The sequence below is a fragment of the Onychostruthus taczanowskii genome, unplaced genomic scaffold (genome assembly GCF_017590055.1).
Source record: "Onychostruthus taczanowskii isolate IOZ18803 unplaced genomic scaffold, ASM1759005v1 scaffold67, whole genome shotgun sequence".
Classification (NCBI taxonomy): domain Eukaryota; kingdom Metazoa; phylum Chordata; class Aves; order Passeriformes; family Passeridae; genus Onychostruthus; species Onychostruthus taczanowskii.
The window spans coordinates 4,091,216-4,204,817 of NW_024504455.1; the positions used below are offsets into that span (position 1 = coordinate 4,091,216).

A 113,602-nucleotide genomic window follows, 5' to 3' on the forward strand; every position below is an offset into this window, starting at 1 on the left:
AGCAGCCAGCAGGAGTGCTGGAGAACTGCAGGTCTGTAGCCAGGTGGCCACATCGCCTCTGGCCTTCTTCATCTTCAGGAAACATCTTTCACTCCGCACATACTCCAAAGCTTGAAGCTGCTGTGTGTTTCTCGGAGAGATGTTTCCCTAATGTTATTTCCCAAGGTGGTAGAATAATGTTTTTCCTTGCAGATAGATCATAACCTCAGGCTGAGTGCAACATCAGACGTGGGTACATTTATGAAAAAAATTGGCATGCTCTTCTGTCAAGCAACAGTTAAAAGAAAATCTGCAAAGGGATTAGCTGCCATACACTCTGGGGCTTGCTGACAGATGTCCTGAAAATCTGGAAATGTGTCGATCTATCTTTACACAGGGTTTTTGGTTTTTTTTCTCATTCTCTCTCCTTCTCCCTCTCCTCATCCATCTTCCCAGGGCACACAAATGGGAATTCCTTCAAATCTACAGGGCTTCCTGGGAGCTGCCTTGATGCCATCCACGGATTGGCATATGGGTCCTAGGGTGCAATCTGGGCTGAGTTAAACCCAAAACCTCAGTCTCGTTAGATGCCAGCTTCCCTGCAATGGCAGCAGTGCTGCTTTGTGCCAGGGCAGTTAGGGTTTTCTTTCTGTTCCAACTGCAACCTCTCAGCTCATTTTAAAGGAGCTTAAATGTTGGCCATTAAATATAAATATCTCCTTTTTCCTCTGGGTGAAACTGATGTTCAAAACTTCACAGTGTAAATAAGGTCTGGAGAAAATGTTTTAGGCAATGATTCTGTCAAAATTAATGGGTCTAGCCGTTCCTCCCCATTTCAGACCAGAGCTCTAGATGCATCTCCTCTCCCTTTCACAATGTGGCAAAGGAGCTTTGATCTAATTGTGATGTTTCCCCAAGCACATCTCTAGACCTGAGTTCTGAGTTCTGTGGATTGTGTTGCGTGTTCTTGGGCAAATCACATAGGATGATTTTTTTTTTAAAGTCCTTTCTGTTTCTGGATGGTTTGACTCTGATTGCCCAATCTGAAATGCTCAGGTGGCCTCTGAGAGGAGGAGGATGTGGATACAGCCCCCGTCTTTGAGCCATACAGTATTTTCTGTTCTCCAGCTCTCAGGGAGAGAATCACTCCTGCAACTGCAGTTAAATCTCCCCCTCCTCTTCTCCCCCCACGATCTCTTTCCCTCCCCTACAGGAAGGATATAATTTCTCCTAACTTATAGAGGAGTCAGGAATCTCCTGCTTTGCTGAAAACAAGACAGGGGTCTGCCTTGCTCTGTTGAGTCCGGTCCCTCTTTTTGCTATAGTTTGTTGCCATTAGCACCCAGGTTACTGCCTGCTCTAAAATCTAAGGATTGCAAATCTGTTCTGTGCTTCGTTCCCTCTCCTACCTGCTAAACAGAGGAGTGGGGTAAATCCCAGCTTGAGGGTGTGCGGTGTTTTGTCCTGAAAAAGGACCAGCATTCCTATTTCATAACGTACATAAGTTGCATTTCTGCCAAACCTCTTTTCTCTGAGGGCCAGACAAGAGTTTAACTTCACTGCTCAGCTGTGGGCCACGGGCAGCCTGTGCTCGTCGGGCAAGCAGCATGTTCAGAGTCTGGATGTTGATGTCACCCTGCTTCCCTCGGGCGAAGGACGCAGCTCTTGTCACAGCTGTTGTACTACAGCAGCCTCTGGCAATCCCGAGTTTGGGATGCATCTACCCTGATGGCCCTCGGCCACACAGCAGCCGCCCAGCCTCGCCTCCCACTCAGGCACCCGCTGGTTGTGCTTCTGCTAGAAAAGGCAGGAGCATGGGTGTTGGAAAATCCCAGCTTTACAGAGATTAGGCAACTGAGAGGCGTTTTAAAAGATTTTATTCCATTATCAGTCTCATTGAAGGGTGAGACATAAAAGATGAAAAACTCAACAATATTCTATCAGAAGCCAACTTATTTCCTGGTTACAATACCTTATAAATGTTTTTCAGCCTATTAGCTTTTGCCACACAATGCTGCTAATACTCCTGACACCAATCACCTATATTTTTAGCCCATGTGGTCTTGCTACAATGCATCTTTCACAGTTCTAATTCTCTAAAATATTTGGTATTTTTGCAAGGCCATCATTTGTAACTTGTTTCTAGTTCAATCTCTCTCTCAACAATGTCATCTCTATTCCATGGCCTTTCTAAGCCAGCACAATTTATCTCAGTGTGTGCATACAAATGTACAAGACTGTGTGAGCTTTCAGTCAGGTTTTGAGAATCCTTTACAAATCCATTTCTCACACATGGGAAGTGCCTGTGACTTGGTGTGAGCACTGAGCAGCCCAGCAAACGGCACCACGTGGGATCATTTCCCCATTGCCCAGTCTCAGCCCTGCCTGCCAAGGCAAGCCATGGGGAAGCAAGTCCCAGCACACTGCTGGCAGGGATCGAGCACTGAGAAAGATGCTGGAGTGGGTTGTGACCTAATGAGTGTATCATCAGCATGGCTTGGGTCACGCCTGCCTGCCTCCAGCTCTCACGGCTGCCCCGCTGCCAAAGAGCAACCGCGTGGCCCAAATGATCCGACCAAAATCATCCGGCTGCTGCTGCTGAATGACTCAGTTGTGCTGGGAGAACAAGGCAGCCCAGATCTGTCTTCCTGGAAAGCTGCTTCACGGTAGCCTTGTGCTTGAAAGGGTTTTGTCTTTGAGGCGACTGTGGTGCTCATTCCCATTCAGCCGCGTGAGTAAACCGCACGGACAGACAGACGTCCACAGGGAGCCAGAGCCCCACCACATGAGCCTGAAACGCCGGAGCCAAGCCTGAGGGAGGGCTGCCTGCCTCCCTGGGCTAGAGAAAGCTGTCTCCTGCCCTCAGTTTCTCCACCGATGCAGAAATGAGGCCAATGTTTTCCCCAAAAGAGCAGAAGCTGTTTGTGAAGTCCTCTGAAGAGGGGCTCTCTCGTGAACACCAAGATATTTTTATTATTGGGGTCAGGGAGGAGAGCCTGTGCAAAGGTGACGAAGCTCTTGAAACATAGGTTCCCATTAATAGTCTTCAGCACACACAGTTCTTATTATAATCTAATTTGACTGGAATTGGATTAATCTAATAATGCTATAATGTCATTTTCATGGTATTTTTATATTTTTATTGTTACTATGCATTAATGCAATACTCTGCAAGAGCTCTGAGAAGAGGATGTGAGTTTAGTGAATCTCTGATAACATTTTTGCAGGGCATTTTTATGCTCCTGTTAGGCTTGTATGCTATAAAGTCACATAGTGCCTGGAAAATAGCAAGAATTCACATAAAATCATCTTGAATTATCTTCCAACAGGCTCCACTGGCAAAAGCAATGTATTCAGAGCCAAGACACCAGGCTTGTCCCTGACCTGTCCCTGGAAATCACCTGAATCATGTCAGTGTTTTCATCTCTGTCTCTTTATCTGAAGATGGAAATAATGTGTCTAAAAAGGAATGTCATGAATCTGAGGTCTATATCCCTTGCCATCTATAAAAACTATCTTGTGTATCACAAAGCTTTTTTATTGAATTTGTCCTACTTGTGCCCTGTATTTCTTAATTTGCCTTTTTTTAAAAATATTATTTATTTCTTTAGTTACATATCTTTTGAAGCAAAAGAGTAAATTATCTTTAATATGCATGAGTAAATGATCTTTATCCTGCCCCAATTTAAAGATGTTGGATGTTTGCTTCAAAGTAGTTCCACGGTTCTTGCTCCAGTACTCACGGACTTGTCCATGAGGACTTATAATAGGACAAATGTGACAAATATTGGGTAAGCTGAGCAATATTACAGTGGATGACATTTCACTCCTCAAATCACCTAAGAGAAAAGCCAAATAGACTGGTATTTTCTATGAACTCTTATCAACACCTCTTTTCCTTTTCCAAGTCTCAGTTGAAGGCAGTCTTGATGCAATTAAAGCTTAAGGGCCAAAGCGTGAGCTTCATTTTCAGTGCAAGTACAACACTAACCCTTTCTCTCCCAGATCTCTGGTTATTCTGTTCTTTGGCTCCTCTGCTCAGAGAGCATGGCAAAGTTTCAAATTAAACCTCCCACTCTGAAAACGGCACGCTTAACATTATTAGCCTGCAGAAACAGAATTTGCTGGGTCACTAGAAGCTGGCTACCAACGCATCTGCCACGACAGCCACGTTGGGAAGCAAGTCCATATGGTAATCCAGACAGCTTCTGACTTCTGCTGGGTACAGCTTCTAAGGACTTGGCATCTTTTATTAGACAGTTTGGGTTTGTGCTGCTTTCTGCCTTTCTGTGGCATAAAAGGGTTGGGTTCCTACATTTGCATCACCAGCACTTCACTGGGGACACTCCGTACGTAGGCAGAAGGGTCTCCTGTAGAGGATCCTTGAATCAGGATGGGAGCATTAGGGGGGTACCTCATTCTGCTATTGCTGTCACTTCTGGCCTCCTTCTTATTTTTGTAAGCAAACAAGCAGCTAGGAGTTTCACTTGGAAGGAAATCTGAACGTCTGCACCCTTGAGAAGAGCTTTCTCATTCTCATTTTATTTACAAACAACCTCAGCCCCAGCGCCTAGTGTTGCCATATTTATGCATTTCAGTGTTTCCGGGATGTACTTTCAAAGCACTTCTGCCATTGACACACTGCTGTTGATTGACTGGGCAGCATCCCAAGTGCAGCAGTGCCCGCACACGGGAAGGGCTCACATCTGGCAACCTGGCATTAATGCCAGCCCTGGATTCGGGTCTCGGCGACAGCGCATCGCAGCGGGACGGTCACGAGTTGATCGAAACTTGGAAAGCCCGGCTGTTATTTCTGGTTCGCATGGAAACAAAAGGGCGCATTTATACCACATCCCAAGACGCCGGCTTTCCAAGGAGCGCCCGAGGACTCTCTCTCCTTTTTTTTTTTTTTTTTTCCCGTAAAACAAAGGAACGCGTTTTATCCCTGCAGCCCCTTCACGACCCCTACCCCACCCCACAACCCACCCGCAGCCACCTCGCTCCGCAGCGCCGTCCCAGCAGCGCCGCTGGCCGGGGCAGCGCCGGCCCCAGCGCGCCGGGCCGGGCCGGGGGAGCGGGCGGGCCTGGGCGGGCAGGTGAGGGCGGCGGGCCGGGGCGAGCTGGCGGCCGCGGCGCCCCGCTTATTTTTGTAACTTTCCGGGGTGGGGTCTTTTTGTTGTCGCTCGTGCCTACCCCCGCCTCCTCTCCCCCGCACCTTCCCCGTGCTCTTTTTCGTTTTTTTTGGTTTTTTTTTCCGCCCCTCGGAGGAGACGTTTTTTCCTCGCTCTCCTGCTGCCTCTCCCGCGGGAGCCGTCGGCGCGGAGGGGAGGCGCGGCGGCCGCCCCGCTGCGGGGGCGATGCCCCCGCCTGCCTTGGCGCCTCCCCGTGCCGGCCCCGCCGCCTTCCCTTTGTGGGCGCCCCGCGGCGGGAGGTAAGGGCGGCCGCCGCCCCGCGCCCCGGCAGCCATGCGGACCCTGCGGCCGCAGCTCGCCTCCCTGCTGCTCCTCGGTAAGTGCCCGTGGCCGGCGGGGAGGGGCGGGACGGGACAGCGCGGGGGTCCCCCGGTGGGACGGGACGGGACGGGACGGGACGGGACCCCCGGTGGGCGCAGCCCCTCGCAAGGCGTGCCGGAGGATCACCCCTTGTCAGTGCCAAGCGCCCGTCCCCAGGAGTTGTCACTGCCCGCGCTGCTCCTGTGGTCGGAGGGAGGAGTGGCGGAAAAAAGAAAAGCCCTGTAAATATGTGTATATATATGTGTAAAATACATCAGGGTTTCTTCTCCAGCCGCAGTACCCCGGTGGCCATTCCTCGGCGTGCCCCGGGGTCCGGCCGGGGCGTGGGAGCGGTGGGAGCAGAGGGGACGAGCAGCTCCAGCTCCGGGCAGGCTCCGGCTGCAACTTGGGAAGGCGAGCGGCCGTCCAGGGGCTGCTGCTGGGGTCGGGGGTGCCTCGGAGGGGAACCGTAAGGGTAGGGAGTTACACGGCTCTGTGCTGAGCTTGCACAATGAAAGCGGAGAAAATGCCCGGGGTAAGGCAGGCTGCAGAAACAAAGTGCTCTGCTTGGCTCTGGAAGAGTGCGTTGAAATGTACAGGGAAGGCAATCCTTGCTGCCGTGAAATGCAATTTGATTGCTTTGTGCTGCCTCTCAAAGTGCTCCTGTGGTCCCTTCTCCGAGGCGCGTTTTGTACCCCGCGAACCGATAAACGCGTGGTTTTGTCCCGTCCCACGAGCGCCTGCCCCGGGGATGACTGTATGCAGTTCCCTAAAGTCCTTTGGGATCCCAGCGCTGGCTGAGAGATGCTGTGGCAGTGCGAGATTCCTTCCTACAAATTCGCGAAAAGCAGAATATACAAGACACTTAAAACGCCTCTACGCTTTCTGCTGCAGACCAGTGTGCGAGGCTTAAGTACTGATGAGTTGATAGGAACATTTGTGGCAAATACGGCACGGCACCCTCACGCTGCTTTCTGCCTGTGTATGTGCAGAGCAACCTCGGGGCTGTTTTGATTTGCCTTTTCATTGGTATGATTTTCTGCTGGCATTAACGCTATTAAGGGAAGAAGCGGCAGGGCTGGCAATTTTACTGTCTTGAGAATTGTCACATACATACCTACTCTGCCAATTTGGAAACAAGATCTCTACTAGAATTGCAGTCATGCTTCATGTCTGTAATTTGGGGCGGAGGTGGGGGGGGGTTGGTGTGCTCTGCCTGTCTTTAGCAAAGAGAGAGAGCGAACTCTTTGAAATGGTTTTGGAGATGGTTCAAACTTCCCCTAACCATGGAAAAAAACGAGCTAAGTTTATCCAGGGTGCCTTTGCTCCGTGAGTGCAGCGAGGCTGCCGTAGCCCGCAAGATGGGTGTAGCGAAGGGCGCAGCTCTCGCTGCCTTGGCTTCGCACGCTCCGTCTGTGCTGTAGAAGAACAATAGCCCCATTCTGGATTAGGGATTCCTAATATGGAGCGCTCGGGTCTGTGGGTCGCTGCGCGCTCCCTCCGGAGCACGCCCAGCTGCTGCGGCGGAGGAGCAGCAGAGGGCATCCCTCCTCCTGCCCAGGGCATCCCTCCTCCTGCCCAGGGCATCCCTCCTCCTGCCGAAGGCTCCCGGCTCTGGGACCCGCCAGCCCTGCGCTCCACACGCCGTGCTGGTGCTCACTCGGAGCCCTGCCCGCTGCCGAGGTCGCCCCGACCCCCTGCCTGCAAGAATTACATTTCTGCATTCTGAAAGCGGCTCTAACCTGCCTTGGTCCTCCCCGGGGGATGAGCTGCGTGGTGTCAGCTGTCGCTTTGGAGGATAGGTTGCTTTTCAGTGGTCCCCAAATCCCATGGACGTATCTAGTTCGTAAAAACATCGTGCTGGCCTCCCTCTGCTGAACGTGAGGCTGTTTTTAAGGGTAGGATGTGTACCACGTGTGTGCCTGGAGTTACTTTTTGTTCTTTTCACCTGGACTTCTTTAGCTGGTGGTTCCCCATTTGCCCAGCTGCCAGTTTTGATAAAGCTGGGGATGTGTGAGAGTGCCTCAAAGCCACAAGTCACGTAGAAGTGCTTTAGGTTGCCCCTTGTAAAACTGAGACATCATTTGACTTCGAGTAAAAATGCATGTTTTGTAACATAAATGTGACTGACTAGAAAAAGACTGTTGCTTTCCAAACAAGTAATGCTAATGCTAGAATATGGGACTAGGATACTATGGGTCAAATATGCAGAAAAAGAAATGCAACTCGTTCTTCCCTTCCCTTTCTGCAAACTCGTTAAAATCACTGAATGAGGAACTGTGGTTATGGAAAGAGATGGTGGGTGATTTAATATAATATATCAAGCATTAACTACCTACCAAAATCCAAGTAACTGTGAAACCAGGGTCTGAAAACCCACATCTGGCATGTGGGTGTAACATTTGTAGATCTCTGCTGTTTTTTCCCCCCCTTCTTGCTGCAGTGTTTGTTACAGGGTTCTTTAAACAAGTGGCACTTCATCACAACAAGTACAAAATGGGAAAATAGAGCAAGTGCTGTAAATAATCCTCATGCAGCAATGAGACCATTAATACTTGTGCCAGCCAGTGCTAATCCTATGTGTAGCTGCAAGATTTACCTCCTTTTTCTTTTTTTTTTTTTTTTTGCAGGGAGGGATGCAAAGTCTGGTACTCCTCATATTTATAGTGTAATATATAGGAAACACAATAGGCTTCTGGGGAATGCTGAACTCATTCATGTCAGTGACTGGTTTATGAATAGTTCTGCTTTTGAGTCTCTTGCAGTCTCCAGAATACCACCTGTGAATGCAATTTACGGCTCTTTGTGTTCAAACATTGCATATGTATATATGTACATAGACTCATTACCCTCTTCCTCTCTCTATTCATGCATAGTAATTGGTGATTTATTTGCGATTCCTAGAGGGGAGCAGAGCATGCCGTAAGGTCTTGAAACCGAAGCTCTCTTGTAAATGGCATGTTGGAGTGAAATACCCATGCCCAGGTGACTCTTGGAGAACGGAGGGATGATCTTCCAGGCCTGCCTCCCGGAGGGGAAGGGATGCTGGCTGGGAAGCAGCAGTGTGCACTTGGCTGCCGCTCAAGACTTCTGCTCCTGCACCCTCCTGCTCTTCTGCTGCCTGCCCCGGACACAAGCCTAGGTGCAATGGACCTGGGGGCTGCTTGGCTGGAGGGGAGCATGTGGAGAAAACAGCGTAGTGGGTGTTTGCACACAGGGTGTTTGGGGGGCGTTTTTGTTCACCACAGCTCGCGGCCCAGGAACGTTGCTGGCGCCTCATCTGCTCCTGGATGCAGTGTCAGCAGCAGTGGCCAAGATCGTGCTTTCTCCATCTGCGTCTGCCCCGAGTCCTGCGCCGCCAGCGTCGTTGTGCGAGCCAACCCCGCTGCCCTCGCGCCTGTGCTCGCTGCCCGGCATCACTGCGCCGTGCGGTGCCGGAGCTGGAGCGATCCCGAGCGTGCTGGGCTGGGCTGTGAGTCTGCTTTATTTGGGGAACATGCTCTGCAGATGGCTCTGGCCATTGCCTCGTTCATGAGGTGGCTCTGTGCGTGTCCCTGCAGCCGGGCTGCGCTCCTGCCCGTCCCCAAGTGTAATTCTTCATGGGCAGGCTCCCTCCCTGCAGTCTTGGCCAGACTGTCTGACATCCTGAGGCTCCTGCAGATCCTGTTTATTTACACAGGAGGTTTTGGTTTATGCGAATTGTTGTCTTTTAGTTGACCTTCCGTCAAGTTAGATGTCTTTATTAAAGCAGTTTTTATTGCAAATCGAATGTGTACTTAGAACACTTCTACCAGACCCATTATATAAAGTGAAAGGGAAAATAAACAGTGCTGCAGACCACAGGGAAGGGGGTGGCAGAGAGGGGGTCGTAGGGAGAGCATCACTTCAGTGTTGGGAGGCTTGTTGATGCTTTTTTTTTGACCAGGAAATTGCCTTTTTTGAAAAAAAGTCTTTTAAAGTTTTTTCTTTTGGTTTTCTTTCTTATCTGTACAAAACTGGTCAAGTGTTCTGTCATTGATTTAAAGGTTATACAGTCTAGTTTGAAGGCAGAGGTGTTTTCATTGGTTTACCTTGGGTGAATCAGAGTGCTGTAACCTGAAAGAGTGCTTTTTGCTGTCTGATAGTTAGCAGTCTGCAGGATTCCTCCTGCCCAGGAACTTAAAGCACCAAGAAAATCTCCTGAAAGGCAGGGGAAGATTTTCTAGCACAATAGGGTTTTCTTATTGTTGCTAGGGTTCCTCAGCTCATGATTTGACTTGTCTACTGGTATCAAGGGCGTTTAGGCCCTCCAGCCAGTGTCTGGAAAACTGCTGTATTGTGATTTGCCTCTGGCTTTGAAGTTCCTAAATACTTCTTAATGATAACCTGCTAAATGGGTTTTGACTCCATTTTTGTATTGGTATTTCTTTCCTAGTCGTATAAAATCTTCTTAAGGAATAGTTCTCTGTGTTAGAATATTAGGAGACGTTTAGCATCTGTTTCTTATCAGCCATGGAGAGGCTAAAATGGAGCCTTTCCTGACAAAGCTGGGTTTCATCACACTGCAAGGGAAAGAAATTGAGTCTGCAGCTGCCTTTGGTGGGTCTGGGGTGTCTGTGCATTTATGTCATGTCCAGCTCTAACCTGTTGCTCACCCTGTCTCCATCAGGAGGAACGTGTTTCAAGTGATGTAAGTCAGTAAGCTTTCTCTTGTTAGGTTTAATTAGCAAATGGCAGTGAGACAAGAGGAACTCTTGCCTTTCTGGCTGTTGCTGAAGTCACATTTCAGTAAGTAATTGGACATGAGCACAAAACCAGACCATCTCAGCTAAGTGATGGGAGGCCTTTCTTGGGGAGGGAAAGGCTTTGACACTCAGGACTCATACCATTGCTGCACAGTACTTTGTCTGCTGTGAAAGTAGATCTGTTTTTCGCATGGTCCTGCAGATGTCTGTGGGATCCCAAGGGAAGGGGGGTGCTGTGGAGGCAGGTGGCTGGAGGGCATGGCAAGTTTGGCTGGCTGGGTTCCCCAGTTTGCTGGGATGTGCATTCTCCATGTCCCAGGGTCTCATCACTGGGGTCCAAGGATGTGTGACCAGTTACGCAGCCCTCCAGTGAGCCCAGTGTTTGCTCCAGCCACTCTCTTTAAGTGTTACCAGCCCCTGACAGAGGCTGCCTGCTCTGTCCTGCTTAGCATTTAATCTGTAGTTTCTGGCTGAAACAGCTGCCTGAACCCTCATGTCATTCTTCTTTCCTGGTTTTACTCCTGTGCTGGTAGTTCCTTGGTGTTTCTAGGTCCGTTTCCAGCTCTTACTGGGCAGTGATCCACAGGGAGGGAAAAGGTGGTGCGCTGCAAAGCGGAGGAGTGGGAAAAGGATCACAGACTGATGGAATGATTTGGGCTGGAAGGGACCTTAAAGATCATCTAGTTCCACACCCCCTCCCTGCCATGGGTGGGGATGCCCCCCACTAGACCAGGTTGCTTGAGGCCCATCCAACCTGGTCTTGAGCACTTCCTGGGATGGGGCATCCACAGCTTCTCTAGGCAGCCTGTTCCAGTGCCTCAGCACCCTCTGAGTAAAGAATTTCCTCCTAACATCTAATCTAAATGTCCCCTTTTTTTCATTTAAAACTGTTCCCCCTTGTCCTATCACTATCTGGCCGTCTATAAAGTTGTTCTCCATCTTTTTTATAAGCCCCCTTTGAGTACTGAAGGGCTGCAGTGATGTTTCCCTGGAGCCTTCTTTTCTCCAGGCCTAAAAAAAAAAATAAGAAAATATTAACCAAGGGAAAGCATTAGGGGGAGAAGGAAGGTGAAGAACGCAGCTGGTAAGAAAGACAGAGGAGAACAGGCTCTGAAGGATTGATCTTGCCAAATGCCAGGCCTTACAGCATACCCATAGCATTTCCAGTGTCAAAGACTCCTGAATACAAAGGAAACTTGGATAGTGAGGATCTCTCTGTATTTGCCCTGTTCCTGAGCAGTGTACTTACCTCTCCTCTTAGCTGACTTCTTTCCAAACAAGGTATTGATTCCATCTGGGACTTGAAAAATCCCAGCACTTCTCCTGTCTCTTCTGATTTTGGCAGACTTAAGACTTCGCTGGTCAAGAGGGGATGAGATTGCTGCTGAAGTGCAGGAATAAAGAGATTCTAGCACAGTTCCTGGTGACAAAGTTGTCCCAGTTGGGATCCAGAGCAGCATCTGGGGCAGCTGCACAGCCATTAGCACTGTCAGGCATTTCATTAATGCCAGTTGTTTGCTTTGCTGTTCTGGATGTTGTTTTTCTGCCTCTTGCAAAACAGCTCATCAGGCTCTGATGTGTTTGCCGGTGATTTTTGATAGCTGTTGTGGCACTGCTAAGTTTTGGGGGGTTTTTAACTAGTGGCATGAGCCTGGAATTGCTGTCATTTGCTTGCTGTTCCCTACTCTGCTCACAGAAGCTGATAGTTTTGCTTCCCAGCAAATACGTTCCCCTTCAGAGTCATTGTGATTACAGGGGCAATAACAGGGAATGGTGGTGCATCTGGGGGATTTTTGGGGTGTTTTTTTAGGTTGTTCTTCCCACATTGCATTCCTGATGTGTCTGCCTGAGGCCTGCTGTCACTTTTATGGCTTTTGGGCTTTGTGTGGAAGTTGATAAGTTTGTCAAAGGGAGATGGGAGCAGGGGGTGAGATAGATCTATTTTTCAACAGACTCTGTAGTGCTTTGAGAGGAGCTCAGCACTGACCCAGGCTGCTGTGAAATGGGTGGTTTCTGAAGCTTTTAGAGAAATGGAGGCTTGAAGATAAGATACTGAGCCCCAAAATAGCAGAACTTTTGGTTGTTTCTTTGGGAAAGAAGGGCTCTGATCTCTCATTACAGCAAGGTTATTAAATTTGGCTGCTTAGATAAATTGGGCTTTTTTCATCTTGGATTAATCATTTTGTCTCCCTTCAGCATCAGCACCATGAACATGGGAATCTGCCCAGGTTCCTCCAAATCTCTGAAATGGAAGCTGGACCTTGAGTATGAGTACGAGAAGGCAGTTGTTTGTTGCCAGAAGTCATCCAGAAGCTCAGTACTCTGGAAAATCATACTGCTGGAATCTGGCACTTATTAACTCGAGTTACCCAGTACCTAGGATCCAGCCAAAGGGCTCTGGCTGGCTGCCAAGCTGAAATTACCAACCTGGGTGTCAGGCCTTGTTGGTTCCTTCTTGATAGCTTGAAATAAGAGCTTTCCAACCAGCATTTGTGTGCCAGCCTCTCTTCTAGTCATATTTCTCCTTACAGCTTTGTAAAGTGTTGGAGGTAATTATAGTACTTACTAATATTTATTCCGTTCTGAGCAATTACCTGGATGCCTTTATCTCCGGTGTGCTTTCAAAGTGCTCTGCCCCTCTCACCATATCATCTCATCTGATCTCATCTCCCTGACTCAGTGCTTTCTGCTCCTTCCCCTCTCATACAGTCCTGGCCCCTCAGCTTCTTCCACCCTCCTGAATACGCTGTCAAGCTTGGCTTTCTTCTCCTGGAGGTTCCCAGATCCTGTTTTCCTGCTCCGCTGTCTAATCTCATTACAGAGGAGGGATGTTTGCTCCTTCTTGTGGGGGATGAGTGCTGAACCGCCCTGCCAGGTGCTAAGGAGCTTTCCAAGGAAAGACATGGATACCGACGGAAGCTGGGCTGGCATTGTGCCATCTCCCAGCTTTCTGCTGGCTGCTTGTGGCCTGCAGACAATATCTTGAGAGCTCCTGCTGAAGGGTTTGACCTTTATGCCTGCAGTGTTACCCGGTGCCTACAGCAGGAGTCACAGCGTGCAAATTCCACTGCTTTCTTCTGACTTGTGATATAATGGTAGGCAAGTCACTCTGTCTCTGTTCTTGGCTGCTTGAAGTAGAGAGAGTGGCTTAAAAGGTGTAATGGGATTATTTGGGGAGGAGATATGCAGTGTTAGGACTGAGGTCTCATTTGCTGTCTGTGAGCAAACAGGCTGCTTTTTTTCTCATGCGTGGAAGAAAACATGGCATGGAAGAGATTGTTACAGCCTGATTGATTTCACTCTTGGTGTTAGAAAAAGAAGAAAATTGATTTTTACTTTGAGCTCTGTGGTGTTACTTACCTGCACAAGCTCTCTTGCTTATCCTAGGTGAAGGAGAGCTCTGCTTGCCTCCCCATCAGGCTGGTGGGGCACAGCCCGTGTGGCTGTAACGTGGAGCTGCTGTGATTCATCCCAGCCATCAGTGTTACAGCAGCACAGTTAATCTAGGGGTCACTGGCACCTCAGGAGCTGTTACGTCTAATCAGTCCAATGCCATGAGCTGCTTGGCAGTTAAATCTAATCTAGAGTATGGAGCTGCCAAACGCTTGAAGTTTGCCAAGCACTTACTCCTGTCTGCTGTGAATGAGTTGGACTTGAGCAAGATCAGCTTCAGGTGCCTTTCTTGTGACTAGGACGCAGAGTCCAGCCTCAGATACCTGCACTGCAGAGGGGCAAAAGTTGTGCAGGGTCCAAAGGGCTACAAGGAGTGCCTAAATCTACCTGCTCATCTTCATATTTAGATATCAAAACATGCTTTTCTCATCTCATGTTGCTTTTTATTCCACCTCTTCTCCTTGCTTGCATGTGAGGAGAGGTGTGTTTGGAGGTGATCTTTCAGATACTGCCATCATCATTAGAGCACAGAGGGACCTTGTCTTGGTTCTTTTAGAAGTCTTTCCTGAGAAGTCTATTTTTTGTTCTTATTTCCTATTTTCTGCTGCTCTTACGCCTCATCCACTCCTCTAGAATTGTCCAGTTGTGCCTGCAGGGTCCCTCTGCAGATGCTACCCTGTGGCTGCCAAGCAAAGGAAGGGCAACACTTACTCAGTGGTTATTCTGATTTGTGCCTGGCTCTGGGGTTTGGGCTAATTTTTTGTCTTTCAGTCTTTGCAGGGAAGAATGTGGCTGCAAATGTGTGGTGGGAAGGAGGTTTATTTCCTCCTGGAGCAGTGGGGGAAAGGTATCTGAGACTGCCCTGAGCAGTGTGGGGTAGTGTAGGGGAGGCAAGAGGCTGATCTCAAAGAGGTTTGTCACCTTTTCTCACAAGCGTGCCTCTGTTAAGCTATTGTCACCCTTCTAATCTCTATCCCCTTGGATTTTTAGGCTGGCTTGTTTTGGGGGAGGGTGTAGGGAGATGAATGTGAGGAAGGATTTTGCTGTGTGTCAAATGCCTAATAGCTGTTCTAGCAGGTCCACTGGGATACATTACTGAAAGCATCCTAATGATCTCAGTGTAATGGATTTGAGCCTGGGAAGGCCGCTTGCTGGGAAGGGGACCCCAGAGCTTTGTGCTTGGCTCCTGGAGGTTCAGGGCTGGGTTCCTGGCAGCAGACAGGGCATGCAGCAGGAGCTGCCTCAGAATCACAGAATCAATTAGGCTGGAAAAGCCCTCTGAGGTCCTAGAGCCCTGCCTGTGACTGAACACCACCATGGCACTGAGTGCTGTGTCCAGTGGCACTTAGACACCTTCAGGGATGGTGACTCCATCCCCTCCCTGGGCAGCCCATTCCAATGTTTCATCACCCTCTCTAGGGTACCCATCCCTCCATGGGGAAGAGTCAGAGAGGAGTCATATGCAGGGCTTTGGCGTGGCAGAAGAATGACTCAGTGGGAGGCTTGGCCAAGCACCAACTCCTGCTGCTTACCTCAGAAATGTAGATTACCAGAGGCTGCAGTTGTGTGGGTGCCAACTAAGTCCCTGAAGAGATGTAATCTGAGGAAAGGGTAATTTTCCTTACAGAGATATCTGGGTGTTGGTGGAAGAGGGAGATGTGCAGAGGAGCATGACCATAACTGATTCCAGCGGCCTCTAAACCTGGCTGCTGGCAGCACATGTGGGAGAGATGTGCTGGGGAATGTGGCTCCCACCCCAGCTGTAGGAGCAGCACCCGGTTCTGCTGCTCCCATTCCTCTAACCACTGCTGCTCCTGAGGTGGCATCAAGTAGTCTTCTCCTCCTGGTACTGGTGGTGGGCTGTTTCTTAGCTGCAAAAATTCTTAGCTGCAAAAATGATAGGATTAAGGGTCACATCAGAAAGGACCTTCTCCTCCTGGTACTGGTGGTGGCCTGGGAAGGAGGTGGGCTGTTTCTTAGCTGCAAAAATGATAGGATTAAGGGTCACATCAGAAAGGAAGGTTCCAGTCCTGGAAGGTACCAGTGGAGCCACAAAGACCCCTGCAATACAGGTGGGGATGATGAAGAGGTGGTAGAAATGAGGGTGGGAGACAGCAGGAGTAGAGTTTTCCAGTGGATGGACAGATGTAAAAGAAATGCACGTATGTGATCTTGAAAGTGCTGCAGTAGAGATTCTCCATAGTTACTGGGGTGATCAGCATCGTTTTCTAAATCATTCTCCGTGTGTGGATGCGAATCTTGAGTGTGGGTAGGGTGAAGTGAGGCTTCTGGGGAAGTATGCTAGTGGGAGGCTAAAAATAAATTATCAAAAGAAAGAATTGAGAAATTAACAAAGCTAAACGGATGTATGCAGCTCTAAGAAAAGGGTGTCATATTTGAAAGCATATTTTTGAAAATCCATTTGCTTAGTCATCTTACAGATAAGTTAGCTATTTTTGCCTTCTTTGCTCTGATGACACTTCACTGTCTATATAATAGGTTTAGCATCTGCATTCTTTTCTAGTGTAAAGGGAAAATATATCTGCTAATTTTGAGTTGGCTTTGTAGAATTGCTTTACCTCTTCGCTGTGAAATAAATAAGATAGTGGTCCTAAAACTATTTTAAGGAGAATAGTTGGCATTATTTTCCTTCTAACTCATCTTTTTAACCCATCTGCCATGTCTGCAATCGAATTTGAATAGAGAGTATATACTCTTGCTATTTCATGTGTAATAATAACTGTGCCCTCAACTGCTCCAGACATTAAAGTGATGATGTTTGGGTTCAGCACAGTAATCTACTGGGAATGAATGCAAGATCAAGGGCATTTGCAGGTTTTTATTTCTTTGTGTTTGCAGGGGCTGTGGCACTGCTAGTGGGTTGCTCACAAATGGTGTCTTAGATTACCTCTTCTGCAGGCAGCAAGATTTGCATCTTGCCATTCCTATTTGATCTGCAAGTGGTGATGAGAGCTGTATACTTGAATTCAGATTTTTCTGAGTAGCAGTCTGCAGTCATTAGGGCAGCACTTAGACCCCAGAGGCTTTTTCCATGTTTTCATCCTGTTCCAGTAACCGTGTCTCTTGTTCTCTTGTTCCTGAATATTTTCTCTAGTAAGAGGATGCTGTTTGTTGCAGCTGTTAAACCTCAAATGTCTTGAATCTCCCTTAGGGAAGAGAGGGGAGAGTTCCTGAGGTTTCTGTGTAAGCAGACTACAGAAACACCTACATGTCTTTCCCAAATATACAGCCAGGAGGTATTATTGGTGCTGTCCTAACCAGCTGATGGAATCTGGCTGGTTCGGCCTGTGATTCCTCCCTCTTGCTGGCTCACTGTGTTGAAGGGGTTTAGTAAGGAGACAGGGATAACAGGGATTTTTTGGGGTTTTTTTTTTTTTTTCTTTTTTTTTTTTTTTTTTTGGCATGCGTTGATACTGGATGGCTCTGGTTGCTTTTGTCAGAGCAGTGTAGCTAGGAGGTGTCAAAGGAAATTATGGATGTTTGTTCGGTTTCCTGGCTGGATGTACCATGTGGGTTTTGGAGAAATGTGCATTGAATAAACATCGGGTAAATCTCCTAGGACTAGCACTGCCTGGGAATGGTGTTGGGAGCTGTGCTTATCTTCATGGCAGGATTTAAAAAGAAACGTTTGTGTGAGAGGAGTTTTGTGCCCTGTGTTTGGTTCCCATCGGTTCAGTGATTTGTGATGTTGCTCCGTCTGTTCCCTTTAAAGCCAGCTGGCCAACCTTAGGAGAGAGGATTATCTGAGTAAAATTCTCCAAAGCCTATATTGCTGTCAGAATTCTTTCTTTCCCCCTCTTTCACAGTGCCAGAGGCCAACCCCAGCCCAGGTGTGACCAGTGCCACATTTAAAACCTTGGGGCCAGCCCTTGGGAGACAGGTTGTGCCCCGTTTGTGCCCCTTCACTGGGTGGCCGTGAGTGAGAGGGCATGGCCTGGGCAGAGCCACTGGGATGGACACTGCCACGAGGGGCAGGAGCTCTGTCCCAGGTGGTGACAGCTGGGTGCCTTTGCCAGGGCAGCGTGTGCCATGGTCTCCTTGTCCCCGCTGCCACCACAGGTCACAGTTGCTGCTCACCAGGGGACGCAGGGGATGCTGTGGTGGCAGGAAGAAGCCCTGACCAAGTGCCCCAGGACGTGGCAGGGAGCAGGTGGCTGTGTGGGCATGGGGGCACCTTCCCAGCCAGGGACAGCCTGGCTTGGGCACGGGGCTGGCTCCTGTGTGCTTTGGGACATTGGCCAGGAGCAGCCCAGTGCCTGTGGTGCCCAAGCCTTGCCTCACGAGCTTGTGCAGGACGTTTAATTTTGCCTTCACCTTGGGAGTGACATTTCCCAGCCATGCTAGTGGGTGCAACCCGTGCCAACCCTCACCAGCAGTCTGCTGCTGCTGTGAGGTGAGGAGGGGGATGGCCTCAGCAGCTCCTTTGGGATTGCAGTCCCAGCTTCCTGGCCCTGCAGCCTTCCCTTCTCCCTGTCTTTTTGCTGGTCTCCTGCAGCTGTGTCAGTCCCTGACAGACCTGGAGCGTGTGTGGTGTTTGGGTGCAGCTGCTGAATCTCTTCTGCTTGCATCAGTCGGTCGCTGTTCAGGCTTATAATCAGTGTAAAATCTCTGGGGTGCAGCTATTTGCTGAAAAAAACAACCCACTGCACCCTTCCAGACTTGCATCAAACAAGAGTTTTATTCTCATTAATTGAATTCCTCTAGAGTCTGATAACTTGGGCATGTTGAAATCAGATAAATAAAACCCTCCCTCCCTGGTAGCTGTGTAAGCCTTTCCTTAACTCCCTGATCAGAGGGGACTAGGCTTTGCTAAGTAAGTAGCTGAAGATGAAAACTTCTGCATACGTCTGCTCATTGGGGAGTGTAGGCAGGAGGATGCTCAGAGTGGTGTATTTAGGAAAGATCTATTTCATCCTCCACTCTTCCTTTTCTCAGTTGATTAGAAAGGTTTTTTTGTTTAGTGACAAATGCTGTTAAGTTAGTCACCCTCAAACACATTGTCTGTCTAGAAGCTGGGACTCTGCTTTCTTTCAGACCTTCAGATAAACCTGCAGCCCTATAAAGTGACAAGCCTGCCCTTGCTGAAGTCAGGGTGTATGGCCTTTGGAGCATCTCTCGGGCTGTGCTGCCCCATCTCATCTCATGGATGCTGAGATGGGTTGCTCTGGGAGGCGGGAGGGCGTTTGGACCGGTGCCCGAGGTGTGGTGTGGCTGAGCTGATTCTGTAATCCCGAAAAAATCCAACTTGCAGCTTTTCCCAGACTCCATACATCAAATGAGACTTGCAGTTGTTAAGGTCATGTCCCTTTCTGTGTTGCGTCTCTCATGTGTAGTTCTTGTCTTGGTGCTGAAGGCTGGGGCCCCTCTTGTTCAGCAGATGCTGCTGCTTAGTCCAGAGCCATTCCTCCCTGTGCCTGGTCACCCATGCCATAAGGAGGTGCCTGGCTTGCCAGCCTGTCTGGATTTTCAGTCAGCACTGCTCCTCCCCTTCAGGGTCTTTCTGTTTTTCTCCTCCCCTGCCACTCCTGCTGCTGCTTTTTTTGTGCACGCTGGATTTGGATTTCCGCCCACTCATTATCAGTATTTACACCACCAATGCAGTGGCATCTCCCCTCATCCTCAGGACACTTTTTCTGCTCTCTCTCCCATCTGCTGCTTCTGCTCCTGCTGTCATGCAGTGGCATGAGTCCTCTGACCATGCTGACCTCCCCATCTCTGAGTTTGGCTTCTTCCCTTTCTGCCTTGTCTCATCAACTCTTTTAATTTTTGCTTTACTGAATGCTGATGGTGGTATTGCCCCCAAGCCTGAATAGGCCCTTCTCCATCTTCGGATTTGCTTCTCGAACTGTAGCACTGTATGAAGAGAGCTGGCATACAAATGATGGTCTGTCTTCACTTGTTGGTTTTCTCTGTCCTGCTTTCCTTCTCCATGCTTTTCACAAAGGTAGAATTTCTAACCTTTCTGCTTGTCTTAAGGGTCCCAACTAATTTTTCATTGTCTCTGTCATTTGTTTTCCTGCTCATAGCCTCTCTCCTTCATTGTGTAGCTGCTTTATCCCCCGCCTCCTCCAGCAGTTGCTGTGTCCTCTGCAAGCCCCATGGGATGCTCTGTCTGGAGCTTTTGCCTCCCAGCTCTCTGCCAGTGTAGTCTGTGATTTACTTCACAAGGGCTTTCTTAATAGCCCCCACTGCTCTATATCTTGGTTGTGATCAAATATTACCTTTCTTGACATTGTAATCGACCTTGCACTGACCAATTTTGGTCTCTTCCTGGAGTGATCTCCTCTAAGTTCTGTTGTCTTTGTCTTTTCCTGCCTCTTACAGAGCTTTTCTTACGACCTCATGAGTTTACCCTGTATACCAGCTTCAGGGTTTGTTTTTGTGTGGCTACAAGGGGTCTGTTCTACGGCCCTGTCCAGATCTTCCTACAGTCCCTGCCTCTTTGTAATTTTGTCCACTCCTAAAAACTGGAGTGGCCTCTCTGTGCTGGTGTTACAGGCTTGTATTTCTGTTCAATTCAAAATTCTAACCCCTGTCTCTGGTGCTTGCTTACATGCATGTGCACGCACCTGGCTCTTTCTGCTTAAGGAATGTAAGCTGCAGCATTTCCTACCATCTCTGCCTCCGAAATTCGTTCCGTTTTTTTGTTGTGTTTTTTTTTTTTTGTCTGCTGGTTCCCCTGAACTCTCAAATTAGTTCCTCCTCCTCTGCTGTGCCAAAAGCAAGATACGTGTCTTCTCTTTTAAAGCCCTTCTACCTTTTCTTTCTAGTGCTTCTTCCCTCTGTGGTTTTTGATTCCCAGCCTCTGCCTCTCATTGTGTTTCCTCAGGCGGGGTTCTCAGAGAAAGAGGGTTTATCTGATCATGCTGCCTCTGCCACCCCTTTCCAGATAACCTGGAAGCCCTTTGGCCAATTTTACGCAAATTTGACAGGAGCAGAGAGCTCGGATATAAACAAGTTCCTGCAAGCCTTGTGAAGAGTAGGTGGCTGAGTCAGGGCAGTGGCAGGGGACTGAAGGAGACCCTTTTCTTCAAGGACCTCAGCAGTGCCTCCAAATGACTGTGCCAGCTGCAGGAGAAGCTCCAGCTGGAGCTTGCAGTCAATTCATTAGTTCCAGAGACAGCCTCCCTCCTGAAGGCACGGGAAGCTAGACTTCATTAAGCCTCCTGCTCCTGGAGTTGTTTGCTGAAAGTGGTGGCTTGGAACCCTTTTGTTTTACTCTGTGTGATGGGGAGTGACCTGCAGCGAGCACCTGCAGCACTTCTTGACTTGCTGCCTTTGCATAAGGCCTGCTAGAGACCTGGCATCAGGGTCTCCAGCAGACAGAAACCTTGGCACTTGCTCCCACTCTGCCCTGCTCTCCTTCCCTGCCCTCTCTTAACCCATCTGCTGTCTGAAGGTGCTGTCTCACAGTGTGCCTGAGCTGGTGCAAACCATTCCATCCCAACCCATTAAAAGGGTTGTTTGCCCCCCGTTCCCCAAAGAAAAAGGTGTTCCTGCTCTCTCGGTGAAAACTCTTTCCTTGGGTCATTCTTTTTTCAGCTCGTGTAGAGGTCAAGCATGGGGAGAGGAGTGTGTGCATTTTGCTAGGAATAAAGTGAGTGGGAAGGCAATGCTGCTTTTTTGCCGTGGCAGCTGGTACCTACTAGATCAGCTTAACTACATTGTGAAACCACATTTTTTAACTGAATCTCCTGGGATGAGGGTGTTTTTACCACTTTTTCTATGTAGCTGGTGCAGTGGGGTTGCTCTGTGTAGGTGTTTGGTGCTGAGCTAAGGTAACTGAGTCTACAGCAGTGGTGAAAATGCAATTTTGGAGAGTCTTTCACAGAAAAGTTGAGGTTGGAAGGGAGCCTTGGAGATCATCTGGTCCAAGCCACTTGCAGGTTGCTCAGGATCATGTCCAGATAACTTTGGATATCTCCAGGGTTGAGACTCCAGAATCTCTGGGAGCAGCCTGTGCCGGTGTGCAGTTACCTCTCACTGTTGTGTGTTGGTTTTGTTTGTTTGCTTGTTTAGTATAAAAAGTGTTTTCCTGTGCTTTCCAGCTGGTCAGTTCCCCCTGGTGCATGGGCTTGTTCCTCCTCAGGGAGGAGAATTGCATGATTGTCCTTTTTACTCACTGGTAGTAGTACTGTGCTTAAAAGGAATGACTGTTTCTTTCTCCCTGGAAGAAATAGTAACATAAATGCTTCTGCATCCCTTTGATTTGTTTTGTTCCGTTTTCCTTTCCAAATGCCAGAAAGCTCCTGTCCTATTTGAAATGAGAGCCTTGGTAGTTTGGTGACAACTGCTGATAGTCTGTGTAGCATGTCAAACTAATAAATTATAGTGTATGCAGACAGGGAGTTCTAACATCTTAATTAGCAATAAAAGGGAGCAGGTAGCTGAAGAATCTCCCTGGATCTTTGTCTGTCTTTCAGGGATGCTGTCTGACTGAATCACAGAAGTTTTGAGAAGCAGCATCTTGCTGCTGCTTAGTGAACAGGGAAGAATCCAGATGAATTTGTGGGGAGAAAATGGAAACTAACTGCTGCTATATGGCTGTACTTCATATTCCTGTGATCCTTTATGGTGCGGTGGGAAAACTATCTTGGAGAAATGAGTGCTTTTAGCCAATACACTTGACTTTGGGGATAAGTCAGTTTGCTGAAAGCTCTTTCTGCTGAAGGAGTACAAGATGGCAGCTTTGCCTTGCAAATTGAATGTTCTCTCCTGCTGATGGTTGTGGCTGAAGGGCACAAATGTTTGTTCAGCATGCCAGAAGGAAGAGGGAGAGATTGCCTCAGTTGCATTCTTTTCTAGATATTACATTTTAGATCTATTTTTTAGTGTTATTTCTGCAGAGCTGTGTGCTCCAAAGGAGGTGGGGAGCAGCCTAAGGATACAGCTGGAGTGCTGGAGGATTGGTGTGCCCTGGGAGGTAGGAAGGAATGTGCGGCAGGGCACTTTGTCATCAGCTCTTCCAGCCTGTCAATATTTACCAGATTGTTGTTAAGTTTCTCCCTCTAGAAGGTAATCAATTCGGGGTTAAGCAATTAATAAATGACTGCCTGAGGCTTCCAGTTTAGAGGTGAAAAGGAGATGCTCCAGCCCTGCCTAGAAGGACAAAGATGCAAGTAAAGGTTATAGAGAAAAATAGGGGTGCTGAACTCCTAAGTGTCATCCTTACCAAAGTAAGGAAAAATCTGGAGTCACTTGGAGAGAGGGGAAGGGCAGAAAACCAAATAAGCAGCTTCAAGGAGTATGGGAAGATGGGCCAAAACAGTGTTTTGGTGTTTCTCTTAGGAGATGGAGGGAGGCACTTGTATGTCTGTCCTTCCTCCCTGTGTTTTAATAAAAGAGAACAAGAAGCTTTGTTTTTCTTTAGGAAAAATAAATTTGAGGGACAGTAAGAAACCAGGCTCTCCATGCATCAGATGTATTTTAAGAGCTCTCATGAAAGAGAGGGAATTCCTTTAATGAAAGCCTGGGTAATAAATGCTGTTTCCTTTTGGCAAGGATAATGTGAAGGTGAGATTTGGGACTCCGCACTCTTTTCTCCTGGGAGAGTATTTAAGCATCTGGGATGTTATGAGGTGAATTACAGCAATAATAGGGACATTCTGGTTTTTAATATTGGAAGGGATCGCAGAGCATGCAGGAAAACGAAAAAAGAAGTGACATTAAAACGTTATTGACTGTGAAACAAAATGAAGTTTCTTATTGTCTGAGAGTGAGTGATAGCACAGGGAATAATGTTTGACAATTCTTTGAGTGACCCTAGACGTTGAACATGTAGGACTTGAAGACTAAAGAAGGATAATAAAAAGAAGTACAGGGGCTGGAGGGCATAATGAACTATGTCAGAAATTTCCTGCCTAGCTTTGATGCTCAAAACAATTTCATTTCACCCCCTCCTCTTGATAGGCTGGGAGCACCAAGGGTTCAGCAGTCCAAAATGCTTCACAGTGTTGGTGCTTCATAGCTTTGGTACTAAAACGGTAGTGCTGAATCTTTTAGAGCAGTACTAGAGACACCAGGGTAAATGGTATGTCCTTACATGTATTTTAAGAGGTAGCTGCAAGAACAGAAGGAAAAGCACACATAGGAATCTTTGGAGGCTTCACTGTTCGTGCAGGTCTGCACTAAATCTTACAGGGAGTACGTGTGGTGACAGCTTCAAAACTCAAGCTGGGGATGCACTAATGAAGCCATCACTGCTTTTCATTGGAAAATATAAAAGTAGGCATTGCCTTGGGCATTCCAGCAGGCTGCTGTAAACGCTGCTTTGTATTGTAGTGCTTAACCAGACCTGGAACCAGCAGCAGTGATACAAGTCACTAGGGCATGGATTCAGTGGGCTGTGAGGAAGGAGAAACTCCTAAGGATAAGGCACGAGGAGCAGTGCAAGTCAGAAGTACTGCGTGGGCAATCCAACACTTCCTGCCTGCATACTCCCAATATAAGCATAATCTGCCAGGGAGCTTCTGCTCTGTTCTTCCCTTAGTGATAAGGGTAACCGTGGTACTGTATGTGAAGAACATGCTGATCTGGGAGATGGGAAAGGGCTGCAAAGGTCGTATGCTGACCTTGGAGGAAGAGAAACAGTTGAATAAATGTTTCACAGGACGAGCTCTGCCTTAGGTGCAGAGAAGAGCCAGCATTCTGTGGGAATTGTCAAAACTTTGGTGAATACAGGGATTGCAGGTTATAAGGGATTCTTTTTTTCTCAGCATCTTTGCAGGAGATTAATAAAACTGCAGTAAGCAGTAGGTGTGTTGCACAAAGATATTTGGGTCCCCAGCAGTCATTTGCCATTATGACTCTGAAGCAGCAGGGCAGCCAGCTCAGTCTGTCCCTCGTGCACCAGCATGAGTTGTTACCTTTTACATCCAGGTACATCTTGTGCCACCAAGTGCTTCAAAGCCCTTGTGAAGTAAGGAGGCTGAGCACCACGAGCTCCAGAGCTCAGGGATCTGTGTGCAGAAGGACTGCCCAGCCATTCCCCTTCCTTTGGTTATTATGGGTATTGCTCTTTTTTCTGACCACAGATGTGTCTGGCTGGCTTCTCGATGCTGAGTACTTTGACTTTTCAAAGTAAAGCTGTACTAGATTAAAGAGTAGTTTCGGGCTTCTGTGCAGCAAAGTAACTTTAAATATACTTTCTGGTGCGGTGATTGAGAATGATGGAACTGTAAGAGCAGGGAGATCTTGTGTCATGCATCCCCCGGGGCAGGTTCATCTCTGCCTTGTGGTGTCCTTGAAGAAAGTAAGTGTCTGTTAGAGGAAGCTGTAGTGTAAGATGCCTCAGTCTCTCACAGAGCAGTCTCTCTGGTGCCTCACTTTCCTAGTTTCTGGGAAATGGCGCATTTAGCTAGCTCCCATGACCAGTCTGAATTTCCACTTTTCAAGTCCAAGCCTATTGCTTCTTGCTTTCACAGTGTCCAACGTAGATAATGAATTATTATTTCATCCTTTCAGCATTTTTAGAAGTTTAGAGGTTGTAGTAATACAGCAGCCGTGATCTGTGGCTCAAGAATCTGCTGTTCTAAGGTGGTGTTAAAACTAGCATATTTTAATATGCCTAATTGTAGAACAGGGAAGGAGCAGTTAGAGGAATGTGACATCCATATAGGATGTAGTTTGCTTAAAAAAGCGGGGGGAAGAAATCACAAGGGCAGATCACATTTTACACTGTGCATCTGCAGAATACCAATGCCACACTGGGGAAAATAAGGAAGTCTTCTGTCAATATAAGGGCCAGATCTGAGAAGAACCAAAGGATGTAAAATGGCTCTGATCTTGGCGAGGGGGTCGGATGTCTGACTGGATGCATATTTATAGCAGAGGTACAAGACCTCTTTTACAGTCAGAACTTGGGAAGCTAGTCACAGGCCACAGCAATCTGTGGTGATTAAAAGAAATGCAATCTCTTTCATATTTATTGAAAACGTTTTTCTGAAAAGGCAGTAAACATCTGCTGTGGATGTGAGCGGCTGTGAGACGGAGCAGCGAGCAGAGAGAGGGAAGGCAGTGGTGTTGGAAGAACAAAGAGCTTCACTGGCAGCTCCTGTCTACTTTGCCCATGCTTTGATATTTCCCCACTGATTCTGGTATTTCCATACCAATTATTGTATAAATTGCTCCTGGCTGACCTCGCCACTTAGCCATCCTTAGTTGGCTCAGTAGTGGGAAGAATTTGAATGAGGAATGAATTGCTTTATGAGATGGTTTAGGAAAAATGGTCCGTGGTGCTGGGATGGTGGCAGGAGGGGAGGAAGGGGAGGATAGGGGATCAGGCATCCTTTTGGTTGCACCATTTAAACGTGAAAGCAGAAGGGTGGAGGACAGGGACAGAGTTGTTCTGCAGGTGGCTCCAGCCAGCCTTTCAGTACACTGAGCTCTCTTGGCATGAGAAAAAATACCCCAAGAAAACACTGTATTTTCCCAAAATGAGGCTTTACCGTATTGGGGGAATGGTGGGGGCTTACCACATGTTTTCTTCTGATAGCATTGTTTTTATCCATCTGGCAGCAGGTTGCATCGTATGGAGATTGTTCCTGCTGTGACTCATTTATGCAAAAATTAGGCTCAAACCTAATTTTTGGTTGTGTGCCTTAACAGGAGACTTCACAGAAAAGCAGGTGTGTGTTGCTAGAAGATTGTCTCTGCTTTGGTGTTGTCTGGTGTGGGGCAGAGTGTCTCCCTCAGAGATTTTATTAGTCTTCAACCCATGGTAAAAAAAATTCTGGTTGCTTGGGGAAGTGTTCTCAGTGGCTGGACAATGGTGAGCTTGGAAGAGCCTTCTTGAAATGAATGACTGTTTTGTGGGTGTCAGCTCTGCTATGGAGTCCAGAGGAAAAGCAGAGACTGAGTAATGGGCTGGGTTTGGGAAGAGGTGTCTACAAGCTCTGTGCGTGACAGAAGGGAGAGAGGAAGGACCATCCCCTGGGAAGCCTCGTGCATAAGTGAGACTGAAAAATTAGTCTGATTTAAGAGGAAATATGAGCTGGGAGGATGCTAACTGTCCCTGAGTAATTCACTGGCAGCAGAGGCTTGTGCAGTGCTGCTGCTTTGGGGCAGGGGAGTCAGAGCGCTGAGGAGGGGCGATGCCACAGCCTGCAGCTCCTGGGCAGCAGGACACAGGGAGCTGCAGGAGGAGGTCTGCTGGCACTTTCCTCACCTTAGATGGCACCATGCCATGCACTGGAGCGCAGTGGCCGGCTGGGTGGTCAGCCTGGGCTCCAGCAGGTCCCCTCAGGCCTGCAGGAGGGCAGCAGTGGCCACAGCCTGTGGCGCGCTTGCACCTGCTCTTGGGTTGAGCTTGCCCGGAGCATCTCTGGATCTCTAATCTCAGAATTAGACTCTTTACTGTAACTGTGCTTTAGCACTTATGTCTGAATTGTCTTCATTACTGGGGACTTTCTGCCAGGTCCTGTGGTCTGCTGCAGATGCTAATTTGTCATAGCCAAGTAGGATTTATGCACGCTCCCCTTCCCTCTCCTTCCCTGCATAGGGGCACAAGCTCCTTAGGTCTAAGGATGTTTTGAGGGAACCAATTCAGGTGTTCGGAGCAGAAATAGTCATGCTCTTGGAGAAGAAGCCAAAATAGTACCTTTTTTAGCTTCTGTTGTAGTATAACCAAGGCATAGCCTGCAGACAGATGTGATCCACGTTGTTGAAGAGTACAGGGGTTGTGAAGGGGGGCACAAGGACAGCTGTACCAGTTCAGAGTAAATCCTGCACCTTGCTCAGCATCCTGACTCAAAAAGCTGGGGGCAGGTAGCTGTGCAGTTGTAGCTTGTTTTGGGAGTCTTATGAACCTGATGTGAATTACCTGTTTGGTAGCCCTCTTTCATGTGCTTGTCCCGCTCATATTTTGATCCATGTAAATTTTTTCCGTACTCACAGTGTCCTTTGGCAAGGGCGTCCACAGGTCTGCTGTGTTCAAACTGCCTCCCTTGTTATAAATCTGGATCTGACCAGTTTCAGCTGATGGCCCTTGGTATTTAAACTAGAAGAGATGGTAAAGGGTCAAATTCTTGACCATCTTTGCCATAGCTTATATATTTGTGAAGAAAACTTTACCAGATCCCCTTCAAGTGACCTTTTTTTTTCCTCCAGACTCCCATTATTTCTGACAGAGAAGCCATTCCCTAGTGTTTATCATCATTGTTCCTCTCTTGACACTTTTTCAGGAGTGCCTGTAAGTTGAACAAACAATAGTGACAACAACAAAACCCAGATGTGTGCTGTGTGTTTGTGAAAGGGAGAGGGATCTCCTTGGAAATGTTCTCTGTCTAATAACTGTAGTCAAAGGCACAAAGTAATTTTTAAAGGAAATTTAGGATTAATATTGTCAGTTATTGACAAATAGTACTTTAGAGATTCTCAGTGAAGGAAAACTTATGTAAAGCTTCAGGGGTAGAAATATCCCCTCAAACCATGTAATCCATTTGGTGTTCATCACTGTTAGCCCTAGTGCTTATAGAAGATATCTATACCAAGAAGATGTGTATATCATGACTTTTTTAGTTGCTGCCTAGTGATCAGAGACCCAGGATAGTGCTCATAAGAGCTCAAGTTTCTCCTTCAGATTAAATGACTACTGGCAGTGATTATTGATATCAAACATAACTTGGTGCAACTGCTGCAGTGTTTTTGGATGTGATGCAGGCATAACCCATATGGTCTGAGATGGGGAGAATATTTGTGCAAGAGGCTCTTCATCATTCTGTCATGAGTTTTTATTTATTCTTTTGAGCTGTCAATGCTGTGGCAGAGTTTTTGTGTGCTCAGGCATCCTTTTACTACACCCACCTGTCCTTTGCAATAAGCCTTGAGTCAATGTTCTCAGCTAAAATTTTGCACACATGTTTTTCTGAAAGGGACCTGAAGGTCCACTTCCTTCCCATAAGATAAATGTTTGGCACTTTCTGAAATGGGGCATCTTCAAAGTACTTCAGGCACCTGAAACGACCAATTGTGTGTGGAAAGCCTGAGCTCTGTGTGTGTCTCAGTGGAAAGGTCAGATCTTGCCAGAATCATCTGAGATTGCTGTGAGGGTACAGATATTGCAAAGACACCATGTACTCAGAAGCTGAGCTGCAGCACTGCTGGGGGAGATGCCTAGCTGGCAGGGATGCTTGATGCTCCTTTTTTGCTCCTTTCTTTCTTGGAGAGGCATTGAAATCCTGGCTGTGATGTGACAAGGGAGACTTGAACGACTACGTGACTTTGACATAACATTTTTCTCTTGCCTTTCCTGTGCTTTTCAGCTTTTCAGAGCTGTTTCCCATGACATTTGCAGTGGCCCTGCTGGGAGAGCTGGCATAGGGCAGGTGCAGGGACTGGGCATCTGGGGTTCCTGAGTCCTGCACTGTCCCTGGTTGCCTCAGTCTAACCACCTGGCTGCCCTGCCCTCTCTTGCCCCTGCTTTTATCACCTGTGCACCTCCAGGCTTGGGAGATGGGTAAGCTGGGAGCTGCCTGGCTGTTGTTTGGCTTGCTCTTGGCTCAAAAGGCTGGCAACAATAGCCCTGATCCATAGGGGATAAGGATCGGGGGATGGCTTCCTCTTTATCATGTGGGATTTGCTGTGTTTTGGAAAAAAACAGATGCACAAACCTGCAATTTCTTATTAATTTTAAAGTAGCACTTGGCTCACTACCTCCTCCCTATCAGCCCTTGCAATGTCAGTAAATTATATTGGATTTGCAATTAAAAGCCAGCTGTGCCCGTGCAGTACCAGCCAAATGCCACCATCACTGTCTCCTGGGTGTCCTAGGGAAGGTGTGGAGCACACAGCTCCTCCTGTAGTGAGCTCTTCTCTCACTTCGAGAGGCAGTGAGAAGAGTTTAAATGGGATCTCAGACATGTTATTTTTACTAATCAGAGCACTTGCTCACTAAGAAATGCAGTTCTCTTCTTAATACTGTGTGACATAGATATAGCAATTCCCAGAGCTTGCAAAATGCCAAACATCATGCAAAAGGTAACTGTTTGAGCACAACATGTACTGCTGGATGTCTGCCTCAGGCTGATTGTTTTTCTTCTTTCCTTTCTTGATTAAAATAGTTTTGGGGAAGTACTGCTGTTCGGGATTTTTTTTAAGTGTTGAGAAGCATTTGTGCCCACCTGTGCTGGAGCAGGAGTTTGCAGCCAGGCACAGGGAACAGCACTGAGGATGTGCTGCTCCCTGCTCCTCTGGAATCCAGCCTGTTCATCCAACTTCTGAGCCTTTGTGTCTCACCTCTGGGACAGCAACCTGCTGCAGGCTGTAGCAAAAGCCTGACTGTTTTGTCTTCTGTCCATTCTGGAGCTGGGCAGGACTTTCTCTGTACTGTCTTCTGTCCCTCAGCTTCTTTGGCTGCTGCAGGAAGAACTGGAGGCAAGGAGCCCTTTGCCTCTTAACTCTCTCATTTTTGGCTGCTTTAGGAAGGTGCAGCAACCCAGTGCAAGGGGAAATAGAAGAGAAATGTAGAAAGTGGGTCTCTTCATAACCTAGAGGAGGACTCCAGGTTAGAGTTACAGTGATGATCCTAAAAGCCACTGGCAAGGGAAGAATGAAGCCCATGTCAGTGATAGTGGTTAGATTTGACATCTACCAAAAATCTGTGCTGTGGGTCAGAGTTGTGGTCTTCCAGTGAGCTCTGGAAAGTCTGATACCCATCTCTGATAAAATTATATTTTTTAACTAGATTGCTGGAAAACTCTTATGTAAAAAATCCAGCACAGTGTTAAAAGCCCGACGAACAAAGTTGTGCACTTAGCTGAGAAATACCTGATGGGGTGTTGTGTGTGGAACTTCTAATTCCTACCACTGCATATTTGCCTTGTGGTGCAGTTTTAATTGTCATTGCAGGTGGGATATGTGTATGCTGTATCGAGGCTACATGTGCATACAGAAATTGGATTGTGAGCTGTCTTTAGGTGTGTAATAAAGATCTTGTCCTTCCTGCTGCTTTGAAAACAGTTCACTTCAAAGGCTGTAATATTTGCTTTGTCCTTTGGCCTTTGTGGGGTGAGAGAAGAGGCTGCCTGTGCTGTGGATGTGTTAGTTGTCTCTAGCAGTATCTTTCCCTGGGATGAAGAGATTGGTATGGCAAACAGTGGGGGAGTGTTTGCCTCTGTTGTTCCTCTCCCTGTTTGTTTCAAATGTGCTAGCTTTTCCCGTCCTCCCCTTAAATCACATTATTTCATAAAGAGTAAAAAGAAACATAATTTGGAGCAGCAGCAAGCTGAGCCCAAGTTAATAGTTTGAATTGCACTCCATCTGTTCAGCTGCATGCCCTGATGGATGTGCTGAACCCATTTTTCACAATTTGTTTTAAGCTGCTAAGAACCATCCAGCCTGGCTCCAGTCCAGGCTGGCTGTGGAGAAAAACTTCGTTTCTGGACATCGATGTTCAGAGGGCGGGATTGAATCAATAAACCTCAGATTCAAGGCTACCTGTTCACCTGCAGGATGCCAGTTTTTGAAAGCTTAAATTCTTCTCTAGACTTGAGCATTGTTATTGAAAATTAATGGGGAGGGGGGGAACCCCCAACACACAGACGCAGAGAGGATGAAATTTGCAAACGTGATTATGCAGGACCTGCTTTAAATCGGCTTATTGCTGTTTTATGATGGCAAGCAAGCAGTCACAGAAGCCAGGGTGATTGGCCTTGCCATGTGTGCATGCTGCTGGTAACTCAATAACCGATGAACACCCACCGTGGTCTCCAGACCTCGAGCCTTTGATGTAGCAACAAACAAGATAGATTGCTGTAATTTATCTGGCCCCTGGAGGGCTGTGCTGGTAATGTGCCATGAGCCCAAGGGCCAGCCATCCATAATCTGTGTAAAAATACGGCGGATCACGGTCGCCGTGCTGCGGGGCTGGCTTTGTTTTGTGCCGCACGCCTTTGCCTGCGTGCAGCGCGGGGCACCGGGCCCTGACTTCAGAGCCAGGGGCGCTGAGCTTTAGTGTGAAGCGCCCACTCCTTCCCTTAACTTTAATTGAGTTTGTTATGTGCTGCGTGCACACCTTTCAAATTGGCTTGGGAAGGCAGTGCAGGAAATGTGATATTTCTCAGTGGGCCTTTACGAGCATAAGAGAGAATGGAGGTGTGCTGGGTTTGGGGAAAAAGAAGGGTGTTTTGTACCAGCTGAAGCCCCTGGCAGGTTTGCTGATGGAGGATGAGTGCCTGGGGCGGTGGAGTTGGGTGGCCCAGCAGCCAAAGGAAGAGGGAGTGTTGCCCCGTGGCCTCTCTCCATGGGGTGATAAGAGTTGGAAAGTAAAAGTACTGGAAACAAAGACCTGTCACCTTGAGTTTCTGATTTGTTACTGCGTGGTGCATTGCCCTTTCACGCCTGGGTTCTTACCGCTTCCAAACAAGGGGTTTGTGTTACCTCAGAGCTGCTGCTTTTGTGGGTGTTTTTTAAAACACTTCCATTGAGTCAGCAAGAATTCTGCAACGTGACGCGGGGGGGAGCCTGATGTGCCGGATGTAAAATGGGCTGTGGGGGCTTGCTTTGTCCGGCATGGCCATGGAATGGCTGGGACGTATCAGGGTGTAGGTGTGGGGGTTGCCTGCTGGTCAGTAACGCTGGGCTCCTCTCCTCCCACAGGCATGGCGCTGGCCCAGCGGCAAGTGACGGTGCAGCAGGGCCCCCTGTACCGCACGGAGGGGTCCCACGTCACCCTGTGGTGCAAGGTGAGCGGCTACCAGGGCCCGGCGGAGCAGAACTTCCAGTGGTCCATCTACCTGCCCTCGGCCCCCGAGCGGGAGGTGCAGATCGTCAGCACCGTGGACCCCTCGTTCCCCTACGCCATCTACACGCAGCGCGTGCGCGGCCGCGGCATCTTCGTGGAGCGGCTGCAGGGGGACGCCGTGCTGCTGCACATCACCGAGCTGCAGGAGCGCGACGCCGGCCAGTACGAGTGCCACACGCCCAACACCGACGAGAGGTACTTCGGCAGCTACAGCGCCAAGATGAACCTCGTGGGTAAGCCGTGCTGCGTGGCTGGGCCGCCGGGGTGTCAGACCTTCCCGCCCCACGTGTGCAGCGTGGTCTGCCTGGGCTGTCAGATTAAAATGCGTCACCGTGATCTTTTTAGGAAAATCCTTTGCCAGGATTTTTCTCCTGTTCTGGCTTAGAAGCCTCAGAAAAGAAATGTAAACAATAGCTATCTGATGGCTGTGGAATGTGGTCTGGACACTGTTTACCAACAGGTGCATCTGTGATTTTTCCTCGTGAATTGTTTCTACTTAATAACCAATCAAAGATGCAGCTGTGTTGGACTCTCAGAGAGTCACGAGCTTCCTTTCCTATTCTGTTCGAGCTTTCTCATGGATCCTTTCTCTCTATTCTTTTTAGTATAGTTTTAGTGTAGCATTTTAATATAATATAATGTCATAATATAATAAGTCAGCTTTCTGAAACATGGAGTCAAGGTTCTCATCTCTTCCCTCGTCCTGGGACCCTCGAACACAACCGTAAAAATCCTGTGAGGGAGAGCGGGAGTGGAGAGCAGGTGGCACAGTGGTGTGAATTTCAGGAAATCAAGGCATAGAGGCACAGGAAATAGCGAGCTTTCTTCACTAATAAGGCCTTTATAAAAATGAGACACCAGGCGGCACGGCTGGGCAGAGGAACATTTGAAGCCATGGCTGAAAGCAAGGCAGACGTGGGACTGATTTACAGAGAGGGAAAGGAGCAGGGAGTCTGTCAGATGGCACAAGTCACAGACCACAGAGCTGCTTGCCAAAGGTGGTGAAATAACTGAGCAGGGAAGAGAGGAGTAGTAATGAGCAGCACATAAAAGGGAGCAGGAGAGATGGTCATCTTCAGGCTTTTACAGCAGTGCTGAGTACATCCTGAAACCACTGAGCAGATTGAGCTGTCTGTAGATGAGTGTGGAGAAGCTGGTTTGGGAATTTTTTTTTTGGGTTTGTGTTAGAAAAATCAAAAACAGGTACTTTAAAATCTGGAGTATTTCCATGGCAGCTCTTTGACTAGATTATTTGACCTTTCCAAGCTTCAGCTTGCTTTCTGTATCTCAAAGCAGTATTTGAAGTGTCTAACTCAGCTAACAGCAGTCAAATAGCTTCCATCCAACTCTCTGGCTGAAAGACTCCTAAAAGAGCTCCTGTGCAACACGGACACCCCTCTAGCAAATTCAAGCCCACAGACAGCAAGCAGACTTGCTTTCCTTAGGTGTCTGTGAGGCTGCAGCTTGGAAACTACTTTGACATTATCCAGCCCGTGGTGGTGTCACTGGTTCAGGCTGTGTTGACACAAGAAATCCACTGTGAAAGAAGCCAGGATGTGATTGCAATCACAATAGCCTTCCTTTGGGTTGAGCTGCTTGCCTCCAGCCCAGCCACTCTCCCAGGTGAAGCTCCACAACATGGGTGTAGGTGCTTATTTAGGTGCCTTTTTTGCCATCTGATGTTCATGAGTGGCTGGGGGGTAGATGCCTGAGCATTCTGTTTTTTATTTGTAGGTCTGTAATTTGCTTTAGGTGTCCGGATTTGCAGTTCCCACTGCAGTTTAAACAAGACTGAGTCAGCACTGCCTTTGTTAAGTCACCTTGGGGAGTGAAACCCATTGAAACCAACACCCACTGAAAAAACGTGCCTGGGGACAGGGTGGGGTTGGATGGATTCTGGGTGGCTCTGCCAAAGAGCTGGAGCTGAGCACAGTCAGCATATCCAGTGGCTGGGCAGTGGGAAGCTCCTCCACTGCTTTCCCAAGAGACTGGGGAGACAAAGCTGGGTTGATCTGGTTTTGCTCTGTCCTTCCCTTTCCACAGCTACAAACCAGTAAGATTTGGGAGTCTGTAGACACCTATGAACAGTGCTTGGAGGACATTGGCTTTGGGGCTTACATGTGTCAGAGATACTCTGAAAATTGATCTAAAGTAACTTCTAGTGGATTAGTTAAATCACATTATGCCCCTTCATGGATGCTTGCTCTCAGGATTTTGGGCCCTAATTTGGTTTAGCTTAATTCACTTTGGAAATGACTTAGGGTCCACTTGCATTTTGAGCATGTGCATCTGTGTAGGTTTCCTTCTGTGGGTTAGCCAAACTCTTGATAGAAACTGAATTTTTCCGAGTGCTCCCAGCAATGACCTGTAGACAGAAAGTCCTTACAGAGAGCCTTCCTTCTGCCTCTCATTCATGGGAAGTGGTGCTGACTTCAACTTTGTTAGACCCTGAAGTCTTTCTGGGGAAATGGGCTCCTCTCTGCAGAGCTGGGCAGATCACAGGTCCTTTCAGTTTTCCTGTCTCAGCTATAGGTTGGGGGTTTTCAGGCTGGTTTTGTTTCTGCAGACAGTATGCAAGAAGAGGTACAGAAAAGAGTTACTGTTCTCATTTTCTCAGAAAAAGAACCAAACTTTTTTTTTTTTTTTCCGTTCATCCAGTTATGAATTTTTAATTGACTCATTAGATTGAGTGGTTCTTTTCTGGCAGCAGCAAAGCCTGAAGGGAGACAGGTTTGTTAGCATCTCTGTTCTCTCCACTTATGTGTGAAGTGGATGGCTTTGAAGCAGTGTTGATTTTAGGCTTGCTGCTCTGGGACCTTGGAATTGTTGTGTCCCGTGGTTTGAGGAAAGAGCTGAAGGAGGAGTTTCTCCTCTTTTCCACCTTCGTGGTACAGCCCTGTGACGGGGGAGCTGCTTGGGACACTGGTGCAGCAGCACAGCGGGGCATTTCAGCTGGCAGCGGAGCAGCTGGGATGTGCTCTGCTCCTGCCATATGAGCATTGTTGAAGGCTGTGTCTCCAGGGCTCTGAGGCTGCTAAAAAATAATCTTGTCAGCTTCAGAGACATGCCAGTTTGGCTTGAAAGTACACTTCTCTCCATCTCATGAGCAGCAAGCATGGGTAGTTGTCCCTCTGCCATTATTATTAATGTCACTGCTTTTCCTTTTCCCTCACTGAGACTTTGGCCGCGGTCTAGTACTGCTTTGAGGACCTGATGTCTGTGATGGCCTGGAGTAAGAAGTGCTCCTCAGGCACTCTGTGGGACTCTTATCTGAATTTTAGGCATGCAACACAAGTGCTAATCTCACTGAAGCTAGGAATGAGGCCAGTCATGTGGTTCAAAGGCCTTCTGCCATTCGAGCATGTGTATCAAGGCTTAATCTTCTTCACCAGCCTTCAAGTGCTTCAAAAACAAGCCTTTCTGTATCTTACTGCTCCTCTTCTCATCCCCCTCTGAGCTGCATCTTTGGGATGATGGAGTTATGCCTGGGCTGCGAGATGTGTTAGGAGAAGAATTTAGGACATCTCAGACTGAGTTTCAGGTGCTGAGGGAGGTGGGGTTAAAAAAAAAAAAAGGGGGTGCAGCTCTTCAGGATATTGTGGAACCATGGCCTTGTGACTGATGTATGAAAAAGGATTAGCCCATGTACAAAGTCTGCAACTCTGTTGTTTGCCTTCAGATTTTGGTTCCCTGAGACTGACACAAAACTGCTGAGGCTAGTTCATGCTCTTTTACTCAGGTGGCAGGAAAATATTTTGGAAGATCTCATGAGTTGTCTGCCACCTGTTTTAACACCAGACTCACTGCCTAAGGTAGATGTCCGGGCAATATCTGCCATCAGAAGACAGAAAAAGACAAATCTGGAGAGCAGTCCATCTTTGTTTAAATTAAGTGCATCGTTCTCTGTGTTGATGAGAGAGAGATCCTACATGTTAGACTTGAGCTAGGCACTAGTGGCTGTAAACTTGGCTGCTTTTGGATACTTGCCTCTAAGCAAGTGGTGGGAATTTTGACTTTGTGGTTGAATTGGGAAGACACTTGAGTGTACTGAAGAGGGGAGTTAGAAAATTTAAATTGGGGTGATTAAATCATGCATCTGGGGACAATGCACACAGTTGTATTGGGGTTCTGCTTGTTGCTGGCTATGATAAGTATGTAGTTTTTTAAGAAGTCAAGAGACAGCAAAGAATTTGCAGGTGGAGGAAAGCAGCATCGCAGCAGAAGCACAGCATCACTGACAAGACAGCAGTATTTTCCAGGTTGCCATTGGAATTATCTCTTAACTCTTGAAATATGGGTAGAAGAGGAGGTTTCTGCACAGTAATTTAGTTGGTGAAGCTGCAGGAGTGCTATGCAAATTGAGGTGCTGGTTTGTGCTTCTCCTGTTGATGGGTAAACTTGTGTTTTGCTGCAGGGTAGAACTGAGCACATGGCAGTTCCTTCAAAGAGCGTGAGTCACTGCAAATTTGTACTCCACTGTATCTCTGCGATGAATTGTTTGTGTGCCTGTACCCTCACTTAGATAACAGTGAAGAGGCCCAGGTCTAACCTCTTCAGAAGTTTCAGACTTTTATCTCAGTGTTTTTTCATCTGTGCTCCCAAAAACGTTGAGATCTTTTTCAGAGTAAGTGATTTGAGGGAAGAAATCAGGCTTTGAGGTTTTTCTTAAACAGGTAGTGATAGAGCAGGAGGAAAGGTTTCAAAGCACTTGAGGAGGTGGCAGGTCTTTTAGTCTTTATTTTGGGGGAAGCAGCTGTACAGCATCAATCCTAAACAAGTTAAAGCAAAAAAATGAAAGGGGTTTGGATGGGAGGAGACCACAGTCCCCACGGTACCACAGACTGGGAAGAAGCAATGTCAGTGCAGACTTGAGAAACAAGGAGCACTCAAACACAGCTGCCTTTGCAGTGGGCAGGGGCTGCTGTGGAGCTGCTGGTAGTGCCTGCAGGGATGGTCACCAGGACCTTCTTCCAGCCAGGCTTAGGTCACAGAGGGCAGAGAGGCGAGGTGCTATTCAGTGGCTGCCCTGCCAGCCTGGTCACACTTTGGCTCTCTGCTATTTCTCACTGGTCTCATCCTGCCTGGGTGGGTTGGTGCCTTGGCCTCTGTCCTGTTCTCCTGTGTTCTGCATTACCTGTGCTGGCTCCCAGGGGCTCTTTGTGTTTTTTTTTGCTGGTAGCCCCATTGTGGTGGAGTTTCTACACCGTGCCAAGCTTGTAGTGAGGAGGGCAGGAGCATTGATGGGTGAAGAGCCATCTGCATCTCTGCAGGTCAGGGCTGGCTGTGGCTCTGCCTGGTGGGGTCTTGTCTCCTAGTGCTCCCAAGGCACTTGCAGCTCTCTGCAGATCAGGACTCAGTCCATGGGTGCTCAGACCATGCCTTTAGGAGTTTGTCTTCAGGATCCCCTGTGTCCTGCAGCTGTGGCATGTAACTGTGTGGCCACTTGCAAGCCCGTGGATGGGACAGGGTGGACATGTGTAGGGTATGTCTGAGAGGCTTTGGTGGCATGGGAGGTGGAAGAAAGGTTTATGCAGGCCAGACACTTAGCACTAGAAAGAAGGGAGCTGTGTGTGACTCAGACAAGCCTTCAAGAGAAGAAAGCAGGTCTCTTTTGTTGAACTTGCCACCAAAAGCCTCCAGGATCTCTCTGCTGAGCGAAAGAGTGTGTAGCAGGCAAGAAAAAAAAAAAAAAAGAACTTTTATTATCCCATACCAGCTGCTGCTGCTTGTTGCCAGCAGCTTCACTTCTTTGTCAAGTGCTGCCATACGTGATCTGTCAGTGCACAGAGCAGAGGGAGAAATTCATGTCACAGTTTGGATTTGGGAGAGCACACTCTGCTCCTGGCAACGTGGGTGAGAGCAGCCACTTCTCTCCATGTGGGGCACGTGGACCTCGGTGGCTGCTGGTTTGTTCCAGCTGTCAGCAGGGCTGAAGGTGGCTTTGCTTGAGGCAGGTGTCGAGGAGAGAGATGGCAGTCTCAGAGACAAGGACCTACCAGTTTTGATAGAAGTCTTTGGGGGCTCTTCTTTCTGTGCTGCATTTTTCTTCTTTGTCTTCACCTGAGAGACAGGGAAAAGTGTTTGTCACTGTACTTGAGTGAGCAGCTTGTGTCCTGGAGAGACCAGGCATTTTTCAGATGAGCAGCATCAGGGCAAAAATTGAAATAAGCAGTTCAGCCTGTCCTAGAAGGTTGCAAAGGCTTCATCTCCAGAGGTTTTCACGACCTGACAGGATCAAGCTCTGAGTGGCCTTGTCTGACCTTATAGCTGACCCTGCTTGACCCTGTAGCTGCACTGCAGACCCCCAAGGTCCCTTACACCCTGAATTGTTCTGTGATGACCACTGTTAGGCAACATTTTGGAGGTTGATGCTAAATAAAGGAGTTTGGAGAGTCAGAGCTAAATAATGCCATAACACTGATGATCTCAACCAGGTGAGAACACCAAGGACCTGTTTTACATCCCCAAATTCTGGGGTTTTTTTCTGGTATATTTTTTATATTTCATATTGTTCTTATTTCTCTAGTCAGGTTGCAGGAGTTTGTCTCTACTGCTCTGCTCTGGTGTATGAAGGTAGAACTTGGAAATCGTTAGCACAGATGTCCTAATCTCTCTTAGTCTGTCTCAGCAGCTTGGCTACCTCCATGAAACATGTGTGTGCCTTATCTGGCCAAGCTGTGTGAATTAACCAAAGTGAGCTGCAGGGTTGGTGTTGTGCTGTGTGAGTTACATTCATCTTCGCCTGTTTGGGCTGTGCTTGTTGCAGTAATTAGCTCCCCAGAGGAGCAAAATGTCCTTCACTTTCAAATTACCCTTTAGCTGGCATTAAAAAGGGATATAAAAAAAAAAAAAATCAAATGCCTTCTTATAGGTGGTCCTTTGCATCTAGACACAGGGTATTTTGTTCTTACTGTCCTCCTTTACATGCCTAATTCTCTCTGTAGTAACCTTCACAAAATAATTGACCTATGCTCCTCTGCTTTTTCTTTCTGTTCCTGCTATGGATGGAAAGGAAGTATTTGTCTGTTAATGGGGGAGGAGTGGGGAGGGGTATACATATTTACCTCTGGCAGTTCCTGTGGCCAGAGCCTGGGGAATTGCACCTGGTTTGGATGCTACAGGCATACATTCAGCCCTGTTATGCTGCCAGCTTGCTGCATGTCCCTGGATATGGTACAGTCCATCTCCCTCACCATTTATCCAGCTGGTAAAATTAGGGATAATAGCACACAAGCTTTTCACAAAGTCTATGCTAAATAATTGTGATGGGCTTTGAGCTCCTCAGATAGCGGGAGTTAAAAACAAAGGCTTACATTTCAGCTCTTCCTGGTAATAATGCTGAATAGGATTCATCTCCTGTCCTGCTTAGTCATTTCTGCTCTCCTGAAAGTGTAGCTGCCTGAGCTCACCCAGTTTTCCCCTGGCAGAAGCTGTGAGGCTGATAGGCACTGCCAGACTGGGGGGCCGGTGATCCGCAGTGCCGTGGGCAGGTACCTGGGAGCCCGGCACAGGCAGCCCCCTGCTTTAGTCATGTACAGTCTGGTAGTGAATTCCATGGGCTGGTTGTTCCTTGTGCTTCCTGAACCAGTCTTTTGAAGATAGCAGTCAGGTTAGAGCTGACGGCTTACAACAGAAATCTCTGTGCGTGTCCTTGCATAGTGGGACAGGGCTCACCCCTTTTCTGTGTCTATCTCATCCCATGTTACTGTGTTTTCCTGCTAAACGCTTCCAGTTATTCCTGTTTCGTTGCAGTATGCTATCTCCTATTTCCTGTTGGAATTGCTTGCCTGGTTTTTTCTTTCTTATTGTTGTATTACATTGCATCACTTCTGTACCTCTGAATGTGCAGGAGAAATGGAACAAATTGTGAGCAGTCTGTGCCTAAAAAATGGGTAATCCATTGTATCCACTCTTTTGTTTCTTTCTGCAGTTTTTTCTTCCCCTCCCTCGTCTTTCTGCCCTGTACCTCAAAACCTCAGCCAGCTTGGTGGCATGACATGCTTTGTGGGAAGGGCTCTCACTTGGGAATCTGATTCTTTCTTTTTTTTTTTTTTTTATGCCATCCACCTACCCATTTCTCAAAAACCTGGCATTAGACACATTTGGAACATATCACTGTATTCCATATGTTTTTTCTATATTGTCCTCTTTGAGGCAGAGGCACTTTTTTAAATTTAGCTAGCATGTGGAGAACAATTACGATGAGAATATCTGTCCTTTTTTGGACATACCTGTACACTTGTATTGATGCATTGTAAGAAAAAAATGTATTCTAAAAGCCACTTCTAAAAATGCAAATTAATACGGCCTTAGGCAATTGCACGGCCCTCTGCTCACAGATCTGGGCTTGTCTTTAAAATGAGCCCTCTTGCTTCCAGACTTTCTACATCCCTTCCTTGTCAGGAAGGCAGGTGTGGAGCCCTGAATGCTGACTTGCCTTCAGACTGTAAAGAGCTGCAGCGTTTTGCTTGGGTGGCTTTCTGTGCAGCGCTGAGCCTGAATCGTAACATCAGGACAGTCAGCTAAAATGATCTTTGAAAACTAAGCAGACTTTCCTGAAAAAGCCTCTTTTCTGAAGGCTCCCCCCAGTCTGCTCTCGAGGCATGTCTGGCTCCTCTCAGGCATCCCTCAGGATGGTGGGAATGTGGCATTTGCTCTTTGCTGAGCCCTGTGCCTCCTCAGTGCCAGTGAGGCTGCAGGGCTTGGGGTCCTCTGCTGCCCTGAAAGGAATTGCTGAAAACACAACCCTGCTCAGACCATGTCTTCTGTTTGCTTCTCCTGCTGACTCTTCCCATGTGCTTTGCCCAGTTCCTGGTAAAAATGAGGTGTTTGGTAATCGTAATTGCTGTGTTTTGTAGGATGCCTTTCAGTCTTTCCCCCTGAGTAGAGGGACTGGTGACATAGGCTAGTTGTGTATATTGACATAATGTGCTGAGAAGAGGTAAAGGATGCAAAGGTTTTTAAGTAGGATAGAAGAATCCTTAGAGATCGTGGTGCATTTGAAGACCAGCTTTACCACCAGGGGTAACTCAGCATCCTAGGCTGAAGCCTGGGGCAAAAGGTTGTCTGGTGTTGAAAACAGTTTAGTGCTATCTCCCATCCTGAATTCAGCATTTCCTCCTGATGTTGTGTGGGCAGTCCCAAACCCTTTTTTCTCCACCCCACATGATTACTTTTTCACAGTATAAGAGAACACAGAGGAGCACAACTAAGAGAAGCTCTGAAATACAAGAAAAAAATGACTGCACACAAAAGGAGAGCCAGAAGGAGCTGGGCTGGGTTCGATGAGCAGGTGGTGGAGCCAGCAGGCTGCAAAGTGGGATGGGCAGAGCCTGGTACCTGCCTCCTACCTCCTGTGCCCTCGGCAGCTTTCCAGGGGCTGGAGGGGAGCTCGGGGACACCCATCTCTTCTTCCACCTGCACCGCCCTGCCAGTGCTGGCTGCTGAGCATCCAGCACAGCCTGTGGCTCCCTGGCACGGGGACCCTCTCCCAGTGTCACTGGCAGAGCCTGGTGGCATTTCTGGCAGCCTTTTTGGAGTGCCTGGTGGCGGGGGAGAGGCTCAAAGTGTGCAGGTTCTGTGCCCGTGTGCCTCCAGAGTGTGTCAGACGGGAGAGCGAGGGCTGTGAGCGCAGCTGGTGACATATGGCACCCGTCCCCTGCCTTAGCGATTGCTCAGTGAACTCTGAAAGTGGAATACGGTCCCCGTGGCTCCAGCCAGCTGCAGCACTGAGAAATCCTGCAATGAAGCGGCCCCTTATTCGATTACCACCGAAAACTTCGCGTTCCACGTTGCCTATTTTTCCTGCTCTGCTTCCCCGGGGAGCTTTTTGCTGTGTTTACTCTTCCTCCCACTCTTCTTTCTTTCTTTCTTTTTTTTTTTTTAATATGTTTTCCCTGGAGGATTGATTTATTTGTTCTTTAGTTCCAGCCCCTCAGACTTGGTTGCTTTGCACTTCTGTTGCTCTGCTGCCTTGAGAGGCAGGGGCAGCTATTTCTGCTGTTGATGCTGATGCTTTCCTCGAGTTCTCTTGGAGAACAAGTAGATGATGAACAGCAGAGTCTTCATGTAGCAAAGGATGAGTGCAGTGCCCATTGCTCAGCTCTGTGCCACAAAATGCTCCCTGTGGTGTGGATGTACATCTTGTTGAAAAATTGCAAAACCAACAAAGTCAAACTGGTGGCTGGTGCTCAGGCAAACTGCAGAGCAGCGCAAGTTTCTCCAAGGAGCATTACCGATCTACATCAGATCCTTTCTGTCATCTCAGATAAGATAGTGGTAAACTTGAAATCCTACTGCTTCTGTCCCACCCCTAGCTCCGATGATTTGGAACCCTTATCTCTAATTAGAGATGTTGGTGTTGAGCATCTGGGGGAGAAGGGTTGGGGGAAGGGGGAGATGGGGAGATTTCTTTAGGTTTAAAGCTCCAGAGGGTTTCTGCCCTGCTTATGCTACCCACAGGAGAGGTGGGAAAGGGAAGGCAATTCTTTGGTGGTTTAGAGTCCCACAGCAGCCCGTTCCTCCTCCTTCAGCCCAAAGCCCTGGCAGGACTGGCCCTTCTCCCCTCTCCCTTCAGCTCCAGGTGGTGCAGGGCTTTGCTTTATGTGCTGAGAAGGAATCCTGACCTGCCCTGGGACAGAGCTGCCCCTTGGTAGGGAGAAGTTGGGGAGAGAAATTTTCCATTTGATTCTGTGTCTGCCCTGTCAGTTTAGCCCCCTAACAGTTTTACAATCTTTATCTGATATAAGTTTAAGAGGATTTCCCTGGGCGCAGTGGGATTATTATAAGTCAGAGAGCAGTCTCCAGCTGATATTCCTTCAGCAAGTATTTATTTTAAGTGGGTTTAACAGTATTTAATTTAACAAAAAAAAAAACCCAAAAAACTTTCTGGGTTGTTTTTTTTCATGGGTTGCAAGTAAATTGTTTGTGCTATCAGAGAAAGTAGAGCCTGAATAAAATGAAGAAAATGAAGAAATGTATTGTTGCTTTCTGGGCTGGGGGTGGTGGAAGGAGAGCAGCAGCTGGAGGTGGGGAGGATAGAAGATAAAATAGTAATGTGGTGGGAAAAGTAACACTATTTCATGCAGTACTGATTAGTAATACTGCCAGACAGCTGTTTATAAATGGGAAATGTAATGGGAAGGGGGGCTGCAAGGAACATGAGAGTGCTGCAGGCACTGCTGGGTCATCATACGAGGAGGGGATGGCTTCTGTCAACCTTTTATCTGCCCCCTAGGGTACCAGGGGCTGTGCTGCTCCACCCTCTCTGGCCCTTGTGGGATGGTGCTCGGTTGTTTTTACACATAATATGCTCCCCCATGTTTAGGAGTTTTGTGTCACCTTCAGAAAAGAGAAGCAGTGGCGACTTTTGGCTTTGGGAAAGCCGTGCCTGTAGGAGAAAAATCTCCTTTTCAGCCACATGTGGGCTGTTTCTTTATCCTCTTCCCCCCTCTGGCAGGCTTTACTGATGGCAGACGGCTCTGGGGCTGGATGTGTGTGCACGCATCCAGAAGTCGTGCTGTCACAGTGAGAGCCGCCTTCTGGCCACCTGCACCCGGGCTGCATCCTAGTCCTTGGAGCATTTCAGAGGATGCTAATGGAATGGGATTAGCCGCCCCACTTGCCCTTGCCATCAACAAGAGATGTTTCTGGAGAGCCTACAAAGAAAAGCCAGAGCTAACAGGGCAAACCCGAACAAAGGCGCTTTAGAATGCAGAGAGAAGCGTGATTTTTACCCTGAGGAGGCAAGAGGTGGGGCTGCGCTGCTCCCCATTTGAAGTCTGAATGAGCCTCTGCCTTAAGGGATCGTGGATGATGAGTTGGTGCTAATGGGCTGGATGCCCTTCAGTGTCCCTGCTCTGCCCCGCTCCGCTTCCTTGACATTGTGGTTCAACATATTGCACCCTTCAGGGCTTTATTCCTTGCTGCTTGAGAGTTAAAATGATAACTTAGGGCCCTCCAAAGAAATGTAGAGCTAGGGATGCCTGCCCTGGGGAAGTGTGTCATGGCAGGCAGGGTTTTCAGGACAGGAATGCCTCTGTGCTAGGCACAATGTGCTCTGAGCACTTAACTTTCTCAGACCCTGTCATCCTTCATTTTTAGCTGCCTATTCAAGAGAGCAAGATTTTTATGAAGCCATTTCTTACCAAAAGCATTTCCTGATTGTAACTTGTAATGCCAAACATACTGAGGGTGAGAAGGTTTAGAGAGATCGGTTTTCTTTATGGCATTGTGCTGCCGCATGGAAGCAAAGAGATCCAAAAGCAGCAGGTTAACTTAGCAGAGGGTTAAAGTTGGGCTCTGAAAAACTGCAAAAAAATTGCATCAGCGTTCCACGGATGACCACAGGTGCTCTGGCAGTCTGTTGTCACCTTTTGAGCTCTCTCAGGTGTACTGATGCCACCTGTCCACAGACAGGAGTCCTTGCAGAGCTGCAGGTGATGGTTGTGCCCGACGGGTGCCCCACCTGGCACTGTGGCTGGAAGGGGGGAGCGCTGGCACAGCAGTGTTTACTTGTGGGGAAGGAAAGTGGCTGGAAAGGTGGCATTATCAGGGGCATGAGTCCATAATTTGGAGACATTCTGTGCTTTGAAGGAGCTCCTTTGTTGTGGGTGCAGGCCAGAAGGGCTGCCCTGAGAGGTGCAGGTGCTCTGGGGCAGTGTGAAAGGTGTGCTGTGGTCACAGTGGTGCTTCCAATGTCTTGTTTCTGCAGAAGTTAGGAGCACTGCCCGTCATCCAAACAGCCCCTCTCAAGTGCACCAGCCAGATGAGTGTATAAGCATATCCAGGGAAAAGCATCCCTTTGCATGAGAGGTTCCTGCCTCCAGGCAGAGTCCTGGGGTGCAGGCTAAGCTGAGCCAAAGATGGATCCCTTTGGCTGCTGTGGGATGGGGGATTATGGCACCCCTGCCCTTACTGAGGAAAGGGAAGGTTGTGGTCATCCCAGTGCTGGGCAGTGTGAAGTAGAGAAAATGAAGGCATGCAAGGCAGCAAGTGAGTGGGCTGAGGGAGATGGAGGTGAGGGGGTTAAAAACCAAGCAAAAGGTGAGAGGAGGGAAGAAAGGGAGCAGGAAGAAAAGCAGGAACAGCAGCACTGGGAAGGCGAGAGGAGGAGGGAGTGTAGAAGTGAGAGGTGGAAGACCTTGGATGGGAGTTTTTGTTCTGTTAAGAGCAGTGGGGTGTGTAGGTTGGCATCTTGGAGGTACGGAAGCAGGGAGAGCTGAAATGGGGATGACCAGAGACGGACTGTGGCTGGAGTGAGTGTCCCTGCTCCTTCCTGCCGTGGGAGGAGACCCCAGAACTGCCAGAGACATGGGTCCCTCTCCATATGGCCTCCTTCTGCAGGGCTTTGTGAGGGCTCTTCCCTTACCATTTCCATGTGTCCTTCAAGTGCCCTAGATGCTGTTTCAGGCTTTTGACTCTGGAGCAGACAATGGGGGTTTCAGTGCTGTCTTCCATCAGGGCTGTCAGGATGCAGTAATTACCTTTGCACTGTTGCCTCCCACCCTTTATTCCTCTCCCTTTGTGACTGGGATGTCAGAGGCAGTGATGGTGCTTTGAGGAGCTCCTTTTGAAGTGACTTTGTGAGTCACAGGACTGGTGAGCAGTGGGGAGTGAGACGCTGGTGCCCAGCACTCTCAGATCCTTTCAGCTCCCTCGTGTCTGTGGCCAGAGCAGCGTGTCCTGCCTGACCATCCTCGGAGACACCGGGCTTCTCAGATCTCATCTGCTTAGAGAGCCTCTTAGTGAGGGTTTGGTGTGCATGGAGGCAGGGGGAGAGAAGGAGCAGGACACCAGAGGCGTGCTGGGCTGGGCAGCAGTGCTGTGGTTTTGGGTTGTGCCCGTGGGGCCGGGCTGAGCCTGTTGCTGGTAAAAAGCGCAGCGCTGGCTCGGGGTGCTGCACGGGTGCTGAGCTGCCCCTGGCAGAAGTGGGATGAGTTTCTGCAGGCAGCCCTGTCACAGGCCATCAGAGCAGCAAGATGGACTTGCTGTCTCCTGTGGTATGTTCGGGCCATGGGATGCTCTGGTAGGGCTAAGTTCAGCCAGATAACCGTGGGCGGTTTGCACTAATGAGATGTTTTAGATGACACGTGTGCCCCCAGGAGCCACTGTAGAACCCTCCCCTCCTCGAATCTCTCACTGAAAGGCTAGAAGGTGCTTTCCATCACTGCTAAAGTGGCATGAGTTGGAGCCAGGCACCACAGTCCCAGCCCTATTACTGGTCCACTGAGCTGATACCCACAGGGCCACCCATCCTGTCCCTTAGTGTCTTCTGGTAGAAGTTGACAAGACTGAAATGTGAGTCCTCTCGTTGACTGCCAGGACTTAGCACCGCTGTTGAGCGTTCAGGGATGCTGTGTGGAGCAGCAGGACAGCCAGCCAGGCTGTCTGTGAAACCCCTGTACGCCAGCCAGAGCAGAGCCTGATTAAGCTTATGAAACCTGACAAGATCACAGCCCAAGGTGGTATTGCTGGAGGCGGCTTGACTGGGAACCATGTTCCTGTTGCAGCGGCACGAGCATTAGGGATGTCTCTGGAAGCCTGTCATGACACATAGCTAGCCCCTGAGCAAGGAGCATGTCTCTCACAGCTGTTATCCTGCCAGCAGAGTGCAGGAAGAGCCTGCTCCCAAAAGGAGCACTGGCTGCATCTGCTTGCAAATGAGGAGCAGTTCCTCCTTCTCTGCCATCTTGGCTTGGAATGGATGGTCCCCTGAACAAGTGAAGTAAATGCTGACCAGGGCTCTTTTGGCTCTGCAAGTACAGCAGCCCCTCCAGCTTGGCTGGTATGTGTGTCCCCAAAATAATGGCTTTTGTGACCCGTAAAGGACATCCCCATAGCCCCACTGCTCCATCAGTGGCCTGTGTGTCACTTTGACCCCAGATGAGGAGCTGTTGCCCGTCAGTCGGTGCCCGAGGGTGCTGTGTGCTGCCTGCTGTGGGTCTGGGAGCTTGCAGAGCAGGGACTGCTGCAGGAGGCTCTGTGCTCTGCTCACCATCAGCTAAAATAAGCTCTGAAGCGCGATGCATCCTGTGGTACAACCTGGGTGGGAGACTACCTGACTCACCGCCTCTGCCTAGCAGCTATTGCAGGGATCTTCGTGCCACTTGTTGTGGATCTGCATGAAATCAGAGGCTTATATTTCCTAGCAATCAGTATTTCTCACGCAGGCACTGCCCTCAGATTCCTCCTGGTCGGATTTGTGCCTGTCTGGGAGAAGCAGCAGCTTCTTAAACAGACTGGCTCTTATGCCTTTGTTTCCTTCAGCCCCACAGGGTTAATCTCCTTCTTGGCACCTGATTATTTGCTGCTGCAGGGTGTGTGTTTGAAATTCTCATTTAGCTGGCTTTAATCCCCATCTGGGAGCTGTGTCCAGGTCCCAGGGGCTGGGGGTGGATTAATACCTGAGCCCTCCCTGAGCAGCTCAGTGCCTCTGCCTCTCCCTGCAGCTGGTGGCTCTCGGTATCCCCGAGGGAGGTACTGAGGTGAATGGACCACTTCCCAAATGGTTACTAAGCATTCTCTGTTCCTTTGTGAGGCTGGTGAGCATTGGTGTTACTGGCTTAGCAGCAGGCCTGCTGAGAGAAAGGGATGGAGGCTTGAAGAGCTGCATGGTCAGGTGAGAGATGGAGCTCCCCTTCTCCTCTTGCCATGAGATCCTCTCCTTCACCTCTGAGGCACATCAGACATTGACACAGCTGGCAAAAATCACTATATCCCCACAAGCCACTAGCTTCTCTTACCCTCCTGCAGCTCCAGCTTTTTGCCTGACACTTCTGCAGGTAGTGGCACAGTACTTTTCAAACCATCGCTCCATCTTACTGCCTTCTCCTTCCACTCCAGAGATGCCCACAATGACCTTTTCAGTGTTCCTCTGCCACCTACTTGCCTTGATGCCTGTTCTAGGCTGTCACCCTGCCATGTTTCCCTCTTCCAGTGTCCTTGCTCCTTTGGGCAAGACCATTCCCAGTGGAGCTCAGGGTGCTCTCTCTCCCAGCCCATGTGCCACCCCATGGGGAAGCGGCTCTGGTCTCCCTAACTCCTGCTGTGAGTTACCGGTGTTTTTTTAGGATGCTTGGTTTGCTCTCCTGTTGGCTTTCCGCCCTCCAGGTGCTTCTGTGGCTGTGTCATGAGCTGGCCCAGCACAGAGGAGTGGCTCCCCGGGGTGCTCTCTGGCTGACACCATGAGCAGCAGACGGTGACTAAAGCAGAGACGGCTGCGCTCGCTTTGTGCCTCTCTCCCGTGCTGCTCCGAAGGGATCGCAGATGGGGAATGAACGGGAGCGCTTTGAGCCAGTGGCACCGTAATCCCTCCCTGCCCCCGCCCCTCTGCCCCCCTTTTTGCAGACATTAGTTTGATTAAAATTGCATGAGCCCACACACGGGTGTGTTTTATTTTATTTATTTGTCTCCTCCTAGTGAGTGACTGGTTTGAGGTCTGCTTGGTGGGAAAGCAGCCAGAGGGATGCTGGGGAATTCGGGGTGGTTTAAAAAACTTTGCCGAGCTCACAGCTGGCTGCTGTGGGGCTGGTTGTACTGGTGAGACCTGCTTTTCCTGTGGGATGCTAAACACAAGCACCTCTTCCCAGCAGAGCCTGAGGTCCTTGCTGGTGGTACCTGGGTGCGTGCTGGGCAGGCAGGAGCCCCTTCCAGCGCTGCTGTGGGGCAGCAGCATCTGGAAGGGCACAGTAGGATTGCTCCAGCAAAACTTCACCCAAGGCTTGCATTACTGAGGGCATCTGCATGGCTGAGGGTGGGTGTGAGCAGCCAGTGTAAAACATAGGAACTAATTCACAGTATAGGTAAAACAAAATAGATGCATTCTCTTTCAGCCAGGTTTGTGCACCCAGATTGGCCACAAGTCTACGTTTACCATTTGAAGCAGCCTTTTGTCTCTTCCAGAAATTGAGGGAAGGCATGAAGAGTTGAGTTGCTTTGTTCTGCAGCTCTATTCCACTCAGTAAATGCAGTATTTTTGCCAATGCTATGTCAAAACTCTTTGGTGGGCATGTATAATATAGGCTGTCTTACTGCCTCACCCAGGAGCATGTATGGTTCAGCTTTTGCATGTTTTCTCCCTCCCATTTTGGAAAAGAAAGATGCTATTTGCTTCCCTTCAGGAGGGTTTACTTTTAATGAAATGTTGCAAAGTGCAGGATGACTCCTGTGAGGGCTCTTTTACACTCCAGGCGTGGTTTCCTTGTCTGTATCTTTGCCCTGCTCTCCTCTCTGTTTGTCCCAGGTGGAACAGTGAGCAAAGGGGGCCAGCAGCTCCCAGATGTGCTTATCCCAGGGCATTGTGAGCTGCCTAGAGGTTTCATCTTTTCTTCTCTGACACCATTGTGCAGCACAGGGCTCTGGAGAGGTGGGCTGGGGTAGCTGGTGTCCCAGCTGGCTGCTCAGCCCTGAGCTCCTCCAGCTCAGCTGCTCTGTCAGGTCCACAAGTCCATGCACTTCTAGAAGGTGGAAATGCAGTGGGAGATGTATGTTCCCAGGAGATTGCGTGGATGAAATGGTTGTGTAGTGTCTAAAAGGATAGCAAGGTTTCATACAATAGCAGGACCCTGATGGTTGCTCTGTGCAAGGGGTTCAGAGCCCCATGAGGTCCTGTCCCTCTAAGGCACGAGGAGCTCCCCACAGCCCTTGCCATAACCTGCTGCAAGATGTGGCCGTCACCTGGTGTCCTCTGGCATGGAGTGCCTTCAGTGACACCCCCATGTCCACCTTCCTTTAGGAGGAGTGGCCCCTCTGTTGGGCCGTGGGACCCTGCCAGAGTCCCTGTCAATGCCACAGGTCTCGCTGCAGGATGCACCAGCTCCCAGGTTTGATGGGAGTGTCACCTGCAGGAGCAGTTCCCTGGGATTCTTGGGAGTGTGGCTGCTTGCCTTCCCCATGGACTGGAAATCTTTGCTGGCTGGTAGGGGTTAGCATAACAAAGCATCAGGTGAGAGAGAGGCATTGAATTTCAATAAACCAGCAACTGGGGAATGAAATCTCCTGGCTTCTAATTTGAGCCCAGGCGTCCCTCTTGCTTACCTTGGAGCAAATCTGCTGTAATGCATAGGAAACAGCTCAGCAACTGCAGCTCTGGCTGTCATCGAGGTGCAGGCTGAGGTTTATTAAAGACCTGCAGAGGTCTGTAAAAAAAATTTATGATCTTCTTGGGCTTAGTCATTGCAAGTTAAATATTTGAATAGGTAGGGGCAAGCATTTTGCTGAAATTGGATGATCCCTTTCATATTTATGTTTGGTTACGCTTGCTCTGCGTGTATTGGATGCTTGGCCAGGGGCAGAGAGGGAGGTGAGGGATGAAAGGGACTTAGTACAGAGAGGGGAAAACAGGAGCAGGGAGTGATTAGAATGGAGAAGAAAGCAAAGGAAACTACTGAAGGTTAAAAATAATAACAATTAGGCTGGGGGGAACCAAGAAGAGGCAGCAAAATAAATCGGGGCCTTTGAAGAAAAAAGGGGATAGACAGTGAAGCCTTTTATTAAAATCTAAATGGCTGACTCTGAAGATAAATGAGGTTGCGAAGAAACAATGAAAATAATAAAAAGTGGAAGACAGGAAGGAGGGAAATATTTAAAAGGAAAATGAGAGGTTTTCACAGGTGTGTGCGATTGAGCATGTCAGCAGAGATGCTCTGTAATCTGCTCTAATAATGTGACAGCCACTGGGGGCTTTGGAAAAACAAACATAGCCCAAGCCTTGCAATTATTTTCCCAGTGAGGGGAAGTTTCCTGAGTGTGTAAAGCTGATGGTGTCCTCCTTTTGTGTATCTCTGGGCTGTAGGTTACAATCCAGCCTTTCCTTTCTGGGATGTGTCAGGAGCTGCTGCACGAACACTAAGCAAAGCCTCTCCCAGGGCACTGCTGGCTTTTGTTCCAGGTGCAGGGAGGCTGGAGAGACAGTGATTCAATGCTTGCCTGGGGTTCCACAGCCATTTGATCACACCTTGGGAAAATCCTGCCATTTTCCACCCAGAAGTCTTGTGCCGCAGGGGGCTGTCTGCCCTGTTTTGGTCTGTTTTGCTGTGTCAATGGAAGTGGTCGGTGATTTTGGGAAAGAAGGATCGGGGCACCCTGCTTGCTAAGGGGGAACCAACCTCCTGTTGGGCTACTGAGAGGATTTGTAAGGTGGTCACCTGGTTTTGTGTCAGTCCTTGGCACTATGGGAGGTTTCTTGGCTTGGTAGGACATGGCTCTGATGGACAAAGATGTCAGGCTCTGCTCTGGGGAGGTGTGATGTGTTTGCATTTTTGGGAGGTCAGGTCTGACCCATGGACAGGCAGGTGGAGGAATGTGGGTCCTCCAAACCAGACTGGGGTCTCCAGTGGTGCCCATCTCCGTGAGTAGCTGTGCACTGCAAAATGGAGATGGACTGAGTTTGTTGACCTTGCTTTTCCTCCTTTCCTAGTGGAGCACTTTTTTAAGATATGCCTGACTCCCAGCAGGGACAGTCCTGCTGCTATCCACCAGCCATGCATGCCTCAGTCCTTCTGTGGAAATAACATTTCCAGGAGGGAGCCAGTGCTTCATAGTTCAGTGGAAAGTCCTGTTTCAAAATCTTCTCCCAGCCGTGTATTGGTCTGCACCTAGGGCAAAACCACAGCAGTCACCACGAGCTCTAGAGGTGGAAAACAGATATATGACTCTTTTCCTTAAAGGAAAAATGTTGAATCACAGGGACCTAATTGCTTAAAATAAATGCAGAAAATAAAAAAAAGGTAGGAGGAGACTGGTGGAGGTGAAATTCAGCAAGGCAGTGCTGGTAGCCCCTGTTAGGCTGCACATCCACCCACTCTGTCTCTGCTGCTGTGTTCAGGGTGAACATGACACATTTCTCGGGGATGAGGCTGCCTCTTACCCACTCTCAGCCTGTGTTTCCACAGGCAAACATCTCGTGGGCCATAGGAAAGAGTTCCCAAGCCAGGCTTACCCAAAGCCAGTGGAAGGCTGTGCTCTCGATGTTCTCAGTGTGGTGGTGTGCACCTCTGCAGCTCTGTGGATAAGGGGGGAGCATTTGCCAGCCTCTTAGGAATTTAATCTTCACATTTTCCTCATACTGTTTCTGGGTACTCTTGGAGGCTGAATTTGCATTGGTGGCATGAAAGGAATTGGCTTTTCACTTGCAATGTGTGAGGTAGTGAGTTTTGCACTCTGCCTGTGTATCTTTTCCACAGTCTTATTACCCCCACCCCTTTGTAGATAGCCCTAAATTCCTGAAATTATCAAAGTGAACTGCGTGGATTAAAGTCTGCTACAAATATCTGTTTTAACAGCAAGGCTTAGGGGCTGAATTAGTTTTACTGAAATCACTTTGTGTGGAATTCTCTGGCATAAACCAGACCTTAATAGATCCAGAATGTCTGAGGATGATTGAGTACTCAAATAAACTTGCAATGAATTTTATGGGAAAATAGCTTTCTGTCTCTTTTATGTTGTGATTTTTGTTTGTTTTTTTTTTTTTTTTCAGTGATGGCTAGAAGAATGAGCATTTTCCTTAAGCAAGGATGTTTGGGGTTTTTTTTAAATCCCTTCCTTGCTTATTTTGAGGCAGCAGTGTGCCATGTTGCTGTAGTCTGTTTTGCTGTAGAGAGGTGGCATTTCAAAGAGCCAGGCTAAAAGAGCTGTTTGGAGCCTCAGATGTGGCCATCTCTGCTAACAGGCCACAGGTAAGAGAGTCTTTCCCAAGGAATTTCTTTCCCAAGTGTCCCAAGTGTTAATGGGAGCTGTAAGAGTCTGACTGGAGCTCCCTTCCCTTATGTATTGATTTCCCCTCTCCCCCATCTGTGCTGTCATGGTTCCACTAGTTCTTCAGTCACCCTTGAGTTTGCCAGGGCACAGGAGACTTGAATACCTAATGTGCTCAAGCAAAGGTTTTAGAATACAAAAAAAACCCCCACCAGAATAATTATGTGGAAAAAGGAAAAAAAAAAAAAACCTTCATACCATTTTAATGTAACAGAAGAAAAGGAACAGTCTAAAGCTCTTCCCTTCCTTTTTGAAGGCTGTGTTTATAGGAATTTAGCTGTGATCTGAAGTCTGGTAGCCTTCAAAACTGTCCTGCTTTGTTACAGGGAACAAAACAGTGGTAAGCAAGAAGGGAGGATGTGTTCTAGCTGTGCCACAAAACAAGGCTCTTGAGTCTGCCTTCAGTGGGTTTTTTTTATTTGAGTGGGTCCCTTGTTTTAGACAGGATAGAATGCTGATACCAGTGCTAACTTTCTAGATTTTTATAAAAGAAAGAAGAATAAATGTGGGCAGAAGAACTACTGAAGATTGGTTTCCTGTGGGTTTTGCTTCCTGGTTGAATTGCTAAGTATCTAAAAAAGTGTGGTCGCTGCTTTTCCCTGATTGCCATACCCCCATGGTTATTTTCCAGGTGACTTCTTTGGTGTCTAAAGTTGACCAAACATTTCATTGTTTTCCACAGAGAAATATTAGTATGTGGTGGGTATCTCTTCTGCTTCTCCAGCTATTTAATGAAACCTGTGGAACTTATTCCTGACCTGCTGTCTTCCCTCTCATTTTGAGAACTTTAGCCATTCTCAAAGTAATGGCCACTTGCTGAAGTTAGGTGGGACCTAACTACACTGCCAGGTGGTGCTGTCTCCTCTGGAAGCCTAAATATCTGTAGGAAGAGGTTAACCTGAGAACATTGACCAGCCAGAGGCTGGTACAAAAGGTGAAGATGGAAAAAGATACTGTCCAAAAGCCCTGCAGTGCTGAGAAGCCCCTCCTGAAGACTCTTGTCAAAATGATTACCTTCTGTCTTGCTCCCTTGTTTTTCCTTCATAGCAGCCCAGCACATTTAGAGATCCTTCTTTCTGTAACTGCTTAGAACTTCCCTCACCCTCCTTCTGCTCCAGAGTCATTTCAGGCTGATGTGAGCTGGTGGTGTTTCCATTATGGAGTGCTTTCCCCCATCTGCTGAGCTGACAGCAGCCAGCAGAGTGTCTGCTGCTGTTCCCAGGCTTTTCTCCCTGGGTGTCTCAGCCAGTTAAACTCCAGAGCCTACCTCTGCCCGGGGCATTCCTGGGGAGCAGCCTAAGTGAAATGCTTCATGCTGGCCATTTTGCCATTTACCTGCAGGCCAGGGAGCAGCAGCTGGGAAGCTGGCAGCTTGCAGAGCCTTTTGCACTCGGGTGCAATGGTGAGACCAGCACAGAGTGGGAAAACTCGAGCTGTCTGTGGGTCTGGGGACAGGAGTGTGTCAGCTGTGCTTGGCCCTCATTCAGAGGCTTCACCAAGAGAAGGGTGGAGGCCCTATAAATAAAATGCTGAATTCTGCTGGAGTCAGTGCTATTGATCCTGCACTGGAGACATCACGGAAACTTCCTATTTACTAGTTTATTTCATGACTTATTTTCTTTACTGTTTTGAGTGGGTTTCTTAATGCACTGCTTTGATGCACTGTGTGCCTTTGGGTTAGTGATAGGTGTGCCAAAAGCATCTTCTCCTTATTTTAATGAGAGTTTTATTTCCTGAACAGTTATTTTTAAATGCCTACAGTCTCCTGCAAAGAATTTGGAGTGTCCTGGAAAACTTGGAGCACTGTGGTGTAGGAGATCTACCTGTATTTTGGAAGACTGAGCTTTCCCTTCTGACTGTAACCATCAGTGGCCTGTCTGTGCTGCTGAGATCAATGCATATAGAAATAAACTCATTTATTAAAAGGTACTAATACAGAGATGCCAGACACTCTCAGGCAGGAAGTCAGCTGGTTGTACATGCCACATTAGCTTTTCCAGACTAGCTCATTGCTACACAATTACACTTTTTGCAGTCTGGAAAGCCAAAAGGTTTCAAGCAGAGCCATTTCACCTCCCTTTTACTTATCCTCTGTCCCTCAAATTACCACCAGCCGAACTAGACAAAGCTTGCAGAGGAGAGGTGGCCATAGCCATGTGAGTCAGAGGCCAAACTGCAGTACAGTAGAAAATAAACTCCTCAAGAAACCAGATTTGCAGAAGTGGACGTTACCTTGTTTTATCTGTGCTACCTTGACCAGATGGCAGAAGGCTGTCAACAGTTTGGCTGAATTTGCTTTATTCATCTTAATTCTGCTTTCTTCAGTTTCTAGTAAAGGAGAAGAGCAGGTGGTCCTTGTGGCTGGGGAACTTGGACTCCATCCTGCAAGAGCCAGACTGTGCCTTTCATTCATTATGAGGGTGCCAGCTTCAGAGTAACAGTTCTGACCTGCCAAAACCTTGTTGGAAGAAAGCAGCTTGGAAATATGCAGAAGAGCCACCACCCTTCTTCCAGCTTCCAGAAATCCCTCCAGCTCATGCTGGCTTTGTGGCTCACTAGATGGTTATTGTCTGGTGAAGATGTATGTTTGTATAATATGTTACAAAAAATTTCCATGCTTTAAACAGGACTAATAGATGAAGAAAGGATTTCCACTGTCTTAGTTTGTATGGGTTTGGTTTTTACCTTAGATTTCAAAACTTCTTCTCATCTATCCTGTGTCTCTCAGTAATCTGCATGTGAAGGATTGTGATTCTGTCCTTCCCTGTCTGTGCATCAGGATGCCAGTGTTCTCTCTTTGTCTTTCCATGGCCTTAGATTTCAAAACTTTTCTCATCTACCTATTAACTATCCTGTGTCTCTCAGTAATCTGCATGTGAAGGATTGTGATTCTGTCCTTCCCTGTCTGTGCATCAGGATGCCAGTGTTCTCTCTTTGTCTTTCCATGGGAACTTGAGACCTAGACCTGGGCTGAACAGGAATTTTAGCTGTAATAATAGAGAGTAAAGCCTAATTCTGTGCTTTCTTTGGTACTTTGCTTGTGAGGGTTGAAATGCTCCATTCTTGTGTGTTCAGCAGAATAGTGGGTTTTGGAGGGGAAAGGCTCTGATTCTGCTTGGCAAAAACCACCTCCCAAGTGTGCCTTGGTCTGTGTTGTCTTGCCCTGGAGGCAGAAATAAAGCACTGCTGAGCCTAAGGAGTAGGACAGAAGGGGATACTGGAAGTTGCAATCGTGGGCTTTGCACCTCTAGGGACAGGTTAGGTGCCCGAAGGCAGATGGGAGGAAAGTGCTTGCTGGTCTCAAAACCTTCATTATTGAATTAGTGAAGGAAAAGCAGCTCTCCCGTGCACACCTTGACCTCCTGTGTGATCTCTGCCGAGCTCTTGAAGTGGGGGCACTAATCTCTGAAAGCAGCTCTTGCACTCTTATCTCATGCTGTTGCTTGCATAGCCGAGGTAGAGGAGAATGAATCCTCCTTGAAAATTGATTTTTGAGAAGGTTGACTTACCTGACTATAAAGCACCACAAACATTATTACAGGCTGGGGAGAATGTGGCCTGGGATGTGTTTTGAAATGGTACTACATGACTCTCCTTGTTCAGCTGCTCGTATTGCCTGCCTGCCTAAGTGCACTAGGTGGGATGAAATCAGACTTTTCAAAAAACTGGAGAAAAGAGGATTTTCTAAGCTTCCTATTTCTGTCATGTCTTAACTTCACCTTCAGAGGTGTAAAACATTAAGACAGTGTTTCCTGCACAGCTTCAGAAGAGCCTGGGCTGCTCCGTGTTTGCTCCCTTTCTGCTTTCCCTGCCTTTCCTGCAGGCTTTCAGAGGCTGTGGCTTAGCAGGTTGCCCTGTGCTGGTTTAAGCCACAGCAAATTCCCACATCCCTGCTCTTAGCTCCCAAGTGCTGTTAAGTAAAACACATCAGCTTAACCCTCGGTGGAAGAGTTGCGTGCTGGCGCGCTCTGCCCTCGTGTTTGCAGTGGCTTAGGCTTGCCTTAAGCTGCGGTAGCTGCTGGTGCTTGGGATCAGCGGGAGAGCTAAACCCTCACAGAGGTGAGATTGTGGAGCAGGGAGGGAGGCAGAGGAGGGATTTGGGGTCTGTCTCACCAGGCTTGCTGCTGGAGATTATTTCCTCCACAGGTGAGAGGCCGGTGTGGCGCATGGGGGTCTGCAGCCCGCTGCTGCCCTCCCTGGGTGTCTCCCCCAGGATATTTTTGGAGGGGTCTGTGGGGTGCTTGTGGGGCTGGGCTGGGCTGGCAGGCTGGCCAGGTGTCACTGAGCACAGCAGCTGGGCAGGGTCAAGTCCCAGGGCCAGTGTCACACTGCCAGAGCAGAGCCAGGGTGTGAGCATTACCTTTGGGAGAGCTGTGAGAGCAGGGCAGTGCCACAGTGTGCCTGGATCACGTCTGGGGGTTCTGTGACCACAGAGCCTGTCCAGGAACCACCTCCTGCCAAGTGCTGGGTAATCACAAAAGGGACATACAGCTTTTACCAAGCACAAGTTCCCTTGTTGCAGAGAAGCAAACATCCCTGTCCTTTTGGGTGTCATCTCTGCCACCTCCTCAAGGCTATTTTTTACTTGCAGGCTGATTTGCACAGTCCCTGAAGAGCACATCTACCTCTCAGAGCAGGATTGCAAAAAAAAGTGTGCATGTGTGAGGGAATAAAGGTTCTCTTCCCTGAGCTGGCTGGGAGATGGAAGCAGGGATGAATCCTGTGCTCTCTGCCACACACCCAGCTCATGGCACTCCTTGGCTGCCTCTCTGTCCTTAATGTTTTTGCCCTTTGGGCTGCTGTCATCAGGGTTCGCTCCACTGATGCTCCAGATAATTTTGCTTAATGAACAAATGATGACTCTCACTGCTGGGTGCTGCCTTGTCCTTTTACCAACCCTTTCTGGTTTCTCCTCTTTTTTTTCATTTTAATGAGGTCGCTTGAACTTTTCCACCTAAATTAGCTGTCCTAATAACCAGATGCACCTTGGGATGCTTTGGGATAGGGGTGGATAGAGGAGAAGGAGCTTGTTAGCAGGAGCCTGGCTTCTGCTGTTCCCAAAATCAGCTTTAGTTGAGGGCAGGGGCTGTGATTGTGCTCCCAGCACCTGCCACACTGCACCCAAAGCAGTCAGGGGAAGAGGGCTAGCATTTTTGGAGGAGCATCCACTTAAAGGAATGATCTGAACAGTGCTGTGCTGTTCAGATCTCTGGGGCCCCAGAGTAAAGCCCAAGGCAAACGGGGTGGGCAGATGTCCTTTTTCCTGGAGCTGAAGCACTTGTGAGAAGTTCGGAAAGCTTCAGCTCTCCCAGGTCACTCAAGGACAAGCCAGAACTGGAGCTGAGCACATCTGCTCCCCTTGCACACATGCCCTGGGTGCACAGGGAGGGGATTTCTGAGAAGGTCCTGGGGTACCTGCTGCCAGCCCCTGGTGGGTTTGTGTTGGGCTGGGGAAGCTGCAGGAGAGCATTGCTGTCCTGTGTGCCTGGGGTGGGCATGCTGGCTTCTGTCCATGATATTTGGGGGGGTCTCACAGAGCTCAGATGTGCGGGAAGCACCTCTTGCAAGGGGCATTGTGGAGACATGGAGCAGGTTGTGCAGTGGGACCCTCTGCCACTGCCTGGGAGGGAGCACAGCCACAGCCTCAGATGGGTGGGCTGGACATGTGACAAGTGGAGCCCTTGACAGGCACGGAGAAGTTCAGGCCCTGAGTCAAGAAAGCTGACCTAATTTCCACTTTTTGCATCTTCTGTTGGATTCTCTTCTCCCCTTTCTCCTGCTTTAGTTGCTTCTGTTTGGTTTTTTTTCCTGTGCCCTTTCTCACTTGCTGCTTGGACTCACCCAGTTGCATTGGGAGATGCATTTCTATTGGCATAATCATTCCAGGCAGTCGTTAATGTACCAACAAGGATACCATTGTAATCGGAAGATTTATTACTGCTGCTGTGAAACAACTGCCATGCTGTCTCACTTAACTCTTCAGCTCCCCTCCTGTCTTCTGCCAGCAGCTCAGTCAGTAGCAAACTGCCCTTTTAAAAGAGCTGCAAGCATGCAACCTGGGGATGTGTTATTTTATTCTGGTTTTTTCCTGCTCTTACCATAGGATGCTGCAGTGATATGAGTGAGACCAAGTTCAGTGCTTCACGATCTGTTTCTGGATTGAGTTGCAGCTGAAAGTGACTTTGTTGTTGAACTTGTCATTTTAAATAAGATTTAGATACTTCCATGGAGATGAAAAGTATATTTGTCTGCTTTTCTTTAGCCACAGCAGTAGTGTGGCCTAAAGAGTCTTGCAAGACCTTGAAAGGAATTCGCAATTTCAGAGAAAAGTGTATGACTTCTTTTTTAGTTTAGTTAATTGCTAGTATTTATCTGCCTTTAACTATCCTTATTTTTCAGTGCAGAAGGGGCTTTGCTGAAGGAAATTAATCCCCAAACAACCAGACTATTAATACTTGTTTTTCCCTGTGGTAGGCAGAGCCTGTGGCTATATGTTGGTAGGCAAGGAAGAGAAGAGGGAAGGTTCTGCACAGAGACCCTGCACTCTCAGTCACAGTGAAAATACCTCTTGGGGTGGTAGGTTTTACGTCTCAAATTCTGGTCCTCAGGTAGGACCTTGGGCAATGGAGGGAACTTAAAATCAGCAGTATTAGAAACACAGCTTTCTTGTGCCTGCAGCCACCTGAGAATTGCTAGCTGGTACTTAAAAATAAAACAAGCTAAAGACATGCTACCAGTGGTGTGATCAGCTCAGATTTTTTTCCCCCTTGCAAAGGTGACATTCATCAGTTTTGCAGCGTGACAGGGTGTGTGTTTCCTCCCTGCTGAAGTCTCTACACGTGCTCCTGACTGACAGGGAGGAGTGCCTGGTGCTGCAGCAGGTATGGAGCAGCATGTACAGCTAATTGCCAGGCAGGAGGGCTCCAGAGGATCACACTGCTAATCTAGATACTGCTCCTGTCTTACCACCACCCCTTCCCTCCCACTGTACGCCTGCACACGTACCTGGATCCTGTATGGAACAGGAATCAATAGTGCTGTGGGGGAGGGATGTAAGGAAGATGCATCCCTGAGAGCTTCCAGTGACTGAGAGACAACACATCCCTTCCAGCTGCTCCTGTGTCTCTGGTGGCAGACCCTCCCTCCTTCCCTGGGGTGGCATGGGTGGCCACAGAAGGGTTAGCAGGTTGGGCAGAGTGTGATAACAAAGCACTGTGTTCCAGTTCCTTGTATTCCCCCCCTCATTGCCATTCAGGTGCCTCCCAGTGCTCACCTCTGGCTTCACCAGGGTAGCTCTGGCATTGCTTTGAGCATCTTGTTTTCTGTCTTGCACACACAGCTGGAGGGCTTTGGAAGGTTTGTTGGTGCTGAGCTGTGATCCCTATGGGGCAACAAGATGTGTGGGGCAGATGGAGACATATCTTTTGCACTAATTCCCTGCAAAATCCAGGGTGTATATCTTAGCCAGAAACAGCTTCTTAGGGGTAGGGAATACATGTGGTTTTTCTTCCTAAATAGTTCACACCTGATACTTGGTAAGCTTAGCTCTGTCCAGGTGGCATGAAGCAGGCAGCTGGGAGCACTGGGTAGCTCCATAGAGTGTCTCTAAAGTGTAACAGTGGGTAAAAGCTATAAGGAAATCCAAGGGAAGAAGAGATTGCTGGGTTTTCCTTGTTCTGCAGTGGCCCTGAGGTGGTCCAGCTGTATAGGGTAGCCTGTCTAAGTTGTTTTACTCCTGAAGAGCCTGAAGTGTAAGGCTGCTGTGGTGCTAAGTGATTTTCACAGCATTGTTTCACCAGCCTCTGGCTCCCAGCCTGATGCTCCTCCTGCATCTCTTAGCAAGGAAAGGGAGTCTCAGGCAGGTTTGCTGCCTTGCCTGGGAGTAGAGAAAACACTGATAGATCTCTGCTTTGTGTTGGCCCATAAAAGCTTTCATAACCTACCCCTTGGAGATGTTTGGGGTTTTGGAGACCCAAGGATGAGCCAGAGCCAACCTGGGGAAAAGTGAGACACCTGGGTCATCCTTGTGTGCGTGGGCAGATTTCACCATGGCACTGGGAGCTGCTGGAAGCCTGGAGGTTGGAGAAAAGTGTGTTGAGGTGTGCACCAAGTGCACACCTGGGAACTCTAGTCTCTCCTCCCTACCTGTTTTCTGGGAGACTGTAGGCCAGTTCCTTGTCCTGAAATTGGCCATAATTAGCCGAGTTCTCGTTGATGGTGTGTTACTGATGTGTGTGCGTTTGAGGTGGGTTTGACTGGGTGTGCAGGCTTCCTGAGGAGGGCTGCCCTGGCCAGTGGGGAGCAGCTCTGAGCTCCTCCTCCGGGGACTCTCTCTGGCCGAGTCCCTGACACCCTCTAGTGGAAATATTTATATTTAATATTTCAGGAGCTTTCAGAACGTGGTGGTGGTTGTGAGCACCCTGTGCTCAGCAGCCCATCCAGCACCCTCTGCAGTGACCTGTGGCCTGGGGACTCATAGGAAGTGCTGTATTCCTTGCTCTTAAGTGTTGTATGTACAAGCTCAGAACCGTCAGCTGTGACTGGCTCAGGGATGATAGCACAGTAGATTTGCTGCCAGGAATTGCTTTTCAGTCACTCCTCTCCTTGTCCAGCTGCTTGCTGCCAAACCTAACCTTGATGCTGGAGAGAAGGGAGTTCTACTGACACTTGCAGAGGGATGGACTTGTGTTTGGGGACAAGGAGGAAACAAGGCTGCATGGTGGGGGAAGTGCAGAGAAGGCTGCCTGGATGAGGCGTTGGGAAGAGAGGAGAAACAGGCAGGAGCTGGGTGAGAAAGAAGGAGCAAAAGGATGTGTCCTGCAGCATCCCACTTGGCACTGATTCAGGTGTGGCTCTGCTCCCTTTCATACAGGGAGGTGACTCTCATCTAAGCTTGTCCTTGCTTTCAAGTGGAGCTCAGCTTGCAGAGTGTCCCCAGAAGCCCTGGTGCTTCCTGTGACAGCTGGCTGCAGGATGAGTGTGGGTGGCTGGCAGCAGAGCCAGGGCTCCCAGGTGAGCTCTGTGCTAAGACTCACTCGTGTCCTGATATGCAAGCTGATGTCTGTGACACCTGAGCGGGGTGACTGGCTTGGGAGGAACTTCTCTTCTGAGAATGCACATCCTGCATGCTCTGTCCTGCCCTGGTGAGCACCTTTGTGGTGTTCCCTTTTTTCTCTGTGACTTGCAGCCCTAGTCTGCTCCAGCTTGATGGGCTAAGCCATGCCTGTAGCTCTCTTGTCACATGGAGTCACAGAATGGGTGAGATTGGTAGGGACCACTGAAGATTATCTGTTCAATCTCCCTGCTTGAGCAGGGTCCCCCAAAGCACATTACTCAGGATTGAGTTCAGAAGGCTTTTGAGTATCTCCAGAGAAGGAGCCTCCACAGCCTGTCTGGGCAGTCTCTTTCAGTACCCTTGTCATCCTCACAGAAGTGTTTCCTCATGTTTCTCTCCTCCTACTGCTCAGCACCACCTTGACACCTGCCCTTCAGACACTTGCATACATAGATGAGGTCCCCTCTCAGTTAACCCTTGTTGGTGCAGGCCAGTGGGGCCTGTGCCTTGGGTATTGCATTTTCTCTTCTCCTGCCAACTTCCCCCCTGACTGAACACAGCACCGAGGCACATCTTACAGTGTAAATAAAACAGCTGTTTTTGCATCACTGGCCAAGAATGAGAGTGATGGTGTGAAGCACAGAGCCTCCCCGCTGTCCCAGACACCTCAGGGGTCTGGCTTGTTCCTCCCTGATTGTCTGATCCTTGGAAAACTGGGCTTTCATTTATCAAACAAGTGTCAAGTCCTCCTGGTTAGGAAGGTGGCACTAACTGAATATATCCCCTTGCCATGCTGATGTAAGACCACAGCCTGAAGGCTGTGTGCAACCCAAAAGGTCGTGCCAGTTCCTCTAACCAGGAGGATCTTGGCTGGCTTTTTAAAGTAAAGTAGCAGGAGGAATGCAGCACAGTGTGTCAGGTGTTACCACAGTTAAATTACAGCGTTAACCACACGCTGACACCTCCTGATTTTTCTCCAGGAGTGCACTTTGCAAAAACTTGCCAATGTGGGATAAAGGATGCTAACCCTCCAGCTGGGTTATGACCTGGAAATACAAAGTCATGGTTCCAGCTGGCAAAATGATGTCTGTGCTAGCCTCCAGCCTGCTCAGGAAATGGTGTGGCAAGTGCTTGCCTGAGACCCAGCCTTCAGATAGGCTTCCCATTGTATTACCCCTGGGAAGTGGGCAGCTCCGTGTCTGGCAGGCCAAGTGTCTGTCCCTTCTTAGAGCATGACCTGGCTTGTCCTGCAAAGCCAGACAGGCTCCTGGGGTCAGCAGCTCCCTGTGCTTACCCAGAGAGCAGCTGTGCTGCTGAGCAGGGCTGGGGGACACACAGGGAACTGGTGGGGAACGCAGGGCTCTCAGACCAGGGGAGAGAGGGGGCACATTTCCTTCACATGTGCCTACTTTCATCCCATCAGCTGTTGCACAGAGACGCTGCGTTCAAAGCATCTCCTCAGGAAAGTCACTCCAGCAAGATGATGATGAGGCTTAATTTATTTAAATAACATAGGAGAAGTTGTAAGAGCCCATGGCTGGAGGGCAAAGAGAAAGGAGCCGTGCATCTGTGAAAATTACTCAGTAAGGTTTGAAATGAGAAGTTTAAAGCTTGTTGTGCAGGCACTGTGAGCTGGCAAGGTTAGTTGTTGCTGTCACCACTGTTTGGTAGACAGGGATAAGGGGAAAGGTGAAGTAAGAAGGATCCTGGCCAGAAACTATTGCCAACAAGCAGGGGATGGGGATTCCAGTGAGAGAGAGGAGGGGAAGGGAGGGAGTAGAAGACATGTGGTGGTGACAGGGACAGACAATGACCTGCAGTGTAAGCAGCCTTACAAGGTACCTTTCCTGTCAGGCAGTAACTTGGGTGGTGAACATGTAGTAAAAGAAAATGATCCCATCTGGACTGAATGTGGGAAGATTTCCCTCTCATTTACTCCCAACTTGTTCCTTTTTTTCTTTGCCCTCTTCTGATTTTGACTTTTCTGCCATAAATAATCCCAGTGGTTGTCTTCACTGCAGCTCATTGCTCTCTGTAGCAGTGCCTGAATGAAACAGATGCAGCTTCTGGCAGCTCAGCTAATTTTGTCAAGCCATCCAGAGCTGTCAATGAAACCAAACTGAGATGTGTTAATTATATTCCACTGGTATGTGGCAAAACCGTGGGCATTAACAGGCTCACTAACACTGCCTTGCCTGCAGAGCTGGGGAGAAGGTTTACATTCTTCTTTCCACGTGATGCTCCTTGAGACAGCAAAGTCTAGAAGGGCTTCTATTAAAAAATCTCATCTTCTGGTGGTAAAACCTCTCTTTAAATCCCAGCAAGGCTGGAGGGCTGCAGTTTTTGGTTTTCCTCCTGATTTTAGCAGCTATACTTCATTTCCTCTGGTTAATCAGCTGGAAAAGTAGCCAGCAGTTTTACTACCAATTGCCTTGAGGTGGCTGTGTCCTGGGAGTGAGCACTGGTCAGGGTGCAATTGTATTGCTGCCCTTAGAGGAGCCAGTTCCCTCTGAATGCAGAAACCCCTTCCTTTAGCCTGAGGGGGTCATTAAAAGAGGAAACTATATAAACTATGGAGAAGGGAATTTGATCTCCTGACTTTTTTATAAGGGAAGATTAAAGGAACTGAATATGTTTGGCTTGGCCCCACCAGTGACTGAGGAGGGGTGAAGACCATACCAGGGCTGAGGAGTGGCTGAAGGATGTGGGCAAGAGGAGTGTCACAGAACATGCTGGGGAACACATGGTGGAGGAGAGGCTTCTCGTGACAAAATCCCTTGATGGGAAATGGATGCAACAAACTGTGCTGCTCTGCAGCATGACAGAAAACCTTGTTCAGTTGCTGGGCCCACTGAGCAGGAATTTAAGCACCACACTTGGAGTTTGTGCTGCAGATCGTGGTCTTTCCCAGCCAAGGGCTTTAGGGACGATTCTCTTCTTCCTAGGGGCAAAATGTGAGTTAACACAGCCTTGCTAATTCTTAGTTTAATTGCAACTGTGAAAAGAAACTTCTCCCCAGCTCTGTTAAGGTGTTTGGCCTTTACCCTCAGCATTTTGGCCTTGCTAACTCTGGGCTGTTTGTGTCCTGCTCTGCTGCAGTGATCCCGGACTCGCTGCGGGTGACAGCGATCCCGCAGACGCTGAACAAGGTGGAGCACGACTCCCTGGAGCTGAAGTGCGAGGTGTCCAAGAGCACAGCCCAGCACAGCCACGTCTCCATCGCGTGGTACCGGCAGCGCGGCAGCGAGGCGCCCGTCGAGATCATCTCCCTCAGCCGCGACTTCGTCCTGCGGGCCGGCAGCGCCTACGCCCAGCGACAGGCCACGGGGGATGTGCGCTTGGACAAGGTTGGGGAGACCACCTCCAAACTCACCATCTACAACCTCCACCCCTCAGACCAGGGCGAGTTTTACTGCGAGGCAGCAGAGTGGATCCAGGACCCGGACGATTCTTGGTACGCCATGACCCGCAAGCGCTCTCAGGGCGCCATCGTCAATGTGCAAGCCACTGGTCAGTGTCTCCTCTGCCTCTTCTCCCTGGGCTGGGCAGTGGGAGGAGGTGGAAAATGGGGCTGTGCCATGTTAGGTAGCTGGGGTCTGGCTCCCTGCTTTGCCATGTACCCCACGTGGGGGGCTGCTGGCAGGGTGAAACAGGGCAAGGGAGGGCCCAGGCACTGCCTGCAGCCAAGGGAAGTGTCAGCAAAGGGCAGCAAGGGGGCTTGGGTGGCAGGCCCTGTCTCCTGACGTGGTCAGGGATCTGGGGCTGGCACAGAAGCTAAAACATAATTCTTAAGCACTCAGTGCTAGCACAGAGAGTGAGGATTTTGGTAAGTTAGGAGGTAAGAATGATATAGCAGGGAATAAAACTGAAAATTTCAGCAAGGGCTTTTGTATCGCACAAGGTCCATTTACAAGTCAAAATTCTTCTCCTAGCCCTCAGCACAGGTTCCTGCTAAGAATCTGAAAACCCATCTGAGCTCTTTGCTCCTCTGGGATGTCCCTTAAGGTTCTACTTCTTGGACTCTGGCTGAGCAGGGTGGGAGTAGGACTAGACTCCAGGTCATGTTCCACAGTGGTACTGGATGTCCTGGAGGACAGGGATGTGACTGAGGAAGCCTTTGCTTGCTCTTTGCTTGATGGGCAAGAAGATGGCTCAATGGCAGCACAGTCCATCTGGTCTCCCACAGCAAAAACAAGTCCCTAACTTTTTACCTCTGGATGTGCTTGTCTGAGGGATATTGGCTATGCAGAGAGTAGCAAGTTGTGAAGACCTGACACGAGGGGTGCTGGCTGTCCTGGTGGGCTTTGCCATCCTGACACAAGTCTCTCTCCCCAGACAAGGAGTTCAGTGTCCGTCTGGAGACGGAGAAGCGGATGTACATCGTGGGCGAGCCGGTGGAGTTCCGCTGCATCCTGGAGGCGCAGAACGTCCCCGACCGCTACTTCTCCATCTCCTGGGCCTTCAACAGCTCCCTCATCGCCAGCCTGGGACCCAACGCCGTGCCAGTGCTCAACAACGAGTTTGCCCAGCGCGAGGCCCTGGGCCAGCTCAAGGTGGCCAAAGAAAGCGACAACGTTTTCGTGCTGAAGATCTACCGCCTGCGCCTGGAGGACAGCGGCAAGTACAACTGCCGGGTGACCGAGCGGGAGAAGACTGTGACGGGGGACTTCATCGACAAGGAGAGCAAGCGGCCAAAGAACATCCCCATCACTGTCATGCCACTCAGTAAGTAGGGGTGTGTCCATCCCGTCCTGGGGGCGTTGCTGTACTGGGCAGGTAGCTGGCAAAGATGTGATGTGCCCAGACCACAGCAGTACAGGAGAGGGAGGAAGAGTTCACGTGCTGTTCGGGCTTGGAATCCCTACTGGCAAGATGTATTTCTGTTGTTGAGAAGATGAAAAGGAGGGATGTGTGTCAGGTTGATAGGTGGGGAGTCATGCCCCCACCTTGTAATGACACCAAGCTGGCAGTTCCGTTCTTGAGCTGAAGGTACATGTGACAGCCTCTGACTTGCTCCTCACGTGTCGCTCCAGGCCTTGCTCCGCAGGGAGCTGGGTGCTCTGTAAAGTGCTCAGCAGGCATAGTGGGGAGACCAGCCTGGCCTTGGTTTACCCTAGGAGCTGCTAGGTTCCTGCAGGCTGTTATGTGATGGTGATTCAGCTGTCTTGCAAGACAGCTGTACTGGAAGAAACCAGGTGTGCTGCTTGAGCCGCTGTGCTCTTCAGTGTGGAGCTCCGTCCTGGTCACTGTGTGTCAGCTCCTCTGGTGAAAACAATTGGAGGCTTGCCTTGAATGTCTTTTATATTTGTGAGATAAACATGGTAAATACGGAAATAATAGGTTGAGAGGAGAGATTCCACTGACTCATTCCTTGTTTTGCTCTCTGAAACTCTGGTGGCCATGGCATGGTGAACCTTGCATGGGTTGCCCAGCTGCCATGGCAGTGGGCTTGGACCAAGCAGAGGGTAGCTGCAAGAAGATTTTGTGCTTTATTGGCCTCCTACCTCCGAGATTTGTAGCGAAATGCAGCCCTTTCCTCTAGCTTTTTTTTTCCCTCCTCATTTCTCCAAAAGAAATTCTGTTTCTTTTCTGTCCTACCAATATTTGGTCTCATTTGTTTGGCTTTGAAAATCACTCTAGCTAGAAATGTTGCACTGGACAAATTTCTAAAATGTATTGTTTGTAGACCCAGCCACCTTTCAGACAGATTTGATTCTTGCCTTTGATAAATCACCAGCTGTAGGAACAAATGTGATTATTTTTTTAAGGGTGCTAAGTGTCCATAACTGTGATGGAAGGCAGCAGGAGTAACCAGCACTCAGTATCTCTGAAAAAACAGCCACAAAGCCTTACACCTGTGGGAAGCTCAAGATGCCAGATTTTTTTTTTTGAACATTACCAAACAGTGATAGCTACCTATAGTGTCACTATCAGTGGGAGTCTGGGAGAGCTTCTCCCAAAAGGTGTTGGTAGGAATGGATGTGGCAAGATGGTGATCAGGATGACATGAATTGGAAAAGCCACAGGGTGCTGGAAGCTTTTTTTTTTTGGCAGAGCCAGTTGCACGCAGTGCATACTCTAGCAACAGAAATTCCCTCAAGTCTTGCCAAGATCCCATCCCGGACCGGTGACCAGAAGACACGGCAATGTCTCCTGAGCCGTAGGCAGAGATTTCTCCCAGCTTTGGCCTACACCTGCCTTGAGTGTGCAAGTCACCAGGAGCAGCTCGCTGCCCACCAGCTGTTTTTGGATGTGGTCACGCATGAGGTTAAGACGTGCCTGGACCCAAATGCGTGGGCAGTTTCCTGCACCTGGTGGAAAGCGTCTCTGGCCAGCAGCGTCCTTCTTGCATCCCGAGCAGTGGCGAGTGTGTATCATCTCCCCTGTGTGTATGCGTTTCTCTCCTTAGAGACCAGCATCTCCTTGGAGATAATCAACAACGCCACCAATGTCTTGGAGGGAGAGAGCCTGCGCTTTGGCTGCAACGTGCGCTCGGGCTTCGGGCCCCAGAGCCGCCTCTCGGTCGCCTGGCAGCTGGTGGACAAGCTGAACCGGCGCAGCGAGATCGTGCGTCTGGACCGGGAGGGCACCCTGCACCCCGGCCCCGCCTACGCGGAGCGCAGCAGCTACGGGGGCATCCAGGTGGAGCAGGTGCGGCCCGGCTCCTTCACCCTGGAGATCTTCAACAGCGTCAAGGCGGACGAGGGCCACTATGAGTGCCGGGTGGCCGAGTGGACACGGACGCTGGATGGGGAGTGGCAGATGGTTGGGGAGCGGCACACGAGCACCCCGGTGTCCATCACTGCTCTGGGTGAGTACTTGAGGCCTGGGGGGCCCTGGGGCCACGGTCCCCCACATGCCTGGCCGTTCCCCAGGAGGTCACCTGCAGATCACTGAGGATGTTCTCAGTGCTCCTGTCTTTGCTTGCCGGCAAAATGGAGGCACCCAGCAGCCTGCCCACAGCTCCTTGTAGGTTGGTGCAAAATGCCTGCATGCGCCCTTGTGTGTTGGGGCAGTCTGAGGGGTGGCTGTGGCAGGAGCAGAGCATGGAATGGCTGAGGAGAGTTATAGGGCTTCCAGTGTCCTTCAGAGCAGAGAGGCTGCCAGTCCCATGATGTGTTCTGCCAGTACTGGAGCTGAGTTTTGGTCAGTGCAGTGGTGGTGCTCCATTGGCAGCCCTGGAACCAAAACCTCCTTGCCTGCCCTAGGTAAAACTTACTTCTGCCCACACCAGATCAGGAGTGCAGAATGCTGGGCATCTGTTGGCCCAAAAAGCAGAAATGGTGGGCATCTCTTGACAGAAAACATGAGTCAGGAATGGTCCTCGCTGCCTCTGCAAGGATGCACTGAGCTGCTGGCCCAGAACCACAATGTTGTCCATGACCAAAGTAAACCAGTACCTTGGGATCATTGCTGCTGGTATTCTGCTCTGCCAAGGGGCTACTCTATTCCAACACAGTGAAACCACATCAGTTTAGGAGAGGTCAGGTAGGGAGGTTGACATTGTGCATGGATTGTGAGTTACTTTGGTCCTCTTGGGCTGGTTCCAAAAGAGATCTCCAGAAGGCTGAAGAAGGGATGACTGCTTCGATGATGCCACTGATTCTCAGAATGCCAAGACTAAGACACTCAGGGAGCTCTGTTGAAAGGTTAAGATGGAAATTTTGGCAGGAGGGTGGGGATTGTGTGGCTCTTACTGGTACTCTGAAGTATTAATCTTAAGTTTGACAAGATGTGTGTGAGACCAGACTTCAAAGTCATATTGTATTCTGATGAAAATCTTGCTTTTTTCCTCCTTTCCTATCCTTTACTTTTGACCTCCTTTCAGAGGCTGTTTTATCTGGAGTTAGAAATCTTTTCTGTATAGCTTCCAAAAGCAGGTAGGGATGTTCTTTTGTAAAGTACTAAAGCAAGATTCTCATCTAGTTTCAATGGTATCTTCCTCATGAGGTCAGCAGCATTTGGCTTGCTACAAGTCCCACATGTCAGCCCTTCCCTTTACTCTGCCACTTGTAAAAGTCCTGAGATTAAGCACTGAGATTTTAAAATGTGCCACTTCTGCTCTCGTTAAAATTTAAGATGCTCAGAAGTGCACAGCAGTTCCAGAAGAAGTGTTGGAAAGGTTGTCCCACCTCCTCCGTTCCTCAGTCACCGGCTGTTGAGCATGTTCTGTCTAGTCCTAAGAAATTCCTAGGTCTCTTTAACTAGCAAAGCTGAAGTACCTCATAAAAATATAGTAGAGAAACTATTGAGTATTGTTTTGCTGCTAAATCTGGTTTTGGTTTTTTTTTTGTTCAGCTTCATGTTTTTGAAATGTCCTGAGAAACTCAAATTCAGGGTACTAAGAAAAAGCAAGAGAGGTTTATTGCCTCAGAAACTGCTGTTCTAAAAGAAAAAAATGCAGTAAACTTAGTGACACTCACATTTCAAGTTAAGGTCTCATTGTTTGCCAGCCTGCCGGGGTAAGAAACTCTTCAGCTGATGATGTTCAAACCCACAAATCTAACCACAGGGTGGTTCAGAAGCAAGAGCCAGAGGACAGAGATGTGCTGACAGAGGAGACCAGATGTTCCTGAACTTCTGAGGCTCTTGAGTGTGTGGCATGGACTTAAGTCCCAGTGTGGCCACAGAAGGAGGGGGTGAAGGAGTGGTGTATTTTTGTAGGGAGGTTTTACAGAAAATCAATCCACTTTTATGCTTTTTGTACCAAGTCCCAAAAGAGGAAGGGCTTTTGTTTGTTAAGTGCCATGACCATGTTGACGGAGTTGAAGACCTGAGAAACACACCTGGCTTCTGCATGACTTCATGAAGCGTCCTTACCCAGGCCAACTGGAGAGTAAACTTGATTAAATCAGCTGGTGTTGGTGAAATTAAGTTGGCTTTCCAAGGCCTTCTCTGGCTCAGGGTTTCTCTGAGCTGGGCCTGCTAACACAAGGGAGCAGGAGGGCTGCAGGGGGGTCTGAAGGTGAGGGCTTATGTGGGGCTGAGACACGACAGCTCTGCAGGGGAGGCAGCCTGGGTCTCCTGGGTAATCACTGGACATGCTGTGAGAGGCTTTAATCCTGAAGATTGACCTGTTTTCTCAGTAATTACACATCCTGGAACTCTGGCACGGTGACGCTGTGGGGTTGCAGAGGCACTTGCTGGAAGTGAGCAGATTTGGTGGGCTCCTTGCTGTGCCCGGTCTGCCTGCAGCAGCAGGGAGCTCCTGGCTCATCTTTTCGAGCCAGTGGCAGGCTGAAGCTCCATGCTGATCCAGAAGATGTTCCTTTTTTGACTGTGCACTGTGTGGGGTCTCCTCAAGCAGTGGCGGCTCCGCTGAGAGCTGGGGTGGTCAGCACTGCAGGGAGAGGGGGAACTGTCAGCCCATGTGGGACACCCCATGGAGCCTCTGAGGAGGGGAGCACTTCTTGGGGACCTTGGCAGAAGAGAACAAGGTCCCTGCTGAGTCTGCTGGCCACACTGAAGTGATTGGAAGAGAAGAAAATGTTTCTCTCTGCAGCTTGGTTCAAATGAGCAATGGAAATATTCTGCCTGAATATGTAAGCCTGACTGGCTAACTGGAATATGTTACCTTTTAATTACTAACAGACTGCTGATTTCAACTCCTCTAAACAAACAGAATGCTGACGATAGACAAGTCAAAGTGTATTGACCAGCATACAGAGTGGCAGACATGAGAGAATAACTGCATAAAGCTGTCCTGGAGTTGTGATCTGGAAGAGAACAAAAGCTGTGCTGTGTGAAGAACAGGAGCAACCAGCTTCTCTTTCAGTTTGCCTCCATCCTGGGGTTTTGTAACCATTGCCACCTCTACAATGCATGTTTTGAAGGCTGCTACTTCTTGTTTTCCTCATTTTTCCTCCAGCTGCAGCCACCAGACGCAGACCTGGGTTGGGGGACAGGGTGGGACCCCCTGCCCAAGAGGTGGATGTGAATCACAGGGGGCTGGTGCTGAGTAGCTGCTCTGCCAGGTGCTCTCCCTTGCCATTGTGCTGCTGCATTTCCATACAGGGTTTTGGCAGCCTGCAGAGGCCGGTCTCAGGGGATCTCACTGCTCTGGGCAGAAGTCAAGGGCAATCCCACTATGGCTGCAGCCCGTGCTCACTCAGGCAGTCACTGCTGCTCAGGCCGTCACCACTTTTGTGTTTTTGCCACTCTGCTTTTCACCTCACTTGGCCATACAAATGAAAAGCTGACACAGCTCGAGAGGCTGATGGCACCACTGGATGACCACGCTGGCTCTTGCATGCTGACGGCAGGGCCCCCTCAGGCAGGTGTCTCAGAGCCCTCTCCTCTCTTCCCACAGAGGCCGGATTTGCTGTCACCGCCATCTCCCGCACCCCGGGCGTGACCTACAACGAGTCCTTCGACCTGCAGTGCATCATCAAGCCCCACTACCCGTCGTGGGTGCCGGTGTCGGTGACGTGGCGCTTCCAGCCGGCGGGCAGCACCGAGTTCCACGACCTGGTCACCTTCACGCGCGACGGCGGCGTGCAGTGGGGCGACAGGGCCGCGGCCTTCCGGACGCGCACCGCCATCGAGAAGGCCGAGTCCAGCAACAACGTGCGCCTGAGCATCAGCAGGGCCAGCGACACCGAGGCCGGCAAGTACCAGTGCGTGGCCGAGCTCTGGAGGAAGAACTACAACAGCAGCTGGACGAGGCTGGCGGACAGGACCTCCAACCTGCTGGAAATCAGGGTCCTGCGGCCAGGTGAGTGCCAAGGGGTGTGTGGAGAGGGGTTGGGGGATGTGCTGGTGCTGCAGAGGTCTCCCCTGAGTTAGGACTGCTCTTCTGGCAGTGGGTGATGTTTATTGCTTGTAGCTGGCTCAGCTTTTCGACTGTGATTATGTTGGAGCTCCTTTGTCCACCTCTTTGCCTCTTTTATGCTGTTCCTGGGGTTTTCTTCTGGAAAGTGAGGTGGCTGAGCTCAGTTCAGTGTCTGGAGTGTTCCTGTGAGACAGAGGTGGTTTTCAGGTTGCCACCTCCATTTACCATGGCAGACTTGGAAAAGAGAGGAGAAGAATGGGGCAAACGGGATCAAAGAGAGGGATGTGTTCCCACCAAAGCTGCACATGCATCATAGTTGGGGTGCTGCACCTCTGGTCTAAAATCTGGGTGCAGCTCTCATTCTGCTGGAGGCACCTTCAAAAACAGGTGGTGATCACAGAGCCTGATTTTCATCCTCACCAGAAATTGACCCTTTTGGCCCCTGAAAGCCTCCACAGCCATGTGTGCACGCTCAGAGTGTGCAGCAGATAAGCAACAGGCACCTGGCAGGGACAATCAGAAAACCTGCAAGGTGCTGTCCCTGTACAGCCACTGGAGAGAGTGAGGGGCCTTCTGTAGGCCTTGCCACTGATATTTTTTGGTCTCCCTATTGTGCATGAAAAGTGCAAACATATGTGGCCATGGTAGCTGTGGGCTGTTGCTGAGCTGGTGTATTGCTTTCTCGGCCTTAGGGGTGGAGTTGGTGTTTGGAGTTTAACACCTTCAGGACTGTTAGCTCAGGTCCTTGCTGCATGTGAGTTCTCCTCTTGTGTTCCTGCGCAGAAGGACTCCTTCCTAGGGTCTCTGCTGGTTGGACTTTATGTTTTTCCCATCAGTATCCCTCTTCATAATCCCTCCACCTTCCCCTCTTCATACTCCTTCCACCTTCCCCAACCCTGCCTTTAGACAACTCAGGGGATGCTGTGAGCTCGAGCCACCTCATGAGCTCTCCATAATTTTTCTTCCCTCTCTCTCCCTTGCCCTCATCTCCAGGTTAATCTTCTCCATTTATCTTGATTATGCTGCCTTGTAATACATGGTTTACTGCTTGCAAGGTCGAGTTGGTGATGTTCATCATTTTAGCTTACTTCCTTAGGAAGCAGTGTTGAATGGATGTGGTCCCTGGAGTAACATGCTTCTTCACAGCCCTATGCATGCATATCTGTGTGTGAGACAGAGAGGGAAAGAGAAATCCTTGGTAACAGCTTCAGGAAGAGAGCCTATGTGTCACAGCTCAGGGTGGCAGGCAGATCAGTTAAACCATGCTCTGGCAGCCTGTTGTTCTTTACTGGAGCAGTAAGACTCAAGTGATGCCTTAACAGAACAAGTTGTCCAGGTCTCCATGGTTTTCACCTCTCCCTGTCTCCCAGCTGCTCAGCAGACAACTGCAAAAAAAAATCTTAGCTGTCAGTTCGGTGAGGCCTGCATAATGTTTGAGGCTTTATGGCTCACAAGTGGGGATGGAAGGGAAGAGGGACTCCTCAGAGCTCTCCCACCACCATGGCTGCACCCTCTCTGTGTTTTGTTACCATGTCCCAGGCAGCCCCCTGGAGTGGGCAGTTGATGTTCTCCATGAATGAAATGTTGGCAGTCACACCAGGGACTGCTCTGGTTCTCTCTGGTTTTGCAGGTAGCAGTGGGTTGTATTGTGTCATTCCTGGGTCTTTGGCTGGATGATCTCCAGAGAGGATCCAGGATGATCTGGGAGACACCTTCCCCAGACACTTCTGAGTGAATGTCCTAGAGGCCTCCCAGTCAAACCTATGCTGATGAAGTGGGTGCTGGTTTTTAGATAAATATCCAAGGCTTCTCCAAAAAGTGTCATTCAGGACTCCAGAATGAGTAAACAGCTGAGAGAGCTGTCTGTCTACTTCTGTTCCACTACAGTCACCTTAATCTGACATAACTTTAGGCTGCTCTTTGGTGTCTCAATCCTAGCCTTTCCTTTGCCATTAGCCATGGGTGTCTGCCTTCACCCATATGCTTGGGGTGACCTATCTCCACTACCAGGCCACTAAGGGACACCATAAAGAAGAGTTATCTGGAGATCTTTTGGCAAATGGAGCCAGCATGTGTTTCTAGACTGTAAGTTAATGTGGGGATTCTAGTTCCCTCTCAGACCCCTGCTCCCTGTTTGAGTGACCTTTCTATTTGACAGGTTCCAGGTGCAGACATGGAAATCAGTATACCAGCCTTTGAACTGTGTTGAGGAGAGAAAGGTAAATTAGTCGTGGTGTCCTTGCTTTGTGAAATCTGAGAAGAAATGAGCAGTATTTTGAGAAATGAAACATGTAGGGGCTGAAGGAGGCAGCAAGGAAGGCAGGCAATGACAGCATTAACCCAGCTCTGAGTACAGGGTCTGCAGGCATGATGGCACAAGTCTCCTGTGGCATCTGAGCCACATTTGGCCTTTGAGACTGACATTCCCGATCCCTTGGGATTTTTTTGTTCTAAAGACTGCCAGTGTGAGGAAATCCCCCATAAAAGGTGCTGGCTGTGTGTGTGAGAGGTTATAGAGAATTTGGGTATCATGTCAGTTCACCAGCAGCAGCACTGGGATCCAAAGCTCCATTTCCTGGCCTGCTCCTCAGTGTCATGCAATCCTGCACACCTTAGGTTGAGAGCTCATGTGTGCTTTACAGGGACAGAAATCTCCACTGCTTTAGGGCCACTGCTGAGTTTTAACTTGTGTAGGCTGGGGCAGACGTGTATGCTGGTGTGAGGGGCTGTTAGACATGGCTGGAGACCAGACTGGCTAGATAGCCTGTGGCTATTTTATTTCCCTGCAGTAAGTGTTCTCCTTTTCACTTCCATCTCTCAAGATGCCTGTTGTTGCTTTCTTGGTGAGCTCATGTTGCAGCAGAAGGGGAAGAATAATAAAAGTACATCTCAGTTCACACCAGCTGCTTCCCTGAAACCAAAGCTGGCAGGAGACCATGCACAGTAGTGCAGTTTGAACTAGAAGGGAGCCCTGACTGCAGGATTGGAGATTTCTTTTGTGTTTGGGGCTCCCGTTCTGCTGCAGTATCTGGCCTGCCTCTGAAAATCTGCGTCTGTCATCCCCAAGGCCATCATCCCTTTCCCCTGAGGGTTCACCACCATTTTCCCATCTAGAGACATTGCTTTGCCCTTTGCTTTTCCCCTTTCCAGGTTGAGAAGAGCAGCCAGCATGCAAGGCTTAGTGGGCTGGTATTTGAGAGGTCCATCAGGATTAGCTGTGTCCTGCCCTTGGAAAGGACATGTGGGGTGGCTCCCTGGCACTTACAGTTTCCCTGGGTTTTAGGGGAAGCAGAGGTACCTTTTAGGGGAAGCAGGTGATTCCTTTTGAATCCAAGTGACCCTGGAAGCATTTGGATTCAGGCTGAGCTCTGAGTGTCACACTGAGATGCCAGCTGACCTCACTGTTCCCTGCCCCCTTTCTTGCACAGCATGGAGGGGAAACCATGCTGGGTCCTGCGTGAGGGAGGAAGGTGGTAAATAGGTTCAGACAGGTCAAGGGAAAGACCCAAGGGCTGTCAGGCAGGCTCTGTTCCCATCTCCCCCTTGGATCTTGCTTCTCCCTGCCAGGTGTCCAGGGATGAGACAGCAGGCACTGTCTGGGAGTAGCGCGTGTCCGTGTGGTGGGCAAGACTCAGACAAGGGCAGCAGACAGTGCACCACAGGAGCTGTGCTGCAATCTGGGCAGGCTTGGGTGTCTGCAGAGTGCTCTCTCCTTTGGCAAGGAGGCTTGGGGCACATTTGTGCTGTTGTATTAAATTGCCATTGTCGTTGTGTGTGTTACTGCACTTACCATTCCTCTGCGGCACAAATGAGGGGGTGATTCAGCAAAGTCCTGGGGTCTGAATACTGGAGAGTGTATCTGGCAACAGCAGAAGCAGAAAGCAGGGCTTTCACACAACACCCCACCCTCAGAGCACCTTCTTACCCCTTTCATATTCATACAGCTCCCCACCCCTCCATCCTTGCGTTGTCCCTTGTCCTGTTCCTTTGTGACTAAATCTGGATCGGGCGCTCAGGGAGAAGCTGCAATCGCCTCTATAAATCTGTCCTCTTGCTGCTGGGATTTTGACAGTAATGAACATGGGAGGAGGGATGGCAGGGGATGGTAACTGAGCAGAAGCCAGGGGTGCTGGGCTCCTCACTGCTTTTTTGCAAGCCAGTCTACAGCAGATTGATTGACCTGGGAGCCGTCGAGCAAACAAGGCAGTCATGTTCTTCATTAGAGCATTAATTATCTTCCAGAGGCTCTCCAGGGGCCGCTTCTTAAAGTTTGGTTGATTAGAAGCTGTCAAGTTGAAACCATCATGGAGGCGGGGGGGATGTGGAGGCTTGTCAAGCTGGTCTTGGAGGAGCTGGAGGTGGCTTCTTCCTGAACCTTTCTTTAGGAGTGGGTTGAGCCAGAGCTGTGCTCTCCATGAAGTCCTGCATTTAGGTGGGTGCAGAGCCCTGTGCTGCTTTTCTGCTCTCCACAGGAAACTAGAGAGTGGCTGTGCTGGGCTAGCAATGGCCAGAGAAACCTAATGAGTGGAGAATGAAGGACTCTTACCTCTTTGTCCAAGCCCATCCATGGCAGCCACAGAGAGACTATTCAGTCTTATGCTCCTCCTTCTCTCTGAAGGCTCACTGAGCAGCCAAGCTCAGTGAGATGGTTGTGACTGCAGGCTGAGGATGCTGGGAAGATGAGGAGGGCACGAGGCAGAGGAGAGCTGAAAAAGGAGGCTGCTTTATAGCACACTCAGTGCTGGGAGAGAAGGACTGATTTTCAAATAATTAACCACCAAGACATTTGTGGAGTATAGTGAGAAACTTTCCTTAACTCAGATACTATTGTTAATACTTTCATTCCATCTCATCTTAGTAATTCTTAGTCATTTCAGTGTATAAGGAGTCCTTTCATGGATGGATGTGAAAGATGCCTTTTCTACTACAGGTGGCCAGTGGAATACTGACCAGACTCTTAAGTGGAGGCTCAAACAAGTGTTTTCAAAGGCCACAAAGTCTGTGCTTTCACCTGACATTTCTTGCTTCTGGCAGCATCCAGCAATAAAGTTAAGCAAGCAGAGTTAATGAGCTGGAAACTTCCTTACAGAAGTGAAGTCTGGAAACTGAAGTTTGCTGCTTGCTTAATCCCAGAGTGGTTTTGCTCTGTAGAACAGCACTGCTTCCCTGCTTTACAGCTGCCTGCTCCATCTGGCAAATGGTTGTACTCCTGCTTGAGTGCTGAAAGAGTTCAAGAAGAGCTCAGAAGAGAGGAGCCTGTTCCTCAGCAGCAGTGGCTGTGGCACAGAGCAGCCTCCTCTTCCCTGTGTGCTTGGGGACTTGCTCCTTTCCCTTCACTGCCAGGGGTGAGACCTGCTGTTCCTCCTCAGAGCTGCTGCTCCTTCCTTCCAGCACACTGAACACATGAAATGAAGGGGCTCAGTGTTGCATGACCCAGAGCTGTCCCCTTGCATGGAACTGCATTAGTGACCCAGCTGGAGCCCTTTTTCTTCTGCAGATAATAGAGGTAGAGTTGATTCTCCTACTCTTGCCCATTTGCTCTGGGGAGCTCTGTTGCCATACTTGCCAGGTCCTCTGGGACAGATTCCCCACTTAGACTTGCTGTCACCTCCTTGGCACAGTTATTCATCCCAGGCCAGCACCCCAGAGTGCCTTTTCTCCACATTTAGCCATCACTCCCTCGTCCAAACATCCCTGTCCTCCTGGGTGTAAGCATCAGGGGAGGGAGCTCATGCTGGATGTGCTGCTGCATTCCTGATCTGTTCTGGGGATGATGACGCTGGCCTTGTGGGGTCAGAGCTGTGATTCACCTCTCCCTGCATTTGGTTTTCCTTCTGGGTGTGGTGCTGCTTGGCTCCTCTGCAGGTTTTCCTGTGAGAGCCTTCTGTAAGAGCCAGGTGTGTTGAGCTGATTGCAGCCAGTTATGTTCAAGGTTTCTCTTGGGACTCCAGCCTGGAAAATGCACCCAGGGGCGTGACCTGAGAAGTTGAACTTTAAATGGATGAAGCATCTTGGATGCATTTCATAAGGGTGAAGAGTGTGGGAATGCATCCTTGCACCTAGTGGAACCTTAACCTGACTCAGCCTGCTCTGTGTGTGCCCACTGATATTAGTGCAGGCAGTCTTTCTTTTCAGCCCCCTGACAAGACTGACAATGCCAGGAGGCCTGGGCCGTATCCAGGATGTGCTAATGTCTTCAAATTAGCTCTCTCCGTGGTTACTTTTTAGGTGCAAATCTTTTCACTTCCATTTCAGAGTACTCTCTGCTTTCTCTCTTTGCTATCTCCTGAGCAGCTTTCCACTCCTGTTTGCAGCGTGGATATACAAAACCATGGTGTCAGCCTGTTTGCAGTCTGCACATGCACCTTCTTTGATGTTGTCTTGAACAGCTTCTCTCTCTCCACACACTTTAGCTTCTCATCGATTCCCTGTTTGCTTTCCCTGGACTAAAATACTCTGTTATGAGCAGTACTTAGACGGTGTCCAGCTCTAAAGATTTGTACCTCCTCCTGTCCTTGAAGATCTCAAAAGCAGAGTCAGCAGGGGCAGTCCTTGAGGGAGAGGGAGACTGGTGATGAGCAGCTTTGCAGCTGGATGTTGACCACTCTTGTCCTGTCCCAGTCTCTGCATGGAGCCCCTGCTCTCCGTGAGGTGAGTGGCCTCGGGGCCAGCAGGCTCAGTGCTGCAGCAGCACAATATTTCTCTTGCTGCATTCTCAGCCCCCCAGTCAGAGCAGTGCCCAGCCCAGGGGTCCCTCCCCATATGCCCAATCCACCCCTGTGCATGGCACCTGCACCATTTTTCTGTGTTCTGTATCCTGAGGAATGCTTCTCCTGGCATGACAAACTGCATGTTGTGACGTTGGTCAAAGGCTGATTCCTGGGTTCACTGAACCTTTGATCTGCTTCCTTACAGCAAAATGGCTGCAAACATGATGAACCTGTGGCTCAGGTTCTTTTATTTTAACATATCTATGTATACATAAAAGTTTTCTCTCAAGGCCATCTTACTTTCTTAAATAGGCATTTGGGATGCTACTAAAGAAAATTACTATAGTTTTCCTTGTCCTAATTAACAGAGAAGCAGGGAGTTCAGATGATGATGGATCTGTAGCCCATTATGCTGAAATATGTCTTCAGTCCTTAAGAAGTTGAAGAATACAATTGCTTCCGAAATGACAGATGGCTCATTTCACTGGGCTGTTCTTCCAACAGTAGTTGTACTCGCTAGTTACAGAAGCAGCATCATCCATGAACGTTCAGTTTTGGGGAAATGCTATCTTCAGCTGCAGTTAAATGTTGCCATTCCCAGGACTTGGCAATACTGGCTCCCAGGTGGGAAGTAAACTCCTGCAGGTGGAGCTGACCTGGCACTTTGCTGCACAGAAGGAGGTGATCCTCATCCCCAGTGTGGGCTGCTGGCTGCATGGTCCTGTCCTATTCCTTGTGCTGGCACAGGTCCTGCTGTGCACCAGCTCAGTTTAGTATACCTGCAGAAAGCTGTCCCAGTAGAAGGGAACAGTTAAAGGTGAGTGAAGTGAGCTAATGCTTGGGTGAATTCAGCTGGGTCCTTCTCAGGGGACTTCTCTTTGCATGGAGAGCAGCACCTGACACTGGCAGGGCTGGTGTGGGAGTATCCAAAAGATCTCCTGATCCTGCCTGAGCTCTGTCTGGAGAGCTTGCTCTCTGGATGGCAAGAAAATGACATTTCACACCACCCTAAGCAGCTCATCTGTGTCATCCCAGCACTCAGTTTTTCAGCAGGAGCTGCTGAAAATGCCCAAGTCAAACACAGCGTGTGTGAAATCAGCCCTGCACTACAGGGAGCAGCTGTGCTCTGAGTGTGCAACCGCACAAAACTGCCAAGTTGTTTTGTGAGGGAGGAAATATCTCAGGAAATCCAGCCTCCAGCATGGCATGGGAGTTGGTGTGTGGTGCTGCTGTGTGTGTTACAACTTGCTCTTCGGGTGCATTTAATTACTTTTTTTTCCTAATTGACGGAGCACTCCTTTGTTTGAAATCTTTCTGACGAGAAGTTGATTAAATATTGCTGTATGTTATTTTTTTATTTCTGTATCCTCAGTGTAGCTTGATACTGAATTTATCTTCCAGTGATCCTATCTCCATATTTTAATTTCCAAGTGATCAGTGAGCTGTATATTGTTTTCTGACAACAGGCACAACTCATGCTGGGAATCTTTGATTCCTCCCTCCCCTCCTCTCTCCCATGCAGAACTTTTTATGTGCATACCAGGGTTTTGCAGGCAAGTTTCTGATTTTAGGTTTGTGAGGCATTTTGCTTTGGGTTACATTTGTTTCTTGCTGTTCTTTACACTGACATGGTTTCTGTTTCTTGGGGAAAGTCCTGTTTTTTCCAGGCCAGTGGTATATCCCAGCTGGTAGTCTCTGCCTTAGCCTTAGCTGGACCTGGGAGGCTGTGAGCTTCCCAGCTTTTTCCATCCTTGCCTTTTCTGTATGTGCTGGCAGATGTATGGCTTCTGGGCCTTAGAAAGCCTTTCTGGATCACACATGATTCCTCCCCAAGGCCCCACTTGGTTACCTGCTGGTTTGTTAGCTGCTCCACAGGCTCCGGCACGGCTGGTAATGCCAGGCTGTTCCCTAGCCAAGCACATGTCCTTGTCACTGCCTGCAGTCTTCACACCCAGAGATGGACTTGACCCACTCCCACAGTGTTTGGTGGGTCTGCAGTCTGACTGTGCTGCTTTTGGGGAGGGGCAAGCCATGGGGCCACTTGTAGGTACTTTGGGATGATCAGACTTCTTGGGGCTGGAGCTGGTGGGGGTGCAGATGAGCAAGCGGATCCACCGTAGGCTTTGAGGAGAGGTGCCTGTTCTGCTTTGCCACAGCACCCTCTGGCACCGTTTTGAGAGCATCAAACTCCACTCCCCGGGCTGCAGTAGCACAGTGTCCTTCCGTCCTGTGCCCGTGCTTGGGGCTGAGTGCTGGGCAGGGCTGTTGGACAGGTGATGGTCAGCATGGATGTGCACAGCTACTTAAATACCCGGCTGGTCTTGCTGCAGCAGCTGTGAGGCTGGGGAGTGTCTGGGCTGCCTGCTGGGCTGTGGACTTCACAGCAACTTGCTGAACATGTTGAAATGCAGGTCACTTGGTGGTGTTCAGTCACAGGCTCAGCTCTTTTGTCTGACCACATGGGAGGGGGCTGAAGCTGAGCCTTCCTCAGGAAAGGGTTAATGCTGTCTTTCCTTCCCACAGAACTGCTCTCCCAGTAATTCAATCATGTCAGCCTGTTTGCAGGCAATAATTCATTGTTATAGGAACACTACAGTAAAGTGACAAGTTAATAATGGCAGTAATAATGGCAGGCAAAGTCTAATGCTATTTCCCTTTCTGCTGCTCCTGTTGCACCAGCAGCCTCCCATGTTGGCTAATGCAATTTGCAACCTCACTAATCCAGTTTCAGGAGGAATTGTGTTCAGTTAAAAGAGAATAGCCGGAGTCGGGAGCTGTGCTGCCATGCTCCTGCCTTCTCTGGGGAGGTTGCCCCAGTGCTGGAAGCCTTTGTCTTTACTTCGCTGTGATTTCTGTGCTCTGGTTAAGCTTAATGAGCACAGTCCTCCTAGGAGAATCTCGTTTTCTTCTCTTCTGCAAATGCCTTTCTTCTGATGCCTCCTCTCCAAAGGACTTGCACATCTTTCCCTTTTGAATTTGGTTTGATTTCAGCTAACCTAATAAACGTGAGTCACCCAGCTCTTGCCATGCTGAATCAGTAGGCTGCCGTGTACTTGCTTGACTCTGTTCAGTCATTAAAGCAGGAGTCCTTGCAGTGTCTGGGGAGGTGGAGGAGGCTCCTCAGCCCTGCTTTGTGGAAGGGAGAAGAGCTGGCAGGGGTCTGAATGTTAGTACATGGCTAAGCCTGTGGCAGTAACCTGCACACTGGTCTCTTGAATCCCAGGCAAACATCCTGGGGGAATTCAGGCACCGAGTGCTTTTCTGCCACTAGTTAGGGAAATGATGAAGCACCTCTGGGATGTGACCACAGGCTGAGGGAATGGCTGAGTTTGTGCCAAAGGCCTGGCCATTGCCCTTCAGGGTTGTACACTTGAGTGTGCTGGGGAGAGAGGGGTTCCTTCTAGAAGTCACTGTGAGGCTGTGCTGTTGGAAAAGGATCTCTCCTGACTGGCCTGCTAAACCCACTGTATGGTGTTAAACCAGGGCTGGGCTCAGGTTGGGCTGGCCTCATTTCTGCTCCCCCTGCACACACACCTCAGCACAGTGAAATCTCGCTGGAGGCTTTTAAAATTAGGACATTTCCCCGGAAAACTTTTTGCAACATTTCATCAGTTCTTTCCAAGCAAAAGTGTTCTCTGGAGGAGCTCTCCCCAGCGAGCAGCAGCCTCCAAAGTGGGACACCGCCTCCCTGCTGTGGTGACGGGGCTTTCTGGGGACTCTGGGATGGTGGTGGCCATCCTCCTGCCCACCCTTCTGTACCACAGCTGCTGGTTCATGTGGAGCTGGCTCCTTTCCCAGCGGATGGCCCCCTCCTCCTTTGCTGCAGGGACAGCATTCTGGTGTTTTGTGTGGGGCTGTTTTGGGGAAATGCTATCTTCAGCTGCAATTAAACAGTGCCATTCCCAGGCCTTGGTAATAGTGGCTCCCAGGTGGGAAGTAAACTCCTGCTGTTGTGTTTGCTTGCTGCCTACAAGGCAAAATGTTGTAAGGTGTTTGAGACGGAGCATCTTCTTATCACAGCATTTTTAGGTACAGGTTGCAAAGTGCTTTGCTAAAGATAAGTGTTGTAACCCCAGCTTGATGATGAGGAAACGGAGGGGAGGGAGCCAAGAGGCAGCAAGTCAGCAGAAAAACCATGAATCACATCACTGTCTCTCCTCCTCCTGATGACTGCTCTCCCATCCCCCAAAATATTTGTATAACTGTGCTTACCACATGCTCAGCTTGAGAAGACTGATTGCCTGCTTGATGGTGTGGAGAAAACATCTACTACATATCAGCTTGTAGAGGATCTGGCTGTGTCATAACTTGCTGTGGTTGTAAGGAGTGTCTGACCTGAGGTCCTGGCCAGAGGTGCAAGCTCTGAGGACCAGAAGCTGCCACACGCATCTTGAGATAATGATAAAAAAAACTAAGAGTTTTCTAACCGTGACTTGTTGCCAGTGTAAATTGAAAGCCTTAATAGCATATGCAGGACCAATTACAGTACATTAAGGTACAATATCCTCTTTACTGGCACTCTCCAGGGAGCCAGGAGACATTGTGGCAACAGGATTATGGTTTGCAGATGATATGCATGATAACTTCACCTAGACGCAGGCACCTGTTCCTCTCACAGAGCAGATGTTCGGGAGGCTCTTAAGAGAACATCAGCCTCTTGACAGCCAGCAGAAAATGCTGGGTAGCCGTGTCTGTTCACACGCTGTGCCCACCACCTCTGCTACCTGACATGGGGCTGGAGCAGCCCTGCCCTGCCTCACCTAAACCCCAGCCCCTGGGGCACACCGGGATCAACTCAGCCTTTGAAGGCTGAGCTCTTTCCTGGCTCTCTGCCCAGGCAAATCCTCCAGCCAGGAAAGGGAGTTTCCCCCCTGTCAGTAGGGCGAGGTTTTGCTGGCTGGGTGCCTGGGGTATCAGACTTCTTGCAACCTCACTGATGCACCAGCAGCTACAACCATTTCTATGTCATGGCAGCATCTCTAAACATGGCTTGGCAAGCTGCACATGGCATGGAGAGACTCAGTTTGCACTGGAATAGGCTTACCACCAGAATGGGAAGAGATGGATGGACTCTTTGACATTGTATTGTGCAGCTCTCATTACTCTGGACCACCAACTTCAATATTATCTGTTTTCCCCTTTTTAAATAATTTTTCTCAAATGCAAAATGAACTTTGTGGATTTGTTTGCATATCTGTGAATAGCGGCTGATGGTCAGCCCCATGGGAGAGCAGAAGTGCGAGTTGCCCCACAAAGCTTCCCATGTCTTAACGAGGATCTTTGCCCTGAGGGTGAGGCTGCCCCAAGGCACAGCATTTCCAGCTTAGCTTAGCTGTTACCAGCCTGTGGTCCATAAAAGCCTTGAATCATTACTATCTGCAAAAGGTAATGGAGAAGAGATGGGTGCCTGTATACTATGCTGGAACCAGCACCAGGATGTTGGAAGCGTTTGGCATTCACAAAATTGGAAAAGACTGAGAATGTCCTCTCTAATTCTGTGAGAGGGAAACAGAACCTGCACTTGCATCTTCTGCGGTGTGCCTCCCTTAGGAAAATAATTCATGTCTGATGAAAAGTGCATTGGCAGGGATGTCATTACATATCGCTGATAGCTCTAATCTAGAGGAAACTTTGTGCATAGTGTTATGAACCTCTGCAAGAGTATAGTCTGGCAGAGAGAAGACCTGTGATTCCCTGCCAGGGCTTGCTGCTCCAGCTGGTAGCAGCTGTAGAAGCACTACCTCATTCAGTATCTTAGGGGACTCAGCACAAATGTGGGCAAATTCCTGACTGCTGGCTGCAGTGACTGCCAAGGATGGCTTGCAAGGATGGGGGGGTGTGTGTGTGAAATTTAAGATCTCATTTTTGCCAGAGTTAGTAAGATTGCTTCCCCATTGCTCTCAAAAAGATTTCTTCCCAAAGGTTGCATGGGAGCAGGGAAAGCTGCTGAGGCGCCATCTGAGAGTCCTTGGATGACCTCAGGGGTCCGTGTTGTTTGTACACAGTGACAATTACTGTGATTATCGTCTGGGAGCAAGCCCTCACTGCTTCAGTGGAATACATCTGTCATGTACAAGGTGGGTCTGTTGCCCCAAACACTAAGATTATAATTGCTCAGTGTCAGCCATGCTCATGTAATCTCCTGGAGGTGCCACGATGTGGGAAGAGCACTGTGAGAGAAGGATGCTTGCCTCTCAGCAGCTCTGGTCTGTGTGTACCCTGGCTTTGTGTGTGTGTGTGTTGATATTGAGCAACCCACCACACACAGCATGTGTGTATATACTGCATTTTAATAGATATAGGGCTACTGACTTAACATACACAGTTGCTATAGTAACAAAGGTTTCCGTAGTAACGGTTGCAGAAAATAATCCAGTACCAATTAAAAATAAACTGTTTGGAAAGAGGGCTGGGGGAGAGAGGAAACTGCTGAGAACCACCTTCTTCTTTATTTGTTCATCTCCTAGGGACTTGGAAGATTGATTAATGCTCAAAATAACCGTTCTTAACCAATGGTGAGCCAACAAGCTGGGATGAGGGTGGGTGTGGTGGCTAAGGCTGTTGTCCTGGAGAGAAACAAAGGGGAAGGAATGTGTTTGGGGTATGGCAGAAATACAAGAGGGTGACACTGACTCTTTCCATTAGGTTGAAGTCCTTGGGGAGGCAAAACAAGGGCAGTTTCCTTCCTTTCCTTCCTCCAGTGTCTGCATGCCATACCACAGGCAGGAGTCTTTATTAGCATACTGATTAAAGCCACGGGCAATCCAGGCTCCAGGGGAATGTCTGATGTGATACCAGGATGCCTATCTCAGATGTGATAGCGCAGAAAGCATTGCTGTGGTGGGAGTTCCTCCCATCTGAAGTTGTTTGTGCCCATCCTCTCCCTGGGCACTGTCACTCATCACTTGTGCCGACAGGCATCCGAGGCCCTGGTGCCCAAGGGAAGCTGGAAGCAAAGCATGATGCAAAGCAAGGAGCCTGTGCCTTGGTGAGAGAGAAGACAACGTTGCTTCCTCACAAACACAGGATGCGTGGGATGTGTTTCCAGAGTCTGGATGGGCAACGGGTCCCCTGGCAGCCTTCAGTTGTTTGTGCCTGTGGTGCCACACTTTCGTCGTGCCACTTGGACCCGTGCGCTCGTCAAGTTTTATTGAAGAGATTTGCAGCTTGTCAGCAGCAAGGCAGCATTCCCCCTTTCCAAGGGGAGCAGCTGTATGAGGAGAGGTGAAGGAGGGGAGGCCCATGGTGGCAGAGCTGCTGGGAGGAGTGGTGTGTCTCGCTGGGTGGGAGCTGCCCCTCTCCGCTGTCTGCAGCTGACAGGGACTCCAGGGCACAGAGCGCAAGTGTCACAGGAGGGCGCCTTGTGTCCTCCCCTGCCAGCTGGAATGCCCTGGCTCAGGGCTGAGGTGACAAGCACAGCGTGAGCACACACTGCAGCAGGGGCTCTGTCTTGTGTTTGTACAGGGAGAGAGGAATTGGGAATCCGTGTGTCTCTCCTTACAGGAACTAGAGCTAATGATTCTGCTGTATCATCCTCAACACCATGGGACTGCTTAGCTACAGCGTGGGAATTGCACTTGTCCTTGGGAAGCCAAGAGAGGTGATGGGCCTGTGGCTTGTCCTAGGCTGTGCAGTTTGTGGTGGACTTGGAGCCAGATCTCCTGGCTGTGGGAGCAGAGCTTGCTCCCTGCTGATGCCTTCCAGTCTGGTGCTCTTTCTCCTCTTCCAGTTGTGCCTGCGCTTCCTCCCCTAGCTATTGCATGTCTGTGGGATACATCTCACTGAAATGGCTGGCATGTGACAGCAGTGGGGTCTCATTTAATTCACTTTCTCAGAAGTGGTTTTCTCTGGAACTGGTCAACAGCTCATTGTCCTGAGGTACAAGTGGTATGATTTCACCATGAGAAAAACCACTGAATTTGGGTGTAGTCATCTTACTAAGTCTGGTGCCTTAGACCACTATGAATTAAAAAGAGTATTTTAAAGGTCAGACTGTGAAAAAGCAGCCTCTTTCGCTGAGGGACACAGTGGGAGGATCCAGGAGTCGACAGGGGTTGAAAGGACAGATTTGGTAGAATATCTGAATGTCTTAAAGGCATATGGGACCCAAGCAAGAGGGGACTCTCTGGCCTACCCCAAATCTGGTGAATTTCTTTCCTGTGTTAATGACCCACCTCTCTTCATTCTTCTCCATTCCCCCTCGCAGTGACCAAGCTGCAGGTGAGCAAGTCGAAGCGCAGCATCACTCTGGTGGAGAACCGGCCCATCCCCCTGAACTGCTCGGTGAAATGCCAGACCAGCCCCGACTCCCACTTCGCCGTGCTGTGGTACGTGCACAAGCCCTCGGATGCTGATGGAAAGCTCATCCTGAAGACCACCCACAGCTCGGCCTTCGAGTACGGCACCTACGCGGAGGAGGAGGGGCTGCGGGGCCGGCTGCAGTTCGAGCGCTCCGCCTCGGGCGGGCTCTTCAGCCTGACGGTGCAGCGGGCAGAGGTGCGCGACAGCGGCAGCTACTACTGCCACGTGGAGGAGTGGCTGCTCAGCCCCAACCACGCCTGGTACAAGCTGGCAGAGGAGGTGTCAGGGCGGACCGAGGTCACCGTCAAGCAGCCAGGTGGGGTCCTCTTGGCACGGCCTGTGAGATTGCCACCCTGTCCTTGCATCCTCATGCCTGCACATCCCTGCGTGGAAGGAGGGTTTTCCCTCCTTTGATGTGACTCCTGTCCCTCCAGGCTGAGCTTGTGTGCCTTTCAGTGTCCTCACATGAAGGTTGTCCATCCCCCATAGTCTATAGGGCCACTGCATCCAGCCAGGTTTCATTATCCATGTAGCAAGAGTGTCAGCTAGTGACTTACTGAGAGAGAACCCCTGTGTGTGTGCCTGTCTGGGAAAGCAATTTTATGTCTTGCACACAGTTTAATTTTACTCTCTGGATCCTGGCAGGCACAGGGAGCCTTGTGTCTTTTCCCTTTGCACATGAGATGGGAATAACGTTTAATGAGGTGGGAAGCTGGCTGCCAGGAAAGGAGAAATCTGTTCTGTGGGTGGTTTCTGTGGCAGTGGATTACACTGATAAAGATGAGCTGGTGGAGGGGCTAAATATAGCCCCCACAGGCTGGAGCAAAGGGGAGAGGGAGAGAGGCAAGTACTCTCCAGAGCATTGGTACTTCATGAGGAAACCTGCCTTGTCCTTGCTTGCTCCAATTCCCTGTATCTGGAAGATAAAATCCCTCAGGCAGGATGGATGCAGCTGGATATCAGGGCTGGAGTAGGGTGTTTGGTGCATTTTCTCTGTCTGGATTTGGCTGGCTAGACACAAGCTCTATGGACAAGGGTGCAAGAGGTGTTTAGTGCATTTTCTCTTTCTGGATTTGGCTGGCTAGACACAAGCTCTATGGACAAGGGTGCAAGAGGTATATTAGATATGGTCCCTAGTGCAGCTTTGCCTGGTCACACACACAGGAAGCACAGCAGGACGTGGCTTGCTGCCAGTGCCAGCTCCTCATTTCTGTCTGCAGAGTCCCAGGATGGCTGAGGGGTGGTCGGGGACAGGGGAGCTGTGACTGTCCCCTCCTTTGCATCACCCACCTCTCTCTGGGAAGTACAGTGCTTGTTGCTTGCTGCAGCAGCAGTACCAGGGAAGTCCAGGCTGACCCTGGAAAGAATTGTGAGGAATTTAGGAGAGTTGGACACGTCATTTCGTATAAAAGAGCTGATTCCAGTCACCCTCCCGTGTATCAATGAAGTTGTGGAGCACAAACCAGGGACATTCCCGGGGCAGCAAAAGACTGCGTGTGACTTTGCCCTCATGCCACTTCTTGTTTTGCAGCGGGGCTTCCCTATAGTCAGCTGTCTGTTCCCTACCTTGCCTTTTTTTTTCCTTTTTCCACAACAGGGAGCTTACTAGCTGGGATGTGATCAGGCTACTGCCTTGTCCTAGGAGGAGAACAAGAAAAGAGTGAGGTGTGATCTCCCTTTATTAGGTCTCTGTGCACTTAGAACCTCCCAGGTCCTGCTGGGAGATTGTGGATTTCCAATTCCCTGCACTGAATGGGTCATTGGTGACTAACCTGAGATTTTCAGAAGACTCTAAAATACACAAGCCTTATTTTCTTCTCCTCCTCTATTTTTTTTGTCCTTTCCTTTTTCCGTCATTTTTTCCTCTACTTCCTTATTTCTTTCATCACACCCCAGGATTGTAGCCGTGCAGGAAAGGCTTGTGGGGTGAAAAAGGACCCCTTGCAGCCCTTGGTCACATTGCATTTCTAACGGGCTTTTCCCATAGATAACCGCCTGCAGGTCAACCAGACCCACAGGAACATCACGGTGCTGGAGAACGAGTGGGTGACCCTGGAGTGCCTGGTGAAGAACCGGACCAGCCCCTCATCCCAGCTCTCGGTGGAGTGGTCCGTGTGGCGGCCGGGCCGCGCCGAGAAGGAGGTGGTGGCCTGGCTGAGCCGGCAGAGCACGCTGCACTACGGGGAGCGGGCGGCGCTGGGCGACCTGCGGAGCCGGCTGCACCTGGAGAGCCCGGCCCCGGGCCTCTTCCTGCTCTCCATCCAGAACTCCACCGTGCGCGACAGCGGGGCCTACGGCTGCCGCGTGGAGGAGTGGCTGCTGGACCCCAGCGAGCGCTGGTACAAGCGGGCAGAGGACCTCTCCGGGCTCATCACCCTCACAGTCAAGCAGCCAGGTCAGTGGGATCTGGGGCCATCTGCCTTGAGCAGCCTTGTGCCCTCCTGGGCAGACACGAATCACCATCTGTCTGTCAGTGACAGTGGGTCCAGGCACAGGGCAGGACCCACTGATTCCTTTTTCCATGTCTTCTTGACTCTTGCTTTTCAGAAAAGAGCATAGAGCAAGTTCTGCAAATACAGCTAGATGGGCTTGGCATTTTGTCACTGCATCTACAATTTTCTCCTTTTTTTCAGCACTTTTGGCAGATAAAATAGGGTAGGCTTCTGATTTTACTCACATTTTGACTGAGAATAGGATGGAAGAAGCTGCTTGTGCTTCCCAGGTGTGCTTCAGAGGCAAGGTCCTTTCCTGTGAAGAGGTCAGTGGAGGCACAGTGCTGAGTCTTACTGAGCTTGGTGACAACCAACACCTCCAGATCCCCTTCTGCAGGGCTGCTCTCTAACCACTCCTCTCCCACTTCTACTTGTGCATGGTGTTACTTGGACCTATGTGTAAAATCCAGTCAGTTCAGTTTGTTAAATTACATTCCATTAATTAAAGTCCAGAGCTCCACTCTATCTAGATCACTTTGTAAGGCCTCTTGTCCCCCAAGAGAATCAGCAGCACCTCCCAGCTTGGTATCGTCAGCAAATTTGCTAATAGTGCATTCCAACTCCTGTATCCAGATCTTTGATAAATATATTGAACAGCACTGGCCCTAAAATTGAGCCCTGAGGAGCACCACTGGTGACCAGTTACCAGCCAGAAATAGCCCCATTCACTGTGTCCCTTTGAACTCTGTCCTTCAGCCAGTTCTTTACCCAGTGCGCCATGAACTCCCCCCATCCCACAGCTGGAAGGGTGCTGTGAGGGACAATGTGAAAAGTCTTACTGAAATTGAAAAACTGCATCCACTGCCTTCCCTTCATCCACTGACAGAGCAGGTGACACAAGGATATTGAATTATTCAATCAGACTTCCCCTTTTTGAAGCCGTGTTGGCTGTGTCTGATGACTGCATTGTTCTGTGAATGCCTTTCTGTAGAACCCTGAATAATCTTCTTCATAGTTTTTCCAGGAACTCATGTTGTACTAACAGGTCTGTAGTCTCCTGGGTCTTCTCTCATGTCCTTCTTGTAAATTGGAATATATACTGGCCAGCTTCCAGCCAAAAAGCACTTCCCCAGACTCCCAGGGCCCTTGGATAATGTTCAGGAGGAGTCCTGCCATAACACCTGATGAATCCCATCAGGCCCCGTGGACTTGTGGACACTTGGCTGACACAGCTCATCCCTCACAATTTCAGAGTCTGCAGATGGAAAAGTTACTGTTCCTGCACTCACTGTCCTCTGACTAAGGGGACTGGGCAGCCCAACGTCTGTCAGTGTTATTAAAGACTGAGGCAAAAAAACATTGACTGCCTCTGCTTTTTCTTCATCCCTATTAAATAGGTAACTGTCTTCAAGAGGTATCAGTTCAACATTTTCTTCAGACATCTTGCTATTAACAGCTTTAAAAAAGTGCTGACACAACACTGACCAATTTCAACTCTAAGTGAACTTTGACATTTGTCTCTTCTCCCTGCATATGTGAACTACAACTCTGTAATCTTCCTGCAGAGCCTTGCTTCCAGAGATCATACAATTAATTTCTCCTCTTGAGCTCCACAAGGAGTTGCTGTTCAGCCAACATTGCTTGACTTAGAACACAGTGGAGCTGCCTGCTCCTGTGCTCCCAAAAGGTGATTCTTAAATCTGACCAGCACTGATGGACTCCTAAACTCTTAAAAGCAGATTCCCCGAGTACTCTGCTAAGTTTTTCCTGTTTTAACAACAGATAAGATGCAAAGGCAGTTTACCTTGGAAAATACAAATTCCCTAGTTTTTGAGTTATGTTGCTCAATATTGAATGTCTGTCTTAAAGGTTGTAGGACAAATAACAGTACAGTCCTCCTTCACTGAGTACTTTCCAGCTTCTGAAGCAACCACTCTGTATGTTCTGCAGTGCTTCATGGCTGCCCATTCCAGCAGGGTGTCAGCCTTGTAACTGTGCAGCGGAGCTGGCAAAAGCACGAGGTTCTGGAAAGATTTTAATGGTCATTCCTGGCAGACATTTGTACTCTGGAGGAGGAGCAGGGGACAGCAGAGCTCTTATCTGCCACATCTTTGCTTGGGAAGTTTTGTTGGCCAGAGTGGCTTGAGCAGAGAGACCTCCCCAGGCAATCCCTGTGCCATGCTGGGTTGTCACTATAGTGTGATAATTGCCAGCCCTGATGGAGGGGATAATGAACAGCAGGAAAAATCTCAGAGGCTGCTCTTGAATTGCAGAAGAACGTGGAATGGGAAGAAGAGAGGGAGTTGGGAGTTCACTAATTGAAGATTTTTTTTTTTTTTTTAGAAGTGCTTTGTTGTTGTTTGTTTTTGTTTCATAGCAGTCAGTACTTAACAAAATGACTAACTGTGCTTGTGACTCATGTCTCATTAGTGAGGATCTCCAGCCTCATTTCTCAGGGCTATAATCATCAGCAAGGGAGGGGGGAAACCTCTCAGCACCTTCAGACATCAGTTCTCCTCTTTCTGCTTAAACTGCTAAAGGTGAGGGAGGCTTTGTGTTAGTTTTGACAAGCCATTTCCATCCCTTCCTCCTTTTTACCTTCGTAGTCCCCAAAATTTCGTGACTTAACTCATTCCTGTTTCTGCTCAGAAGTCTTCTTTGGGAAGATGTGAACTGCAAATACTCATATTGCTTATGTCCTGAAGAGCTCTGGCCTTAATTGAGGTTTTCCTCATGGGACCATTGAAAAAGTGCTGGGCAGGTGCTGTAATGAGAAGCTCACTGGGCACAGCAGCTCTGTGGCTGATGAGAGCTGAGGGACAGCAGCCCCCTCCTGAGAGACACTCAGGTCTGCACAAGGGAGGGCTTGCCCAGCTCTCCTCACTGGAGAAGAAAGTGCCTCTCTCTTCAGTGAGCTATCGACCTGTCCTTCCTGCTCAGCTCCCGCTTTGGAAAGGGCTTTTTAATCTTTAAATGAAAGCTTAGATCCAGACTGATTGTGATCCCTGGAGTATGTGCTCCCTGGCAAGATGACTAAACCAAATGTTAATTGCTCTTGAAGTCAGCCTTTAATCAACTCATCGTGGGTTCTGGCCACTGTGTCTCAGTTAGGTAAAAACATCTCTTTAGCCTTGCAGCAAGCACTAGAGGAAAAAAAATGAGGAAGACTTTCGGAGCATCCTTGCTGCATCAGTGTTGAGAGCATCTCTATGGAGGAACCTCTTACCTAAATGGCTTTCCAGGCTGCTGGAAAACATCATCTTCTCTTCTGTCATGATTTTCAAGTCCTTTGAGTACTCTCAAAGAAATAAAAAGCAGGGAGTGCAATGTTCTATACAGCAGTAGCTGGGGAGGAATAGCGCATGGCTCCTCAGTACATGCACCAGACCTTGGTATCCTGACACACAGAATGTCTGGATGAGCTGCAGCAGCTTTCTCCTCCCATCCCTTAGCTGGGGTGAGGGTGGGCAGGGGTAGGATGGTGCTTGCAGCCAGCACCTGTTTGACCCCATGCCAGGTGGTGCGTGGTGAGGTGAGGATGCTGTGCCTGCAGGGTTGGCCTCAGAGGTCCCTGTGAGTCTTGGCAGGCTGCAGCAAGATTTGGGTTTTGCTGGGATCGTTGCCAGCACCAAAGTCATGACAGTTTGTGATGAGATAGGATGGTTTTGATGATAGCTCAGCACTCACCTCTTGATTTTTGTCATCTCAGATCCCACCTTGCAGGTGGACACAGCCACCGCCAACCTCACAGTGCAGGAGAAGGAATCCTTCCCACTGGACTGCAGCATCCTGTCCCGCTCCAGCCCAGAGTCCCACTTTGCAGTGACGTGGTACAGCCTGCGGGCCAAGGAGGCGGGCGACCACGCGGAAGAGGGGGAGGAGGAGGAGGAAGAGAGGGAAGCGGTGCTGAGTGTGGGCCCTGATGCCATCTTCAGCCCTGAGGCTGGTCGCTGGGAGGGCCGCCTGCGCTTCCAGAGGCTCTCGGCAGTGCTCTTCCGGCTGACGGTGCTGCAGGCGGGCGGTGCCGACACGGGCAACTACTCGTGCCGAGTGGAGGAGTGGCTGGCAGATCCCAATGGAGTCTGGTACCGGCTGGCAGAGGAGGAGTCGGGCATGGTCGCCGTGCACGTGCAGGATGCAGGTGAGAAGTGGTGATGACTGTCTGGGGCCGTGGCCCCGGCATCCTCTGCATCTTCAGTTCAACCAAGATGAAAAGACCAAGGAGTGAGTGGGACTAGGGCAAGTCTGTGGTGCTGGTACTTTTCCAGTCAGCTCAAGGGTTTATAAGATACTATAAGATCTCCACCAGGGAGGACTCTTAGCGCTCATGAAACTCCTGCAGGGGATAAAGCTGAAACATGCCCTGTTAAAACTTTCTTCTGTTCTAACACTGTTATTTTTCCCAGAGCTCCACCTCCTGCTTTGACATAGAGTAATGAGCATCTGGTTTTCTGTGTTTCTGAGCAAGTTTGCATGCCCTGATTAGAGAGAAACCATGAATGTGACCACCCTGTGTCTCTTTCCAGGCTCCACGCTGCAGTCTGTCATCTGCTCCAATGACGCCCTCTTCTACTTTGTGTTCTTCTACCCCTTCCCCATCTTTGGCATCTTGATCATCACCATCCTCCTGGTGCGGTTCAAGAGCCGAAACTCCAGCAAGAACTCTGAGGGCAAGAATGGGGTTCCCTTGCTGTGGATCAAAGAGCCTCACCTCAACTACTCTCCCACTTGCCTAGAGCCACCAGTCCTCAGCATCCACCCGGGAACCATGGACTAAAGAGGCAGAAACACCTGTAGGGACGCACAGAGGGAGAGGAGTAGAGATACACCGGGAACCCTGAGGAACACAGTGGGGTTTGTTGTTCTTGTTTCATTTGTTTCAGTGTCTGTGCTCCAACACAGTGGCTGAGCTCTGCCCAGCCAGCAGGAGCAGGAAGGTCCAAGGCTTCTTCCAGCACCTGTGGGAACATACCCCCTCACCCCAATGGACAGAGGCACTTGCTGTACATAGCAGATGTTCCTCTTGGACTAATCTGACTCACATCAGTTGCTGTCTTTTGGGCTGTTGCTTTTTTATTGTTTATTTTTTGGTCACTCAAAGAACTGTAGACTTACCCTGCCCTCCACACAGTGTGGAGTTCCCAGGGGGTATTTGGTCCTAGGATGATCTCTTTGGAAGTAAACATATATGTTTTCCAAAACAGACTGTTTTTCCTTCTCGGACCCAGTGCCACAGTGAAGAAGATCTTTTCCCAAGGTGCACTGAGCTAGCTCCTCCCTCTTCCAAAACAGACAAAGCCAGGTCTGTCCCCAGAGGGGTTAACTGGGCTGTCTGTCCAGAGGTCCATTTCAAAGACTGGCTGTAGCCTCAGCATCTTCTTGCCTCCATCTTACTCGTTTTCTCAGGAGGGAGCAATTCACCTTTTGGGAGTGTTCCCAGGTCTTGGAGAGACTGAATATTGAACGTGCTTGCAGTCAGGATGAAAGCAGTTTAGTTTGTCTCATGGAACTGAAGGGGGGAAAGGAAGGACACCTGAAATCCCTGACTATGTTGTAGCAAAGAGCGTCCTTGTACGGTCTCACCAGAGTCATGCTCCTCCCTGGTGTCCATGCTGCCACCTCTGATGAGGCAGATCTCCTCTGTGCCCCAGTCATTTGGGAATGGGAGGCTTAATCCAGTCTCTGAAGGCTTCAACATGACCAAAGTAAAGACTATAGGAAGGAGGAAAGGAGAAGCTCCACAGGTCAAGTTCACACTCCCTGGATGGTTCAGCCAAGGAGCCCAGTAGCAAACATGCCACGTAGTGGGGATGTGCAGTTAACCACCATATGTCAGGAGTTTTCCTGTGGCTGCACTGCTCCCCAGTGTGAGCCTGGACAAAGCAAGGGGCCTGCAGCACATCAGCACCCTGGGGACTTCCCTGTCCTCTTGGCCAAGAGAAATCTTTCCCCTGTGTGTATGTGCGTGTGCCGTTTGTTTCTGAGACTTTAGGAAGAGAATTCATTTCTCCATAAGCTCCCCCTCCTGGCAAAGTCACCTGCTCTTGTAAGAGTCGCTGTGGCAGGAAATGCTGTTCTTTCTGTGAAAGATATGGCTCTTGTGAACCAAACCAGGGCTCTCGCCACGTGGGGCACCTGACCTCCTGCACCCCCTAATGCCAAGAACCCCTGCCCTGTCCTGTGGAGGAAACCGCCTCCTCCCCCGTAAGCGTTACGTCTGGCGGAAGAAAATGTTTGCCAAAAATGGCCTTTTGTTGTCTTCCTTGATGTCTTCCTGGCAGATCCGGCCATTTCTTTTTTTGCAGCATGGCTGAAGCCAACGGGGGGCAGATGGGCACAGCCACAAGACCCCCCTGCCTCATGTGTGAGAGGTGCCATACCCACAGCCGTTGTCCTCTCCGGAGGGTCGGACTGCTCTTTGGGAGCAGAGGGGACCTCAGCAGATGCTCTGTAGCACTAAGTCAGTTAGACCCTGATGCCTTGACGTTTCAGAGGTGGTGAAGCTTCAGGTAGGAGATCTGCACCGTGAAGCCTCGCTCCTGCTGTCTGGGAGAGGACCACGTGGCTGCAGATCATTCTGTGCTAAAGCGTTTGAAGTTGGCCACCTCTGCACCTCCACCAGAACAGCACTGGTTTCTTCTTCTGCTGGGAATCCCCAGTTTCACTCGTTCCTCTGTGAAGTCTGCCTCCTCGAGAAGTAACTGCTTACTGGCCCCAGCATATGCATACAATCACATTCCTATATCTGTATGTATCGCACACCCGCACACTTGTCTTCCCTTTCTGGCTTAGACGTCTGCAAAGAGAGGAGTGGGATGAGAAGTGAATGGAAATGAAGAATCGAGGTGCAAACAGCTGCAGCTGCAAGCCAGTGGGTATTGTTTCCTAACTGTACTATCTCCTGTATGTACTGCTCCCGGGCAGGAACCACGACTCACTTCAGCTTTAAGGAAGAAGAGAGAATGAAGTCAGCGGGAGCCGTTCTTTCCTGGGAGAGCTCTGCTCCGTGCCTGAGCCACGCTCCTCCTTGCCAGCCTGTCTGCCCCAGAGCAGGGCTCTCCTGGAGGCCTGCCACAGAGCCCAGGCTTTCCTGGGAAGTGGCTCCCAAATGGTCCCTGAATGTACCTTGCTGGTGATATTTCTCCATTGCTCTGGCAGTGTGTTGCCCAGTCTCAAACTTCTCTCAGTTTTTATAAGGCAGCCTCTTCCTGTAACGAGTTTTAACACAAGCTTTTCAAACCACTCTCTCTGCAGTAACTTTCTGTAACGAACCCAAGAAGAAGGAGAGAGACCCTATCCATGCATGATGTGGAAAAATGTTTGGAATTTTTAAAAAAAAGAAAAAAGTGAAAAAAAGCCCAACAAAAACTTTGTACTATGTTGCACTAAAACATGTTTTATACAACACACCCGAGAGCTGTAGTAAACTGTGTTGAAATTGTGAATCCTATTGCTGCTGGTTTTTGTCAGATCTGGGCTTTTATTATGCACTCACAGCATAAAGGTGTGCTGAGGCCCTCCCCTTGGGAACCCTCTCCCTCTGCCCCTACTCCTTGATGCAATAACTTCTCTCCCTACCACTGGTAGCACATCTCTCTCTTGCAGCTGGAGCTTGCAGACACCTGGCACCTCTGATTTTATACCCCATCCAACCCTCAACCCGTGCCATAATAGAATAGAACATTTAACAGAGGCCTGTCAGGACTTTTATTGAACAGAACACACTGGTTTTGAAATTGTTCTGAAAACAGTGAAAGTACTTTGCTGCGTCATTGTCTGGATTTGAAGAAAAACCTTATTTTAATAGAATTATGCATAGCAAGTGTTAAGTAAATTACTTTTAGTAACCTTGATGAAAGCAGAATATAGTTCACTACAGAAGCTGATGTACAATGCAATCTGTTAATTCTCCTTACCCACTTTTGCCTTAAGTAAGGATTTGGTCAGGAGTCTTGAATTCTCCCATACTCACTGAAATAGGGAAGTAGCATGATGCATTCCTACCTGTATTGCAGAAGTGGTGTGGAATTGGGTAAAACGCACTGCTCACACAGCTTTAAGGTTGGGTTTGGGGTTTTTTCCCACATTCATTTGAAACAAAACACATCCTCTGCTAAAATAATTTTATAAGAAAGCTCTGTTGTCCCCAGACACAATGGGCTGCTGGTGCTCCCTGCTCCCCTTGTAGGGGGAGGATGCTGGTTTGGGGGGTTTGAGTGGGGTTTGCTGCCTGTCCTGCTGCTGCAGCAGGACCGGCAGAGCTGCTGTGGGTGCTCCTGTTGCTCTTGAGGACCAGACAACGTGCAGCCACCCTGCAGCACAGAGGGATGTCTTGGGGGACCACTGTGCGTTCCCATCAAACCACCAGCCCCAAAGTAGCACCCACGTGGCCTCCCCACTGAAGCCAGCACACAGAGAAAAGGCAGGTCTGGCACTGGATTACGTTATCGAGATTTAATCCGGCAGGTTTGCAAACCAAGCAAGAGAGCACGGTACAGCTGCTGGGTAAGTGTGCCTGCAGGGTGCCCTGCCATCTCCTGCCTAGATAATGCTGTACAAGTCCTTGGCTACCTTCTCCAGGCGGTCCTTGTACTCCAGGTTGGCGTAGAGGGATGGGGGAACCCCCTTGAAGGCATGAATGACGCCCCACCAGCTGGCGGCGATGGCAGCCGTGGAGTCGCTGTCCCCGCCGTGGAAGAAGGCGCGGTGAGCCAGCTCCGTCCAGGAGTCCCCCGCGCCCAGCAGGGCGTCGTAGGCGATCATGGGCGCGTCGTGCCCGCTGCTGCCCCCCCAGCCGCTGTAGCTGAGGGAGGTGTAGAACGAGTCTCTCTCTTCCACGCCGTACTTGGGCGGGAATGTGGGCGATGAGACCCCGTCCGAGATGCCTCTCTCCTCCAGGTATTTTTTCCACTTCTCTTCGAAGTAATACCTGCCAAACAGGACGGGATGGAGCGGCTGTAAGTTGTCCCAGGGCGGCAGCACACAGCCGAGCCCCACGCAGGCGCCAGCGGAAAACGCGCCACGTCAAGAGCACGGAGTGAGGGTTCAGCAAAATGGCAGGCAGCCCCCATTTGTCAAAACTAGGGAGGTGATTTACAGTAAAAGGCACAAGGACATGTTTCAGTGAGTTAGATTTCCCCTCCCTCCAGTCACATGGGAGAAGACAGCCCAGCACCTGCAGGATTCAAAGGCTCAGAGTGAGAACTGAGTCATCCAAATTCAGAGCAGCTCTTACCTCTGTGTGTGCCCCTGCACACAGAGGTGCAGTGAATATGCAGTCAGATTTGGTTATAACTTTCAAACTGAGCTCAGCCCTAAGCTTGATGCTGGTTCCCCATCCCTGCTTGCCATCTTTCATAAGATCACAGTTGCATGAGATGACAAAATCTACCTACTTCATACTGGATCCAAAAAATGGTCACAAGTACCTGACCCAAAAACAGCCCGCCTTTTTTTTTTCCCAAGTTAAGGTACTCTGAATTTATTTGATCCTATGCCAGGTGTGTGCTGCCCTAGGAGTTTGCCAGAATGTGACTACTGAAACTTAAGTATGAGCAGAGCTCGCCCTGTGGTACAAGGACTTTAAAAAATGGCAGTGCAGGGAGTGCAGCTCACCATTGCTCCATGTTCTCCTTCACAAAGAAGCCGGACTCCTGCACGTAGGCTTTTGCCCGTGGCAGCACCTCCATCAGCCCCTTCCCCCAGGCCACGGGGGGCACGCTGTTCACTGCATAAGCCGTGAAGAGGGCTGAGGCCAGGGCCCCCAGGTAGCCGCTGGGGTGGTGGTGGGTCATGCGGCCGCTCTCGATGCTGACTTTGACCAGGGTGTCCAGCTGGGCGGGCTGGTAGAAGCGCAGCCCGATGCACATGGCGCGCATGGCGGCCCCGCAGCCTCCCGCCCGCGGGCTGAACGGGATCCGCCAGCCGTTCGGCTGCCCCGGATTCAGCTTCATGGTGCTTTCCAGAGTCATGCCACCTGGAGACAGGAGCCGCAGAGCCCAGGAGAAGGAAGAAACAGAAACATCAGCAGGAGGTAGCTTGGGAACAAGGGGAAGACAGGCAGGGCACTGGGGAAGAAAACATCGCTCTGTATAAGGGATTTGAACTTCCTCTTAAACCGTAAATCGTCTGCTCACATACATATCCTGCCTTAAATTGCTGGAGCATCCTGCATCCTCCTCAGCAGATCTGGTAATTTTTGTTTATGAAAACAATTAAAAGGTCTGAAGGGTAGAAACACTTCACTGCTCATTTACTGACATGGTTTATATTTACATTTTGTGTTATCAAAAAACCCATATATACTAATAGATAAATGCACATATACCTGGATGTCTATCTTTCTGTAAACAGAAAGGTTTGTAGGATCTCTGGCACAAGGCCAGTCTATGTAACTGCTTTTTCACAGGACTTCTAAAGGCAGAGACCCTACAAGCTCCTCATCTGCCTTGCTAATAGAAAATGTACTGATAGAAAATGTTTTCCAGCTCTCCCTTGCTGCAGTTTAAGTTTGAGTGTAGCACCTGTCTCACCTCAACAAAGTCTGCATAACTGGCCTCACTGTATTCCTCTTCCACAAGCTGAAGACCAGATATACTAGGTGAGACCAAAGGTTTGTCCAGCTCACTAGTTCATCTCCAAACACTGCCACTAAAGGGTAACTACAAAAAGACTACAAGAAATGAGGCAAGCCCACCTCCATCTCTTTCATATTTCTGCTATTTACTTTTTAAAGAAATTACTCTGCTTCTTCCAGTGCTGCTTCTTCAGACTAACACTTGTTAGTCCAACACATTCATAGGACAAAGAAAACACCCAAATTTCAGAGCCCAGCCAGCTTCCCCAGCCAAGACAGTGAAATGTTTTGAGAGCTAAGTCTAAATGCTTGTGTGTAAAGAAGAAACGGGTTTGGAACATTGAATTATCTATCTTTGATACTCTTTTACCTTGCTTTTTTTCTCCTAGTCTTCTCTTCTGGCCCAATTGTGCATACTTCTTTTCCAGGAGGAAGGTAAATCAAGGCAGGTTTCAAGCTGCTTCATTTAAGTTTTAATATGTTGGACAATGGCAAAGGTGGACTCAACAGACTAACCCCAGTGTGCTGAGTCCTCTCTCAGACACACAGGGTAACAGCAGCAGCTGGCTGTTACCAGACCCCAAAACCAGACTGCTGCTCCTACACCCTGTCTCCTCACTGGGACAGGTAGCTGATGAACTTGCAGGTGCTCTGTTACTTTGGAAGTCAAACCAAATAGAATAGAGCAACAAGGAAGAAGCCTGGTCAAGCAAATTCACCTCACTTTGTTGTAACTCAGTCACCATGATCTGTGACCTTGCTCATCACAGCCAGGTACTGCACTGAGTCCCCTGCAGAGCTCTTGTCTTCTGCAATTCCATGTACATGTTTGGCAGTAGGGTTTGGTTTATGGCAGCTGTTTTACCTGCATTTACAGCACCCTTGTAACTGAAATATCTCCAAATCCATGCACAGCTTTAAGAGTGGCTTCTGGACATATGTTAAAAATAACTAACAGCTGGCCACTGTCAGGAATAATGTCACGTGCTGGGCCAAGTGTCTTTAGCTCTACTGGGACCTGTCACAACCAGCCTCTAACTGAAGTGTCTGTGAGTTTGCTTTTAGGATGTCTCAGTGTGGGAACATGTCCAGGCCTCTAAATTTCATGTAGTTTACTAATTCAGTGCTGGCTGCCGTGTATCAAAATTGTTAAGAGGGATAGCAGCATAATTTCCAACTTCATGATGACTAACAGAAAATTGAGGCATTTTTCTAAAAATCTCACCATACCCAATGACCCAATGTACCCAATGACCTGTAACAGGACATTAAAATGAACCTGTCAAACACAGCCAGGTTTTTTTAAAAAGCTGTGCCAACTACTCTATTTGTATATTCTGGTAAAAGAGAACTTCTTCCAGGAAAGCAAGGGGGAAGGGAGGGAGCACAGAGACTAAGGTACCTTAAAATCAAAATCTGCATAACAAAAGCAAAGATTACTCTTGCTGAAACTTCAAGAAAAAACATTTCTTCAGGACCTGTCTGGGCAGGCTGAGACCACACACCTCTGTGCTTGATAAAAAGTGAGATAGTTCTTGCACTAATAGCTAAAATAAAAAGGAAGATGAAAAGGCTTTAAATAGAAAGAAAGACTGGTTATTTTGCAATACAATTTGCTTGCAGCTTTAAGCCTGTGCGTATTATTTTAGGAAATGACTACTGATAACTTGCAAGTGGAAAAAATTGTGTAAAACAAACCAGTGTACGACAGCTAAGACTTACAATTTATGAAGCATTACAAGTAGTATCCCTTACACTTTTAAACAGTTAAAATATTAAAACATTAGAAAGCCGATTTAGGAAGACTGAGATAGAATCACATCAGGTCTTTTTTTAAAAAAATACCTGATGGTATTTTTTAAATTAAGCAGGTTTTAGAAAAACTGCTATAGGGAGTTTTTGAATTAGCAAATTGTTTTGGAAATCCTTTACATCCAGGTTAGGAATTCTTTGTGCTAACAATGGGAAATTAAAAGAAACTTAAGCATGGTATTAGTCTAAGGAAAGAAGAAATACAAGGAAAAAGTGGTGTGTGAATGAGGGCAACCTGAAAAAGTTTCAAGAATGCCTGGACTCAATTTTTGGGACAGGATTTCATTCCACTTACCTAGACTCTTCACATAACAGTTGTTTGGGGTTGATCAGTACGCATAAAAAAAGGTGAGTTAAACAAACCACACAGTGGTAAATAAGTCCAAAGGGAGAGGACTAAGACCAAAAGACAATTTTGAAGCAGCAGGTTTCCTGAAGAAGTGCTTTAGTTGTACCATGAAAAAAAGAAGTATGTCTGTGCTTGTGTTGCTTAATTCATTGGCTTTGTAATCTGCAAGGAACAATGAATTTGGGGCTGTGGCACATCACAAATAGCAATAGTAGATGTAGGGATTACCTTGTCCTGAGTTCTCTCCCGGGGCTGTGTCCCTGAGGGACCTGCTGTGGCTGTCCTATGACTCAGAACGTTGTGGGAATCCCTTTGTTACTGCAGCTTTGGGTTTTCAGGTCTGGCCTGCCTTGTGTGAGCCATCAATGTGACTTTCCCCCACTGTTCTAAGGAAATCTCTTCTGTGTTGGGCAAAAGTTCCAACAGCAACTTTCCATTCTCAGCCTTCAGGGCTGCAGTTCCCTGGTGAGTACTTAGGCCAGAAGAGCACCACCCTGGGTTACGTTCTCAGTTAAAATCCATTTATTCTGAACTGCCAAAAGAAGTTATTTGCATGCAGCTTTTATCATTAGGACTTTCAATATGGCATGGAGAATCCAGACAGCTTTTCAGGGTATGAATTAGGTATTCCCTTCAGTGGGAATTAAACTGCTAAAGGTCAGTATTTAAACAATCAGGATTTAAACTCTCAGAGCTGAATGTCTTTCCTGCACCTGCAGCAGGAGCAATTCTGATTGCAAAATTTTTTGTATTTGGACCCACTAAACAATGTGTATTTCTTTTTTTACTTAGATAACCTGACCTTTCCTTGTTACTCCTCTTAATGTCCATAGCAAGTTTGCTTTCAAATTCATCACTTCCAGGAAAAGGGACTTCTTCTGGGCATATTGCAGTTTAGTGACAGAAGGAATGCAGCAGGTGTCCTTTTATCCTTAGATATTATTTACTAACATTTATATTTTAAGTTCTTTTCATCTTAGGTTTTAGTCACCAAGGTTAGAGAGTGAAAATCCTTCCAGGTGCTGTCCCACTGGCAGCTGTGGTTAGTCCATCTTAGCTGGGGGAGCTAAACTGTGCTGCTTCACCAAAACTGCTGTGAATCTCTTGGAAGTCTGATCTGCCAACTTCAGCTGTCCTGACAAGCATCATTACCCCTTCCTAAATATTTTATTAATTAGGCCACTCCAACAACTGGGAATGTGGGTGTTAAAAGAAGACTATTAGTTCTTTAGAATTTAGTTCTTTACACAAGGATAGGAGCCCAGTGTGGAAAGGTAAGCAGAATAAATTCCTGTTCAGGTTTCCAACCTGGTTTATTTTGGAAATGCACAGCTCCCATACACTATGCTCAGTGGCAAGATTTGGCCTTTCCCATGTTTAATGTCAAGACAGAACACTCTTGACATACTCTGGCCACTCCAAATAAGCACATCTAAGCATACATACAATTTCAGTGTATAAACTTTGCACAGGACTGCTGAATTTGAGTGTTTCCTGGATACTTCACGCCTCCTGTGCTGGTCAAATTAGAGGCCCAGTCTAAGCAGCTCCAATTTAAATGTAATCCAAGCATCTAAAAGAGCCTGGGCCACAGAGACAGATGGAATTCTTGGGGAAGAGCTGGGTCAGGAGGGCTGGGTGAACTAGGAACCACAGGGATATGTTGTACATGTCTTGGCTACTGTAGCCTGTCAAGGTGCCCTTCCTGAATACTGCCTGGCCCAGTGCTTGTGACACAAACTCGGCACCACCGTGTCTATGCACAGAAAAGAGAGATGAGAAAGTACAGGGTTCAGAAAAGATTGGCCTGACTGTCCTGCTGTAGAAAGCAGCATGCAGAGCTAGCCACAAGCAGGCTTTGGGTTTAATATGTATAATTATTCCAAGCAAGGATCTTTATGCCTTTAAATATATTTTACATGTAATTTGTTGTGTTTATGATGAGAAGTTCTGTATTAATTCTCTGTTGAAATGTGTTGCTTTAACACAGCATATCAGGGTGTGCTTTAAGTAGCTGAATGTGAATTTTTTATCCACTGAATATAGGAATCCCAAGTTCAAAAGCCATCACCCTTCCCGAGTTGAGGCTGGGCCTCAAACACACCCGTAAGAATGTTTTTAAGTGAGAACAAAACAACATCTTTTTCATCTAGTTCAGAGAAGCCCAAGCCACTTCAGCTTGCCTTATTCTGTTCTCTTTAGCTCATCCTGAAACAGGTACTGAGTGTGGAACACTTTTCCTTTACAGGAAATACAGTGAAATACAGTTAACACTGTAAACAGCCAAAAGCAGAGCTGGGGCGAGCCCCAGCACCAAGCTGCAGGAGAGACATGAGCAACTGCACAGCTCTACCCAGACAGCAGGATGGAGGGGTTACCTGGAGCTCTGCCCTCCATGTCATTCATGCACTCCTTGTAGTTCCTTGCAAGCAGAGTGTAGAGATGTGGTAAACTTGGGTTTTTCCCAGCTGCTACCAGGGCTTCGGCCGTGGCCAAGTGCATCACGGTATCATCGCTGACTTTCCAGCCCTGGAGGCTGATGTTGCCCAGTCCCCCCATGTCTGCCAGCTCCTTATGGATGACTGGGCCGCTCTTCTGGAACTCCCATCTCCCGTTGTAATATGCCACCGCGTCACCAACTGCACTCAGCACCATGGATGCCACATAGTTTTCCACCCCCTTAGGACACATTTTTTGTCCCGCAGCTACTTCAGTGTAGAAGACACTATGAGAAAGCAAAAAAGAGGAGGAGAATGAGAATTAAATTTTTCCCAGTGCAGCATGGGCTGCTAAGCCCCAGCAGGCTGGATACCCTGCCTGCCACACGAGTCTCACTCAGAGGATGTGTTTCCTCACAGCACATGGACCCTATGCACCTGCTGTGAGTAAGTGTGTGGCAGCTCCTGGCAGCCCAGCCATCTCCAGGACCAGGGGCACCTGGAGATGTGCTGCTGGGATGCTGGCAGGATGAAGCTGCATAGCTCAAAGACCAAAACCAAGGGCAGGACTGCTGAACCATGTGCAGGGTGACCACAGCCATGTTCTCCACCTTTATGAGTGCATGAGCAAGCTCACATCGGCACCCAGCGGCTTTTGTACCCTGGGCTAGGGCGAGGCTGACCCTCAGGGGTACAAAAGAAAGGGGTAAGGGGTAAGCTGTGGCTGGCCTGCTCAGCTTTGGCAGGGCCAGGCAATGGTAGTGACACCTGTCCCTGCTCCTCGGGCAGGCTGCACCAGCGGGTGCTCACACAGGCAGCGCCCCCACCCCGCGGGTTCTTCAGCCATGAAATATCAACCACGCCCTCCCCCAGAAACCCTCCGCAGCTCAGGCCTTGCTTCTCCTTTTCGCTGGTGAGAAGCAGAAGCGGCGAAAGCCGGCGGCCCCGTCTCAGCCGGGCCCCGGGCCGCTCCCGACCCGCGGGTACTCACACAGCGAGCCCCCCGACCGCCGCCAGCCCGGCCAGCATGGCCACCGCTTCCAGCAGCCTTCGAGCAGCCCACGGCAACGCGCCCCGGCCCATGGGGCGCGGTTCAGCCTCCGCAGCGCCGGGTGCGGCCTGTTTAACCCGGCCGGGGCCGCTCCCCTCGGCCCGTCCCTCCGCGGCCTCCCGGGGCGGTGTCACCGGGCACGGCTCCTCCTCGGCAGCCCAGGCGGGCCGTGCCTGGCAGCCCCCCGGGCCCTCCTCGGCAGCCCAGGCGGGCCGTGCCTGGCAGCCCCCCGGGCCCTCCTCGGCAGCCCGGCCGGGCCGTGCCCTCCTCGGCAGCCCAGCCGGGCCGTGCCTGGCAGCCGCCCGGGCCCTCCTTGGCAGCCCCGCCGGCCGCGGGCTCGGTCCGGCGCAGGCGGAGGGGCTGGCTGGCTTCCATTTTCGGGGCCGCCCTCAGGAGAGCCGGGCCGAGCCCTCGGACTCGAAACTGGAACAGGAGCAATGAAACGAATTGTTTCTGTTTTAAAAAAAGCGCTGACAGCGTTTCCCGAGGACGAACAGCCCCTCCCTCCTCCTGGCTGAGCAGCCACTCCCTGATACTGGCTGGATCCCACTCTGTCTGCGCTGGGGACAGGTTTTGGAGGGCTTTCCTCACCTTTGGGTTATGCTTTGGGTTATGCTTCTCCTCCTTCCTGCAGCCTGAGCAGAGCCTCCAGGAATCCTCCAGCCTCCTTTGCCAGGAATCTTTGTCCCTGTGCCTGCCCCCTTAGATAATCACAGAATTGCTGCTGGGAAAACTGCAGGGAAAACAGGAACTCCCTGACAACACCTTTTCAGCGTTAGAAAATCACAGCATTACTTTGTTCTGGCCAAGATGTGGAAATTATCCATGCATGTTCGGGTTGCACAGTGAAAATCATTCCACTATACATGGTTCTTTACTAGACTTTCACCTCTTTATACATTAAAAAAACTCCAAAGGCATTCATATTCATTGGTCCTAAATTACACAATTCTTAGTATTCAATTTCCTGTTGGTTATTGATCCCTTCGCCTTTGATGCTGATTAGGTCCTCATTCTTTGGTTCTCTTATTGATCTTTTCCCAGACCATGTGTTTCTGACCCCACCCTGTGTAATATTCATTAATGTTCATTTACCTCCTGTGTATTTTCTGGCAACTCCCTATCTGTAGACGTTGAACTCATCAGACCTCACCCAACCTCTTTGAACAGAATCTTCTAAAGAGAAACTTCAATTACCCTCCCCCTAGGCAAAGGAGAACAAATCTAAAGTTACATAAAAAGTTTTTAAAGTTGCATCATTTCCAACAGAATCGTCAGGGTTGGAAGAGACCTTCAAGATCACGAAGTCCAGCCATCCCCCCCAGCACAACACTTTAACCCCTTAACCACAAAACCATCATCCAGCACCACATCCAGACACCTCTTGAACACCTCCAGGATGGTGACTCCACCACCTCCCTGGGTAACCTATTCCAATGCCTGACCATCCTAACAGGGAAAAACCCTTTCTAATACCTAGTCTGAACCTCCCCTGTCCCAAATTAAAGCTGTTTCTTGTAGGTATGGTAGAAGAGACTGTAGAAGAGGTAATTGTAGTCACCCCTGAGCCTCTTCTTCCCTAGACAACCTTCTTCAGTATTTGGGGGCAATGCTCTCCCCACAGCCCCAGATGGCCCAGATCAGCTCCCTGGTGACCCCAGCCTCTCCCAAACCAGGGCTGATCTTTGCTGTGTTTAGCAGTGCTGCTTTACGTAGTGTTCTGAGGCACCCTGTGATCCCACTGCCTTGCTTCAGCCTTTGTTTTTATTTTTGGTGGTGGTTAGGCAGCTGAAGGAGTCTGTTCAGTGGGTGAGGAAGGGATAGGAGCACAACACAGGAGCAAGAAACAGGACTGAGCATGGATGGAATTGCACTTTGTAGAAGCTGAACATTTTTACCAGCTGACAATCACCTCCACACCAGGTCTCCAGAGTCCTTGTTCAGCCCAGAAGGTACCAGCACCGCTCAGATGTAAGGAAAACAAAAATGTCCCCCTTGGTGCCTATGGGAGAAAGCAGTGGTAGTTTTTGAGCTGCAGCCCTGGGGGATTTCAGGGCAATCACAAATGTAGTGCTGGGTCAGAGCAGAGTTGCTGGGGAGTTTGGGGGCAAGTCAGAGTGGAAAGGTCCCTGGGGGAATTCAGGTAGCTGAGAGCACAGGTCTGCATGGGAACATCAGCCCGGTGGCCTTGATGCTTCATCATGCCATGTTCATTCCTAGATCTGCACCCTGCTGCAAATCTAGCAGAAGAAATAGTAGCAGAAAAGGAAGTGGGAAAAAAAAGCTGCCGATGTTCCAACACGGCCAGCAGTGCCTGATGACCTTTTCTGCTTCTCTGGTTCATTTTGTTTTCTGTAGAAGAGCTCTGAATTTACCCAGGTAGATGCAGTGCTCAAAAGCAAAGCGGGGTTTTTCGCTCCTAAGTTTTAGGCATGTGAGAGGGAAAACCCCTCGTGTTTTTGTCTTGTGGAATGGCTGTCTGTGAGGAATGGCTTCTGCTCCAGCCTCAAGGACAGAGGAGTGGAGAGGAAGGTCACAGGGCTCCTCAAACAGAGAAGGAAGATGGGACAACATCTCTACATTGGCAAAAAATTGCCTGCGGCACTGAGATGTTTGGTTCCCATATTGCTTCCAGCTTCCTGAATTTTCAGCTTCCTGAAAAATGAAAACATGATGTGCAGTGCAGTTAAGTGACCTCCAAGAGATATCAGAGAAAAGTGTTGAGGGCTCCTCGCAGACAGATGGAGGATAATGATCCAGCAGCAGGAACCATCAGCAGGAGCCTGCCAGCCAAGGGTGGGGAGAGCAGCAGTCTTCAAGCTCAAGGGGGTGCACTGATCCCAAAGGCATCTCCATGTGTGAGTCCCATGGGATGTCCACAAGTGTTGAGGAGAGCATTCTCCATCAGAGAGCACCTCCATCTCCAAGATGTTGCAGGGAAGAGTTGCTCTGGCTCAGACTGTGGTGTGGGGAGGTGGGCACAATTCTCTGCCTTTGCAAAGATGGCCTTCTGATGCTGAGCACTGCAAAGACTTAGACTCACCATGTTACACCATTCTGGGGGGGCTGTTGTATCTTTTATTAATGCAAATTTAGGCTTCTGTGTACCAGTGGCCAGGATATGCCCTCTGGAAAATACCATGTTGGAGCAGCTTGCTGACCTGCCCCTGCCAAGTGTTGGACACTGTGGTTAGCACTAATTTAGACTTAGAATTTTCCATCACGTTCATCTGGGAAAAAAGGGTAATTCTTTCTGACTAAAAAATGTGCCTTTCTAGATGAGCTAAGGGTTGAGGGCTCCTATTCGAGGGGTAGCACTACAGCACGGGAGCTACAAACTGTTTGAGACCCTGGAGGACATTTCCTCAGAACTAAAAGAGGCCTTCAGGCCAGAAGTTAGAAAAAAGTTGAACATTAAAAATGCATGGTGCACTTAAACACATCAGCATCCCTGTTCTAGATCCTACAGCTGTCCCCAAAATGGGACTGCAAAGGCACATCTGGGATTCTCATTTTTCACCTCCCCTATTCGTCTTCTCTTTGCTTCCTCAGACTTTCCACAGAATCTTTTTGGGCCCTAAAAATATGCTCATTTTGGATCAGTGCCAAACTCTTACCGGTCTCTCATTCTTTTAATAGCACCTTTTTCTCTGTAACAACAGCAGGCTTTTTTTTTTTTTTTTTTTTTTTTTTTTTTTTTTCCTATTTGTTTTTGAGTGGGGAATATTTCTGGGCTTACCCCAGCTCTCAGTCCCCAAGTGCCTGTCACTGGCCAGTAAATAACAATGCTCTGCAGCAGAGGCATTCCAGGCAGGGGCAGCAAGTGCCACATGAGGTGTGGATCTCTGTGGTGAGCCTGGGCAGAGTCCTGCTGGGGCAGCAGTGCCTGACCCTGCCTGCCTGTGCGAGGGAAGCTCTCACCCTTGCAGATGCCCTTGCTGGACCAGAGGTGCCTCTGGGCAACTGGCTTTCAGGGAATGCTGGACTTTGGTTTCTTGCTGAGAAAACAGAGTTGTTGCAGAAATATCAGCCTTGTTCTTCACTGGTTTGTCTTCTACAAACTCTCCAAGAGCAGGCCCAACTCACTCTCCAGGGCAAGAGGGAAATGGTGGAAAATCGATGTGTTCTCCTCTTTGTGGCACCTACTGCTCTCCTTGTGATGCTTTCAAAAGCTGTCTTTAACACAGATTTAAAACAAAAATGTAAAAAATACAACAGAGTCTAACTGTTTCAAATAGCTATAATTCTAAAGAGCAGAAGATAAGCAGGGTAATTGCCTTACCACAGAAAGAGGCACTGCAATGCCGGCTTGGGGCAGCCCAGAAGGTCAGGGACGCAGGGAACATCTCCTGGAGTGTGATCACCTTTCCCTTGTCCACATCTATAAAATGGAACTGCAAACTCGTCTTTACTGCCCTTCATCAGGTTCATAACTGACATGTTAAAGGCGAGAGTGTGGGCAGGGACCTCCCTAGTACACTCCAAATCCTGCTTTTGAGGCTGGGAACATCAGTGAAGCTCTCGTGGAGCTGATACCTGGCTCCAGTGGTGGATCTGAAGCTCCAGGGCTGACAGGCTGGTTACTCCTTGCTGTGAGTCAAGTGATATTTTCATTTTGCATTGTGTGCTGGCCCTGTGTTCCCCTCTTGCATGGTGGCAGTGTCTGAGGGTCTGTATTGTTATCCCTTCAGGTGCTTTCTTTGCAGGAGCGGCTGGCCTTGAGTCCCGATCCTTTCAGAGAGTATCGGGGTGGAGGGGGAGCCCATCAGAAGTGGGTCATGCCTGCAAGCAGAGGGGCCCATCAATCCTGCCTTTCAACCACCTCTCAACTCACCCTACAGCACCAGCAGGCTAAACTTGGAGGCCCTTGGCACTTGCCAATGAAAATAAGCCCTAATGGAATGTGGTGCTTAGCGATGGGAGGGGTGAAGATTTCATCATGCTGTAGGTTTTGAAACAGTGATGCTCCTCCTGCATTGTGCAAGCAGTGATGTTTGAAGTGTTAGATGTGCTTTCCGCTTTGAGAGCAGGTTTCTCCTTTCTGTGGGAAAAGAGACAGTCTGGGGAACATGATTGCAACCCACAGTGTACAAAAGATGTGCCAGGTGCAAGGAAAATGAAGAACAGGTGCAGGAGAAGGAGTTCAGTCTTCTGGGACAGAAAACTCTCCAATCCCAGACAAAGCTCTGCTGAGGCCCCTGGTTTTGCAAGGATAGAAGTAATGTAAAAATAAGGATGAGAAATGAGCAAGGTTGATAAGTAAGGGCTTCTCTTTCTTCTGCCAGCAAGTTGCAAGTGTGCTCAAGGTGTCAGAGGAAATCATGGGTTGTGTACAGGCACAAGAGCTAAGCTTGAGGGAGGGAGAGTTGGAGTCAGTAGTTGAAATTTAGGAAAGCAGGTGGATGGGAATGATACTCAGACATTCCTATTAGCTTATTGGGGAGAGCTATAGTCCCAGGACCTGGCAGGCTGAAGGATGACTTTCCTCAGCTTGAATGACTTAAACTGAGAGTAGGCGAAATTGTAGGTATGATAGGTTAGGAAAAGCCCTGTGGTGGCTTTGAGTTACTTGACTGGGTGGTTATATTCCACCACAGGGATTTCTTTGATGCTGGGGTGTGACCAGAAACTCCTTTATTGTATTTGTCTTTTGGCTATTTATTCACCAGCTTCCTCTGTAATACTGCTGTTCTTGGGAATGACTCCTGCTTTTGAACATGTACCAGAAGAACAAAAGGGCATGAGAATTCATGAGAAAGGGCTTAGGAACACCATGAAGCTCAACATTTGAAAAGTTACTTCTGCATTTGATTCTTCATGAATTGAATTTCAGAGAATTGGGAAGTGACTGGTTTGTGACGGAAGAGGAACATGTGAGGAACTTCACTGAATACTCTATTTTATCCGTTGGTCTGACAAGGCTTAAAAATATCTGCCTATGTTTCCATTCTCTATATATGTGCTTTGTGTGATGCAATTCAGTGGTGACATTGTTTTGACGCATGGAAAAGTCTTCCTGTAAGGATTGCTCCTCCTTCCAGGAGGACTTTTCCATGCATCAAAACAATGTCACCACTGAATTGCATCACACTGACAGTGGCATCTGCTCTTCCAGCTTAACCCTCACCCTGTGCACGTACCCAAACTCGCAGGGCAATGAAGGCTTTAGAGGGGTCACCAAAGACTCTGATGCTGTGGTCAGTCCCCTGGTGTGTTCCCAGGATGAGTCTGGTCCAGGCAAGCTCCTAACAGCAATCACTAGGCAAAGGAAGCTGCTAACTGTGAAACCTCTTGCTCCTAAAACCGAGACAGCACTTGGGGTCTAGGAGGACATGGCCACTGATCTGCCAGGTATGTGGCTGCACAAAGCTCCCAAACAGTGTAAGAGAATCTGGTTTGGGGGAAAAAAACTAAGCATATTTGATGTGGTGTCAGACCTCATGTTGTTGAAAGTTAAGAAAATAACTCCAAGAGAGAGAGAAGCACAGGAATAAGAATGCTGCCCTAGGTTTAGAATTGCTGGGATCTGTACCCCTCTGATGCCGGTGGCTCTGCACTGCCTCCGAGCAGTCACTTCTGCTTGGAGCAGGGGAGAAAATCACACTTGTACTTTCATCCTGTATCAAAGACCCTATCCCTGTGCTCTCCCCCAGCCCCACAGCAGTAGGAGCACGGGACAGCTCCTCTCCTTGTTTGACATGGATGTGACAAGAGCATGAGCCCAGGGCTCCGGCTTTGTGTCAGCACAGACATTTGCTGGGTGTGGGAAATGCGTTGGTCCCTGGTCTGTCAGCGCTGCTGCCGCACTGCAGTGGCAGGGGAGCTGTAAGAGGCAGAGAGGAGTGTGAGATCTTTTGTGCACGCTGTTCATGCTGTTCAGTCACCTGCTTGCACTGGGACCAGTGCTTGGAAAGTGAAATGTTGCTTATCCTGTCCTCAGTCCCCAGAGCCTTTTCATTTTCTTCTGCTGAGTATCCCTGACATGCCAGCCGCTTTGATGTAACC

General features: G+C 49.1%; 2 protein-coding genes across 3 annotated transcripts; one reads left to right on the plus strand and one right to left on the minus strand.

Annotated features, from left to right (window-relative positions):
* The first annotated feature begins 5,392 nt into the window (after window positions 1-5,392).
* IGSF3 (immunoglobulin superfamily member 3) lies at window positions 5,393-97,972 on the plus strand. Of its 2 annotated transcripts, XM_041420891.1 has the most exons (10): window positions 5,393-5,487; window positions 32,204-32,581; window positions 65,257-65,667; window positions 66,493-66,882; window positions 68,567-68,968; window positions 72,467-72,871; window positions 87,845-88,255; window positions 89,927-90,334; window positions 94,081-94,512; window positions 94,898-97,972. In XM_041420891.1, exons 1-10 carry the CDS (start codon window positions 5,445-5,447, stop codon window positions 95,146-95,148), a joined length of 3,531 nt encoding a protein of 1,176 aa, XP_041276825.1. In that variant the 5' UTR covers window positions 5,393-5,444; the 3' UTR covers window positions 95,149-97,972. The 2 variants fall into 2 exon arrangements, with proteins under 2 accessions (XP_041276825.1, XP_041276826.1); XM_041420892.1 differs by lacking the exon at window positions 68,567-68,968.
* A 92-nt stretch (window positions 97,973-98,064) lies between these two features.
* ADPRH (ADP-ribosylarginine hydrolase) lies at window positions 98,065-107,282 on the minus strand. Its single transcript, XM_041420894.1, has 4 exons — window positions 107,189-107,282; window positions 105,487-105,833; window positions 99,987-100,347; window positions 98,065-99,300 (listed from the first exon to the last, which is right to left on the minus strand). The coding sequence occupies exons 2-4, from the start codon at window positions 105,797-105,799 to the stop codon at window positions 98,913-98,915; spliced, it is 1,062 nt and encodes a 353-aa protein (XP_041276828.1). The 5' UTR covers window positions 105,800-105,833; window positions 107,189-107,282; the 3' UTR covers window positions 98,065-98,912.
* Between the last annotated feature and the right edge of the window lie 6,320 nt (window positions 107,283-113,602).

What these genes read in the sequence shown, in the direction of transcription:
- IGSF3 (XM_041420891.1), top strand. Translation starts at nt 5,445, where the DNA reads ATGCGGACCCTGCGGCCGCAGCTCGCCTCCCTGCTGCTCCTCG. An exon ending in CGCCAAGATGAACCTCGTGG is followed by an intron (nt 32,582 to 65,256) that starts GTAAGCCGTGCT and finishes GCTCTGCTGCAG; the next exon opens with TGATCCCGGACTCGCTGCGG. An exon ending in GGTGTCCATCACTGCTCTGG is followed by an intron (nt 68,969 to 72,466) that starts GTGAGTACTTGA and finishes CTCTTCCCACAG; the next exon opens with AGGCCGGATTTGCTGTCACC.
- ADPRH (XM_041420894.1), bottom strand. Translation starts at nt 105,799, where the DNA reads ATGTGTCCTAAGGGGGTGGAAAACTATGTGGCATCCATGGTGCTGAGT. An exon ending in CATGGAGGGCAGAGCTCCAG is followed by an intron (nt 100,348 to 105,486) that starts GTAACCCCTCCA and finishes TCCTGTCTCCAG; the next exon opens with GTGGCATGACTCTGGAAAGC. An exon ending in AAGGAGAACATGGAGCAATG is followed by an intron (nt 99,301 to 99,986) that starts GTGAGCTGCACT and finishes CCTGTTTGGCAG; the next exon opens with GTATTACTTCGAAGAGAAGT.